General features: G+C 31.2%; 2 protein-coding genes and 1 long non-coding RNA gene across 7 annotated transcripts; 1 reads left to right on the top strand and 2 right to left on the bottom strand.

Moving 5' to 3' along the window:
• Nucleotides 1-5,155: 5,155 nt before the first annotated feature.
• LOC127735696 (synaptobrevin homolog YKT6-like) lies at nt 5,156-20,936 on the top strand. 2 transcript variants are annotated; one of them, XM_052245963.1, is made up of 8 exons: nt 5,156-5,430; nt 10,348-10,471; nt 11,132-11,214; nt 12,602-12,702; nt 13,663-13,721; nt 15,821-15,932; nt 18,893-18,994; nt 20,531-20,936. In XM_052245963.1, exons 2-8 carry the CDS (start codon nt 10,365-10,367, stop codon nt 20,564-20,566), a joined length of 600 nt encoding a protein of 199 aa, XP_052101923.1. In that variant the 5' UTR covers nt 5,156-5,430; nt 10,348-10,364; the 3' UTR covers nt 20,567-20,936. The 2 variants fall into 2 exon arrangements, with proteins under 2 accessions (XP_052101923.1, XP_052101922.1); XM_052245962.1 differs by having other exon boundaries at nt 5,156-5,424.
• A 7,859-nt stretch (nt 20,937-28,795) lies between these two features.
• On the bottom strand, nt 28,796-69,655 carry LOC127735685 (protein FAM53A-like). Of its 4 annotated transcripts, XM_052245945.1 has the most exons (7): nt 69,615-69,655; nt 62,849-62,895; nt 45,644-45,845; nt 43,888-43,948; nt 41,116-41,888; nt 35,810-35,863; nt 28,796-33,835 (listed from the first exon to the last, which is right to left on the bottom strand). In XM_052245945.1, exons 3-7 carry the CDS (start codon nt 45,731-45,733, stop codon nt 33,551-33,553), a joined length of 1,263 nt encoding a protein of 420 aa, XP_052101905.1. In that variant the 5' UTR covers nt 45,734-45,845; nt 62,849-62,895; nt 69,615-69,655; the 3' UTR covers nt 28,796-33,550. The 4 variants fall into 4 exon arrangements, with proteins under 4 accessions (XP_052101905.1, XP_052101908.1, XP_052101907.1 ...); XM_052245948.1 differs by lacking the exons at nt 62,849-62,895; nt 69,615-69,655 and adding an exon at nt 53,005-53,090; XM_052245947.1 differs by lacking the exons at nt 62,849-62,895; nt 69,615-69,655 and adding an exon at nt 52,858-52,969.
• Nucleotides 69,656-75,243: 5,588 nt separating this feature from the next.
• On the bottom strand, nt 75,244-77,559 carry LOC127735703 (uncharacterized). The gene is made up of 3 exons (XR_007998572.1): nt 76,933-77,559; nt 76,419-76,479; nt 75,244-75,571 (listed from the first exon to the last, which is right to left on the bottom strand). It is a non-coding gene; the product is annotated as an uncharacterized LOC127735703 (long non-coding RNA).
• Nucleotides 77,560-144,179: the final 66,620 nt, after the last annotated feature.

Consider the following 144,179-nt stretch of genomic DNA (forward strand, 5'->3'; position numbering starts at 1 on the left):
AACAGAGTTTCGCCAAATCATTACATTCCCATAGTATATTAATGTCTATAGACATGCAGAGAGTTCGATTTTTAGCTGATGTTTAATTTGATATTTACAGCTAAAACTGATCAAGAAGACCAAGATTAAATGCCAATTGCACTCTTGCAGGTTACAGTAAAATCGACATAACGAAACAGGTATAACCCGAAAATAATATAGGACAAAAATAAAGCAGTTTTTGAAAATGGTTTCAACTAAAATACTTGATATTTGAGGATGCCGAGTGTATGGAAAGCATGTATGTAATTTTTCTATCGTACATTGCATCTTTTTTATTCAATCCAAATTGGTTGGAATTATATATATATAACACGATTCCCAACTTACTTGAATCCATTAACAATGGTGGTAGTACTTTTATTATTATTTTTTTTAATTTTATTTTCTATTCCTACATTGTTTCTGTACCTCTTTATCATAAGGAATACAAAACCGAGAAAAAGAACGGAACAAACGATTTCAAATTGTATATTTTTTTTATTTAAACGAGCAGTGTCCTCCGAAAAAAAGTAGCTGCTATCAGTGGTAGTTAAAACGGACTGTCATCTTTTAAGGATCACGAGAATCCGTGGAAATGTCGAATTGCGCAGTCAAATTATATTTAAATAAGATTTTGAGATTTTTGGAACGTTTGAGTCTTATACAGTTTTTTTGGTTTTAAGACTTATCATAAAAATTGGCTGCTGGAAAAAATTGGCTGCTATCTTGATTGTGACATGTTGCATGGCAAATTTTCTCCTATGACATCATAATTTTCCAATGTCAGTCAACATTTAATTTAATAATTGGCTAGACACGTACTTTAGGAATTTGCCAAAAAGTTACATTTATTGTAATGTACCTGCTGGTAGTCAAACTTAATCTTTTAATGAACAATCCAAATTTTACAATACATTAAAACAGAATGGTTTACTGGGAAGGATAGTACTTCTGTACTAAGTTTTATGCTGGGGAAATATTTTAGAAATCGCACTTGTTTGCCGTTAGGCATTTCGTGGTCATACATTAATTATTGAAATACATGTTATCAATGTTTTACACGTAATTACTTTAGTTAATATGATGTAATTAGTTACATGCTTCATTGTTTGGTGGTCACGCTACAAATTAATTATATTACAGATACAATTTTTTTGACAGACGGCATGTATTTTGTTTTATCTCTACATCTTCCTTTGGCGGATGTAAACAGCAGAGCAATAACAACAAAAATGTTTCTGTAAAGTGTTTTCTTAGAAGGTTGATTGCATGTTATATTGTGTATGCCTAATTTTATGATTTTGTTTCAGTAAAACATGCATATTTTTTCAAGTTAACCATACGTATCCGATTTTTAATAGAAAATTACAAGTATGCACGTGTATTCGTTTTTGTTATAGTTTAAATTAAGGTTGAACTGATGATCAAAATATGAAATTCTGAAGAAGTGGATGTATTTAACCTAACTTAACAGTGTCAAGTTTTAACGGCATATTCATAAGGTCACAGGAATATCTGTTCCGTTGTATTTTTGTTCATACCTTTTTTTTAAATTTTTTTTTATGTTGGAGTTATTCTAGTTAAAAATGTTACAACCTTCAATGGAGGTATTTACTTTTTTTCCAATCTAACAAATTTCATCGACGAAAATTTCAATGAGCAAAAGGTAAATTAAATTGAATTTAAATTTGGTAGATCTATAACATTAAGAGGCAATAAACTTGATAAATGTACATGGTTCTGCATTAAATTCATCTACCAATTCCGTAAAATGAGATTTTTTTTTGTATCACAACATGATAATTTTGAATTAATGTTTCGTAAAATTATTGTTATTTAATGACACTTAATGTCTTGTCAAATCTAGTTATAACATGAAAAAATAATAACTAGATCCTGTTATGGTGACTATGAGTTTAGTTTTTTTAAATTAGATAAATGGTAATTTAGAATGAAGAGAGAAAATTTATTTTTTAGAAATGTATTATCATCTTCGATGAACTTAACATTTAAACTTTTTTATATCTCCAAAAGCGGTACAGAAGATCCTTGTCCTGAGGTTTTTACAAATCACGTCCAAAGAACGCACAACTGTGAACCGAACCGCATGGTTTACCCCAGGTTTTGTAAAAGTAAAGCACAAATAACAGTCGAGAGCCGCTTAAACAAAGACAATTTATAGAACGAAAAAAGCCGTCCAATTTCAACAGAGATTTGCATAGTTTTAGTACAATTCGACAACGTAACCGAGTTTTGCACTGAAAATTGTAATGTATCGCTTAAATCATGTCAATACAGGAGCTCTGACTACAGATTGGATAGTTCTCTCCAGGAATTACATACTACCAGAGTCGCAATGAATCGACCAAGAGGTGTTAAACTAACATGGATTTCACTGCGCACCAGGAAGTGTTTTTCTGGAGCTTGAGACTTAAGGCTTTCGCGGGCAGTTACTGTGCTTATTCAATAGTCTTTTCCCTTTCACGATACTGAATGTTTCGTTTATTATTAGTTTGAGCTAATTGATACTGTGAAAGGGCTTTCGAATAAGCACAATATAAAAAAACTGAGCCACTAAACCGGCACAATATACTGTATGTATAGTCTAGATTTAAATTCACATCAAAATATAATTACATAGTGAGTTTGATTTATTAACAAAAATCATAATTAGGTGTCAAAATTGGGGTTTAATTTGTCTTTAAATAGTAATATAACTGCGTGATATATGGTAAAATATATAAAAATGTCCCCTTAAAATATGTACCTTTAAACAATTTGCGAAACTTTGGCCTGTTAATAATAAGTTAATTTTATAAAAAAAAATCGTGAAATCGAACGGTAATAGAACCCGTTATTTGATATGACGAAGACTTTTTATATATTTATATATGTGTATACGTGACAAGAGGAGACGGTTCTACCTGCAGTGCAGAGACATACACCGTGATAGTTATGAAGCTAGGAAATTGTTTTTTTTATTTATTCAAGGATTTGTATAGTAAGTCTTACTATACAAATCCTTGATTTATTTAATATAAATACCATGATAGTAATGATACTGTATGAATTTGTTTGCTACTACGGAAACTGGTCTTTTTTAAGTTTCCTTCGCGCCATGGATTTGTATCGTATGTCCTACTATACAAATCCTTGTCGCATGTACAACATGGATAAAATGAGCCGGACTCTTGCCCATTCTGTAAAAAAAAAAAAATCATCAGAATGACTCGAGTTGCTGAATGCCATGTCAAACAAAAATATGACTAACAGTTGAAATTCTTCATCATTTAGATGCAAAGTGTTTTCTTTAGACTGAACACTGATGAAACATTGAACATTCTATTTCTAGACAAATTGTTTATAAACTTACTCCGCAGTATAACCCTTAATTTCAAGAGAGCACTAATGCTTAAAAATTCAAGCTTAAACTAAACATTTTCTAATGCATGCATAAACCTTTATCGTAGGTAAAGTTAACTGATGTTTTACATTGATTTTTAAATATTAATTTACACATATTATATTTTGACCGACAAACATAAAATGTGTTTATCATAGTTAGATGTCCATGTATATATTTGACATTATACATTGCTCCCATCACGTTTGTTTGTACTGAACATGCGTGTGCAGTTATAGTTTTGTTGTTTCGTATCACGGTCGATGTGACCCGCTGGTTGCCGATCTGCATCAAAGCAATACTACTCAGTAAGTACCGCACAATGAGGCTATTTGTTATTATAGCCTTTTTTCAAACGAATTCTTTTTTACTATACATGATCATACATAGCCTCAAATGGAAAATTAAGACCGCCCTTAGCAATAATATTGGTTTGCAAAATACCACCGGCAAAGTAAAAAAAAAATATAGCTACAAACGACACAAACTTACTGTAAAGTGAAAATGTGCATTTGATATATACCAGTGCTGCTGGAACTTTGCTACAAAACAAGAACAAACTCGTTTCTTTTTTGAGAATCGATCGACCTGTTCTGTCAGTTTAAGGCAAATGCCAACGCACGTACGATAAACAGACTTACGAGTTATTGTAGCTCACTTATAACGATAACTTGACTATGCAGACTACAAATCCGGTATGAGGCTTTCGGTTGGCTCTGTTTTTATTCTATAAAAAAATATTTAGTATAAGAATATACAATACATAAAAAGTAAAGAAAGCTCAATATGTTTTATTCTTTACAAAATGGGACTGCCCCAGATTATCTCTGCGATTTAATGCCCCCACTTGTTGGTCAAATAGCTGATTATGATTTGCTAAATAGTAACAATTATGCAGTACCACGTTATAGATGTAACTAGAAAATCCTTTTTTCATCTACTACTTTTATATGAAATAGCCTAGGTTGTGTAAACCCCGACATACGGACTTCCCGAAATATAAAAATATTCAAACGAAAGATGTAAACTAAATTAATACAGCCACCATCCTACTTTAGTTGTGGTGATAGAAGACTTAATATTATTCATACACGTTTGGTCATTGTTCTCTATTCTTTATATTTTTTGTCCATGATTCTCTATTCCTTATATTTTACCACCCTTTTATTAATATTCAAAAAATAGTGAATACAATCCTCAACAGGATGGCCATAGTTGTGTGCGGGATTGGGTTTAGTTTAAACACGGTGCAGATCTGCATTTAAAGAACTGCAAATATTTCTCAAAGAGATTCACTTGACCCCCATCCCGCAGACCCTCTTGAGTTGCTTCAAAATATTATAGTTATACAAAGTCGTAATTGTTTACTTGCAAGAAAATTTAAGTTTTCAAATTACAAGATTTCTGATCCATATGATCTGGGACTAATACATTTATATATTGGTTACATGGTTCCAGATATACTAAGGCAGTCACTCTTCTAGTTTTTTAAACCCCAAAAATTACATTTAATAGATAAGTTTAGGTTTTTTTGTTTACATTTCGTTTGAATACATAAATAGATAATGATTGAATGAAAAAGATACATAAATTACAATAAAATCGAGCATTTATTGTGCATTTTTACACATTTAAAATGTTTTAGTTTGTAATACGGATCCACGCATCCGGCAAGTTTTGTGTTTTACAATTCTATCAAGAAAAGGTAACTCTGTTAAACGTCATTTCCTGTGTTGTCAAACTTGCCAAATAGCAGTGTCCGTGATTCATGTGACATTTATAGTATTTTACCAAATCAGAATGACCCTGCTACTATTTTGAGTTGTTTGTTTATAACTTAACAGCATTTTTGAAAAGGAGATTTCGATTTCTGTTAAAAGAAATCATAGTTTTATGACAAAATATTGGAACTTATTTTGTGCAACATATTTTGTCTTTTGACTTGAAAAATCTGAGAAATTCAAATATTTATTTGAAATAATAGGTACAGTGTAGATACAGTAAGTGTAAGTTTATTACATTAGTTGGAAACAAAAGTACAGTAGTTCAAAACTAATGAACAACAGATGACAAAATTCTAAACAAAGTCTACATGTAAAAAATTTGTATGTACAGATAAATATATTCAGATTACTAAAGTCCAGCATGCGAGATAGAATATTGGTCTGTTGCGGCAAAAAGATGTTTTTTTTCTACATAAACCATCATTTTTTACAGTCTATCTGTCCAATGTCCTGTTCAGAAAAACTATATCTGCTAATGCTATATGTCGTGTATGTGTCAATACCGCTTTGGTAGTTTTGGGGTTGGACCATTGCCAGTTCAAACCAAAAAGAGACTTCAAAACAATGGTTGCTTCTTTACATCCAATCACAAGGCATTTAAGCTTGAGACCAAGCATTTCCTGTTAGGCCAATTAAAATTAATTGATAGATTTTCATGCCTGCCTGTCCCTCTAAAATCGTCCTTCCCCGATTTTGTTTATTTATAAAAATTTACAATTGTCCAGATTTTGTTCATTTCTGTTACTGGTAAGCGCCAATAATTTCCTTTCATTCATTACTTCCTGTTGCCAATTTTGGTTTTCATATTTCTTCGAGTAATTTTACCAAAATGATTAAGTCGACATATTCTGCTGCTCTATGATGACAACATTATCTTCAGTCTGTGCCAAATGCTGTTGGTGAGATGGTCCTGACCGATGAAATAGAGGCAGGTCCACCAAATTGTATGTCCAGTGTTTTCACCGTCTTGGTTCTATGACTTATTATTGTATTTTGATATGCGTACCCACAGATCGATAGAAATGAAAACTTTTGGGTAAAATGTTTACTCTGAAGTATGTTCAAAGGGCTATCCCCGGTAAGGCCTTGAAACGCAACATGACTGAAATGCAATTTTTACCATGAATATCATCCTAAAACAACACAGTATATTTAAAAACATAAACAACATAATAAGCTAAATTAATCGATTTTTTTTCGGACAGACAAAAAATCAGGTAGGTCAGACAAAACCTACAACACTGTCTGATTGAATGTCAGACAGAAAACAAAAGAGTTTGGCACAGACTGTATCTTCTGAGAATAAAGATTGATTACGAGGAGGGTAGGAAATATTCAGGTTACGAGTAATAGACGGTGTCCAAGAACGCAAATCTTGGTATGTCATAAATTTCAGACAGTGATTAGAAAACTATGGATTTTTTATTTACACACTGACTTTGTGTCAGGAAATTTAGACTGAATGTTATCCAAAGCACAAGAATCGTGGAACACTTTGGTACAAAGCACCAACTTGTGTGATTTATGACCGTATATTGGTTACAAAAAGTTGGCTACAAACAAAATGTATTATAACATGCCCTTAGATGTACCCCAAGGCTGTAGGTTTTTTTTTTAAAACAGCAAACACCCTCTGTCCCCAGCCCTCAATAGAGACATTAGACAACTTCTTCTTTTTGGTTAAGTTCATGCTTTACATTGTTATTATATATATACCTTGCATAAGATCTTAAAGTATCAACCCCAGTATTTTCAACTCAGTTTGAGTTTTCATTTCACTCTGTACTCATAATACATGTACTTGTGTTGCATGCCGATGCATATGCTTCATTGTATGGGCACTACAAACCATAGCTTAGAAAGCAAAATAAATTTGATGTACCGGTAGGTAGTCTAAAAGAGGCGTTTCTCCACGTTTGTGCTATTTACTAAAAAAAGGTTTCTAAAGCGGTAATTACATGTAGAACAGTGGTTGTCAATCAGAAATATTTTTTTAAGAATTCGAAAAAATATGTAGAATTCCTTATATATACATGATAAAAGCTTATTATTACCCTTGCATATGAAGAACACGTCACAAAAGGGTTTCAGAGGAAATAAAAAATTAAAAAAAATAAATCCTCCCACCCGCCCCATTTTATAAAAAATTTGGATGAAAATCTACTGATTAGGTTTAGTTGGCCTTATCAATTGACTTGCATTGCATCTCCTAAACATGGAGATAAATTGTTCAAGACTTTCATGATCATGATCTGCAGGTATGGTCTGTCAACTGAAGACTTGTTTCTATACATGTACATTTTAAATATAGTTTGTCTTTTATTTTCCATAATTTTCCTTGACCAGACCATGTGATACTCTAATACACCTAATATAATTCTTTGTTAAGAAACAATCCACGACCTTGGCAAGCTTCAATGTTACATGTACAATTATATGTAACATCAGAGTGAATTTGTTATTCACATTTGTTAGGTACATATACATGTTATTATACTATAAAAATGAAAGCAGCTGTCTAGCTGTAAAAATATATCTACATTTTTATACGACTGCAAAAAAAATTTGCAGTCGTATATTGGTATGACGTTGGCGGCGGCATCGTCGTCATCCGAAGACACATTAGTTTTCCCACTCTAACTTTAGTTAAAGTGAATGGATCTCTATGAAATTTTACCATAAGGTTCAATACCACAAAAAGAAGGTGGGGATTGATTTTGGGGGTTATGGTACCAACAGTTAAGGAATTAGGGGCCAAAAATAAGCATTTTTGTAACTTCCAGACATTACTTGTGTGTTAGTGTATGGATCTCTCTGACATTGTACCACAAGGTTCCATATCACTAAGGGAATGCTGGGATTGATTTTGGGGGTAATTGCCTCCAAATTTTAGGAATTAGGGGCCAAAAAGGGGCAAAAAACAAGCATTTTTCTAGTTTCATGACAATAACTTGTGTGTAAGTGTATGGATCTCTCTGACATTGTACCACAATGTTCCATATCACAAAGGGAATGCTGGGATTGATTTTGGGGGTAATTGCCTCCAAATTTTAGGAATTAGGGGCCAAAAAGGGGCAAAAAGCAAGCATTTTTCTAGTTTCATGACAATAACTTGTGTGTAAGTGTATGGATCTTTATGAAATTGTACTACAAGGTTCCATATCACAAAGGGAAAGCTGGAATTGAGTTTGGGGGTAATTGCCCAAAACGTTTAGGAATTAGGGGCCAAAAATAAGCATTTTTCTAGTTTCCAGACAATAACTTGAGTTCAAGTGTATGGATCTCTCTGAAATTGTACTGCAAGGTACCATACCACAAAGGGAAGGCTGGGATTGATTTTTGGGGTAAGTGCCACAAAATTTGAGGAATTAGGGGCCATAAAGGGTTAAAAAAACAAGCATTTTTCTAGTTTCAGGACAATAACTTGTGTGTAAGTGTATGGATCTTTATGAAATTGTACTGCAAGGTTCCATATCACAAAGAGAAAGCTGGGTTTGAGTTTGGGGGTAATTGCCCTAAACATTTAGGAATTTGGGGCCAAAAAACAAGCATTTTTCTAGTTTCCAGACAATAACTTGTGTTCAAGTGTATGGATCTCTCTAAAATTGTACTGCAAGGTACCATACCACAAAGGGAAGACTGGGATTGAGTTTGGGGGTGATGAATCATAAGGGGGTTCAAAAAATTTGGGGGGGGGGGGGATTTTTTTTTCATTTTTTTTCTTTAAAATTTTCCATTTTAAATTGGTTATTTCTGATTTATATATAAAAGCAAATAATAATGATATGGTTTGAAAAGGTAAATTAAAAAATTTTAAGTTCTTAGACCACATTCATTCTGTGTCAGAAACCTATGCTGTGTCAAATATTTAATTACAATCCAAATTCAGTGCTGTATCAAGCTTGAATGTTGTGTCCATACTTGCCCCAACTGTTCAGGGTTCGACCTCTGCGGTCGTATCAAGCTGCGCCCCAGCGGAGCATTTTATTGTATATTGGTATCAGGTTGTCGTCGTCAGAAGACAGATGTTTTCCGGATAAAAACTTTAGTATAAGTGAATAGAAATCAAAATTTTAACACAAGGTTTATAACCACTGAAGGAAGGTTGGGATTGATTTTGGGGGTTATGGTCCCAACTGTTTAGGAATGAGGGGCCAAAAAAAAGTGGGCCCAAATAAGCATTTTTGTAGTTTCCAGACAATAACTTGTGTTAAAGTGTATGAATCTCTCTGAAATTATACCACAAGTATACTTCAAAGGGATGATTAGGATTGACTTTGGGGGGTTATGGCTCAAACCATTTAGGAATTAGGGGCAAAAAAAGGGGAAAAACAAGGGTTTTTCTGGTTAAAGGACAATTGGGACTATTTAAAAGCAGTGTAAGGGAGGTAATCCAAATCAAAATCAATTTAAATAACAATGTTTGATTACCTCCCTTACACTGCTTGTAAATTATGTATTAAGAAATGATGATTGTCTGAAATACTGACCATAACTTGAGGGAAAGAATTATTTTTTTGAATGAGGGAAAAGGGAGAGGTGAAAAAAATTGGAGGGGGACAATTTTTCTCATTTCAGATTTCAGAAATTAAAAGAAAATTTCTTTGAATATTTTTTTATGGGGGGGTTATATTCAACAGCATAGTGTATTGCACAAACACAAAAAAACAGGTTAAATTTTTTTTTTTGGAGTGGGGGGTCAATTTGCATAGTGTATTGCACAAAAGCAAAAAATTGAATATAAATTCAAATCATTTAACCATTTTGACTACAGTTATTCTGTGTCAGAAACCTATTATGTGTCAAAAATTTAATTATAATCCAAATTCAGACCTGTATCAAGCGTGAATATTGTGTCCATTTTGGCCCCAACTTTTCAGGGTTGGACATCTGCGGTCGTATCCAGCTGCGCTCAGTGAAGCATTTTATTTAATACTATTGTAAGTACATGTGTATTTGCATGAAATCACATAATTAGTACAGGTCTGATTTAAAGGACCAATTACAAATATAAAATGTATATGAAGAGAACATATCCTTTTATCAATACTACACATGTACAGTAAATTTCCCTACAAAGTTGAGTACAAACCTATATTTTAACAAATATACTTGATAAATAAATTGACAATTTTTCAGAAAAAATATCTAGAACAATGAAGCTTTATTGTATAGAAGTGCTATTCAAAGATTCCAATGGCAAAGTTAGGCTTCTTGCTGCTACACATGACCTTCAATCTTTTGGATATTTTCAAAGGTCAAGGTAAGTGAATTAGATATCAGTCAGTTTATTTTAATTCTCACTACATCATGCCAATTTTTATTAAGTAGGATAACCTGTACATTCCTGTTCTCCAAAGTTTCATAAAATTTAGTTACTTGAAATTTGAAGGAAGAATTTCATATATAAATATTGTACTAAAATTTTATTTTACTAGTTAGCATTCATGGAACCATAAACATGATGAAAACCCCAGGAAAATTTCTCCCCCAAGTAATAGTAAAGAAGACAGGAAAACACAAGAATATCATAATAAAAACAAGATTGCTTTAGACTTGGTTATTTTCAAAAGTTCATAATTTTTTTTGAATTACTGCACAATCTGTATAAAGTTGTTTTATTTTTTATATGGTAGGAGAGAAGTTCAGAGGGATGAAATGAGTGTAATATATAAAAAGATGGTACATGCATTAAATGCAACCTTAATAAAAGTAATCAAGATACCTTTGTTTTCTATTGTTAATAACTGATGCTACTGTATCTTTTGAAATATACAGTAAACATATTGTTAATTCATTGAATCTGTCTTAGTCATGGTCATGTTTACATTGTGCAATTCTCACGGTCATTGCTAAGATTAATTAATGTGATAATGTTACATGTACATTGTTGTTACAATTATTTAGTGTGTGTCTTTTTTAGTGTCAAAGAGTTTATGGATTTCACCAGTAAAATCATTGTAGAAAGGACAGCAATTTGTTCAAGGTCATCTGTCAAAGAACAAGGTAAACTCTAGATTCTGGGCATTAAAACATTACAGTTCACCATAAACATATTAAAAATGTAAACATTAAAAACAGCATATACATGTAGAAATGTAACCATGAACTTCTGTATCAACTTGCTAATATTGGTCTAGTGAAAAGAAATCACCTTTTTGGTATTCAATTCAACACAGAGATAGCACCTGCCTCCAAAAATGCAATCAAAACCCTATGGTACTGACTTGATATAGAAATAAGAAAATGTGGTATGATTACCAATGAAAAAACTCTCCACAAGAGACCAAATGACACTGAAATTAACAACTATAGGTCACCATACCACCTTCAACAATGAGCAAAACCCATACCGCATAGTCAGCTCTAAAAGGCCCCAATATGACAAATGTAAAACAATTCAAACGACAAAACCAATGGCAGAATTTATGTACAAAACAATGAACAAAAAACAAATATGATACGCAGCAACAATCGACAACCACTGAATTACAGGCTCTTGACCTGGGACACGCATATACAGAATGTGGCAGGGTTAAACTAGCTTGAAGGTCCATAACCTGGGACAGTGGTGTAACAGTAGAAAATAAGAACAAACTATAAAAATCAGTTGAAAAAGGCTTAACCCATCAGATGAATACAAATAGAAATACATCTAGCAAAAATACAGAGTGGACTTGGCAGGGTACTTATACATCCCCACAACAAAAAGACACTAAGTACAGATCTGAGAGTTACAGTTACTGACAGCTAGTTCAAAGCCAATAACGACTACTAAAAAAAATCATGCATCTAAGACTAAAATATCAATCAGTACACATCCAACATCCAATGGATTTAGTGGAAAGACGTCATTAACAGTCAGAGTAAAACATGACCTTGTGCAATGCCAAGATACAGGTATTTCTATGTCTTCCAAGGTTGAAGACTACCTTTGATACTTCAAACATAATAGTGCAGTGAAGTGATCATTATTTAGATCCTATCCAGTCAATGTCGTGCAATTTATTGATGATATGTTATACTTTGATATTTAAGTTACAATATGATGTGTATTTGAATTACCATACTTGTCATGAAAACATTTTCACTTTAAAAATTACATAAGTAATGCATGGTGTATGCATCTGTTATTATAAAAATACGTTCAACAACAAATGCACAATCATGAACACAGGAAGATAACTCCCAACTCAAATTTTTAACTTGCCTGTCAAAATACAATTCAATGTTTTATTTAAAAATTAACAAAATTGCAAAATGAAAGCAATCTTAACTATTCAGTGCTCACAAGCATTTCGATTTTATTTGCATTTGAAGATATATTAAAAATTTAAAAAAAAACATGGACAGATTTTGGTGTTCATCAATGAATATTGTTTCTTCTTTTCAGAATACATATGTCATGTGTATGTTAGATCTGATTCACTGGCTGGTGTTGTAATAGGTGACCATGAATACCCAAACAGGGTGGCTCATACTTTATTAAATAAGGTAAATGTTTGTTTAAGCCTTTCAGTAGTGGAAGCAGTATACTTTGAATTAACTATTTTGTAACAAACTTTTTTTCTCTCATCAAGATTTGAATCCGTTAAACATAAAGGAATTTCTGATATGGGTTAAACTTCTGCCAGACCAGATATGTCGAAGCAAAAAAACATGGCAAATATAAGTCAAAATACAGAAATTACCAATTTGTTTTTAGTATAAATACTAAAAGCATTGAGCAAAAAAATTCATTGCAACAAAACTTTTGTATAGGGACAGTAAATATTATCTTAAATGAAATGTTGGTCGAGGTCAATGAAACATCAATGCAAAAAAGAAAAAAAAAACCCAAAAAAACGAAATTTTTAACAATGGACAATTGTTTGTGCCATATATTTCAAGTTCTAAATCACCTTAAGTATTGATTGAAATAAGAGACTTACTACCAATGATCTGACAGATGCATATGGCTATTTTTATTCAATTTTTTTTAAAGGTAAGTTAAAAATGATTCTAACAATTCAAACATACCAGTCTTATAATTTGGTACGGCTGACATGCATTTTGTCTACATAAGACTTATCAGTAGTGCTTTATTCAAAACAGATGGATGGCCAAATCAAATAGGAAGTTGAGCATTTAAGACCAAAAATTCCAAAAAATTGTGCCAAATACGGCTGATGCAATCTATTCCAGGGGGTAGAAAAACCTTAGAGTGTTGAATAATTCAGCGTTCAAAGTCTGATATCTTAATTCATTTGTATTTTAAAGTTTACTTTCATTGTACTATTTTGCCATTGTATAAGAACTAGACATGTTCAATATTTCAATTTAAATGAAAAATTTTTGTTTTTTTTTAAATTTTTATATAATACCCCGGTATTTGATTAAATCTGCTATTTTTATGTTGTATTGAAATTGTATGAATTCTTTCAATCATTGATAATGTCTTGGTATTTGTTTCAGGTTTTAGATGATTTTACAAATAAAGGGCCAAAGGCACAGTGGTCTATAAGTAATCCTGGGTATGTCATGATCTAACCAATACACCCCTTTTTTATACGACCGCAAAAAAAATTTGCGGTTGAATATTGGTATGACGTTGGCGTTGTCGTCGTCCAAAGACACATTGGTTTTCACACTCTAACTTTAGTTTAAGTGAACGGATCTCTATGAAATTTTACCATAAGGTTCAATACCACAAAAGGAAGGTTGGGATTGATTTTGAGGGTTATGGTACTAACAGTTAAGGAATAAGGGGCCAAAAAGGGGCAAAAAATAAGCATTTTTGTAACTTCCAGACATAACTTGTGTGTTAGTGTATGGATCTCTCTGACATTGTACCACAAGGTTCCATATCACAAAGGGAATGCTGGGATTGACTTTGGGGGTAATTGCCTCAAAATTTTAGGAATTAGGGGCCAAAAAAGGGGCAAAAAACAAGTATTTTTCTAGTTTCCAGACAATAACTTGTGTTCAAGTGTATGGATCTCTCTGAAATTGTACTGCAAGGTACCATACCTCAAAGGGAAGGCTGGGATTGAATTTGGGGGTGATGAATCATTAGGGGGTTCAAAAAATTTGGGGGAGGGTTTTTTTTTTTTTCTTTAAAATTTTCCATTTTAAATTGGTTATTTCTGATTTATATATAAAAGCAAATAATAATGATGTGGTTTGAATAGGTAAATTAAAAATTTTTAAGTTCTTAGACGACATTCATTCTGTGTCAGAAACCTATGCTGTGTCAAATATTTAATCACAATCCAAATTCAGTGCTGTATCAAGCTTGAATGTTGTGTCCATACTTGCCCCAACTGTTCAGGGTTCGACCTCTGCGGTCGTATCAAGATGCGCCCAGCGGAGCATTTTATTGATGAAATGTTAACATGCTCAGAATCAGAAACTGTTCAAAAATTTTTTAGTGCATTTTTTATTGCGAATTTTGAGCTATTGACAAAAAATGTGTTTGTTTAATCTACATTGGCTAGAGGTATAGGGGGAGGGTTGAGATCTCACTAAACATGTTTAACCCTGCCGCATTTTTGCGTCTGTCCCGAGTCAGGAGCCTCTGGCCTTTGTTAGTCTTGTATGGTTTTTAATTTTAGTTCATTTATATGTTTAGGAGTTTAGTATGACGTCCATTTTCACGGAACTAGTACCGGTACACATTTTTGTTTAGGGGCCAGCTGAAGTCCGCCTCCGGGTGCGGGATTTTCTCGCTGTGTTGAAGACCCATTGGTGGCCTTCGGCTGTGTTTTTTACTCTTTGGTCGGGTTGTTGTCTCTTTGACACATTCCTCATTTCCATTCTCTATTTTATTGATTAATTATTGTGATTTCAGGAAATGCTGCATTCAAGTAATGCTATCAAAATTAAGTCTACAAGTTTTGATTTATTGTGAAACATATCCTATCACAATTTTCATAATAATAAAAAACATTGGAAACATTTCTGAATTTACATAACCTTTTGAATACAGATTTGAATGGGTTATTTGTTTATTTTTATGGAAAAAATGTTGCAATTTACACCTCTTGACTTTTTCACATGCTTACATATCTTTGACATGCTTTATTCCTGTATTATACAGATGTAATTGAATACTATCTGAGGTGCTTAAATTGCAGTATGGTAAAGGTCATTAAGAATTCGAAACACCTCTAAATTAAAATTTGAACTATAAATTGATGATAAATTGAATATTAAAATATCAATTTTCAAGGGTATAGTAAAATACAAATAGAATAAACCTGACAACACTGATTATAGAAAAAGTTCATGTGTAGTTGCATAATGCTTTATAGAAATTACATCACATTTAAGAAGTTAAATGATATTTTATATGGTCTTACACAGTATCATACATGAATAGTAAAAAACAATAATGGGATTTAAATGATGTATTGTCATAGTAAAAAATGTTAATATATCTGAAGACTTTTTCTTTGCACAAACAAATTTTCTAATTACCGGTAAACAAAACTTTTAACCATAGAGGTAGAGAAATTTTTATTGTGGTAAATGAAGAGACTTAAGTTTCTCAAAAATTTTCCATTCTTTAAATAAAATTTATGAGTGTTTTATCAAGATTCATTTTTATTTGTAAATTTTTTAATTACAACAGAGATATACCATTTAAAGAGTTAGATGAATATTTATCAAAGTACCAGGATCCTAAATCGGCTGATGCCATGACTAAAATACAGTCAGAACTAGATGAGACAAAGATTATACTGGTATGTATTGGAAGTTTTTACTTCTTTGTTCTGTTTAGGTAGAGTGAAGGCAATATTCTTAAATTTATTTACTCAGATTAATAAATATGCAATTGACAATTTTGTTTTTACTAGCCTAGAATAACCATTAACATTATATTTTGTATTTGTCACTTGGTGATTAAAGAAAGACAAAACAATCCAAACATTTCTTCTAGGATATTTCATTTTAATGAGATTTCAGTTTGGGCAGTTAGAGAGAATAGCTAAACTTCTAATTTCCTTATGTAAAGGTATCGTGATCAAAATGGCCTACAGTGTTTGTTAAAGTTCGTACCCAACACAACAAAAAACCATACATACCAAGTTTAAGGGAAAATTATTGTGCCCTTTGTTGTACTGGCCTTTATCTTTCTCCTGCCCATTTTTGTCTCACCTGGTCAGTTTGATAGGATCTACTTGTGATAGATCAATGATATTTTGTATGAAGTTGCATTAGTATCAGTACATATCAGTTTGACGACTATTTCGAGGCCCTTCCCCATAAGACATGGTCCAGTGACTTTGAATTAATGAGTAATTTTCAATGTTAAGTTTTCTGCTTAAGTTAGTTTGATAGGATCTACTTGTGATAGATCAATGATATTTTGTATGAAGTCGCATTACTACCAGTACATATCAGTTTGAAGACTATTTTGAGGCCCTGCCCCCTAGGACATGGTCCAGTAACTTTTAATTAATTAGCAATTTTCAATGTTAAGTTTTCTGCTTAAGTTAGTTTGATAGTATCTATTTGTGATAGATCAATGATATTTTGTAAGAAGTTGCATTGCTATCAGTTTGATGACTATTTTGAGGCCTTACTCCCTAGGTCATGGTCCAGTCACTGAATTAATTAGCAATTTTCGATTTTAAATTTTTCTGCATAAGTCAGGTTGATAAGAACTACTTGTGATAGATCAACGATATTTTGTATAAAGTTGCATTTAACAGTGGGGGCTTCAGGGGGGGGAGGGGGGGGGGGGGAGGGGCTTGGAATCCCCTCTTTTTAGCTCAATGGGGCCCGAAGGACCCCATGTGAGCTTATGCCATCACTTGGCGTCCGTCGTCGTCCGTTGTCTGTCGTCGTCTGTTGTCGTAGTCTGTCATCGTAAACTATTTCAAAAATCTTCTCCACTGAAACTACTGGGCCAAATACCTTCAAACTTTAACTAAATGTTCCTTAGGGTATCTAGTTTATAAATTGTATCCGAAGTTTTGATCCATCGACAAACATGGCCGCCATGGCTAAAAATAGAACATAGGGGTCAAATGCAGTTTTTGGCTTATATCTCAAAAACTAAATCTTTTAGAGCAAATGTGACATGGCGTAAAATTGTTTAATTGGTCAAGATCTATCGGCCCTGAAATTATCAGATGAATCGAACAACCCATAGTTGGGTTACTGCCACCAAATTAGCAGTTTAAACAAAATTTTGCAGTTTTTTGTTATTATTTTGAATATTATTATAGATATATATAAACTGTAAGCAGCAATAATGTTCAGCAAAGTAAGATCTACAAAAAAGTTAATATGACCAAAATTGTCAATTGACCCCTTAAGGAGTTATTGCCTTTAAAGACAATTTTACACAAATTGTTCATCAAGTTTGCTATCTTGTTTTTGACGATCAATACTTTTGAATGGGGACATATGGTTGGAAACCCCTTATAAAAATGGCTGGATCTGCCCCTGCATTACTATCAGTACATATCAGTTTAACGACTATTTTGGGCATGGTCCAGTGACTGTGAATTACGGTAATTAGCAATTTTCAATGTTAAGTTTTTATGCTTAAGTTATATTGATAGGAACTACTTACAATAAACAACAATATTTTCTATAAAGTTACATTACTGTCTGTACATCTCAGTTTGTCTACCATTTTTAGGCCCTGTCCACTAGATCATGGTCCAATGACTGAATTAATAAACAATGTTAATGTCCATCAGATTGTCTTTTTCTGAATTTTATGCCAATGGGCGAGACATCTCAGATCTCTGTGTCAACAGTTTATTAAAGTTTTTATTGAAGAATTGTGAAATGACTATGATTCTAGAGCTGCATAAACTTTGAAAATAGAGGATATATGATCCCCCTCTTAACCCCTTAATTAGGTGACACACAAATCAATCCATGTTGTCTCGCCTGTGAGGATAGTTGCATAATGCCAGACAAAGGGATAACAATCCAGTGTTGGCAACGGAGTCAGCTATTTGTATAAAGCTTGATATTTCAGGGGGTATAAGACCTGGATGAATCATATCTTGCATACAGATGTGTAAGGTTACAAATTATTTCCATTGTCCTTGACCTCATTCTCATAGGATAACTTTATTTGGTAGATGGGATCCTTGCAAGGTCTACAGGTCTGTCAGACAGGGTTCACTTGACCTTGATCTCATTTCATGGATCAGTGATCAAAGTTAAGTTTTCATGGTCAAGTCTGTTTCTCAGATACTATAAGGAGTAGATCAAATATATTTGGTGTATGGAATGATTGTAAGGTCTATATGTCTGTCTGGCATGTTTCATTAGACCCTGACCTCATTTTCATGGTTCATTGGTCAATGGTAAGTTTTTGTGTTTTAGTCTGTTTCATAGATTCTATAAGCAATAGGTTAACTATATTTGGTGTATGGAATGATTGTAAGGCATACAGGACAGGCTGACGGGGTTTGTAAAATGTTTGATAATGTTAATTTTATGTAATACTCGTTGTATGACCTTTTTCTCTTTGACTTTTAATATAAATTCAATCATGATTACTTAAGAAGGCATGTAGCATTTCATTCTTGTTTGAAGAAGGAACTAACAGAGGCTAAAATTTGTATGTAAAATTTGATTGACAAAACCTGCTTTACAGCTAAGCTAAGACATTCTTTAAAAGGTTGAATAAATACATATATATGTCAGATACTTTTTAAATTTGTTTTTCCAGCATAACACAATAGAAGCTGTTTTAGATAGACATGAAAAATTGGATAATCTGATAGAAAAATCTGATGGATTAAGTATGCAGTCCAAAGCATTTTATAAAACGGTAAGTATTTTTTTTTTTAAGTGCAGAGAGTAAAATAAAGTGCACAACACATTATGTTCACTTTGATCTGATATTTTTTGCTATGGTGTAACAATCTTTTTTTTCTTACATTGATTTTCATAGTTTTTATACGCCCGTCAATTTTTGGTATTATGGTATACAAATGTCCGGTGTCCTTCCGTCTGTCTGTCCGGCGTAAACATGTCGCACCGTAACTTGAGAATGACTTATCCAAATTTCATGAAACTTAATATAGTTGTTTCTTATGATGGTCAAACGATCTGTATACTTTTTGGTGAAAATAAGATAAAAACTTTTTGAGTTACGGGACTTAGTAACTAAAACAGGTGTGTGTTTTTTTTCACATGTCGCGCCGTATCTCAAAAACAATTTATGATTATTGCTTAAAACTTTACACACTTCTTAGTTATATTAATCTTCAGATCTGTATACTTTTTGGTGATGATTCAAAATTTTATTTTAGAGATATTGAGTATTTTGTTAAAAAAGGGGGAGGGGTTTTTCACATGTCGCGCCGTATCTCAAAAACAGTTTATGATTATTGCTTAAAACTTTACACACTTCTTTGTTATATTAACCTTAAGATCTGTATACTTTTTGGTGAGGATTCAAAATTTTATTTTTGAGTTATTGAGTATTTTGTAAAAAAAAGGGGGAGGGGTTTTTCACATGTCTCGCCGTATTTCAAAAACGATATAAGATTATTGCTTAAAATTTTACACACTTCTTAGTTATATTAATCTAAAGATCTGTATACTTTTTGGTTTTGATTCAAAATTTTATTTTAGAGATATTGAGTTTTTTGTTAAAAAAAAAGGGGGTTTTCGCATGTCACGCCGTATGTCAGAAACTATTTATGCTTATTGCATAAAAATTCACACACAAGATGACGGGTGTATCATGCGCTCATGGCGCAGCTGTTTATTATGGATAAGTATAACCACAACGATTGACAAATTATTGCAGTTACTGATTTTTAGTTTAATGTATGAAACAAGGTGACTGTTAAGGCAGGTTTATTTTTGAGATATTGATTTTTTTTTTTTCAAAAGGGGGGTTTTCACATGTCGCGCCGTATCTCAAAAACGATTTATGATTATTGCTTAAAATTTTGCACACTTCTTAGTTATATTAATCTAAAGATCTGTATACTTTTTGGTTTTGATTCAAAATTTTATTTTAGAGATATTGAGTTTTTTGTAAAAAAAAAAGGGGGTTTTCGCATGTCACGCCTTATGTCAGAAACTATTTATGCTTATTGCATAAAAATTCACACACAAGACGACGGGTGTATCATGCGCTCATGGCGCAGCTGTTTATTATGGATAAGTATAACCACATCGATTGACAAATTATTGCAGTTACTGATTTTAGTTTAATGTATGAAACAAGGTGACTGTTAAGGCAGGTTTGACTGTACTGTCATTGGCTAGTACTGGGGGGAAAATTAATTTGATCTTTTTTCAAGGCATTACTTATTTGTTATTTGTTTATATGTTCATTTTGTAATTTTAGGCAAAGAAGACAAATTCTTGTTGTGTTATATTATGATGTGATTCTGTAATATATACCAGACGTCTCTTCATGGATTGTAAGTGTACCAAGAAACAGTTTTAAAGAATATACGATAACAGTTTAATGTCAAAAATATTTTTATCCATTAACACATACCATGTTGTAGAGACAGTAGAAATTTAACATTTCTTATAAGACCACCAACCTACCTACCTTCCTCAGTTGAAGTTTTGTTTCCATTTGGCAATAATACAAGATTTTTCAATGTATCAAAATATGGGAAAAATAATCATTTTGCATATAGAAAATGTTTGAAATATACTGGTCCATTTTATTATAATAACAAACATAGTTACACTTATTGTTGTCACATTACATCTTTGTCCCAAAAATATATGTAAAAAGAAAAATATGGTCCAGTGTTGAAATTGTATCAAATGATATGGACATCATGTGAACACCATTTGCTCTTTCCTTATATTTCACACAAAATATTGATTTTATAGGACTTTATTTTTTATATGACCAAAAAATTTGCGGTTGTATATTGGTATCACGTCGTCGTCTGCGTTATCCGAAGACATTTGGTTTCCGGACAATAACTTAAGTATATGTAAATAGAAATCTATGAAATTTAAACACATGGTTTATAACCACAAAAGGATTTTGGGGGTTATGGTCCTAACAGTTAAGGGATTAGGGGCCAAAAAGGGGCCCAAATAAACATTTTTCTAGTTTCCAGACAATGACTTGTGGAAAGGTGTATGGATCTCTCTGAAATTAGACCACAAGTTTCCATGAAATTTAAACACAAGGTTTATAACCATTAAAGGATTTTGGGGGTTATGGTCCTAACAGTTTAGGAATTAGGGGCCAAAAAAGGGCCCAAATAATTATTTTTCTAGATTCCAGACAATGACTTGTGGAAAGGTGTATGGATCTCTCTGAAATTAGACCACAAGTTTCCATACCGCAACGGGATGGTAAGAATTGGCTTTGGGGGGTTATGGCTCAAACCGTTTAGGAATAAGGGGCAAAAAAGGGGGAAAAACAAGGGTTTCCTGGTTAATGGACAATTACTTAAAAGTACAATGTTATGTTTGGATTACCTCCATTACACTGCTTTTAAATTATGTATAAAGAAATGTTGTATTGTCTTGAGGTGATTAGCTGTCAATTTGCAACAGCATAGTGTATTGCACAAAAGCAAAAAATTGAATATAAATTCAAATCATATAACCAATTCTAAGTTATTCTGTGTCAGAAACCTATAATGTGTCAAATATTTAATTACAATCCAAATTCAGACCTGTATCAAGCACGAATATTGTGTCCATATTTGCCCCAACTGTTCAGGGTTGGACCTCTGCAGTCGTATCCTGCTGCGCTTGGCGAAGCAATTTATTTATTTTTAATAGCACATTATCCTGAACTGAAATAGCTGGCTAGAAATAGAACCAAAATTTTACATTTATTTTACTGAAAGTATCCCCAAACAACCTTATTAAAATGAAATACTGGTGATAAAGTTTTAATTTATACTTATTGTGCTATCATATAAGTAACAGATTCCCAAAGTATTTTACATTATAAAAATTTTTTATGACATTGTATTTAATGTGCACTTGTGATTTTTCAATGGTGCATTATATGTTGTGAGATTATAATTGTACATATATAATAACAGGTGGGTAATTAGTCTGCTCTTTATGTTGTCAGTAAAAATGAAATGAGCAACTTGAGAGGTCACTTTCACATATATCTATTTTTCCATTCCTTTTGATTTATATTGCAAAAAACTTTTAATTTCATGCTGTTCAAGTATCTACCTGTGCTATATTGTGACAAAAATTTTCATGTGAAAATTTCTGTAAAAATTATATAATCTTGTTGAATATGAATGTCATATAATAGATTCATGTATATTTAGAATCATGTATTTTCTTCTGATATGAAGGAAAAATGTTAAAAAGACTACTTATTTTACCAGTCTGTTGAATATAAATATTTTATGGCATTCATTAAGTACATTTATTTTTATATTATTAAGAAATATCAGTAAGTTAATTTATATGCTGTTTAAAAAGTTTTAAGTTTTTTTTTATGCCCCACATACGATAGTAGAGGGGCATTATGTTTTTTCGGTCTGTGCGTCTGTTCATTCGTTCGTTCGTCCATCCGTTCTTTTGTCCATCTGTCCCGCTTCAGGTTAAAGTTTTTGGTCAAGGTAGTTTTTGATGAAGTTGAAGTCCAATCAACTTGAAACTTAGTACACTTGTTACCTTTGATGGATCTTTCTAATTTTAATGCCAAATTAGAGTTTTGACCCCAATTTCACGGTCCACTTAACATAGAAAATTATAGTGCGAGTGGGGCATCCATGTACTATGGACACATTCTTGTTTACATCTTTAGCACTTCATGATAACAATCAAAGTTCTCTTTCCTAAACAGAAATGCAACATTTTTGTCATTTTGGAAACCGTTTTAGGTTCTTTGGATGAAATGAGAATGATTTATCTTAATGGAACAGTTGTAAAGATGACTGTGCATGTGTTTATGGTTTAAACACTTCTGTTGACATGTCATGTTCTGACTGTGCATGGGTTTATGGTTTAAACACTTCTGTTGACATGTCATGTTCATGGCCTGTTACAAAAAGAACTGCTCTGTCAAAATTGTGAGAAATGAAACTTGAAACAAAAATGAGAAAGAGATTAACCTGATTATGCATGAAATATTTGCCGATTTAAACATTAAGGAAATAATAAACAATCCAGTCATGATTTTTTTTCATAGAATTCATCAAGATATGATAAAAGGATCAATTCTTAATGAACAGATTTTTTAATCAAAATCAAAAAAAATATCAACTTTCCCCACTAATTTATTTCCCAAATGACCTGATTATGGCTTTAAAAATTCAGAAAATGGCATTAAAAGAACCATTTTCAATCATCCTGATAAACCAATGTAAAGAGAAACAGAAAGGAACTATAAAATGTAAAGAGAAACAGATAGGAACTATGAAATACAAACAGATCATTTTTTTGAACAGAATGCAAATATTTTATTTAACATAGATTTGTTTAAATTAAAAGGTTGTGTGGATTGCATTCAAGTAAAAATCATTTTACAAGCTTTTGTCATCATATGATGATTTTCTTTTCTTCCAAAAAATGTCAAATGTAATTGTTTTAATTTATTTGTAATCACATTTTTTCCATGTGATGTGATGTCTTGGGTCCAAATAAAATATATATTGATGATATTTATGTATTTGTATGTATATTATTAGGAATTTTTTTTGACAAATCACTTTTAAATATGCTTTCCAATGCTTTATGTCCTGTTATGTATACTGCATTAAACATAGAAAGATTGTGATGTAAAAAATAGTTTTGATCTATGACTCCTTTTTGTTCAAAAATATACATAATGTTTTATAACATAGTTGCTTCACTTATCTTAATTTTTTCCTCCTTTTCAACAAACTGTTTTTCTTCAGGGTTGTACAACTTCATCCTAATGAAATATCATAAGTCCATATTACAAAACAGATAATTTTATATTGACTATTATTTCACAATTTTAACCAACAATTTCAACATATCAAATCAAAACTCATGCAGTAATACCAGTTGAACATAGATTATATTTACACACAAAAAATGCATTTATTATATGTATATTGACTTATGGTGTCCATTTTCAGTCACTTTGTAATTTCTATATTTCATTCTTTTTTTAGAACAAAATGATTAACACCTAATTGTTCTGATTGTTCTTGAAAGAAACAATTTTGATGAACTGAATAGGAACTAAAAATTATGAATAATGCAATGAATACTGGTATTAAACATTTTTATTTGTGTATAAATATTGATAGATGATTTATCACTTAAATAATATTCAAAACATTTCATTGTCTATATCATGTGATATTATAAAACATGAATATGCATGATTTTGTCAACTATTATAATGTGATCACCATGTGACGCTTCCTTATTGTCATGTATCAGAAATAAAGAGATTCCATTTTATTCCTGTTTCTTTATCTATCACGATGGGTGCCACCAGTGGAGCAGTATCTGCTTACCCTTTTAGAGGACCTGAGATTACCCCCGGTTTTTGGTGGGGTTGGTGTTGCTCAGTTTTTAGTTTTCTTTGTTTATGGACTGTTGTTTGTCTTTTTGTTGTTTTTGTTTTTTGCCATGGCATAGTCAGTTTATTTTGACTTATGAGTTTAAATATCCCATTGGTATCTTTCACCTCTCAAATATTCACAAGATTGATTTGGAAGTTTGGGGTTAGCTCCCTTACAGTAACAAGTAGTCAGTTCATTTGTTTCTGATAGGACATAATTTTTTATGTTTATGATTTTTGTCTCGCTTTGACAGAGTCAAAAAGCGAGACATAGGTATGCTGTTTCTGGCGGCGGCGTCAACAATGTATTAGTTTGTGATTAGGTCTAGTTCATTGTGAACCACTAGTGGTAGGTCAATGATATTTGGTATGCAGTTGAATAAGCATTGGCACATCTCATTACCATAGAGATTATTTGGCCCTGCCCCCTCAGTCAAGGTCTATTGACTTTGAAACTTTTCATAGTTTACATGTATTAGTTTGTGATTAGGTCAGTTTATGGGGAACCACTAGTGGTAGGTCAATGATATTTGGTATGCAGTTGAATAAGCATTGGCACATCTCATTACCATAGAGATTATTTGGCCCTGCCCCCTTAGTCATGGTCTATAGACTTTGAAAATTTTGCTAAGTTAACATGTATTAGTTTGTGATAAGGTCAGTTCAAGGGGAACCATAAGTGGTAGGCCAATGTTAATTGGTTTTTAGTTGTATAAGCATTAACACATCTCATTTCCATGGAGAATATTTGGCCCCACCCCTCGGTCATGGTCTATTTACTTTGAAAGTTTTGCTCAGTTTGCATGTATTAGTTTGTGATTAGATCAGTTTAAGATGAACTGCTAATGTTAAGTCAATGATATTTGGTATGCAAATTTATTGGCATTTGCAAGTATCGTTTCCATGGAGATTATATAGCCCCACCCCTGATCATGGTTCATTGACTTTGATGGTATTTGGTATGCAGTTGTAATATCATTGGCACATCTCATTCCATGGTGATTGTTTAGCAATGTACCTTCAGTCATGGTTCATTGACTTTGAATATTTGCATAACTTACATGTTAAAGTATTGTTAATTTAATTTCAACATTTGCATTATCAAAATTACATAAAGGCGAGACATATCTCTGTGATAACAGTTTATTTGTTTATTGTTAGAAATTATTAGCTCACATGGACAGTTTGAGTCATTAACATCACTTTGTGTTATTTATCAATTAGTTTAATGTGCCCCAAATTTTGAAAGAATAATGTTTTAAGATCCTCTATTAAACTACCTCTGGTGTGTGTGAATAGAATGTAAAACGTGTCCTCTAGAAGCAGTTATTGATTCTGATTGGATGATTTTAGACTTGTATGTGAAATCACATTTTCATCTTTTCTCCTTAGAAAAAGTCACGTCTCTATCAAACAAGCCAGATATTGGTATATTGTTGCACATGTAAAAGTATTGGTGTTGCCATCAGCATCCTATATGCAGACTTGTACAAGTTTAAGCCTATATTTGGTATGTTGTTGCCATTTGCAACTGAATATTTATGCCCCGCCGTACTCTTGTCGTTTTACCCTTGTCCGTCCGTACATATGTTCGTCCAAAAGTTGGTTTCTGTTCTCTAACTTTAGTTTGCCTTGACCAAATGTTATGAAACTTATACAAAATACTCATTACCACAAAACACAGATCTAGTTTGAATTTTGGTGGCATCACTTTAATCGTTCTAGAATAATGGCCCTTTACAAATGGAAAAATTGCTGAATGTTTCATTTCTGTTCTCTAACTTTAGTTTGCCTCAACCAAATGTTATGAAACTTATACACAATGCTTATTACCACAAAATACAGATCAAGTTTGAATTTTGGTGGTGTCACTTTAACCGTTGTAGAGTTATGCCCCTTTACAAATGGAAAAATTGCTGAATTTTTTGTTTCTGTTCTCTAACTTAAGTTAGCCTCAACCAAATATTATGAAACTTATACACAATGCTTATTAACAAAAAATACAAATCAAGTTTAAATTGTGGTGGTGTCACTTTTACTGTTCTAGAGATATGCCCCTTTACAAATGGAAAAAATGCTGAATTTTTCGTTTCTGTTCTCTAACTTAAGTTTGCCTCAACCAAATGTATGAAACTTATACATAATACTTATTACTACAAAACTCAGATCAAGTGCAAATTTGGGTAGCATCACTTTTACTGTTCTTCAGTTATGTCCCTTCATAAATTTATATGATATGCAACCGGGGCAACATCTGTGTCTCATGAAGACATTCCCCATTTATATTTATTTTCGAAATATACTGGACTCATCACTCATTTACTGGTTAAATCTTCATGATTATATTGTCATGTTTTTTTGTTGTTTTATAATCAAACTGACACAGTCCATAAAATTGCTATTTGTAGTTATGCCAAGAAGCAAATGAGGAATTTATTCAAAGTTCTGTTGAATAAACATGCCTCACTTATTTTTCCCCATAGTTTATTTGATTTGTCTCCCTTTAAATAACTGGTGTAGAATGAAGTGAGTTTAATATGAACCAAGGAATGAGATTTAACTGCAGACCAATCTGTCTGTACAAAGAAAATTTTAGTGTGTTCTTAGATGATTTTACACTATCAATTTGAGCAACTAAGGCTAACAATGTGGTCTCTTTCGTTATATCAAAATGACAGCAAACTAGGTTTTTCTTACATTTATTAGTGTTATTGTTAGAGAAATTAATACCTTTTACTCCTGAATGTCAAAAGTGTAAATCTTCAAAATCAATCTTGACCTCCATTTTATCTGATATTAAAACTTGAAAAGGATTGTATCAAGTAATCACACGGAATTGACAATGGACTAGGACCATAACTCAAAAGTGGAACTGGTGAAATTGTTAATATCAAACATTTTTTCATCAGTAGCAGTATATTATAATCTGCATTAGTTGAACTAGTTCTCAAGTAATTGCATGAAAACAACATAAAGTGTTATTTCCACATCGACCATGGACCATAACTCCAGAACAGTAAAAGTGAAAATCTTTTGTATCAAACTTGACATCCATTTAATACTACATCAGTAACAACAGACTGTGGATTCATTTTTATTCGTGTGATATCAATTTTTGTGGATTTCGTGGGTAAATGGTAACATAAAATTAAATGTTCAAAGAAGTAAATATTTTCTATAAGCTTGTGTGCAGACTTTGGCAAAACCATAAAATAAAATATCAACAAAAATATATTTTTTCCTCAATCCACAAAAAATAAATGAATCCACTGTATAAAATCTGATAAGCAATTAATAAATAGCTCTTAAGTTATTTCATGGAAAAAAGTGTCATTTTCAAGCAAATCATAAACCATAACTAAAAAAGGGAGGGGCCTGGATGGCTGAATGGTCTAAGTAGTTCAACTCCTGTACCACTAGAGGTTAGGAGTTCAAATCACTCACAAAACAGGTGTGCTGGACTCCAATCTTAATTGACAAGGATTGTTAGTTTTCCTGCCGAAGGTTGTGGTTTTCTACGGCCACACCGTCTTTCTCCACCAATAAAACACTGATCGCCACAAAATTGCCATTAGTGCTTAAAGTGGCATTAAACACAAATCAATCAATCAATAAAAAATGGTAAAATTGATAATCTTCAATAACACCTTAACTCCCATTTGTCATCAGTATCAACATATCAAAATTGAAAGACATTGTAGAACAGTTCTCAGGTTATTGCATGGAAGCAGGTTGAGCAGCCAACCTGTCTGCTATAATATCCCAAAATTAAAACCTCAATTTTTCTGTCCAAAAAGCTGATTAACAAACTATTTTTTCAAAGGTTAGACTTGTACCATCGGCATTTTTTGGAATACTGGTACACTGAAAACAAGGAGATATTGTACAATCTTTTTCTGTATCAAATGCTTGTTGTAGTTAAGGTGTGTTCGTCATGGAAGTAGTTTAAATAATCATTATGTAATTGTCAACAATATGCATGGAATATTTGCCACAAGATGTTAAGCAAACAACAATTGCTCAAACTATAGGTTAAACATGTACTTTGCAAATTTTTAATGGATTAAAAATCGTTGAATATCCAGGGTCGAGTGATCTTTTAAGAAGAGAAGAAAACAAATTTAAATTATTTATTAAACTCTAACATTGTGTCAACACAAAAAGTAATAAATATGGTCACCATAGTAACACAAAAATCTGCTGTATATTTACATCAACAATATCAACATGAAATGGTAAACAACAGATGGATTTATGTCGGAAATGAAATGGATTTTAACAATGTTCTGGATTTATACAAGAAACAATGGGGGAAAATTCCCCTTGGAATATAAATGCATTACAACTGCCATTTTGAAAATACATTTTGGACAAATAAAACTTATTAAGCTTCTTTTATTTGTTTCTCTTTCAATTCATTAACCTTGTCAGAAGTACAACTCTAGAATTCTTAAGAAATACAACAGATTGTAAAAATATAAAACTTTGTATGTAATTATAGACAAAAATAAAACAATCTTTCTTCTCAATTCATATTTTCAAAAAATATACCACATTCAAATAAAAAAAAAATTCTGCCTATAGATATTGTACTTGTCAGCAACTATAGACATTTTATATTTCAAGTTTATTGTTGCTATTTTACATGCGGCAAAGGTGGCATGTACCAAATTTCTTCGTGCATACTATTCAACTAAGATAATTTGCATAAATATTGAAATTCAATGTATAACTTTGGGGTCACAACTATAATTAACACTAATATTCTGTGCAAAAAATAAATTAAAAATAAACCTATCTTATATTCATAATTTATAATTAATAACAATCTCACTTTATCATGCAAGATAAAAGATAATTATATAATCTCTCTATTAAATAATTTAATAAAAAAAAAATCTTTTTCATAAATAAATAAAACTTTCATTGAAAGCACAAACACCATCATCACCTTGCATATTCAAAACATAGGGTGTGTGCAATCTGTAATTGAAAGAATATATTTATTGTAGGCTCTGTAAAAGCTTCTTTCTACGGAGCACTATATATAGCTACCATATAATGGTCCCCTGTTTTGTGTGCTGGTTATCACATTATACCTAAAGTTTTGTCAATGTATTGGTAATAGAGCAGACAACATTAGAAATTCATAACAGAATGAGACCGCTTTTCTTAATGCCCTTTTCAAATGCTCAGCAACTCTCTAAACAAGCCAATGGTGCTCTTGACAAAACTAATTTTAAACATCCATAGCACTTGAAGAGATTTTCAGCTTTTTCACCATGCAGTTTAATATAAGTCAATATTTGGCTGTTTTGACGATTGATTACTGTTAAATAGTGTAAGTAGTTAGCAAAACATACCATTAAAACCCAATAAGTGGACATTGTGTTGTAATGGTAAACTCACTCATGTATAAAATCTCATTATTTTCACCAATTTAAGGAAAATCATGGATCTTTGGATATATGTTGAACTTAATTACATAAAACAACAGATGGAAAAGTCTATAAGTGTACCAACATATTACATGGGATCAAATATATTCCATTTAAATTTTTGATCTTTCTTTCAATTTGGAAAGTTAAGCTTAATGTAAAATGTTTTGTTTGTAATAAGACGATATAAAAGCTAAAGCTTATGTTTTCTGTATACTTATTTTTGTCTACAAGTAAAGCTTTTGAACTTGAACTTGAAAATAAACATCTATAAACAAAGTTAAAATAGTATACACAGAAGGTACTATTACAAAAATATAACAATTTACATTGTCATTATTCAGTGCTTCCTATGTAAGTTGTAGAAGTAACTGTGATAAGTGTACGATTATTTGTAGTTTAAAAAAGAAATCTGAAAGTATTTAAAAAAATTGTAAACTGGACAAGAAATAGTATTACATGTACCTTGACCACAGGCTTTTCGAGCTTAATAATGCATACATAATCAGACAGATTTTAAAACTATTCAAACAAAACAGATTTTAAATTATAAATAAAAAACCACAAAGTGTTCATTTTCAATCTTAAAAAAGGTAAACAAATAACTTTAAGTACTAACAGATTAAACAATAATAAGCTGTTGTACTCTTTAATTAAAACATGATTTGTTCATAGTATTGTCAACACTCAACCTTGACCTTTTAACAGTATTAATCCATTCATAATCTGCTTAATCTCTACAAATTTTCTGTCACTAATCTGATTTTAAAGAGTAATAAAAATATATAGTCATCAAAATAAATGAGATTGAAAAATTAATTGTTTTTTAAAACATTTATTTTCATTTTTGATTCAGAAAAAGGTCAGGTTGACATAATGATGCATTTTGCAAAATTATTATTAGAAAATTAAATGATAGAAGTCATTAGCAGTTTCTCAAAAGTTGGAATGTTAAGTGAATTAACCTTTCACAACAGAAGTAAAAAATTCTTTTTTTCTTCACATTCATAGATCATCCTCAAAATTTATGATGACTTAAAAATCTACTGTTCAACCAAAATTTAAAAGATCCCCAGACTTCAATTTTATCATAACCTTTAGAAAAAACATCGATGATTTTTATGATGTATGTTATTTTAATATCTAATAAAAAATACCCTGAATTGAAACAACTGATGACAAATGTAATATAAGCTATTACAGCATGACTTAGTGATGACCAATTTTCTTGCAAATAGTTATTTTTCATTTAATAATAAAAGTTGTTTCAATTAAAACAGAGGCAATATCTTAAAAACGGGCCCATGACAGTTGTATTATGTCAAATAATGTAAAATATTTTTATCTCCTAACTAATGTGACACTAGCTACCATACATTGGAATATTTAACTATTTACTAACGTCAAATGACAAAAGTATGGAAAAATTTCTGTAACTTAATGATCACAGTGATTGTAAATAATGACCTGTAAATTTAACACATCTAAGGAGGGAGACTTAGGGTATGGGATATTGCCTTTAAAAATCCTTGGAACTCTTTTTACTATCCTTTTGAAATTACATATATTTTCAGCTTCTAAGGTGTAACACCACTAATTCAGGTCCAGGTATAAAGAACATAACAGAAAATAGTAAATATTTTAAACAAAATAGTTCATATGTATAGGTGTCACTTTCAAAATAATATGTAGAATATTTAAGTAATTTCAGTATCAAATGAAAGCTAAAGGACTTGTGATCATTGTTGAATACTTTTCAACTGAAGACTTATTTTATTGTGATCATTGTTGAATACTTTTCAACTGAAGACTTATTTTATTGTTATCACTTATTTAATAATTGCACAAACTTTAAAAAGGAGGGCATATATTGTGCCAGTTTCTCAGATCTGAGTTCTGGGAACCAGTATGCTCTTTTATGGTATTAAAAGCACGTTGATTTTATCATTGCAAAACAAGTTACGGTAGCGATTTGAGCTTATGACAAAATAGCTATGAATGCTTGAAATTGAAGAACATAGAAAGTAATACACCTTATCGCTATTTGTCCCCCTTACTGGGCATCACAAAAGAGGGACGAAAGATACCAGAGGGACAGTCAAACTCATAGATCGAAAAAAAAAAACTGACAACGCCATGGCCAAAAATAAAAAGACAAATAGGCAAATAATAGTACAGAGGTTCCAGTAAAATTTTGATATCACAAATAAAATGTCTGACACAACAAAGGAATAGTGATTGTTGTATGACGTCAATAAGTCTTCTTACAATAAAGTGTCGTAAATTCTCAGGTCAAGTGTCGCAAATTCCCATATAGCCATAAGGTTTATGGGCCAAGAATTAGTGGTGTGCCTCCTCTAAATGACAGATTTTTAAAATCTGTTTCAAAGAAAACCATAAAAAGCACCTATGAAATAGCTTATTGCAAACGCATTACCGGTTAATGGCTTATCTCCCTTCACCCAGGTATACTCCCTTAGTCAACCGTATGAGACCCTTATGGGTAGTGAAGGTCAAATAACACATCCATAGTAGTAATATACTCAATCAACTATTGGTGACCTGAATATTTTATGTGTTTATACTGGAACCTGGCCTATAACATTGTATTGATATAATGATTTGAATATAAGTAAATTTCTACAATACAGTACTTTGACATCATCATCTATTTAACTTTTTTGTTGCCTGAAGTTCTTAATACAGTAATTACATTCATCCTGATAAAGTTTCTTTGTTATAGTAACCTCCCTTGATCTTGCCGTAAATTATGACAAATAATTTTCATAAGTTTGATATTCATTATGCAGCTTCGAAAACACTTAACTGATTACAACCTCTTCAATAAAACCTTTATTTCTCCTTCTAAAGGATAACTATACATATAACAAGGATAGGCTGAATTTCACATAATCATTATAGTGTAATCTTAACCTTCATTTGTTTGACAAATAACCATTCATTTCTACAGAAATTATCATGTAGCTATAATATAATCACTCAAATTATATATTGTGACTCATAATGAATACAAAATACAAAATCTTCTGAAGAAAACACTAATTACTATGTAATTATTGGTCATTTTAACCTCTCAAGTGATTATGTATGTACAGGTGTGAATGAGTTTGCAATTACAACCCATAAGGTTTGTTTATTTTTTAATGAACAAGCTGACTAAGAATTCAAAGACACTGAATGAGATCTATTGTTTCTTACACAAGAAGAAGATTTGAATTTAAATGAACAGTACATTTTTGAAATTAATACCAATATCAATAACATTTCCAGTACATTGTATTATCTAACATCTTAAATTAATAAAAAGAAATACTGAAAGTTTTAAAACATTATTTAAAGCTAAACAATATTAGGCTTAATCACAGCAGAATATCAACAAAAACAACCAAATAAAAATCATTCATAAATTTTCTTAGTGATTTTCAATTTGTTCTAAATCAAGGTCTTCCTGAAGCTTGAAAATTTCTTCATCTTCATCATCTTCACCAACCAGTTTCACTGGACCTTTGACAACAGAATCATAATAATTTTCACAGTCAATAAACTCTGTACTATCACTGCGACAATGTTCCATCTCTGTTATGGGACTTGTTCGTGATTCCATAGCAGCTTTCAACGGAAAATCATTGTCTAATGGGGAACTAGCAATTGGCATTAAACTCATCACAGACTCTAATTCTTCATGAAATCTTGATTTCTGAAATATATGTTCAAAATTTCATTAAAAACTGCACAGAATTCATGTCACTGAAAAATAAAGAGCTGCGGCATGAGCACATGATATGCCCGTAAATGAATAAAGCCCCATAACTCGGAAACATAAAATCTAAAATTTATAAAAATCGAAAGGGAGCTCACGTCAATAGATATAAAAAATTCACCAAAGTTTCATGCAAATTGGTTTAATTTTTTTTTTTAATTATATGTAAGACATGTTGACGACAGACAGACGGACACAGACAGACAACGGTATACCGGTACCATAATATGTCCCGTAAATGTGCGTATAATAAAAATCAATTTCAGTTTTCTTGTTCCATACAAGTACACTGCTATCGATGAATATCTTAGTTTCTAAAAACATCCTTTTTTTTCAACAATGAAATCTACAATTGTTATACTGCAAAGTACAATGAATCAATATTATATTGTGATATTATAAAATGACACTCTAGGGAAAAATTAGCATTTCCATCTACAAGTGTATATGCAGATTATGATAGATAGATTTTACATCTACCTATTAAAGCTAATTACTGCTACACAGATACACAGAATTAACAGTGAGTTTGTCCTACAATATTAAAAAATTCTAGATTTTTTTGCCAATTTGTCTGTAATTTGTTACTGTACATCAATATTTCTCAATTTACAGATGTACTGTTATCAACATTAAGCAAAACATTTTGCTCACAACTGTGGGTCACATTGAACTAAAAGTGAGATGTCAGCTTTTGCTCAATGTTGAAGACTTCACCTTTACTTTAGAACAACATTAAAAGGGCTGTTCCTTTACTTTGTTTTTTCTCAAGTGTGTGATGAAATAAGACAACAACCAAACAGCACATGCCTAACACGGACATCTTGTTTAAAACCATACAATCTCTATAATAAGTCATCACTCTGACACGTGAAGAAAAAAGTTCAAATTTTATGACAATTGATTTTATAATCAATAATAAAATTCCAAAATAAACAATAACAGATTATGACAACAAGCACACAACATGGGGAAAGTATTTATATTCACAGAAGTAATTTTAGTTTTTAGTATGTAAGCTTAGACTGATCTATTTATATTTGAACTAATAGTTGATTAAGCTGTGTCGAGAACATAATTCGTAATTTACTGATAGTTGTATAATGACATTTTTTTCTATACAGCTGTCATGTTATAAATTTACAGTTAAGACTACAAAAACTGTTAAGTCATCATCAAAATTATTTTCTGTACCAGTACATTTAATCTATGAAACCTTTAAATACTTAATTTATGCAAAGATTTCAAAAGATAAAAAAAAATCTAAAATATACTAATTTCCATAATAACATCACAAAAACGTCTTCTATAAGTGGAAATAACCAAAGTGTAGGTGTGTTTGTTTAAGTTTTTATATGGTATCAGAGTTTGTATAATTACAAGTTCGTGTTGACATTCAACTCCAAAATTTGTAATTGAATAAATGAATCCTTGAAATAACACTGGAACCAAATTAACTAAATCACTATAAGTGCTCTTGGTATGCCTTAAGATTTAAGCATGATAGTAGCTTATAGTGTTATGTTTACAACTTTTAAATATTTCCCAAAGATCAATTAAGTAGACAGTTACAATAACTGACAGCTTTCTTTTATTTCACACTGATCAGCAGTAATTTAATCTAAAATACCAAATTCAATTAATGAGGAAAAGGAGATATCAAATAGCCTTTGCTGAACAATTTTCAATAGCAATATGAATTGTTTTTTTTAATGAATTTCTACTTCAATCTTTCTTAATGAATCAGTTATAAAATTGCTGACAATCAAACATATAGTACACATGGCAGATTCTTGAAGAAGTCAATATGCACCTACATACACTAAAGTAGAAATATCGACTGAGTCCACAGGCTAAGGACTATATGTTTCATATCCATCTCACTAAAACAGACTGTTATAAAATACAAACCTCCTTGCCCAAGGTAGATACTGGTGTTGATTTTGGAAACTTCTCATATGCTGTCTGAAAAACCGATATAATATTTTCAGAGATTTCATAGTTTTTTTTGTAACAACAATCAAAAAATTTATTTATATCAACCCATTTTTGGGGGTTGTAATCGATTCAAAATAATTTTGAATCTCAACAAAGGGATATTCACAGATTAGTGTAATATTATATTTTCTGCATTAATATCAACCTGTTTTCAGCTAGACAGGTGTGTTAAATATTTGTTTATACTTCTTCTTTTCAAATATGAGCTAACAAAGAAATAATACACTGCTCACTTAATTTTAAAAATGTAATAAGGAACAATATATTAAGACCTGAATAATATGAAACTTGAATTAATGGTATTTTTTTTTATTGAGGTATACAATAATAAAACCCCTTGACTATAACCTAATCTTAAATATTTAGCACAGAACAATCTTAACAGTCAAGCACTTGTAAAAGTAGTTAAATAACCACATCACTTATTTATAAGGCAGACCGATTAAAAGTATATCTTGACATATAAAGTTAACCTTCTGGACTCTTATTGTCAATATAATGTGTACAAACTAAGCCCTTTTAAGTTTAAATGGTGCCTTAAAATGATAAGATAATATTTATTCTTCAAATAAAATGACCAATGTTCATATGTTAAATACACCATTAAAAGTGGATAAACATGTCAAAGCGTTTTACTTGACCAGATTTATCATCATACCAAACATTGTGATATACTTGTTAATATTGGCTCTATCTTATCCACATTAACATGAGCTTCAGACATTTACGATTACAAAATGTATAAGCAAAGTCAGTCTGTCCTTGAATGGAAGTCTAGCTTACTTACTTACTCAGTCCTTACTATGCCTGATGGCACACAAGGCAAGGCCAAGTTTCAAGCTAGAAGTCTAGCTAAGTTAAGAGTATCGGCAGATCTAGAAAAAGGTGGTGTAAGACCTCCCTTGCTCTTTCTCTCACTTATTTTCAAATTTCTTTATAAATCAAAGATTATTTGGGATACTTTAAGAGTTTTAAACAAGAGCCTATAGTCCAGAGGTTGTGGACGCTTGATGTCTACCATAATTAGTTTTCATTCATTGTTTCAATATAAATCAGGATTTTCATATTTTGTTCTCTCTAGGCTTTTCATAGCTTATTATACAGTTAGGTTTTGCTCATTGATAAAGGCTACCACACTGCCCTAGAACCAACCAAATATTGTTAAACAATATTATAATTATTCTATAAACCTAGCTGCCACCTATCCAAATCCACATTCTATCATAATTTTATCTGGGCTGTTATGTAAGACGTATAAATTGTTAAAGGATTGACAACATGAATGCCAAAGGTTTCACTCTGAACTCAACATAACAGAGTCAAGTCTGAATTTTCAAATTCTGGTTGTATACTAATAAAGATTTGATTTTTTGATTTTTTGATTTTTGTGTTTTTAACGCCACTTTTAAGCATCGCTTTTGGGCTATTTCGTGGCGGCCAGTTTTTATTGGTGGAGGAAGCCGGAGTACCCAGAGAAAACCACCGACCTTCGATAGGAAAACTGACAATCCTAGTCAATTAAGATTGGAGTTGAGTGCACCCACACGAGCGGGGTTCGAACTCACAACCTCAGTGTTGACTGGCTAGTGATTACAGTAGTAACTACTTAGACCACTCGGCCACCGAGGCCCCTACTAATAAAGAAATATGACCCATTTCTGCAAGCAAAATCTCCTGAGCAGACTAAAGAGACACTATGAGTATTATTAATGGTATTTTTGTATAAAATACCTTCTGTACTTTAATCACATAACTATAACCTTGGACAAATTTGTCAACAATTTTGGCAAAAATTTCAACCATATTTCTGCACTAATAACAATGGTGATTTATTTGAAGTCTTAGATGTGCTCACAAGTTTCCTTTCAAATAACAAGATCTTCAGGTATTTTAAATTTGCATCTTTTTTTTACATTATTATATGGACATTTAGCTACAAAATTTGGCTGAAAGTCAAACAATTTTAAACATAAGATCTTGTATTAGATTTTAAATATTACCAGTAAGCTATTTGTTGGAAGCATGCAATAATTATATGTTACCTATTAGCATGCTGTTATTGCATGTTGACATTTTAACCAGTGACTAAAAAACCAATGAAAAGAATAGTAAAAATCCCCCAGATAGTACAAAACTCGTAAAAAGTAAATGATCCTTTTCAACTTTAAGAACAAAACATTATTAATTATTTACAAAAACATATTGGGTGTCACCTATGTTTTAAAGATCTTTTAAACAGATATAAAGACGATAATACGTAAAAACGTTCTTGGACAATTTTTTGTGAGATCAAATTATATATTTTTCTCAATGTAAAGGTTTATATACACAAATGTGAAATCAAGCAGAAAACAATCAATTTAGATATTCAATACTAGTGCTTTATATTTACAAAAGACACAGTCTTATAGCGAAAATCATCAATATTCTTTCAAGTAATACAAATAAAAGCCAAGTCAAAGGTTCGACAAAAAACATTATATATTTATATCATGTGATTTCAAGTTTGAAAATAGGACAAAGTTTATTGATCAGAAGCTATTTATGGGTTCTCTGTTTTTCAATGTATTACAAGTCAATTAACAATAAATTTAAATGTTTTGAATAGAAAATATTTATTGAACTATAAATTTTTTTTTATTCTGTTAAAATAGCTTTATTCAAGATGAAATTATAATCAACTTTATGGTGACTTATCATTATCATGTAATGAATTCAATTACCTGTTTTAAAACAGTTCACCGATATTTTAATTGTTAATTTGATTTGTAATGATAAAAAGATCCCTTTGTTTTTTATTATATTTTGAACAAGGAAATATTCCTGATTGTCAACTGCACAATAAGCTTTATACATGAATGTAATTTATGCTTTAGAATGCATTAGCTTTGTTTTAATCCATACCTTATATAATGCACACCTTTTTTAACTTTATTTTATCATTTAGATCTTGCATTGTTTGTGCATTTTTTTTTTCAACAATGAATCAACAAAATAATTTATCATTGCAAAATCTCTTTTGACATTTCAATTCCTAGCGCTTATCCTTTTCCAAAAATCTTGTAAAAATTTGATATTATGAATTTGTTTCAAAATAAATAAATATGTATATAGGAAAGTGTGTGGTTAAAATATTTTAATTTAAAACAATTCTAGAATCAATATGCAGCACAAACAACTACAACTTTCATTGTTATTATATATATTACCAACAGAATAGTTTTGCCACATCAAAATTTTGCAAATTGCCAAATTATGACACATTAGACATTGGCTGCTTACTTTGTTATGTGTAAGAATTCATCAATTATAAAAGACTCAAAACTTAACTTTAATCAAAAAGTGTGAAAATGGATCAAATTAATAAAGTCTTTGTTTGGTAAAGTGTGAAAATCTCTCCCACATAATATCTATATTATGACTCAATCTTGTGAACCGACAGAATAGAGTTATTTCACAAAGGTCAAAATAGAGGTCTTTACAAAGAGGTCTTTACAAAGAATGCTACACATCTAAAAGGTGAAAAGTTTAATAATATAATTCACCCTGGGACTAGAAAGAATAATACTCAATTATATCAGGTTAACATCAATGAGACAGCAAACTAACTACACTCAACAAAAAGGGACATCTATTGACTATAAACCTGTTTACTGTCAAAGACTAGAAGTCTTTTTTTAATGTGTTGCATTGCTGTCTCCTCATCTCCTTTTAATCAAATTTGGGAGTCACTTAAATTTGTGTGTGATGCTGCAGTCTCTATTTCGTCTGTGGCAAAGCTCAAAGATATATATCTTGTTTCTTGATCCATTGAAGTTACAATTATTTAAAGGACAGGTAAATTATATAAAGGGCAGGTAAATTATCTTAAGAGCAGGTAAATTATCTGAATGGCAGGTAAATCATTTAAAAGGCTGGTTTAAAGAGTGAGTAAATTTTATTCAGAGCATGGTACTAACAAGTAAGTTGACACTTCCGCTAAAAATACCAAGATCAGATGTCTGTTTCTATAAAACATTTAACATGTCCAAAGGGCAACTTTTCAAACCATACACTACTTTAAAACGAGCATGTCCCAAGTTAGTGGGAGTGTTTAGCGCCAACAAACTAGTTGAACCCTGCCACAATGTGACATTCTGCATGTGCCTGTCCCAAGTCAGGAGTCTGTAATTCAGTGTTTGTCGTTTGTTGCTGTGTAACATATTTGTTTTTGGTTCATTACTTTGTACATAAATTAGGCCGTTAGTTTTCTAGTTTGAATTGTTTTACATTTGTCATTTCGGGGCCTTTTAGAGCTGACTATGCGAATGGCCTTTGCTCATTGTTGAAAGCCGTACAGTGACCTATAGTTGTTAATTTCTGTATCATTTGGTCTCTTGTGGAGAGTTGCCTCATTGGCAATCATACCACATCTTCTTAATTTTATATTAGACTAGGGGCTACAATAATGCTAGACTGTAAAACATGAATTTTCTGTCCCAGATATAACAAACGATAACGATTTGTAAAATTTTGTGGTAAAGCCAAGTACAACTCTTGAAACCTGAACATTACCAATTACACAAGTACGTCTTTAAATAGTAAATTTTCTTTGAATAAATCCCTTTCAAAAAATCTGTTTTTTTTGTCAATCTCCCTTACCTGTACTATCTTAAAAGATCAAGTAAACCAAGATTATGTTTGCAATATACAAAGGCTTAACAAAAATCTGGCTGTTAGTTAATTTATCTATAAAAGGTTCCTGAACTTTCAATTCAGCAAATAAATATTGAACAAAACAACAAACTGTAAAAATCAGTTTGAGCTTAAACTGATTTGAAAAATGACACTGTCATACATGGAGGAAAAATACATCTATAACCTATGAATTATGTATGAAGTCATGTTAAAACATAGCAATTCTTGAGAATCTTACTCCTATTTAAATGATTAATGACTTTAACCCCCAAAATGTTTTGGGACTATTTTTAACAAATTACTGACAAGTGCAGCATTGACAGTACATGTAGGACATTATTTAATTGCAGTATTTCAACAGAATTATCTAACATTTATAAATATTAAATTTATAAACTATAAAGCAATAACTAATTGAAAGAACATATTCAACTTAGATAGATATTTGGTGTATTGATGGTTTTCTGTCTCATTGACAATTACCCAATATAGATATTCAATACTTAAGATAGACTAAAAAATAAGTAAATCTACACAATTACCTCAGTCATTTTGTGAAAGTTTAATTTTGGTCGATGTTCATAATCTCTGCGACGTTTAATACCACATTTTCTGTCATAGAGAACTGAAGGTTGTGATCGACACCGAGGTATTTTATTACGATGATGGTGATTGTAATGATGATGTGCTAACTGTACAGATGAAGTTGATCCTGAGGCGTTACTACACGAAATCTCATCCTCAAAAGAAAGACTACGGTTTTTAAAAGCATTGAATTTGTTAAAAGTTGTTTGTTCAAGCCATGATGCACCAATGGGACTATACATGTTGTCATAACAACCGGGATATGTAGATGCTGAAAGCGGACGAGGTACGGGAGATTCCGGTGGTGTAAAAATATCACAGTTTAAATGATCACTAAATGCTGGACTAAAATGATGTTCCTTATCAATTACAGGAATAGGCTTCCAAACTAACGTTTCTTTTGGCTGCCATTTTGATGTCACATCAGTACAATGTCTTTTGGTGGGTGGGTCTACGGAATTCCCGTTATCACAGGCTGTTGAGATCTGAGACAATTTATCCTCACAAATATCCTGACTTGTTTGTTTACGTGGAGACAGTTTACTCCTCTGTAAATCTTGGCTTGATCTTCTAGTCTCTTTTCTTGATAAAATGTCATCGTGATATGAACGACGGCCATCTGTCCTATGATGACTCTCATCAGATTTTTTACGAATGGAATGAGGTTCTGTTTTTGTAAGACCAGAAATTCTGTCACCAGAATTTAATTTAACTGTCCACACTTTTTTCCCTGTAAAATGAAATTTATCATTTAAACATAAATGGATTAAAATTCATTTTTAAGTGTAATTTTGGTTTTTTCAAAAAGGAAAAGGCTTTAAATAGTCAAAATACAAGGATTTGACTGATTTGCATCTTATTTGCTCATAATAACATTTTTTTACAAAAAAAATCAACATTTAAAACTCTCATCTTTATAATGCCCACATCAGGTCCATTAAAAAAAGTTCAATGTCAGCGAAAAGGTTTTATGGTACTTTACATTCAATAGATATGATTTTAACAGAACACATTAATCAAGGTTACTTTCATTTGAAAAAATAATAGATTTCAGGTTTAATTTGTAATGTTATGTGTGAACATGAAATTAACAGGAAATTGTCTTTATTGTCAATATCAATTAATTCAAATACAATATAGGTCAAGCCTATTTAGAAACATTCAAATAGGATTAATACAGAATTCTAGGATTGTAATAGCTAAACTAGTTTCCAGATGACTAGCTGGAAGAAAAATTGATATTCAAAGCCAGCACTTAATAAAAAAAAAAATTAAAGGATTTATTTTCATTGCTATAAAGGTGTTGGTTTTCACTCATTGATAAATACCAACCTTCAGGATGAAGAACAACAATAAAAGTATTTGTTTTTTTTCTTCAAAAAATCATTTTAATTGACTTTATATTAGTTCTTTTAAAATCTTTCATTTAGCTCGACATGTACACAATTATAAAAAAGCACTATCTACAAATTTTAATTTGATGGAATGCTTTTAAATTCATTAAATTACAGAGAAAACTTAGATAACCCCCAAAAAATAAATCTGGTAAACTTATATCTTAAAGTCTTTTGGTCTTATATAATAGATAAAAATGCATTTTGTTAACTGGAACTGACTAAATACCTATTTAATTTTTTATCTCTATGCATTCAAATTAAAATTTTATCGCTGTGCAATGACAAATGACTAAACACAAATTTGAAATAGACGTAAATGAATTGACAACTTCAGTGTGATCAAAAGGGGATATTAATTCTATTTTATATTCAACTTCTAATAATACCCCTTCAAGGCATTACTATAGAAGATCAAATTTGTTGTTACGTCAATTTTCGCTCTGATGAACTAGATAAAGAAACATAAAAGGTCTCATTGGCGATAAATCCCTGCAAGGAATAATTTGATAATATATATATTTTTAAATGAGCGACCTTACCTAGGCTTTTTATGATTTGGGGAGGACACTTTTTTGAATAGTGATTATAACAAGAATGACAGAACTTTTTAGAGTTTAACAGAGATAGGTGCATTAAGCTTTATAAAATAATTCAAAATAAGTACTTAATTTCTTGCCCACAATAAAAATCGTGGCAAGCAAATAAACATGGTTTTATATTCTGAATGAAATTCAATGTCTTTTAAATGGAAGTCTGACATCAAATGTTAAAAGGATTATTCAGTCTTGCTGACCCTTTTCAGAAAAATAATTATGCAAAATATAAATCCTGAGGAGAATTAAGTAGAGTGAAATATTCCCAATCTAACCGTGTAAATATAGATATGTGTCTATTGAATTTCATATCAAGATGATAAATACCTTCCAAAAATAATCATTCAATATCCTGACCCACAAATATGAATATTATCATTAAAAATGTATTCAAATGAGTATTACTTCTTTTCTAATAATATTACATGAAAGCGACAGTCAAAATGTGTTTTGAATTACCCCAAATCACCTAATTCTCATAAAAATCAATAAAAATCTTGGTCCATAACTAAAGTAGAGGGTCCTATTAAATACTAAACAATCTTTCACACTCTCCTTTGCCAATGTTTCTTGTAAAATAGCCAGATATGATATTTTTTGGTATGCTACTGCCATGATTTCTGAATACTTGTCCACAGCCAGTTTAATATAGTGCTCAACAGAAAAGATTATTGTGTTGGCCCAAAGGAAATATTTACAAACTGAGGTTTTCCATAAATAGATAATGGCATTACTTTACCTGAGCCTTTAATGGCTGCCTCAGCATTCTTGGACAATTTAAACCCTTCTCCTGGCTGTATCTACAATTACAAAACACTTATGTTAAGTCTTTACTACAACTTTACAATGTAAATGTCCAGTCATAGCTTCATTATGAAATTGGTATCCACCTTTAACAAACAACTAAAATCTCTTACTTAAGTTCTTTGGTAATAATATGGCTAAGTTATATGAAACAACATAAATTTTAGTACATGTTTTTAATAACCAATGCCCAAAGGTAAATGCAATTATGATTTTAAAAGCGTCTTATTGAAAAGGACAAAATATATTTACTTATAACAAAAGCAACAGGATGACCGTTAAATCTTCATAAAATATTAAAAAGCTAGAATAAATGTTTCTTTTCATACTAAACTAATTCAAACATCACACAGGAAAAATTAATTTTATAACAATAAGTACAAAAGTAGATCACTGTGACCTTCTTTTCTTTTATGATGACAAACAAATAATAACAGGGCAATTAAGTTAAAATTACTCTGATAAAAGTTGTTGACATTGTGAGAATCACTGTAGAAGTTATCTTTGAACACTCCATAAATACTTGTCTAGCTCATAAAATACTTGAGAATTTGTCCTATCATACCTAAATTTTATAATATAAAAAAATAACTGATATATTTTGCAGTGTGATAAATGGTTAGCATAGTTCAACAGTATTTGGAATTTACATTTTGCCAAGTCATTTGGTTGTCCTAGTCTGTCCTTTACCCAACCCCACCCTCTAGCCCTTGTCTTTCAACCCTCAAGATCCTTATTATTTCAGTGTATTTGTTTTTCACGTCCTCATGATATACAATAACTGACCAACATGACATATATTTTTATGGGGATTTTTATCTGATAGCTGACCGATATCTGACCGATATCTGTTAGACAGTTATGAATACATCTTATGTATGATAGGGATCTCATTTGATGACTGCAAATATTTTCAGCCACATAAAATAACCTATAAGTAATCTTATTTGACTTTATATATAGATACAGACACACATTATATATACATAGAACTTGCCTGTTTTTGTAAACTTTTAAATAAAACTAAATGTTAACAGACCAACCAAAATTTTCAACTTTTTGCTCAAAGGGAGAAAAAGATTAAAAAAAGGGGCCACAGAAAAGTCACTTTTAATTTTTACGTTGTTGTTTTTCATGAAGTATATTGTTTTGTCTTCCAGCTGAAAGAATCTACAACTCTTAAAAAAAAAAGTGAAAATAGTGAAGCAATAAAAATTGCTAAAGTTTGCCAAGAATAGATTTTAAAAATTCTCAGGCACATAAAAAACTGAATAAAATCTCTTCAGAAACATCAATTAATGACATCATCTGAGGATTAATTTAGTGATCCAAATATGGCCTTGGTTTAATTTCCTCTGGTAATCATAACATACCCTTTCTCCAGTTGATATATTATTTACTTGTTCAGTTATAATTGTAAATGAAATATTTGCCACTGGATGTTAACCAACTAAGCTTCATACTTCCTTCACATCATATGCATTAAATTCCTTCATCAGCAAGTACATACCTTTGAAGCTAGTACAAGCGGTAGTAAGCAAAGTATTTTGACATATATTTCAAAACTTCCTCATACACTTGATATTGAATGAACAACATTATGTAATATTAACTAATACATGTATAAAATTATAAAAAAACAACATTCTATTCATTTTTAAATACATATTAGTAACTTATAAGTGACTTACAAATGTAATCGGAGATTTCCCCTTAGTTTTGGCACATTCTTCAAGTTTCTGGTCCTTAAGCTTATCAGCCAGTATATCCACTGCAATCATCTTGTAATCCACAATGGATTCAATTCCACATAACAATATTTTCCATGGTGAATCACGCCATCCACACAATTCACATTATAAAGTCCTTATCAACATTTTTAATTCATTAAACCTACAAAAAGTTTAATATTTTTAATTCAATGTTCTGTGATTTAGTTTGCTTAATTCAAAAAAAAAAGTATTGAGATGTTTTCCATTCAATTTTCAGCTTTCAATTCAACAAAAAGTACAAATGGCATAGAAATAAACATCTAATACACAATCAACAGAACTCAAATCCAATGAACTTTAGTCCAAGCGTTTAGAAAAAATATAATTGTAACACAAGACCTTTTGACGACAAATATTAATACATCTATGACACCAAAATAAATAAGTTCTTTCAGATTACCAACTCACTGTGAACTACTTGTAATACAGATCCACTCATGCAGATAATCTTATAAACGCCAAATATAACGGGAGTATTTTACCCTGCCAATAGGTACTATCAGTCAAATATGTAAATATGATATTGTACTTGAAATAAATGAAGAGTGCAATCAAAAGCAAATACACAGGTGTGTACAAAGCTTAACTACTCACCCTATAATAAACAAATATTTACACCTTTTACAATTCTATTCCGGTTTATTTAGCAGCTGATAGAAAACGTTTTCTTCAAATCAATAGCTCTCATTACTATCAGTTTGTCACTGTTTAAATTGTTTCAAAGGTACATTTTCATGGAAATTGAGAAAAAGTGTTACTTTGACTAGCAAATCATAAATTTTCTTGTAATAAATATTTTGTTCCTATTTCCTAATAAAGTACTCAAACACACCTACATATATTGGAGTAGAAATTTGGATCAAAAATTGAATCCTTTATATGTCACTTTTGCCAGCTATCTCTTACTAGACTACCATTTACTGACTCAGAAGAAAGGAAAGTGTTACTTACACACACACAAAAATGTTAACTAATGAGAAATTAAGGCCTACCTATATTGTCAACATTAATCTCAAAAATAAATCTTAGTTTTGAATTATTTTAAACTGGAGCAGAATTTAATTAGTTGTATATTTGCTGTGTTATTAAATGACATCTAAATTGTGTGGTTTTCTTTCCCATTAATGAATCATAATATGTATCCTATTTTATCCGTTTACAAATCGTACATACAATGTATAGTGCAATATATTTTGGCATTGCATTTTACCTATTATTGTTAAGTGGTTAACAGCTAAGAATACCACCATTAATCAAATAAAAATATATTGCTGGAGCAGAATATTAAGGGAATGTGTTTTCTTTCAAATAAACATAAATGTAACTTTAATGTTACAGCAATTTCTCCATACATGGACATGCAATCAGCTGCATTGCAATAGTGATTCAAACTTCGAATTCTGATATAAGTAATGAAGAAAAATAAACTAACCCATGATAGATATATTTCATGTCCTATAATTTTTATCATCCATTAGAACAAATTTGAATTCAGTTAGAAATTAAGTGAAAGATGTAATTGGGTCAGTAGTAATAAGTTTCTTAGGTGCAACTCATCTACGCTTATCCTTGGCATGATTATGTAAAATATCTTATTAAAACAAGGTATGTAAATTTAGAACATAGATTTAGATGACTGTAAAAGAGTACACAGAAGTCATTGCTAAAAAGAATCTCAATCTTGTTGTAAGCTCTAAGACCCTTCAGTGAATGTTGAGATAAAGAACAGCAATAAAAGTGTGTTCTTATTGGTAATCTCCTAAGTTTATTCAGGGAATTTCCCCGATCTATCCTTTCTTTTCCAGTTGACATTGAGTTTATACATGTATGAAATGTACAAATATTCGATATTATAAACGACAGTGAACTAACGCCTGGTAAATCTCAAATAGATATAGAATTCATCTAAATGACTTTTAAAACCTTTTCCTAATTTCGGTATATATTTCAACACTTTATTAAAATTATATCAAAAGTTTTATGTTACAAACTGAAGGTGTGTAATATATATACTCTGTAATAGGCAAAATAATATATTTTCAAGTACTGTGTTTTTTAAATTTACACTGTTGGCATATTGATTCTATGAAATTCTGTCAATATTCCAATACGAGCTCATTCATCAGCAATAATCTAAATTAAAATGTAATATATTTCTCCTACAGTTACAGCTTTTTTACCTGTTCTATAATCTATTGATAGATTTTTTTATAGCCTAATTGGATTTTTGGGTCCATTACATACTTGGCAATGTGACAATTCGGCTTGTAGGTATTAATCCATTGTAATTTCATTACGGCAATTGATTTAATTACACGTTTGATTGCCTGTCTTGTAATACTACACCCTTCTTCAACATGCTTCTGTTATTTCCAACTTTGGTCGAAAAACAAAAATAGTTTGGCCTGATAATTAAGTTCAAACCAGGTCAAAAACATGAATAGGTATAGTCTGTCCAGTATTCCAGTGAACAAATTCAATTGTTATCCTGACATGTGATAGCAATAGTGATGGCAAGATCTATGAACATATTTGAATATGGAAAATCAAAAACAGATGCTTATGAAGCCAAAATTTTAAAACAAGAAAGCAAAGGCTGAAATAAAATCTTAATAAATCTATTTCACTATTGAGTCAATCTTCAAACAGCTGAAATCCTTCCTTACAAGAATCTTTTAATTTTCACATGAAAAGAAAACCTCAAAACTCAATATTCATAATTATAAACATGTACAACCAAATAAAAATTCCAAATTTCAAGCATCAAATTGATTTGATGTAGGCTTTCTCAAGTTATTATTCAGAAACCCAAAATTTGTCTGCTGTCCACTTTATAAAGTGGCACATATAACTATGGAGTGACATATAACTATAGTGAAATCAGTCAATTTCGAACTGGGTCTGTGTTATGTGATTTTGAACAAAATATTTAAATTTCAAATGTTAGTATCTGAAGACCAATTTGGGAAGGAATGGCAGAAGTATGTACATGTAAAACTATATGCCTGTCACCTATTTGTGAGGCAAAAATAGTAGAATAAAATTAATACTGATAAAAATGGCAGTGTTGTGAACATCTGATCTTGAATTCAAGGACCAAGGAAAAAAAAGACCGTATCCTACCTCCTTCTTTTCTATAAATTTGATTTCCAGACCACAACTCTTTTAAGTTCTGACCCCCAATTTCTTTGGAGGTGGTTAAATGATAATAATGTATAGATGTAAAGTTTACCAAAAACCTTAAAACCAATAAAAAAAAACCTGTACCTGTAAGTATTTGTATCTCCATTTACTAAAACTTTAAAAGTTAGTCTTGGGTAGCTGTCTCATTCACATATACCAAACATCTGATTTTATTCCAATATTAATTTCAAGTAACAAATGTATTCTAAAAATATTTCTTGTAAATTCAAAGTAAAGAGCCTGCAGGTCTAGCAATTCTAAAAACACCTCTTTTTTTCTCAAGATATTTACATTGTTCTATTATGTTTGCATTTTAACCCGTCAGGGTTTCACTTTTTGCAATAAAGTTATTATATACATACTGTAACAGCCATTCATGAAACCAAGGTTAGAGGGACATATAAATCTATCAATGCCAGAGAAAAGATGCCTTAAGAGTTTGCACTTTCTCACAAACTATGATGCTTAGTAACCTAAAGGGTTGAAAAGATTAAATTTTAATGATTACATAAAGAATTATTCATGCAGAAAATCGAGACGAGGTCCAAATACAGACTTATCAAAATTATTTATATATTAGATGAATATTTTTACTTTTCATCAAATAAATAGAATAAGAAATAGAGAAGTACTTAAGCTAACAATACAATCATGTGTGATTTTAATATTTTGTGGTGTTTAGAAATGTTGGCAAAACTCCAAGATCTAGACCTTTATTGTGTTAGCCTTTGACCTTTATAAATACTAAGTATATAGATAAACATAAAAGGCTAAGATTATTCTTTGGCACCAAATCAATACTACCAGCATTCTTATTTTTTTACAAATATTTTAATTGTAAATTTAAGATATGAAAATAACTAAGGAGGTCCTATTTATTTGGGTAACGATAGAATGTGTGATTACTTCAGATAAACCATACCCACAAACGTGCTGTTAAAATGTCCTTATTCTCCACAAGAACCCAAGACACGCAAACATTATAAACTTAATTGTTATGGTTTCAAAATGTAATTACTAACGGTACATATATAATTTTGTTCACTCCCACTGGGCCTATGAACGTCAAGTTTGATTGGAAGTCAAACTTTTTTCTTTTTTTAAGTGGAAATATACCAACGGTGCTTTCTATTATATAAATATAATTAAACAACTTTTTACAAAACATAACTTATGGTCAAATATCACAACTTATGCATAATTTTCCTAATTCATGGTCTCAAAAATTAAAGAATGTCATTTGGAGGGAAGAAGTAACCAAAGGGGCAATAAAAATCTCGTGAATAAGTGATAAATCTAAAATTATCACAATCGAAAGGGAATTTTTCATTGGCCCAAACAATGTGTAAAAATGAATATAATTCTTGCAACCTTGGCATTGATTGAAGGGGAGCTTGTCTAAAAATGTGTAAAAAATGTATTGACAAGTGAAAGACATGTAACAAAGTATCTCATTTAAAGCATAACAGTCCTAACAAGAATGTGTCCATAGTACACGGATGCCCCACTCGCACTATGTTCAGTAGACCATGAAATTGGGGTCAAAACTCTAATTTGGCATTAAAATTAGAAAGATCATATCATAGGGAACATGTGTACTAAGTTTCAAGTTGATTGGACTTCAACTTCATCAAAAACTACCTTGACCAAAAACTTTAACCTGAAGCGGGACAAACAGACGGATGAATGGATGGACGAACGGACGCACAGACCGAAAAACATAATGCCCCTAGGTGGGGCATAAAACTATGTAAAAACTAGTGTTATTGTAAAAAATAGAAAGGAATTGTTATCTACTGTTACTAAATGAGGTTTTTTGCCAATGTTGTTGGGTATCTCACTGACATATACCCCACATTTCCTTTTATAATTCATATTTTGGAAGATAATCATATTTTTTTATCAAACAAACAACAAATGCAAATAAATCCAAATCAGTTCTCAGAGGAAAGCAATGGACTTTCAGGATTTCAGGAAACAGCTGCCAATCATCAAATAAATTACTCAGAGAAAAGGAAATTTCCTAAACACAATTACAAAATGTTACCAAATTCACTGCTCAGAAGAAAACCACAGATTTTCTGCAATAATAAACTACAATTCTTCAAAGAAACCCATTTATTCAAATGTACTATCAAATATTACTAACACTAAACAGTAGCAGGTTGAAGAAAAATTATCAACTTGATGCAACAACTAATGACAAAGTACCAATAATAAAGGAACCCAGGGATTTCTAGGAAATATATTATTGACCCTAAATTACCTTGTTTTTTACTTGGTACCATTGTACTTCAACTGTTACCTTATAAATCAACACAGAAAAAAAACACAGATAAAAATATCCATATTAATTATAAAAATCATTTTTTTCATGGCAATTTTGCATATAATATGAAAATAAGGAGACACAGTATTCCAATTTGAATCGAAATGATATGGATGTAAACAACTATAGGATACCGCACAACCTTCAACAATGAACAAAACCCATAACATATAGTCAGCTATAACAGGCCTCCACATGACAAAAATGCTTATATTACTATTTCACCATCTAAACAATTACTTATCTAAAGAAAGTCAGCCATTAAGTACAGTATCCAGTTGAAAGCCAAAGATATTCTTAACAACATACTAATTAACACTAAAAGTGCTGGGAAAGTTCATGGAATACTTTCTTCATATAACTAAGTAGGAAACCTTAACCTCAATATGTTCTTTTTTCTTCTCTTCATTACAGCATGGATTGGAAATATTAAAAACCCATCTATCTTATACTTCATAGGTAATATTCTATTTCAAAAACATATAAGTATATATTGAAAGTCTTACCTTTGCTATATTTTACTTTCATTGATAAAAAAAATAATATTTATCATTCTGGTGTAATGGGGGTTGTCTGTAGAATTAAATCCTATACAAAAAATTTCTTGTCAAAGAAGATGTTCCTCAAAAAGTACTCTTTTCCATTTATCATGCTATGTTCATAACATGTTTACCAATACTTGTACTGAATCAATTTGTTTCTCTATTCAAAGCATTTTTGTTGATTTATTATTTAAAAAAGTTGATTGAAATATTAAAAACATTCTGATCAATGTCAAAGCCAGTTCAAAGAAGCATTTAAAACTCATCTAACATGTCAGAAAGCAGATTAAAAACTGTTGTTCAATAAAACATACAAGGATGGGTATAAAATAAGTAGTAGCAACAACTGTTATGTTTATGAATTAGAGTCAGCTGTTGGTTGCAGAATTTAATAAAAGTTACCGAACAACCTTGTCTGTGTATATTTTATAAACATTTGCATAATTTGAACCAAACTTTTTACTTAGTAAAATCATTTTTATTTCTGTATAAAAGTATAAACCCATGGTGGTTAAATTCTTAATTACTACAGTTCTGAGATCTGACTTAAGAAGAAAATGAAAATAAATGTTTTAAGGTTTAAAGTTGTATGCTTTTCTTTGTGAGTGTTTGAAATGAATAACATTAGTACCATGTTAACAAATATATAAGGCAGACATGAGGCACTAAAAATAGAGTAAATAAACTCATCATAGATACCAGGATTAAAATTTTGTATGCCAGACGCGCGTTTCTTCTACAAAAGACTCATCAGTCACGATCATATCAAAAAAGTTAAAAAGGCCAAATAAAGTATGACAATAAAACTCTTTTATCAAACCTAATGAGACGATCTTAGCATTTCTGAAATTTATGTGCACATGATCATTTTATATGATCTGCATATGAAAACTTGTCATTAACACTTAACTCTTATTTGTACAAAATAAATATAACAAATACTAATATCAGATAAAATTATATGGAATGTGATAAATGTATACCTAAATATGAATGGTTCTAAATATCTATATCTCAAAGCTAGAGGAAGACAATTTTACAATTTTTTTTTATGTTTAACTAAAAACAACTGTACTCACAATCACGAAGAAAACTTCCTTTCAAATTAAATGTTAATAAAAAGAACCTATAACCATTTTCACTTCAATTTCAAAAATAAAATATATTTAAAACACAAGAACACAAGTTGAAATGTTTTACAATATTGAAATTATTAAATGCCTTACCTAACTATTCAATCTCCAGTATATCCAAATCCTATTTGTCCCAATAAGGTTAATTATCCCATAGTGACCTACCGATTAGCATATAATGACCTTAAGTAATCCTACATGCACAAAACGAATGATTATTGCTTTGTAAATTATTAATAAACCTAATTAGCTGCAGGCATAAAGATATTAATTTAGTATGAAGAAAGAGATGAACTATGATAACTATAGATAATAATTTAACATTGTAATATTCTAAAGTGTCATGAATATCAAATTATAACTATAATCAAATGAATATTATAGGGTCAAAGTTTGCATTTTTATCCTTTCAGGTGTAATACCACCATTGATTTTCCCCTATTAAGTCTTTGTTACATTTGCACTTTTCAAAAAATTGTGCAGAATTTATCTTTGTTTCAAATAAAGAAATACTAGGCATGAGTAAAGTTTTATCCTGTCTAGTACTATGGACAAAATTCCACATAACATTTCATTGCATATAAGAAAATAACCATGACTGGAAGTTAACCAATCAAATTTTCACCTCTTTTTTACCTGTGTACAAGGTTTAGTAACCATGTAACCTCAAGTTTCCAAAATATTCTATAGAAACCCCAAATAAAAAAATAATGGTGCTTTGAAATACCCAAGATATATGTTTATGACCAAGAAATATTTTACTGCAATGAAATGTAGGATTAATTACCTAAAACTATCAAATTCAGGGGAATATTTTTTTTCGACCTTTTTTCGTATGCAACCGAATGTGACGTACTATAATGATTTGGTGGTATTACACCTTCAAATTCAGCAAAAATTATGTTAAGAATAGGTATACTAGCTGCTTTTCTTTTTCTTTTTTTTATTCCAGAAGAAGAAACATTTATGAAACCCATATTTGCCAAATCAGCAAGCTGATCAAATGATATGTTTCCCTAATTACAGGGTAATACCAACAACTTTGAGTAAATTTCAATCTTCAATGCTAAAGTTTTACATATGAAAGGAGATGAGATGTCTGTTACACAAACAATGAATGATTGATTGATTATTGGTGTTTAACACTACTATCACCATTATTGACTATATAGTGGCAGTCAGTTTTTATTGGTGGAAGAAGCAGGAGAGAACCACAGACCATAAACAATGATATGTAAGTTACACAAATATAAGATGTAATTTACACAAAAATAAGATGTAATTTACACATATATATATATAACATGATGAAAGTTACAAAAGAAATAGGATGAAAGTTACACATATACAATGATACAAATAACTCCTAAATAGTAAACCACCTGGGTGGTCTCATGTTAGTGTGTTCGCCTTAAAAACTGGAGGTCGTGGGTTGGAACCCTGGGCAGGTCAAACCAAAGACTTTAAAATTGGTATTTGCTGCTTCTCCGCTAAGCACGTGGCATTAAGGAGTAAGACCAAAGACTGATCTGATCGACTCGGAGTCAGAATAATGTGTTCCGGTAAGGTGACATGTCTTCCTGCGCACTGTTACCTTGAGAACTAGCACTTTGAAAATCCGGCTCAGCCTGTCAGTCTAGTACAAAGCAGGGTTAATATTCATATTACATTAACATGCTCTCGTCCTGAATATGCATATTAATTTGCCACTGGACATTAAGCAGCCATCCATCATCATCATCCTAAATGGTAGAAATGAAAATCAGCAAAATCATACTTGACCCACATCTTGTAATGACATACAAAATATTCATATTTGAAAAGGATTGGTTGAATGTTTCTTATATAATTTACGGAAACTGTTTAAGCCTTCTGCCTTCTATACTACAATGAGGGTTTACCTCACATTTATAACTGGATTTTCCATCAGAAAACCCAAGTAATAAAAAATCTTTTAATATGAAAAAGTGCAATAAAATGAAAAACATGTTGCATATATTAACGATTTATAACTCTTTAAAAAATTAAAACTAAACTAATTATCGATGGCCTCACTATAGATATACATCTAATGACTTTCAAGCCATTAATTTCCTACAAATTTTGGAACATAAAAAAAATGCTGATAATTACAGTAATAATTTATATTTTTAAGAGATATATACAGTATCAAAATGAATCCTAATTTGAAAGGACTACACTTGAACTTTAAATACAAAAAATGCAATTTTCATTTTTCATATTTAGCCCCCATACTTTCTTGTATTAAAATTAATAATTATAAACCAGGTTAAGAATATATTTCCAAAGAGTTTTACCAAATCTATATTAAAAAGGATTTATACAGTTACATATAATATATTACTTTTTGTAAGGGATGTCTTCAATCAATTAAAAAATGATAATAACTCCATACAAGTTTGCTAAATTGGACAGCAACAGGCATCTGAGAAGTCCACTTCCTGTCTAAAACAATAGACAATTATACAGTATACCACACTCTTAAAACTCTCAAGTCTAGAAAGGCTGTGACTAAATTGAATCAGAAACTACTTAAGATCTGCCATTAAAACATGTAATTCCATATAGGACCAAAAACTTTACGATATAACGGATGTATTCATGTCAGGTTTAGGAATTTTTGTCAGATGTTAGGACTCCTTTGGTTTTTTCTTACAATACAGGGTAAATATTTTGCCCAATATCACCCACTTTTAGACTTCAATAGATCATAAAAGGTCATTTATGAAAATTTAAGCAGATTCTAGATTTCTTTTCTTACAATTTGAGACCCTAATAATGTCAATGCTAAATATAGGGTAAAAGTCTCAGTCAGCCTTTTCCAGCCATTTAAAAAAAATTATATATCTCATAAAGGAGTTCCATCACCTATCAATATTTTTAGCTTATTTTGTTCCTTAACTAATGCTCTTCTGATTTATAGTATCAATTTTAAATTCCAGATTTTTTTAATTTCACCTGACTACATCCTTACGACAATCACTGACAAGGTTAAAGATTTGTATTTTTCATAAAACACATGATAGAGCAGCTATGGAATTATTCCTGAACTGAATTATGAAACTATCATTTAATTATTATATACAATACAACAATAATGATTTATTAACGTCTCACCATCAATAATACAGTATACACATTTCATATTGTAAAAGTAAAAATTATTAATGCCATTCTAAAAAGAATTATGAGAGACGGATTAAAAAGGAACTAGTATATTTACACATTCTCAAAAAGCTATTATAAAAAAGGTTAAACCATAAAACATAATTACATCTATTATCGGTATAAAAAACATCTTCTACGGTCTAAAATAAGTTTGCAGGTCTTGGCACATTTTTGTATCACATTAATGGTGTCATTGGCTAAAATAAAAGAAAGTTTCAAGGAATTCGGCCTTAGACTGAAATTTTTGTTTTCAAAATTTAAAATCTTATACAGTTCGTCTCAAAGATCGCCGTACAAGGGACATTCAGTCTGTACATGCTCCTCCGTTACAATTTTATCTTCACAAACAAAACAAGTTATTTGATCTATTGGGAGACTCTATTAGCCTCCTGTCTCCACCCCTATTGGGGCAACACCTCAGCAAAACTGAGAATAAGCTCTTCGGTGTGACGGTATAATAAGTTTGTTTAGGTAAAGCTCTGTATATACATACTGTTTAAATGTTCTATATGTACGTAGTTTGTTACCCCCAGGTCCATTTCGCCTAGTAGTGTCACTATGCAACTTTTCATGCCATTTCTGTTTGAAGTCGGACATAAGTTTTACATGTATCACATTGGTAACTCCCAGCTTATCAATGTCAATGTCGTTAAACCAGTTTGGTATCCCACATAATTTAAATTGTCAATAGATTCTAAAGTTAAGAGTTGTCGTCTGAAATTCTGCTCTGCCCAATAGTTGATTTTCTTGTTAAGTCTATTCTCATCCATATATCGTGACCGATTCCAGTAATTTATGATAACCCGCCACTGTTTTACAAACAGTGGTGTCCATCCTAAATCTCCATTAACTGCAACATTAGGCGTATAACCACCAACGCCCATGAAAAAACGGACTGCTTTGTTTTGAACTGCATTTATACACGTTATATATACACAGTAGTACAACAATCATTACAAACAAATGGAAATACAAAAATTGATTTGAAGCAATCACATTTGAACATACCAAAAATACAACAAAAATCTTTCCAATAAATACAGAACATTAATTATTGCGAATCCTTGACCACTAGCAAAAATGCAAAATCTAATTAAAATGTTATGAAGGAAAATCACTAATGAAATTGTGAATGCAAGATTTTATTCTTGCAAACCTGATGCTGTCCCATTTTGGCATTAATAAAAAGATTGCACTCATTTCAGAATTTACAATACCGGTATTCTAAAGCATATCTGTATGCTTAAATCATAAGCAAAAGAATCTCAATTTTTCAACATAAAGATTAACAGAATGCATAATATTTCAACAGGTTACCATTATTTTATCATACATGTACCAGAATAAAAATTGACAACTCACCACAAATCAAGACTAACATTATCATCAGAAAAGTTGCAAACAGACAAATTTTCTGACACCAACAAAACAACTACATGTATTACATGTAAGACCTTAAGAAGTATAATTATGTCCAATTTTACTGATTACATGACAAAGTGGAGATGACCAAAGGCTATTTTTGATACATCAATGTCATTATTCAGTTTTATAAATCATGGTCATCACCAATTTATAAAATGATTCAAGTTTAAAATGGTCACTGAACATAAATAAACGAGTTCAGCCAAATTAGCAATTATAACACTTCTTTAGCTGATTAGTGCTTTTAAAGATTACATATTGAAGAAATTGATGTTTTTGAGAACGAGAATACAATTAAATTCATGTATTTTTACAATTATCTGAAGGATTAATATAATTTGATACAGATTTAAGTAAACATGACACTGGTTTCTAACAAAAAGTCTTAAAAAAAAGAATAATATCTTCTTGACACAAAATATTAAAAAAAAAAATAATGTCTTCTTTTTTGTAAATGTCTTCTTTTTTTTATACAAGCTTACTGGTTTTTCCAATAGATTATTATTGAATCGTTGCATCCAAACTGGTATTTGTATTAAGTCCAATTGTTATTCAAGTTAGAAAAACAAATGCTATCTACCTGCATAATATTGAAATTGGGTTAAAATTTCAACACAACGCCTTCACACACATTTATCTGCTTTTCCATATATCATGTATATACAATGTACTTGTAGGTGCTATGGAGTCAAACATTGTATATATATATTGAAGATCTATATTATTCACCTGGAAGACCAAATATTGAACAATGCATTTGTTCCAAGCAAAAACTGCACAACCGCATATTAATCAGAAAACTTACAGACTGTTATTGTCTGCAAATGGCATTTTTCTAATTCAATACCAGTTGGAAATATAAAATGCTGACACTAACAAATCTCTGAATACTTGTAATGACTTGATGAGTTTAACACATTGTTTAGAGACATAGTTGATAAAATCAAAAGAGACAATCAATACAAACTATCACAACATCAATAAAATTGAGAATGGAAATGGGGAATGTGTCAAAGAGACAACAACCTGACCAAAGAGCAGAAAACAGTCAAAGGCCACCAATCAAACCTATTTCTGTTCAAAATATTAACATGGTTGGTTATATAATTAGCTAATAAGGTGAGTTTTGGTGGAATTACAATTGATACAGATGTCAACAATGACCATTAAAAGTCATGAAGCTGTATGTAAAAATATTCAATATTTAGTCTCGAACAAAAAGGCCTACAAAAATTTTTATGTTTCCTCTACCCTACATACAATAAAGATTTTTTGGTAGTTTTGAACTAGCACTATTACAGTAAGATTGTTTGCCCTGTTGAAACCAGTCAAAAAACTTTAAAAAATAAACTGTAGACACAGAGATATGTCTTGCCTGTCGTAGAAAATTTAGAAAAAGACAATCTGATGGACAGCAACATTTCTAATTAATTCCAGTCTCTGGACCATGAACTAGTGGCAGGACATCAAAATGGTCAACAAACTGATATGAACTTATTTAAATAAATTAAATATAAACAGTAATAACTGTCCTTTCCTAGATTAAGATATTTCAGTTTTACACAGAAAACTCTACACAAAAATTTATGACAAACAGGACGATTTTTCGTTCCCTATTGTTTATTTTCCTTTTCTGGACGGTGATGTTCCTTTGGCCCCATCTTATGGTGTTTAAATATCACAACTTGTTCGCTATGCCCGTGTCTGTTGTGACGTTCTGGAAGGGTAAGCAGATCCTGCTTCACATGTGGTACCCGTCGTTTTGCTCATGTTAGAAAAAACCCTGATGATAAGTCTAATTCAGTAAGTCACTTTCTGGGAAAAGGGGAAGGGATTGTAGTTACGTATAATTGGAACTTATCCATTGTCATCTGTGAAACAGATATTCCATAAAGGTCAACCAATTCGTGATGGTGTCCGTAAAATTTATGAAGGGACGATTTCAATTTCACCACTTGGAACTCTTGGTTTAATAGCTTCATTGTGAGCAGCAACCCTCTATCAAGGAAATCATGATAGGAAATACAAGCCCTGGAATACTGTATCAACTGAGAGATATATACTCCGAATGCAGGCACTGCTGGAATATTGCTACATAGAAATGGAAATGCTGAAATTATCTCTTTTGTCGTAAAATTTAGTTTTTAACCGACCATCATTGTCAATTTCTAGATGTAAGTCAAGATATGAGGCAGAGGATGTATAAATACCCTGCCACATCCAGTCTGTGTTTTTGTTAGATGTTTTTCTGCTTTATATCGATCTGATGAGTTAAGCCCTTTCAACTGATTTTTATAGTGTGTTCTTATTTTGTAATTTTAAACCATTGTCCCAGGTTAGGGTGAGGGTTTGGCGCCAACAAACTAGTTAAACCTTGCCATATTCTGTATGTGCCTGTCTCAAGTCAGAAGCCTGTAATTCAGTGGTTGTCCTTTGTTCCTGAACATCACATTTGTTTTAGTTCATTGTTTTGTATATAAATAAGGCCATTAATTTTCTCGTTTGAATTGTTTTGCATGTTCATTTCATGGCCTTTTTACAGCTGACTATGCGGTATGGGTTTTGCTCATTGTTGAAGGCCATATGGGGACCTATAGTTGTAAATTTCTATGTAATTTGGTCTCTGGTGGAGAGTTGTCTCATTGGCAATCATACCACATCTTCTTATTCTTATATAATATGTACTGATAGTAATGCAACTTGATAGAAAATATCATTTTCTATCATAGGTAGTCCCTATCAAACTAACTTAGGCAGAAAACTTGACATTGAAAATTGGTACATGTAATCAATTGAAAGTCACTGGACCATGACCTACGACGTCAGGGCTTTAAAATAGTCATCAAACTGATATGTACTGATAGCAATACAATTCTATAGGAAATATCATTGATCTATCACATGTAGTTCCTATCAAACTGATTTAAAAAGAAAACTTAACTTTGAAAATTGCACATCACTATATATATATACTGTCGGTTTCTTTTAAACAACTTAAAAGTTGAAAGTCGCTGGATCATGACCTAGGGGTCAGGGCCCGAAATAGTTGACTGATATGTACTGACAGTAATGCAACTTTATAGAAAATATCATTGATCAATCACAAGTTGTTCCTTTCAAACTGACTTGAGCAGAAAACTTTTAACAATTGTTGATGCCACAGCAATGGTATTATACGGTTATGGTTATGAGAAAGATTAGTGGATTCTAAGAGTTTTAGTAGGAGTGGGGATACAGAATTGGTATCCCTAAACTAATTTGGATCAATAAAGAAAATAGGTGCACAGTACCATTCTATGTGAAGATTCTGAAAAAAGTTTCTTAAGCTGATACAAAAGTGTGAAAAGGACCACCACCAAAAGCACTATATATATATACAATCGGATTCAGAAAGCTGGATATATTACTAACTTGACTATAGATTCTTTTCCAGCATAAACAACACAAAACTACATATCCATAGACACTGACTTATCTTGTTGATAGCTTGGTAATGGCAATACTTTGGTAAACAATTATTGGAATACAGGGCCATTGCCCTGGCCAAACAATATAGACAACTATAAGGTTATAAGTTCCTTGCCAGTTGCCTTAGACTGACCTAAGTCTCCATATAGGCAGTCATTAGTACATATCATCATATATTTGGGATCCAGGATGAATAGTAGTTGGATGACAAGTAAGCAACCAGTGTCCTATGATTTTAAGAATGAAAACTCAATGTGATAAGATAACTGTACATGGTCACACTGAGCTCCATTTTTCCTTAGACAATGTGATTTTAAAGAGCTTGACATATAATATAGATACTTTCCATTGTTGCAGACTGTATATCAACCTCTAGATTTCTTGTGAAAAACTTAAAAATCTTAAGTCACTTTATCCATGGCTGATAGGGATTTGAAATGCTTGAACATTATTGCAAATGAAAATTATTTGTCCTCATTAATACACCTAGTATAAGTTAATAAATTATTCATGTAGGTGACAAAAACAGTTACTTTTATAAAACAATACTGTGAAAGTACTTAATTCGTGGGTGTCAATTTTCGTGGTTTGAGCAAAATTTACATGTTCGTGGGTTTTAAAATTAGTGGATTTTAGTTTTCTAAAAAAAAAAAAAATGAAGCATTGAAGCCATTAGATTTAGAAACAAAGGCGTTGGACACTTAAATTCGTGTATAAAGTCACCCACGAAAATTCATTTCCCACGAATAAAAGTACTTTCACAGTAATTGATAACAATACACAATACTTGATGTCATAGAAGAAAAATGTGTATGAAAGTGCAAAAGTTCAATGATAGATGAAAAGTACTAATAAAAGTTCACTTTTGTCCTTTGGTCCTTTAGAAAATGAAAAGCTTAAAATGTATGTCTGAAACTTGATATATATATATATCTAATGAAAGAACCTTAGTGAGCGCGCTCACATACCCCACGTCCCCACATTGTCATTGGAGAAATAAAATAAGTGTAAGAAAAAAAAATTGTATCAGAAAAAAAATTGAATCATAATTTCCTGTCAATATGCACATCTACATAGTATGTCCTTATTATCTGAAAAGGTTTCATGAAATTCTGTTGTGTGGTTTGAGAGGAGTTGCGATGACAAAAGGTTGCAGTAGTATATTGGGCAAATAAGTTCAAAGGGGCGTAACTCCTGGAAAAAAAATTGAATCGTAATTTCCTGTCGATATGCACATCTACGTAGTATGTCCTTATTATCTGAAAAGGTTTCATGAAATTCTGTTGTGTGGTTTGAGAGGAGTTGCGATGACAAACTGTTGCAGTAGTACATTAAAGTAAATAAGTTCAAAGGGGCGCAACTCCTAGAAAAAGAATTGAATCGTAATTTCCTGTCAATATGCACAACTACATAGTATGTTCTTATTATCTAAAAAGGTTTCGTGAAATTCTGTTGTGTGGTTTGAGAGGAGTTGTGATGACAAGAAACAGGACTGACAGACTGACGGACGGACAGACGGACAGGTCAAAAACATTATACCCTCTGCAACTCGTTGCGTGGGGTATAAAAAGATAACACCTCAGAGGTAAACATAGGGTGGGGAGGGCAGGGAGCCCACCCCCCTCCCTTCCTTGTGGAGCTTCGTATATGGTTAATGCATAGACTTACCTTAGGTACCTTACCTGAATCTAAATAATGGTAGGTTGCTGAATCTGAACCTTAGAACTTAGGTGTATTATGTTTATATGTGAACAAATAGCCAAATCAAATATTTTGCAGCTATTGGAAAACCCATTTTTTTCTGTATTTAATCAGAGCTTTTATGTATAGTCAATACACAATTATACAATATTACCTTCAAGGTCTTTAACTACTAATGTCCAATACTGCTCCATCAGAAATCTGTAACAAAATATTATCACTATGTAAATATAACATGGATGTAATCAATATTAAATTTTATAACAGAAGATAAGGCTTATTAAAGCCCCTCATCAAATCAATAACAGCTGATTTTGTTGTGACTATAGTCAATTTCTGTGTCAACAGGAAGTTACTTATGGTCCATTTCTAAGTACCCAGGAAGCAGCACTTTTTCATAAAAAAAAATCCCAGAGAGCAGCTTTTCTATTTTGAATTTTCACTACCTTAGCAAAATTTGTCAAATTCATATTATGATGGACTGATTTTCTATTAGTTTAAATACTTCAAAACATAATGGAAAAGTTTTATAACCAGTCCAATTATGTTCAAACGAATGCAGGAAAAATCCAAAAAACATATAACAGCAATGTCAGATAAAATTATCTTGTAGAAAGTTTTTACTATGGGCACAAGACAAAAACGAATTTACTTTTCTGTCTATCTGATAAGATAAAATTCTGTTTTTTCCATTGTTTGGGGATGAGACTTATTTCACTAATCTTTAATACTTGTGGTAAGCAGTACAGATGTGCTATAAAAAATGACTATGTACCTGTTAACTTTATGATAGAAAAAGACATTTACAGTATTACAATTATCATACAGGTGCAAATAATAACAATGTACATGTGCAGGAACATACCTGCTTTCCACATAAAACATTTTGTTACCAATTTAAAGTAGATAATATGATACTGGGTTAGAACAAATGCCCTTAAAACAACAATGAAACAGAAAATAAGTGGTAAAATTAGTCAGTTATATGCAATGATCCGATTTCCCTTTAGTCATTGATTTCACACTTCTCATTTACACATACCTGGTGGTACCATTTGTTTGAATACTTGTGAGTGACATGATAGTGGACTGTCATTAAAATTATATATTATTATCAGTTCTTCATGATCAAGTAGCAGTTTTATAAAAATGTTCAATTTCAAATTGAAATTATAATCTTTTCCATCACAAGTTAATCTCCTAAATGAACCCTTAAATATAATTCTGTTTTTCTGAAAAATTCAAAATAAGATATAAGAAAAGTGCAACATATCACCAACAACATATAATTACTGCTGAAAATTCTGCTCACAAAATGTTGATACGTGAAGAAATGAAAAAGAAGTTCAATATACAATAAATTGAACTTGACTTACATTGCCCAATACACAACGTCACAAGTGTCACGTCAAAAAGTCTTTGAATTTCTGTTAAAATATCTGAAATACTTGACCTTCTCACATTGTGTTAGGACTGTATTTAAAACGATTACCTTGTGGCTTGTCGAATAACTCACATCATAATGCCTATAGCAGAATAAATATATCCTCAATAACAATAAAATAATACAGGTGAGAAGCATAAGAGGAACACTAGCCAAGGTGTGACTACAACCTTTTGCTAATGCAAAGATCTTGTATGTTTTCAGGGGTGGATCCAGCCATTTTTAAAAGGGGGTTCCAACTATGTGTCCCCATTCAAATGCATTGATTATCAAAAAAAGGGGGGGGGGGGGGGGGGGGTTTCCAACCCCCAAACCCCCTGGATACGCCACTGGTTTTACATTTCAAACTTATGGCTTTGAGCTTTCCTTATCAATCTAATCTAGCAAAGCACACTCATAGGCGGATCCAGGGGGGGTCCTGGGGGGCCCGGGCCCCCCCTTTCGTGGGAAAAATTTGGTTGATTATATAGGGAATCACTGAAGCATGACTGGAGCGGGCCCCCCCTTATGAAAAGTTCTGATCCGCCACTGACACTTCAGAAACCAAAATTTTGTATGTTTTACATAGATTTACATTTACAAATTTTATGAACAATAAAACATATGACTATAATGAGGTATATTCTAGGAACTGAAACTCTTCAAAACATACCTGTCTACCAAATTACATGATTGTGGGTCCAATAGTCTATGGTATGTAAATGAGGACACAAATATGCATGTGTGTGAAGTGGTATTCAAAAAGTAGTAAATGGTATTTTTGGATCTTAAACTAATTATTTTATAAAATATGGGATACCCATAAATGCTGATTTAACCTTTGTGCCAGCAAAGTATTTGAAATTTTTTAGGAGAGCTTGTAGATTAAAAGAATTTTTTCATTCTATTAAATAAATTAATTCTGTATAATATCAAAGAGTCATGATGGTGTCATATGGGATAGCAACTCAAAAAACAACATCAAATAGAAAATAAAATGCTCCGCTGGGCGCAGCTTGATACGACCGCAGAGGTCGAACCCTGAACAGTTGGGGCAAGTATGGACACAACATTCAAGCTTGATACAGCACTGAATTTGGATTGTGATTAAATATTTGACACAGCATAGGTTTCTGACACAGAATGAATGTGGTCTAAGAACTTAAAAATTTTTAATTTACCTATTCAAACCATATCATTATTATTTGCTTTTATATATAAATCAGAAATAACCAATTTAAAATGGAAAATTTTCTTTTAAAGAAAAAAAAAACTAGAGGCTCTCAAGAGCCTGTGTTGCTCACCTGATTCTACTTTGGTTTTGGAAATCATGTTAAAATAGATTAAAATCATAACAGATACCCTAATAATGAGTGAGGCCAAATTTGGTTTAATATTGGCCCTGTAAGTTAATAAAAAATCCTGGTGGCCATCTTGAACAGTATATCAGCAACAAAGTAGCAACACTTCATCAGTACCTCATAAGAAACTATTATGCCATGTTTGGTTTCATTCCATTCAGTGCACCTCTAGAAGAAGCATTTGTATGTATTTCCAATATGGTCTTATGTTAAAGGAAGTCCCCCCGCTGGCAGCCATAATGGATGAAGGATCAGCTTCAAAGTAACAACACTTAGTCAGCACCTCATAAGGAACATTCATGCCATGATTGGTTTCAATCCATTCAGTGGTTCTGTAAAAGAAGACATTTGTATGTATTGTCCGTAGGGTCCTTTGTTAAACACTGTCCCCAGCTGGTGGCCATCTTGGATGATGGATCGGCTTCAAAGTAACAACACTTGGTCAGCCCTTCATAAGGAACATTCATGCCATGTTTGGTTTCATTCCATTCAGTGGTTCTCTAAAAGAAAACATTCGTAAATATTTTGCATAGGGACCTATGTTAAACTAAGTCCCCCGCAGGCGGCCATCTTGGATTATGGATCCGCTTCAAAGTAACAACACTTGGTCAGCAACTCATAAGGAACATTCATGCCATGTTTGGTTTCATTCCATACAGTGGTTCTCTAAAAGAAGACATTTGTATGTATTTCCCTTAGGGTCCTATGTTAAACTAAGTCCCCCGCAGGCGGCCATCTTGGATTATGGATCCGCTTCAAAGTAACAACACTTGGTCAGCACCTCATAAGGAACATGCATGCCATGTTTGGTTTCATTCCATTCAGTGGTTCTCAAAAAGAAGACATTTGTATGTATTTCCCATAGGGTCCTGTTATACTAAGTCCCCAGCTGGCGGCCATCTTGGATTATGGATCGGCTTCAAAGTAACAACACTTGGTCAGCACCTCATAAGAAACATTCATGCCATGTTTGGTTTCATTCCATTCAGTGCACCTCTAGGAGAAGCATTTGTATGTATTTCCAATATGGTCTTATGTTAAAGGAAGTCCTCCCGCTGGCAGCCATCATGGATGAAGGATCAGCTTCAAAGTAACAAGACTTAGTCAGCACCTCATAAGGAACATTCATGCCATGTTTGGTTTCATTCCATTCAATGGTTTTCTAAAAGAAGACATTTGTATGTATTTCCCATAGGGTCCTATGTTAAAATAAGTCCCCCGATGGCGGCCATCTTAGATGATGGATCGGTTTCAAAGTAACAACGCTTGGTCAGCACCTCATAAGGAACATTCATGCCATGTTTGGTTTCATTCTATTCAGTGGTTTTCTAAAAGAAGACATTTGTATGTATTTCCCATAGGGTCCTATGTTAAACTAAGTCCCCCGCAGGCGGCCATCTTGGATTATGGATCCGCTTCAAAGTAACAACACTTGGTCAGCACCTCATAAGGAACATTCATGCCATGTTTGGTTTTATTCCATTCAGTGGTTCTCTAAAAGAAGACATTTGTATGTATTTCCCATAGGGTCCTATGTTATACTAAGTCCCCAGCTGGCGGCCATCTTGGATTATGGATCGGCTTCAAAGTAACAACACTCGGTCAGCACCTCATAAGAAACATACATGCCATGTTTGGTTTCATTCCATTCAGTGGTTCTCTTAAAGAAGACATTTGTATGTATTTCCCATAGGGTCCTATGTTCAACTACGTCCCCCACTGGCGGCCATCTTTGATGATGGATCCGCTACGAAGAAACAACACTTGGTCAGCACCTCATAAGGAACATTCATGCCATGTTTGGTTTCATTCCATTCAGTGGTTCTCTAGAAGAAGTTCAAAATGTAAAAAGTGAACGCCGACGATGGACGACGGACGCCAATTGATGAGAAAAGCTCACTTGGTCCTTTGGGCCAGGTGAGCTAAAAAAAAAACCTCAAATTTTTTTAACCCCCTTATGATTCATCACCCCAAACTCAATCCCAGCCTTCCCTTTGTGTTACAATGTATGGTGCCTTGCAGTACAATTTCAGAGAGATCCGTACACTTGAACACAAGTTATTGTCTGGAAACTAGAAAAATGCTTGTTTTTTTGCCCCTTTTTGGCCCCAAATTCCTAAACTTTTATGGCAATTACCCCCAAACTCAAACCCAGCTTTCCCCTTGTGATATGGAACCTTGTTGTACAATTTCATAAAGATCCATACACTTACACACAAGTTATTGTCCTGAAACTGAAAAATGCTTGTTTTTTTGCCCCTTTCTGGCCCTTTTTCCTAAAATTTTGAGGCAATTACCTCCAAAATCAATCCCAGCCTATCCTTTGTGGTATGGTACCTTGCAGTATAATTTCAGAGAGATCCATACACTAGAACACAAGTTATTGTCTGGAAACTAGAAAAATGCTTATTTTTGGCCCCTTATTCCTAAACGTTTTGGACAATTACCCCCAAACTCAATTCCAGCTTTCCCTTTGTGATATGGAACCTTGTAGTACAATTTCAGAAAGATCCATACACTTACACACAAGTTATTGATATGAAACTAGAAAATGCTTGTTTTTTGCCCCTAATTCCTAATATTTTGAGGCAATTACCTCCAAAATCAATCCCAGCCTATCTTTTGTGGTATGGTACCTTGCAGTATAATTTCAGAGAAATCCATTCACTAGAACACAAGTTATTGTCTGGAAACTAGAAAAATGCTTATTTTTGGCCCCCTTTTGGCCCTTATTCCTAAACGTTTTGGACAATTACCCCCAAACTCAATTCCAGCTTTCCCTTTGTGATATGGAACCTTGTAGTACAATTTCAGAAAGATCCATACACTTACACACAAGTTATTGATATGAAACTAGAAAATGCTTGTTTTTTGCCCCTAATTCCTAATATTTTGAGGCAATTACCTCCAAAATCAATCCCAGCCTATCTTTTGTGGTATGGTACCTTGCAGTATAATTTCAGAGAAATCCATTCACTAGAACACAAGTTATTGTCTGGAAACTAGAAAAATGCTTATTTTTGGCCCCCTTTTGGCCCTTATTCCTAAACGTTTTGGACAATTACCCCCAAAATTACTAGGACCATAAGAGCTATAATTCTGCAGCTTCCATAGCAGTTATCTTTTTACGGACGCCATCACAAGTTGGTATACTGTTATGGAATATATGTTTCACAGATCACAATGCATATGTTTCGATTGTCGTAACCACAATCCAGTCCTCTTTTCCTCATTAGACTTTTCACTGGATTTGTACTTGCATGGGCAACAGGAAAGGTGCCACTAGTGGAGCAGGATAAGCAAACCCTTCCAGAGCACCTGAGTCATCACCCCTAATTTTTGTGGGGTTTGTGTCGCTCAGTCTTTAGTTTTCTGTGTTGTGTATTGTATATCATGTTTGTCTTTTAGTCTTTTTGTTTTATGCCATGGACATGTTGTCCAGTTTATTTTCAACAGACCTGAATGTCCCTTTGGTATCTTTCGCCTCTGCTCTGTAGACAACTTTCAAATTCTTGCTTTTTCCCATACATATCTTATGTTACTAAGTCGCAGTAAGAACTGATTATTCAATGATGTCATTTACGTCGATTGACCTCGAGGTCCACCAGCGCAACTCTGAGTTATAAAAAACAACTGGAGATTGCAAACCTATGTTTGCTCGACTAGAAAACTACATATTTTAAGCAAAGAATAAAAAGAAATGCTTAGAGATCAGTAATGGATATATTGGTACCTGCATGATTCTGTTGATGACCCACTGTCTCAGTGCACAGAGTTCAAAGAATTGGGTTTATATTTATTGTTGTCTTGTAGTTTTAATTAAAATATGTTTTAGTACTTGAAATTATTTAAGAAAATGTTCTAGAGACTTGGCATATTATGTCCATGCGTTATATTGAACATAATCAAGCTTTAAACAGATCAACACTTCTGAAGCCCCTGTTGCGGACCCCTGTAAAGCTAAAGGCAGCGAGTGTGTGGATCTTGTATCAGAAAAGTGGCGACTGGTGCTTCAGAGTCGTTGTCAGCATCACAGAGACTCTACTAAGTGTGATTGATTTCCGAATCTCTCTTTGGATGATGCCATATCGTTACAAATCTGTATTTTGTCTTAAACATGATAGTCTTGTGCTTACCATACAATATCCATACAAGCCCATCTCATCTTTCGGGTTTCTTTCAACAAGTTTGGTTTAGTCATGAGGCATTCCGAAAGTAAAAAAGTTTTATGGCGGGAAAATTATAAATTCATCTGTAGTCTTTGGTACCAGAGTAACTCAGTAAGTTTCATGGAATGAGCGTTACAGGGGCGCAGTAGCCAATACTACTGAACATTCCCATATATTGTCAATACAAAATTTTCACATTTTGTCAGTTGGTCCCCAGTGGATTGGGTTGCTCAAATCGTTGGATAGTCAGTGGCGTAGCTAGGCCATTTTTAAGTGTACGCCCGAACCTCCTCGAGGGGTTTGAGGTCCAGAACAGACGACCTCCTGATTGGGGGGCGAAACCCCCCGGATGTTCACGCGTTATTGAGAAAGAGACATGCGCGTAGCTACGTTTACGTCAAAACGCCCGGGAGTACACATAAATTTTGAAGAAAAAAATATTTGAACCCAAATAAATTATAAGAACTGATTAAAAGCACATGAGCCTTGTATTTTTTTTCTTAAATGACTTGTAATTGAAGATAAAAGACAAACTGACGAAATATACTTTTTAATCAAATGGTATCATATGATTTATTAGGTACTTTTATGTCATATACAATTGTAGCTCTGTAACTGTTTCGGTTCTTACACATCTTTGGCTTTAAAATATTCGGCTTTGAGCGTTCCTGATGAAGGTAAATCAAGAAAAGCGCTCCAAACTCATGAAATTAATAATGTGTTGTTTTCATATTTTATATTATATATTTTTTTCATTTTCTGTCATCCATAATAGTTCATATGATAAAGGTTTACAATAATCATGATAATACATATAATTCCAGAAATGGATGTTTCTATGACAAATACAATTCTCAAAGTGACTTAAAACTATCAGACTTAACTCTATATCTAAATTAACTGACCCTAAATTAGCCTATTACTTATATTCTAAATTTATCTTATGCATCAAACCTCTGACCTTTAAATTACCAAATAGAAATGCTGAATTAGACAAAACATATTTATCTAAGAATCTTTAATGTCTCAAGTAGTGGTCAATAATATGTGAAATAAACAATTAATTACAATTAATTACTTTTCTGAACTACTACTACTAAAGACACTAAAATCAACATCTGTTGTTTTCTTATAAAACCAAGCATGCAAATTCTTTTATCTTCAATATGAAATAATCGAAATACTGAAAATTGTTTAAAATGATACTTTTAAAATGTAATGTAAATTTACTCTACTATAGATACGAGCATGCAAGTAAATATAGATATAAATTTTAGATCGCTTTTAAACATATTTTTAAGCAACTGTTTTGAGCATTTTTTCTCTTAAATACATTACCATTATATTCCAAATCAATACAATGAATAAATTTAACTGTAAAAAAACAAATTAGACTAAAAGAGACGCGAAAGGGATATTCAAACTCATCAGTTGAAAACAAACTGACAATACCATGGCAAAAAACAAAAAACTATGAAAAGGCAAACAACAGTATACAAAACACAACATAGAAACATAAGACTTAACAACACGGACCCCACCAAAACCTGGGGGTGATCTTCTCAGGTGCTTCGGAAGGGTAAGCAAATTCTACTCCACGTGTGCAAACCCAGTGATAAGTCTAATTCGGTAGATCACATTAGAGGAAAAGAGGACAGGATAGTGGTAATATCATCAATTGGAACATATCCGTCGTCATTAACCTACTCGTTATGTCGAACGTAAAAGTTCCGAAGGCCGGGATGATTTCAACATTACCACTTGGAACTCTTGGTTCAGTAGCTTCCTTGTAAGCATCCACTATCTATCAAGGAAATGATGATAGGAAATGCAAGCTCTGGAATATCTTATCAACTGGCATGTATATACTCCATATGCAGGTGCTGCTGGAATGTTGCTACATAGAAAAGTTCACAATTGGAGGCTGAAATCATCTCCTTTGTCGTAAAGTTTTGTTCTTAACCGACCAAGTATGTTGCTATTGATGAGTTTTTAATGACAGATATTGGTATCTCTTTCTCAATAACACGTGAACATCCGGGGGGGTTCGCCCCCAATCAGGAGGTCTTCTGTTCTGGACCTCAAACCCCTCGAGGAAGTTCGGGCGTACACTTAAAAAAGGTCTAGCTACGCTACTGCCCTTATTTAAAGAGGGTAGGGATGCCCTTTACTGTCAGGCGTCAAACGGTCATATTCGGCTACCGTTAGCATCAAATTGGTTAAAATTTTATCGTGATTTATCAGTGATCTCAAATAATTTTATTGTTACCATTTTTTTTGGAAAGAATTTAACATGATTCGTCAAAATCAGTAGATTGCTTTATCGTCATAAAGAAAGTGTACATTTTATCATCATGCACCTAAAACTATCGTTAACGTCATTTGGCCAGATTTTTTATCGTTATTTGTCATGAAGGTCCATTACGACCCTCTTTAAACAGATTCACTAAAATATTTTTAAAAGTTATTGTCATGGTTATTTTACTTTTATTTAAATAAAAGGGATCCCATGTATATTTCCCGTAATATACTTGTATTGTTTGAGCTTTTGATTTTTGCCATTTGATATATATTAAGGGAGTTTCCATTTTGAATTTTCCTTGGAGGGCAGTATATTTGTTATTTTACTTTTCAAATTTTGTGGATCACAGTACATCTATGCATAAAAGAACAAATGTTTCTTGTTGAATACATAGTGGCAGTATTTCTTGCATACTCAGGACGAAAACAAAATACGTCAATTCTCCAAGGCTTGTTACCACAAATATAAACTGCCTCTTTTGAAAGAGGATGTGTGAGATAGGGCAGAAATTTTACCTTACAACAGGCCACCAATAATTTCAGACATCTTAAGGAGATATTACATTAGGATTCTTTAACGTGCAGTGTGTGGCTTCGCCTGCATGAGGCATTGGATTTTACGTTTCCATTCCGATAGGACTAGTCTCGTATCTATACATCCAGCACAACATATAAATTCAAAGTGAGGTTTAAATGAAATTTGAGGAAGGTGAAGAGTAGGCCACGTTAAAATGTGACTTTGACGAACTATAGCTTTGGTAACTTTTGACCTAAAATAATCTTCAAATATAGAACTGTTCAAAGGTTAGTGCGTACACAATAGGACGCTCTATGAAATTGTACCACATGGTTCTATTCCTCAAAAGGAAGGTTGGGATTGATTTTGAGGGTAATGGCCCAAACCGTTGAAAAAGAGAGGCGAAAGATACCAGAGGGACATTCAAACTCATAAACTGACAACGCCATGGCTAAAAAAGAAAAAGACCAACAGACAAACAATAGTACACAAAACACAACATAGGAATAAAGGAATTAAGGGGTAAAAAACAAGGATTTTCTGGTATCCAGACAATAACTTAAGTATAAGTCTATGGACCTCTATGAAATTGTACCACTAGGTTCCATTCCAAAACTGAAAAGTTGGGATTAATTTTGGGGATTATGGCCCTGACCGTTTATGAATAAAGGACCAAAAATAATACTTTTCTAGTACTTTGTATAAATTGCTTACTGTCAATTCAGAAATAATTGCGAACTTTTTATTAATGCAAATAATCCAACTGATTGAGTATCACAATAATAACTTGTATTCTTATATCTGATACAAAGATATGTATGCCGATTTTCATGAAATAACAATAATAAATCTCGCATTCTTGTCCATTTTAAAAAAAATTGCAATAATTTCTGAATTTACAGTATTTCTTGACCAATTTGAATGGGTACCCCAGGTTTAATTCCAAGTCTTGAATTCTTGGGGTCTTTATAATGCTGAATCTAACCACGTCTTTAGATTTTGGATTTTGGGCTCAATATCAAATTGGTTCACATTGAGGTCCAAGGGGTCCAAAATTAAACTTTGTTTGATTTCATCAATAATTGAATTCTTTGATATGCTGAATCTGGATATTGGACCATAATAAATAAATGTCCAATTTCAAATTTTTAAGTTCTTAGACCACATTCATTCTATGTCAGAAACCTATGTATGCTGTGTCAAATATTTCATCACAATCAAAATTCTGAGCTGTATCATACTAGTGTCCCAAGTGTTCAGGTCGTATCAAGCTGAGCCCTGTGGAACATATTATTTTAAAACAAGCCTATCCATATCAAACATCATCATCTTCAACAGACACACTGTGTTTCACTGTGCCAACATGCAAAACTTTTATTGCGAACCAAAGGATACTTTTCCACAGATTCACTCGAAAGTTACCTGTCGATTTAAACTTTTGTAAGTTCTTTTGTCCCATCTAATAAAAACAATAGCTATTGTTCTCTGTGTAGTTTATTCACTGGGACCTTTAAATTTCTTCTAAGAGAAATCTATCACTCATTGATTAATTTACCCGAGTTAAAAAGTGATCTTCTAAATGATGAAAATACATGTATTATGGTATACAAATGTCCGGCGTCCACATGTCGCCCCCTCAACTTGAGAACAACTCATCCAAATTTCATGAAACTTAATATAGTTGTTTCTTATGATGGTCAAACCATCTGTATACTTTTTGTTGAAAATAAGATTAAAATTTTTTGAGTTACAGGACTTTGTAACTAAAACTATTGCTTAAAACTTAACACACTTCTTATTTATATTAATCTAAAAATCTGTATACTTTTTGGTGATGATTCAAAGTTTTATTTTAGAGTTAATGAGTTTTTTGTAAAAAAAGGGGGGGGGGGGGGTGTTCACATGTCACGCCGTATCTCAAAAACGATTTATGATTATTGCTTAAAACTTTACACACTTCTTAATTATATAAATCTAAAGATCTGTATACACTTTTTGGTGATGATTCAAAATTTTATTTTAGAGTTATTGATTTTTTTATTAAAAAAAAGGGGAGTTTTCACATGTCGCACCTTATCTCAGAAACGATTTATGATTATTGCATAAAACCTCACACACAAGACGACGGGCGTATCATGCGCTCTTGGCGCAGCTGTTTATTTAGTTATAGAATACATTTAAGAAGGCCTTGATCTAAACATCGTCATTTTCTAGTTTTTATTTGTCAAAAACACACAAAAAGACCCAATTTTAATAGGAACAATGTTGAAAATTTTGTCAGAAATCAACTTTTAAATTTTGAATCAGTGTTAATTATATTGAAAAAATTGAAAATGTATTATTGATATTGAATAAATACAACATCACATGCATTTTTGTGAGTCCTTATTTAGTATTGGTACATGTATTTTCATCATTGAAAGTTTGATTTTTTGTTCAGGTAAATTAATCAATGAGTGATAGATTTCTCTTAGAAGAAATTTAAAGGTCCAAGTGAAATAACTCCACAGAGAACAAAGCTATTATATTTATTAGATGGGACAAAAGAACTTACAAAAGTTTAAATCGACAGGTAACTTTCAAGTGAATCTGTGGAAAGTATCATTTGGTTCACAATAATGACGTCTGTAAACTGATGAAAGTCTAATGGATGCTTTGTAAAACAGTACACTGGTACTTCTCAAATAACAAGTATTATACAATTTTGTTTATTATAAGGCAAAATACATTGTACAATCATATCATGCATATATAAATAATGAAAACATATTTATACTGTAAATTCAAAAAAAATTTGCAAGCATTTATTTAAATTAATTATTGTCATTAAGGACATGTTGCAAATAAATAATGCTATCAAAATTTGAAATATAATTTTATTTTTGCAAAATCTATCTCGGTGTAGCAATTTTCAGTAAAAAAAATATATCAAAAATTTGTGAGTTTACAGTAAATGGAAAATAAATAACAGCATTAAAAAATTAATCATTTGGCTTTCAGAATTATCATTTAAGGATTTTAGTAAACAAAAATGCAACATATATGTGGTTTGCATGATTATTATTGTCCACAGGATTGACCACACAAGGCAGCAGCAGGAACACACCTGTAAAAGGAATAAAATAATATTTCATTTGTTGACAATTCATAGTAATTAAGTAGTGTTAAAATATATGAATTAGGTAATGTTTAAATATTTGAGTGGCATTTTTTATTTTAAATATGTATGTAAAAATACTTGTTTTCTATTCAAATTTATTGATTTACCAAAAAATATTGCATAGAAATCGTGCAGCTAAATTTGTTATAAAATGGAAAGCCATCTTAATATACCAATTTTGATTTTCAAGGTGTTAAAATCACTATTACCGGTATTGCATTAATCATTCATTGAGTTTCAGACAATTGCAGAAGTTATTAAGCTGAAAATTTGAAAAATGTACATACATGGTAAAATTATTCAGGCTATTTTGATAAACTTTCATTGTTTAGTTCCAGTTTTATGACATTTAATTTGTTTTCTCCATATATTGACTGAAGAAATAAATTCTTTGGAAATTTGTATTGAGAGAAACACAAAACTGAATAAGAAGCAAAGTTTAATATAATTAAGACATCTTATCTTTGTGACAGCACTTGCAAATGAATGTGAGGGTATCTCCCCTTTACAAGTAAACACAATTCTCTATTATCATAAAACAATGATTCTCTTTCTTTATGATTCAGTACATGGTCATTTGGCAAAAGTTTAAAGATGGAATAAGTGAAATTAGTAAAAAAGGACTATAAACCTTCTCAACTATAAAAATATCTGTTTACATCTATTAAGGTTACAGTAGAAAATATCAAGACAATATAAATTGCAAACAATAAAGAATTATAGAAATTTAAACTGTCCATAAGATTTCATCAATTGATTAAATTTGTATGTGGATGAATAAATATATTCTCACCTTGAAACAGATCCAAATGCTACCCCAGCCAGTATCCCTATTGACAAGCTGTGATGCTAACCTGTAATACAAAGTTGAATCAGTTATTTAAACTCCTCAAAATAATCTATTGTGGATTCAGATATTTTCATGGGCATTGAGGGAAAATCGAATTTCTGTGGATTCATTTAATATTCAACAGTCATGGGGATTGAGGAAAAATTGGATTCTGTGGATAATTGATTGAAAGTCGATTGATAGATAATTGGTACTTCGTTGTTAAACATTTAAATTTGTGGTTCACTATTACTCACGAAATCTAGTGGGTATTCAGTTTAAAACTTGACAAATAGAAAAAAAAGTCAAAAACAATTTTTCTTTCTAACCTTGGCAGTATTTTTACCATTTTGGACAATCATATACCCTCCTTCCTCTGGAGCTGAATATCTCCATGTAATTCAATCTTTTCTGATACCTGAACCATTATTAAATTGACATCAAACACTTTTAGATTAAAACAAGTTTGTATACCTACCAACATGTTAGCAGTATCAGATCTCCAATTCTTACTCCCAACACCATGAAATCATTGTCATTACATCAGCCTATAAACAAATAATAAAATAAATGGAGAATGTGTCTATGGGCCACAGATGCCCCCTCTTGTAAATATGCACGAGTCCACTTCCACATATAGATGTAGGATTCACATCGTTAAGACCGTTTTGTGATCATAAGCATTGTGTATAAGTTTCATAACATTTGGTTGAGGCAAACTAAAATTAGAGAACGGAAACAACAGATTTAGCAATTTTTCCATTTATAAAGGGCATAACTCAAGAACTGAAGCCACCCAATTTCGAACTTGATCTGTGTTTTGTGGTAATAAGCATTGTGTATAAGTTTTATAATATTTGGTTGAGTCATACTAAAGTTAGAGAATGGAAACGAAAAATTCAGCAATTTTTATGTTTATAAAGGGGCATAACTCATGAACGGTAAAAGTGACACCAACCAATTTCAAACATGATCTGTGTTTTGTGGTTATGAGCATTGTGTATAAGTTTCAAAACATTTGGTTGAGGCAAACTAAAGTTAGAGAACGGTAACAAATTTTTGGGATGGACGGGACAGACAGACGGACAAGGGTAACACTTAATGCCCCCTCCGATACAGCAGAGGCATAAAAATATACTTGTTTGATTTATTCCTTTTACATATCAATCCAAGCATGATAGATTTCTTTAACAAAACAGTATATTAATAACACATACTTGTTTAAGAAAACTATCGGTGCTTCAATTGATCTGTTATATTTTCACAGCAATATGGCATTATAGCTGTGAGAATATAAAATTGTAAACCAATGATCTTATGTTGTGCTGAACACCACTGTCCCAGGTTAGGGCAGGGTTGAGCACTCACAAACATGTTTAACATCGCCACATTCTTTATGCGCCTGCCCCCAGTCAGGAGCCTGTAGTTCAGTGGTTGTATTTGGTTCATGTATGTCATATTTGTTTTTCATAAATTGTTGTTATAAATTAGGCCATTCGTTTCTTCTATTGAATTGTTTCACATTTTTTCATGTCGGGGCCTTTTACAGCGGACTATACGGTATGGGTTTTTCTCATTGTTGAAGCTGTTTGGTAGTGTCTATAATTTATGTCATCCACTTCATTCAGGGCTGCCAAGTCTCACACAATTAGCGTGAGACTCGCGCATTTTCATGCATATTTGGCGGCATTTTCCTTTGATCTATTGTTTTTTCTCTTTGATCTTTACAATTTTGGCCAAATCTCACGCAGTTGCTTCATGAAAACTTGGCAGTACTGCTTCATTTAAACTTTGGTGGATAGTTGTCTCATTGGCAATCATACGACATCTCCTATTTATAAAGGTTTATTGTAACCTATAACGATATATACTGATTACATATTTTTTCAATCCTCAGGTCACATTATTTTTCCTATATTTTTTTAAAAGTATAATTAACATATCATTTAATTCAAAAACAGAATTATAAACCTACTTATATCTAAGCCGTAGTAGGCCACCAAGCCTTACTCCCAATACCATGAAACATGTCCAAGAAATAACCTAAAAGGAACTAGATATCATTGATATGGGAGCCATCTCTGTGGGCCCACTGTGAATAATGTGTGGTAAAAAATTTGTATCTTTATCATTGGACATGGGGTTGTCAACTGAAACCAAAGTTTTTGACCTTGACCTTTGACCTAGGAAGTTGTACATAAATTATGACACACCCTCTGGTGTCGGTTTATATACATGTCAAGTATAAATTTTGAAATCATAACGGTTCTCAAGATATAGAGCGGACACGATCTTTACCATAGGACATGGGGCTGTCAACTAAAACCAAAGTCTTTGACCTTGACCTTTGACCTAGGAAGTTGTACATACATTATGACACACCCTCTGGTGTTGGTTAATATACATGTCAAGTATAAACTTTGAAATCATAACAGTTCTCTAGATATAGAGCTAACACAATTTGTTACCGACATACGGACAGACTGATCACTATTGGGCATCCGCCATTCGGCGGGGCCCTAATTAAAATTGACACAAATCATATATATTTTTCCAATTTAACTAAACTATCATCCTTAAACTTTATAAAAGTTTTTCCATTTCTTACTACCCAATAATATAGCATCAGTCCTGTCTGTGTAGGAATTTAAGAGCTGGAAAAAGGTTTGATTTTCCAACTGCACAAAAATTATCAGAGTAATCTCCCATTGAATGAAACATTATTGTTGTTTGTTGTACTTGTCTCCCCGTAAAGATAAAATGGCCCATGAACACAGTTATTTCGTAGTGCATTTCTTTTGGACAATAAATGAATACTAAAAAAATCCCACCTGTTATTGCTTTCTCAATAATATTTTTATAGTGTGGTGTACTACTTTTGGGACAAATTATATCAAAATTATAGAAAATTTCATCAGCTCTAACTCAATATATGGACAATTTTATGTTAAGGGGCCTTGAATTCTTTTGACAGCTTCCGAAATACTAATTTTTAACCTTTTTTAGCTGGACCAAATCACTATTTTATTTTAAAATTCATGACCCAAATTTTTTTAGTGTAATTTCATCCCCCTACTTGCTATTTGAGGCATAAAACATGAAGAAATAAATTTGGAAAGGGAATTAAAAAAAAATGCAAGTAACACACTGTCCACACTAGACTGTATTTGTAGACAGCGCAAATCAAAGGACGATAACTGTGTTCCTGGACAAAATAATTTGATATATAATTGTTTTCATATACCTCGTAAACTAAAATATATGAAAATGGTAAATGAACTTGCTATTGGTGTTATGAATGAGAAAGATAAAAATAATCATATTGTTTGTTGTCTTGTGTACTTTTATGTACTGATGTTCATTTCTATAGAATCTATAAAAATTGTATGGCTTAAATAAACTTGCCTGATTTCATTCATGGTACAGCCTCCAAATTGGTTCAAGATCTATTTAACCATCTTCCTTGGAACTGCTATTGATTCCTTACTGCTGTTAAGTGTTTTTCAACATTGGTTTTTATGATATAAAAATCCACTGTCCACTTGAATGACTGAAATGTATGCTTCATTCACAATATATAAAAATATACAGTTTGTCACAAAATTTTCTATTTTTTTTCTCACAATAATTTTTTTTTCCCAATCATGATGATTTACTGGATTATTATAACATAATGTATTAAGTACCAGAAGTGTGTTTAAATATATCCAATATTTTGAAAATTTCCAAAAAGTTGGTTGTAACCCACAATTTCTTCCACCCTTTAAAACTATTATCTAGAACTCTCCTTACAGTAATGTTTATTTACAAAGCTCTATATAATAGCAATAGACTAGTTAGCAGACATCTGATATATAAATACTTATACACATATAATAGACATAATTAAAAAAATTGCCTACACTAAAGGAACTTCCAGTACGAGGAGTAAAACAGGGGTATTACCTCCCCTTGCCCTTAATTTCAGCCTGTTTGGACTCCACTTCCATCACAACTGAAAAACACAGTATCTGTAGTGAAAGGCTTTTGTATGATACATTTAGTCAGTAACATGTCGGTGATAGTATGAAATAAAAAATTAAAAATCAATTAACTTTGTCGACAGTCTTTCTATATGTTTCTTTAATTTTCAAGACTAGACAAAAAAATGCACAGCAAAATCGAATTGTTTAAAATAAATCATCGACCATTTCTTAAATTTGGAAGCATAGTTAAATACAGTACCTCTTCCTTTCAGTCGTACTATAAACATTGATTGATAAATATTGCACTTTGATATGAATTTGTGCTGAATACTCATGGTATAGTCCTGAATAAATTGTCTCTTCTACAAATATAGGGATAAAATGTTAATAAAATTGAAATTGCAATAATATGAAAAAGACTTTTAAAAATTGGTTTGGATTCAAAGTTGGAAATTATTAAGGCTCTGAGAAAAATATGCTTTCTTAAAAAGATCAAAGTACCAAACGTATTCAAAACTTACAAATTTCTTATTCTAAATTTCAACAAACTTAAGATGGTTCATATGGTAATTAAACACATTTCCTGATTGTTGTGGTCAACTTAGTTGCATGAAGAGCAAGTTATCTTCCTTACTACATAGTAATGATTAACAACAGTCTAAGCTACTTAAAAAAATAAACAAATAAATGGAGAATGTGTCCATGGGACAAAGATGATGCCCCAGCTTGCATATAACGTTATAAAGGGACATAACCAGAGAACTGTAAAGTGACGCCACTCAAAATCTAACTTGATGTGTTTTTTTGTGGTAATAAGCATGTGTATAAGTTTCATAACATTTGGTTGAGAGAGAATGGAAACCAATTTTGGGACAGACGGACAAGGGTAAACCTTAATGCCTCCTCAGTTACGGCGGGGGCATAAAAATTAATGTATTAAATTTTCCAGATTTAAAATAAACTGATTGCAAGTATGTTTGAAGCAAAAACAATACTTTGGATTCACTTTTGTTTTAGTGTACTCGAGTTTTACAGATTTTGTGGATATAGGTGAACTATGAATTTAACAAAATAAAAATTGCCTTTTTGTTTTTGTTTTTTTGTATGCAGAAATTGTCAAAATTATGATTTGATTTCGATTTTTGGTGTTTCAATGCCACTTTTAAGCACCACTTTTGGGCTATTTCGTGGCGGCCAGTTTTTATTGGTGGAGGAAGCCAGAGTGCCTGGAAAAAAACACCGACCATCGATAGGAGAGGGGGGCGAGAGGGGGTCTCATCCCGATTTCCCAGTTTTAATATCAGAAAATCCCGAAATCCCGGACATATTTTGTTAATAATCCCGATCCCGATAAATTTGTTCCCCAATTTTAAAGTTTAAAGTTTCAATGCTTACAATTTAAACGTCTCGGGTATGATTGATGTCATGTTCAAAGTCTTTCAGCGTAACCAATCCGAATATGTATTATCAATAATATGAGGCAGGCATTACCTGTGAAAAGGGACCAAGTCTATATAAATTTTTTTTTTTTAATTCTCAAACATATTTTAAGTTCTAAATCTGTTAAAAAAGAAACGGAAATACTGTAACGTTTCCGATTTTGGTTCTGTTGTTAGGGATTTTAGTTGTGACGTTATTTTAGTTATGACGTCATATTCAATGTAAACAAAGAAACGCTATCATCAATTAACGTTTTTTCATATCAAAGAATAATTAGAAATGAAATTGTTATTGTGTTCCTTCCTATATTTTACTGGACTGATAAATATATATTTCACTCAAAGTCTCATGACAAACGAGACCGGAAGAAGGAAGTAGATTTCTGCGCAAATGCGGGAATTAAAAAAAGTGACCAAAAAAAAGTTAACGATTTCGAGTTCATTTGTACAATGAAAATTTCGGGAAATTTTCCCGATTTTTTTTTAAAATTTTTTTTATTGATTTTTCTACTGTAATAGGGGACTTCGTCCCCTTATTACTGTAACGTCAAGCTGCATATATGCATTTTTGTTCTCATAAATCTTCAGTAGCCAGTCAGAAAATTGGCCAAAATTCCAGTTCAAGTCAATACAAGAACCTATATGACAAGCACTGGAATCGTTTTGTAATGGAGAGAAATTTGAATCTATTGAGTCACCATTCGAAAAACCACTGAACCAAGGATCAACCAAGTTACAGACATAAACAGAACTACAAATGTCACTTGAGAGATTTATAAAGTAGTCGAAACGCTGCTTTACATTATAAAATTAAAAAAAAATTCCAGATTTTAAGACACTTGTTAGGATAAATGATTATGCTTAGGGCTGTATGCAACTACACAACTGATCACCAACAAGAAGCTGATGACCGACCTTGGGAAAATCAATAATGATGAATAATGGGTCAATTTTCTAGTAGTGATTGACAGGTATGAATTAATGTTGAGGCTCTTGTGGGGACACAATTCAGAAAAGTAGAAAGTTAAGCTTATTTTATGTAGAAAACATGTTTTAAAAATAAAAATAATCAAGATAGTCCTTGACTTTAACAATTTTGTGAAATTTCTTTATTTTTTGGTCCATTAGAGATTTCAAAATGTACAGTGTTAGTGCTATCAATAATCAGCCAGTCTTGATGATATTCGTAAAGTCCTCCCAGATCGGGAAACGGTCTGACTGGTGATAGTCTAAAGATCTCGGGATGTGTAATTACTACGAGAAGACGTATTCTGTGTTTGCAAGTCTACACCACTTTGTTCATCATCGTTATCACTCTCATCGTCGCTTTCTGAGGAGTATTGGTCCGAAATATTTGCATCATCGTCTTTGAAAGTGATTGTTGTGCCTGAAGATGTTTTACTGCGAGAAAACGTATTCTGTGTTTGCAAGTCTTCACCACTTTGTTCATCATCTTTATCACTCTCATCATCGCTTTCTGAGGAATATTGATCTGAAATATTCGTATAATCGTCTTTGAAAGAGATTGGAGTGCCCGGAGTTGTTTAATTAGATTCATACATATTTAAGGGAAGCGTGCCACACTTGTATGCCGTGGTTTTAAGTCGAACAGTTCTTTGTCTAACACATTTTCCATGTGTGTAAGAGACTTAGCTCATTTTTTGAAGCAAAACGGTATAATTGAGGACCTGATCTGAGCTCAAAGCTTATCTCTAAACTTACTGTTACATGTACTCTGATCTGGATCTACTCTGTTTCTAGATGCGATTCTGATTGAAGTATAATGAAAATGGCACTTTTATCTGTCCAAGGTACAGTTTTTGTCAATCCCCTTATATTTCAACATAAGAATCCCGATTTCCCGTGGCTAAAAACGTGGCTTTCCCGTATCCCGATGTTTTTCTATCCCAAATTACCGATCTTTAAACAAGGCAATCCCGTTGCTAAAATCGGCCGATCCCGGCGTCCCGAAAATGGTCTGGCCCCCCCCCTCCCTAAGGAAAACTGACAATCCTAGTCAATTAAGATTGGAGTCGAGTGCACCTGCATGAGCGGGGTTCGAACTCACAACCTCAGTGTTGACTGGCTAGTTATTACATTAGTAACTAATTACACCACTCGGCCACCGAAGCCCCTCAAAATTATGGAATATGAAATCAAGTATCTAGAAAAATTCTGACTGCTTTTGATTGACTTATTTTCTATGATCACAATTGACTCCCTTGCAAACTTATTCAAAATCCGGAAATCAACATTTTCATACTCATACTTAAATGTTATTGGATGTTAAGTATAATGCAGAGTATAATGTATACAAGCTGAAGCCCCGTCTATCTATTGATTGCAGATGTCAATCTTAACTACAATGCTTGAGCAAACATTTATACAAGTAAAGCAAGCAAGCCAACTAAATCTTTAAACTACAAGCATTAGGAAAATAGCTCTTAAGGGTTTCTTTGTTGTATACAAAGTATATTTGACATTTTCGCTCTCTTATCTATTTTTCTTCTTCTTTAATGGGGAAGTCAGAAAGAAACAATCAATTACTGTAAATTCAGAAATTATTGCGTGCATTTATTATTGCGATTTTGTCATTTTAGACTAAAATGCGATTTTAATTTTTGCGATATTGGGAAAAATCCTGTTTAATTCATATAACATATTTCAAAATGCGAGTTTAAATTATTGCGATTATAACCCTGTCGCATTTTTCGCAATAATAAAAACATCGCAATAATTTCTGAATTTACAGTAAACAATCTACTTGCCTAAATTTCTTCAAGTCTTTCACTTTCTGCTGGTTTTTCTGCTCTCCTTGGTATAATTGGAAATAAAAGAAAGTTATTATTATTCAGAATCTACAGAAATCACAACATTTTCATACATAATTTACCAAAAAATCAACCAAATAGACAATAGTTGAAAGTTTTCATTAGATATACACAATTTAAAGCATTTTGTATAAATGTTTGCTCAAGCATTGTAATTAAGATTGACATCTGCAATCAATAGATAGGTGGGGTTTCAGCTTGTATACATTATACTCATACTTAAATGTTATTGGATGTTAAGTATAATGCAGAGTATAATGTATACAAGCTGAAGCCCCGCCTATCTATTGATTGCAGATGTCAATCTTAACTACAATGCTTGAGCAAACATTTATACAAGCAAAGCAAGCAAGCCAACTAAATCTTTAAACTACAAGCATTAGGAAAATAGCTCTTAAGGGTTTCTTTGTTGTATACAAAGTATATTTGACATTTTCGCTCTCTTATCTATTTTTCTTCTTCTTTAATGGGGAAGTCAGAAAGAAACAATCAATTAAACAATCTACTTGCCTAAATTTCTTCAAGTCTTTCACTTTCTGCTGGTTTTTCTGCTCTCCTTGGTATAATTGGAAATAAAAGAAAGTTATTATTATTCAGAATCTACAGAAATCACAACATTTTTATACATAATTTACCAAAAAATCAACCATATAGACAATAGTTGAAAGTTTTTATTAGATATACACAATTTAAAGCATTTTGTATAAATGTTTGCTCAAGCATTGTAATTAGGATTGACATCTGCAATCAATAGATAGGTGGGGCTTCAGCTTGTATACATTATACTCATACTTAAATGTTATTGGATGTTAAGTATAATGCAGAGTATAATGTATACAAGCTGAAGCCCCGCCTATCTATTGATTGCAGATGTCAATCTTAACTACAATGCTTGAGCAAACATTTATACAAGCAAAGCAAGCAAGCCAACTAAATCTTTAAACTACAAGCATTAGGAAAATAGCTCTTAAGGGTTTCTTTGTTGTATACAAAGTATATTTGACATTTTCGCTCTCTTTTCTATTTTTCCTCTTCTTTAATGGGGAAGTCAGAAAGAAACAATCAATTAAACAATCTACTTGCCTAAATTTCTTCAAGTCTTTCACTTTCTGCTGGTTTTTCTGCTCTCCTTGGTATAATTGGAAATAAAAGAAAGTTATTATTATTCAGAATCTACAGAAATCACAACATTTTTATACATAATTTACCAAAAAATCAACCATATAGACAATAGTTGAAAGTTTTCATTAGATATACACAATTTAAAGCATTTTGTATAAATGTTTGCTCAAGCATTGTAATTAAGATTGACATCTGCAATCAATAGATAGGTGGGGCTTCAGCTTGTATACATTATACTCATACTTAAATGTTATTGGATGTTAAGTATAATGCAGAGTATAATGTATACAAGCTGAAGCCCCGCCTATCTATTGATTGCAGATGTCAATCTTAACTACAATGCTTGAGCAAACATTTATACAAGCAAAGCAAGCAAGCCAACTAAATCTTTAAACTACAAGCATTAGGAAAATAGCTCTTAAGGGTTTCTTTGTTGTATACAAAGTATATTTGACATTTTCGCTCTCTTATCTATTTTTCCTCTTCTTTAATGGGGAAGTCAGAAAGAAACAATCAATTAAACAATCTACTTGCCTAAATTTCTTCAAGTCTTTCACTTTCTGCTGGTTTTTCTGCTCTCCTTGGTATAATTGGAAATAAAAGAAAGTTATTATTATTCAGAATCTACAGAAATCACAACATTTTTATACATAATTTACCAAAAAATCAACCATATAGACAATAGCTGAAAGTTTTCATTAGATATACACAATTTAAAGCATTTTGTATAAATGTTTGCTCAAGCATTGTAATTAAGATTGACATCTGCAATCAATAGATAGGTGGGGCTTCAGCTTGTATACATTATACTCATACTTAAATGTTATTGGATGTTAAGTATAATGCAGAGTATAATGTATACAAGCTGAAGCCCCGCCTATCTATTGATTGCAGATGTCAATCTTCACTACAATGCTTGAGCAAACATTTATACAAGCAAAGCAAGCAAGCCAACTAAATCTTTAAACTACAAGCATTAGGAAAATAGCTCTTAAGGGTTTCTTTGTTGTATACAAAGTATATTTGACATTTTCGCTCTCATCTATTTTTCTTCTTCTTTAATGGGGAAGTCAGAAAGAAACAATCAATTAAACAATCTACTTGCCTAAATTTCTTCAAGTCTTTCACTTTCTGCTGGTTTTTCTGCTCTCCTTGGTATAATTGGAAATAAAAGAAAGTTATTATTATTCAGAATCTACAGAAATCACAACATTTTTATACATAATTTACCAAAAAATCAACCATATAGACAATAGTTGAAAGTTTTCATTAGATATACACAATATAAAGCATTTTGTATAAATGTTTGCTCAAGCATTGTAATTAGGATTGACATCTGCAATCAATAGATAGGTGGGGCTTCAGCTTGTATACATTATACTCATACTTAAATGTTATTGGATGTTAAGTATAATGCAGAGTATAATGTATACAAGCTGAAGCCCCGCCTATCTATTGATTGCAGATGTCAATCTTTACTACAATGCTTGAGGAAACATTTATACAAGCAAAGCAAGCAAGCCAACTAAATCTTTAAACTACAAGCATTAGGAAAATAGCTCTTAAGGGTTTCTTTGTTGTATACAAAGTATATTTGACATTTTCGCTCTCTAATCTATTTTTCCTCTTCTTTAATGGGGAAGTCAGAAAGAAACAATCAATTAAACAATCTACTTGCCTAAATTTCTTCAAGTCTTTCACTTTCTGCTGGTTTTTCTGCTCTCCTTGGTATAATTGGAAATAAAAGAAAGTTATTATTATTCAGAATCTACAGAAATCACAACATTTTTATACATAATTTACCAAAAAATCAACCATATAGACAATAGTTGAAAGTTTTCATTAGATATACACAATTTAAAGCATTTTGTATAAATGTTTGCTCAAGCATTGTAATTAAGATTGACATCTGCAATCAATAGATAGGTGGGGCTTCAGCTTGTATACATTATACTCATACTTAAATGTTATTGGATGTTAAGTATAATGCAGAGTATAATGTATACAAGCTGAAGCCCCGCCTATCTATTGATTGCAGATGTCAATCTTAACTACAATGCTTGAGCAAACATTTATACAAGCAAAGCAAGCAAGCCAACTAAATCTTTAAACTACAAGCATTAGGAAAATAGCTCTTAAGGGTTTCTTTGTTGTATACAAAGTATATTTGACATTTTCGCTCTCTTATCTATTTTTCTTCTTCTTTAATGGGGAAGTCAGAAAGAAACAATCAATTAAACAATCTACTTGCCTAAATTTCTTCAAGTCTTTCACTTTCTGCTGGTTTTTCTGCTCTCCTTGGTATAATTGGAAATAAAAGAAAGTTATTATTATTCAGAATCTACAGAAATCACAACATTTTTATACATAATTTACCAAAAAATCAACCATATAGACAATAGTTGAAAGTTTTCATTAGATATACACAATTTAAAGCATTTTGTATAAATGTTTGCTCAAGCATTGTAATTAGGATTGACATCTGCAATCAATAGATTATAAGGTGGGGCTTCAGCTTGTATACATTATACTCATACTTAAATGTTATTGGATGTTAAGTATAATGCAGAGTATAATGTATACAAGCTGAAGCCCCGCCTATCTATTGATTGCAGATGTCAATCTTAACTACAATGCTTGAGCAAACATTTATACAAGCAAAGCAAGCAAAGCAAGCAAGCCAACTAAATCTTTAAACTACAAGCATTAGGAAAATAGCTCTTAAGGGTTTCTTTGTTGTATACAAAGTATATTTGACATTTTCGCTCTCTTTATCTATTTTTCTTCTTCTTTAATGGGGAAGTCAGAAAGAAACAATCAATTAAACAATCTACTTGCCTAAATTTCTTCAAGTCTTTCACTTTCTGCTGGTTTTTCTGCTCTCCTTGGTATAATTGGAAATAAAAGAAAGTTATTATTATTCAGAATCTACAGAAATCACAACATTTTTATACATAATTTACCAAAAAATCAACCATATAGACAATAGTTGAAAGTTTTCATTAGATATACACAATTTAAAGCATTTTGTATAAATGTTTGCTCAAGCATTGTAATTAGGATTGACATCTGCAATCAATAGATAGGTGGGGCTTCAGCTTGTATACATTATACTCGTACTTAAATGTTATTGGATGTTAAGTATAATGCAGAGTATAATGTATACAAGCTGAAGCCCCGCCTATCTATTGATTGCAGATGTCAATCTTAACTACAATGCTTGAGCAAACATTTATACAAGCAAAGCAAGCAAGCCAACTAAATCTTTAAACTACAAGCATTAGGAAAATAGCTCTTAAGGGTTTCTTTGTTGTATACAAAGTATATTTGACATTTTCGCTCTCTTATCTATTTTTCTTCTTCTTTAATGGGGAAGTCAGAAAGAAACAATCAATTAAACAATCTACTTGCCTAAATTTCTTCAAGTCTTTAACTTTCTGCTGGTTTTTCTGCTCTCCTTGGTATAATTGGAAATAAAAGAAAGTTATTATTATTATTCAGAATCTACAGAAATCACAACATTTTTATACATAATTTACCAAAAAATCAACCATATAGACAATAGTTGAAAGTTTTCATTAGATATACACAATTTAAAGCATTTTGTATAAATGTTTGCTCAAGCATTGTAATAAGGATTGACATCTGCAATCAATAGATAGGTGGGGCTTCAGCTTGTATACATTATACTCATACTTAAATGTTATTGGATGTTAAGTATAATGCAGAGTATAATGTATACAAGCTGAAGCCCCGCCTATCTATTGATTGCAGATGTCAATCTTAACTACAATGCTTGAGCAAACATTTATACAAGCAAAGCAAGCAAGCCAACTAAATCTTTAAACTACAAGCATTAGGAAAATAGCTCTTAAGGGTTTCTTTGTTGTATACAAAGTATATTTGACATTTTCGCTCTCTTATCTATTTTTCCTCTTCTTTAATGGGGAAGTCAGAAAGAAACAATCAATTAAACAATCTACTTGCCTAAATTTCTTCAAGTCTTTCACTTTCTGCTGGTTTTTCTGCTCTCCTTGGTATAATTGGAAATAAAAGAAAGTTATTATTATTCAGAATCTACAGAAATCACAACATTTTTATACATAATTTACCAAAAAATCAACCATATAGACAATAGCTGAAAGTTTTCATTAGATATACACAATTTAAAGCATTTTGTATAAATGTTTGCTCAAGCATTGTAATTAAGATTGACATCTGCAATCAATAGATAGGTGGGGCTTCAGCTTGTATACATTATACTCATACTTAAATGTTATTGGATGTTAAGTATAATGCAGAGTATAATGTATACAAGCTGAAGCCCCGCCTATCTATTGATTGCAGATGTCAATCTTAACTACAATGCTTGAGCAAACATTTATACAAGCAAAGCAAGCAAGCCAACTAAATCTTTAAACTACAAGCATTAGGAAAATAGCTCTTAAGGGTTTCTTTGTTGTATACAAAGTATATTTGACATTTTCGCTCTCTTATCTATTTTTCTTCTTCTTTAATGGGGAAGTCAGAAAGAAACAATCAATTAAACAATCTACTTGCCTAAATTTCTTCAAGTCTTTCACTTTCTGCTGGTTTTTCTGCTCTCCTTGGTATAATTGGAAATAAAAGAAAGTTATTATTATTCAGAATCTACAGAAATCACAACATTTTTATACATAATTTACCAAAAAATCAACCATATAGACAATAGTTGAAAGTTTTCATTAGATATACACAATTTAAAGCATTTTGTATAAATGTTTGCTCAAGCATTGTAATTAGGATTGACATCTGCAATCAATAGATAGGTGGGGCTTCAGCTTGTATACATTATACTCATACTTAAATGTTATTGGATGTTAAGTATAATGCAGAGTATAATGTATACAAGCTGAAGCCCCGCCTATCTATTGATTGCAGATGTCAATCTTAACTACAATGCTTGAGCAAACATTTATACAAGCAAAGCAAGCAAGCCAACTAAATCTTTAAACTACAAGCATTAGGAAAATAGCTCTTAAGGGTTTCTTTGTTGTATACAAAGTATATTTGACATTTTCGCTCTCTTATCTATTTTTCCTCTTCTTTAATGGGGAAGTCAGAAAGAAACAATCAATTAAACAATCTACTTGCCTAAATTTCTTCAAGTCTTTCACTTTCTGCTGGTTTTTCTGCTCTCCTTGGTATAATTGGAAATAAAAGAAAGTTATTATTATTCAGAATCTACAGAAATCACAACATTTTTATACATAATTTACCAAAAAATCAACCATATAGACAATAGTTGAAAGTTTTCATTAGATATACACAATTTAAAGCATTTTGTATAAATGTTTGCTCAAGCATTGTAATTAAGATTGACATCTGCAATCAATAGATAGGTGGGGCTTCAGCTTGTATACATTATACTCATACTTAAATGTTATTGGATGTTAAGTATAATGCAGAGTATAATGAATACAAGCTGAAGCCCCGCCTATCTATTGATTGCAGATGTCAATCTTAACTACAATGCTTGAGCAAACATTTATACAAGTAAAGCAAGCAAGCCAACTAAATCTTTTAACTACAAGCATTAGGAAAATAGCTCTTAAGGGTTTCTTTGTTGTATACAAAGTATATTTGACATTTTCGCTCTCTTATCTATTTTTCTTCTTCTTTAATGGGGGAGTCAGAAAGAAACAATCAATTAAACAATCTACTTGCCTAAATTTCTTCAAGTCTTTCACTTTCTGCTGGTTTTTCAGTTCTCCTTGGTATAATTGGAAATAAAAGAAAGTTATTATTATTCAGAATCTACAGAAATCACAACATTTTTATACATAATTTACCAAAAAATCAACCATATAGACAATAGTTGAAAGTTTTCATTAGATATACACAATTTAAAGCATTTTGTATAAATGTTTGCTCAAGCATTGTAATTAAGATTGACATCTGCAATCACTAGATAGGTGGGGCTTCAGCTTGTATACATTATACTCATACTTAAATGTTATTGGATGTTAAGTATAATGCAGAGTATAATGTATACAAGCTGAAGCCCCGCCTATCTATTGATTGCAGATGTCAATCTTAACTACAATGCTTGAGCAAACATTTATACAAGCAAAGCAAGCAAAGCAAGCAAGCCAACTAAATCTTTAAACTACAAGCATTAGGAAAATAGCTCTTAAGGGTTTCTTTGTTGTATACAAAGTATATTTGACATTTTCGCTCTCTTTATCTATTTTTCTTCTTCTTTAATGGGGAAGTCAGAAAGAAACAATCAATTAAACAATCTACTTGCCTAAATTTCTTCAAGTCTTTCACTTTCTGCTGGTTTTTCTGCTCTCCTTGGTATAATTGGAAATAAAAGAAAGTTATTATTATTCAGAATCTACAGAAATCACAACATTTTTATACATAATTTACCAAAAAATCAACCATATAGACAATAGTTGAAAGTTTTCATTAGATATACACAATTTAAAGCATTTTGTATAAATGTTTGCTCAAGCATTGTAATTAGGATTGACATCTGCAATCAATAGATAGGTGGGGCTTCAGCTTGTATACATTATACTCGTACTTAAATGTTATTGGATGTTAAGTATAATGCAGAGTATAATGTATACAAGCTGAAGCCCCGCCTATCTATTGATTGCAGATGTCAATCTTAACTACAATGCTTGAGCAAACATTTATACAAGCAAAGCAAGCAAGCCAACTAAATCTTTAAACTACAAGCATTAGGAAAATAGCTCTTAAGGGTTTCTTTGTTGTATACAAAGTATATTTGACATTTTCGCTCTCTTATCTATTTTTCTTCTTCTTTAATGGGGAAGTCAGAAAGAAACAATCAATTAAACAATCTACTTGCCTAAATTTCTTCAAGTCTTTAACTTTCTGCTGGTTTTTCTGCTCTCCTTGGTATAATTGGAAATAAAAGAAAGTTATTATTATTATTCAGAATCTACAGAAATCACAACATTTTTATACATAATTTACCAAAAAATCAACCATATAGACAATAGTTGAAAGTTTTCATTAGATATACACAATTTAAAGCATTTTGTATAAATGTTTGCTCAAGCATTGTAATAAGGATTGACATCTGCAATCAATAGATAGGTGGGGCTTCAGCTTGTATACATTATACTCATACTTAAATGTTATTGGATGTTAAGTATAATGCAGAGTATAATGTATACAAGCTGAAGCCCCGCCTATCTATTGATTGCAGATGTCAATCTTAACTACAATGCTTGAGCAAACATTTATACAAGCAAAGCAAGCAAGCCAACTAAATCTTTAAACTACAAGCATTAGGAAAATAGCTCTTAAGGGTTTCTTTGTTGTATACAAAGTATATTTGACATTTTCGCTCTCTTATCTATTTTTCCTCTTCTTTAATGGGGAAGTCAGAAAGAAACAATCAATTAAACAATCTACTTGCCTAAATTTCTTCAAGTCTTTCACTTTCTGCTGGTTTTTCTGCTCTCCTTGGTATAATTGGAAATAAAAGAAAGTTATTATTATTCAGAATCTACAGAAATCACAACATTTTTATACATAATTTACCAAAAAATCAACCATATAGACAATAGCTGAAAGTTTTCATTAGATATACACAATTTAAAGCATTTTGTATAAATGTTTGCTCAAGCATTGTAATTAAGATTGACATCTGCAATCAATAGATAGGTGGGGCTTCAGCTTGTATACATTATACTCATACTTAAATGTTATTGGATGTTAAGTATAATGCAGAGTATAATGTATACAAGCTGAAGCCCCGCCTATCTATTGATTGCAGATGTCAATCTTAACTACAATGCTTGAGCAAACATTTATACAAGCAAAGCAAGCAAGCCAACTAAATCTTTAAACTACAAGCATTAGGAAAATAGCTCTTAAGGGTTTCTTTGTTGTATACAAAGTATATTTGACATTTTCGCTCTCTTATCTATTTTTCTTCTTCTTTAATGGGGAAGTCAGAAAGAAACAATCAATTAAACAATCTACTTGCCTAAATTTCTTCAAGTCTTTCACTTTCTGCTGGTTTTTCTGCTCTCCTTGGTATAATTGGAAATAAAAGAAAGTTATTATTATTCAGAATCTACAGAAATCACAACATTTTTATACATAATTTACCAAAAAATCAACCATATAGACAATAGTTGAAAGTTTTCATTAGATATACACAATTTAAAGCATTTTGTATAAATGTTTGCTCAAGCATTGTAATTAGGATTGACATCTGCAATCAATAGATAGGTGGGGCTTCAGCTTGTATACATTATACTCATACTTAAATGTTATTGGATGTTAAGTATAATGCAGAGTATAATGTATACAAGCTGAAGCCCCGCCTATCTATTGATTGCAGATGTCAATCTTAACTACAATGCTTGAGCAAACATTTATACAAGCAAAGCAAGCAAGCCAACTAAATCTTTAAACTACAAGCATTAGGAAAATAGCTCTTAAGGGTTTCTTTGTTGTATACAAAGTATATTTGACATTTTCGCTCTCTTATCTATTTTTCCTCTTCTTTAATGGGGAAGTCAGAAAGAAACAATCAATTAAACAATCTACTTGCCTAAATTTCTTCAAGTCTTTCACTTTCTGCTGGTTTTTCTGCTCTCCTTGGTATAATTGGAAATAAAAGAAAGTTATTATTATTCAGAATCTACAGAAATCACAACATTTTTATACATAATTTACCAAAAAATCAACCATATAGACAATAGTTGAAAGTTTTCATTAGATATACACAATTTAAAGCATTTTGTATAAATGTTTGCTCAAGCATTGTAATTAAGATTGACATCTGCAATCAATAGATAGGTGGGGCTTCAGCTTGTATACATTATACTCATACTTAAATGTTATTGGATGTTAAGTATAATGCAGAGTATAATGAATACAAGCTGAAGCCCCGCCTATCTATTGATTGCAGATGTCAATCTTAACTACAATGCTTGAGCAAACATTTATACAAGTAAAGCAAGCAAGCCAACTAAATCTTTTAACTACAAGCATTAGGAAAATAGCTCTTAAGGGTTTCTTTGTTGTATACAAAGTATATTTGACATTTTCGCTCTCTTATCTATTTTTCTTCTTCTTTAATGGGGGAGTCAGAAAGAAACAATCAATTAAACAATCTACTTGCCTAAATTTCTTCAAGTCTTTCACTTTCTGCTGGTTTTTCAGTTCTCCTTGGTATAATTGGAAATAAAAGAAAGTTATTATTATTCAGAATCTACAGAAATCACAACATTTTTATACATAATTTACCAAAAAATCAACCATATAGACAATAGTTGAAAGTTTTCATTAGATATACACAATTTAAAGCATTTTGTATAAATGTTTGCTCAAGCATTGTAATTAAGATTGACATCTGCAATCACTAGATAGGTGGGGCTTCAGCTTGTATACATTATACTCATACTTAAATGTTATTGGATGTTAAGTATAATGCAGAGTATAATGTATACAAGCTGAAGCCCCGCCTATCTATTGATTGCAGATGTCAATCTTAACTACAATGCTTGAGCAAACATTTATACAAGTAAAGCAAGCAAGCCAACTAAATCTTTTAACTACAAGCATTAGGAAAATAGCTCTTAAGGGTTTCTTTGTTGTATACAAAGTATATTTGACATTTTCGCTCTCTTATCTATTTTTCTTCTTCTTTAATGGGGAAGTCAGAAAGAAACAATCAATTAAACAATCTACTTGCCTAAATTTCTTCAAGTCTTTCACTTTCTGCTGGTTTTTCAGCTCTCCTTGGTATAATTGGAAATAAAAGAAAGTTATTATTATTCAGAATCTACAGAAATCACAACATTTTTATACATAATTTACCAAAAAATCAACCATATAGACAATAGTTGAAAGTTTTCATTAGATATACACAATTTAAAGCATTTTGTATAAATGTTTGCTCAAGCATTGTAATTAGGATTGACATCTGCAATCAATAGATAGGCGGGGCTTCAGCTTGTATACATTATACTCATACTTAAATGTTATTGGATGTTAAGTATAATGCAGAGTATAATGTATACAAGCTGAAGCCCCGCCTATCTATTGATTGCAGATGTCAATCTTAACTACAATGCTTGAGCAAACATTTATACAAGCAAAGCAAGCAAGCCAACTAAATCTTTAAACTACAAGCATTAGGAAAATAGCTCTTAAGGGTTTCTTTGTTGTATACAAAGTATATTTGACATTTTCGCTCTCTTATCTATTTTTCTTCTTCTTTAATGAGGAAGTCAGAAAGAAACAATCAATTAAACAATCTACTTGCCTAAATTTCTTCAAAGTCTTTCACTTTCTGCTGGTTTTTCTGCTCTCCTTGGTATAATTGGAAATAAAAGAAAGTTATTATTATTCAGAATCTACAGAAATCACAACATTTTTATACATAATTTACCAAAAAATCAACCATATAGACAATAGTTGAAAGTTTTCATTAGATATACACAATTTAAAGCATTTTGTATAAATGTTTGCTCAAGCATTGTAATTAAGATTGACATCTGCAATCAATAGATAGGTAGGGTTTCAGCTTGTATACATTATACTCATACTTAAATGTTATTGGATGTTAAGTATAATGCAGAGTATAATGAATACAAGCTGAAGCCCCGCCTATCTATTGATTGCAGATGTCAATCTTAACTACAATGCTTGAGCAAACATTTATACAAGTAAAGCAAGCAAGCCAACTAAATCTTTAAACTACAAGCATTAGGAAAATAGCTCTTAAGGGTTTCTTTGTTGTATACAAAGTATATTTGACATTTTCGCTCTCTTATCTATTTTTCTTCTTCTTTAATGGGGAAGTCAGAAAGAAACAATCAATTAAACAATCTACTTGCCTAAATTTCTTCAAGTCTTTCACTTTCTGCTGGTTTTTCTGCTCTCCTTGGTATAATTGGAAATAAAAGAAAGTTATTATTATTCAGAATCTACAGAAATCACAACATTTTTATACATAATTTACCAAAAAATCAACCATATAGACAATAGCTGAAAGTTTTCATTAGATATACACAATTTAAAGCATTTTGTATAAATGTTTGCTCAAGCATTGTAATTAAGATTGACATCTGCAATCAATAGATAGGTGGGGCTTCAGCTTGTATACATTATACTCATACTTAAATGTTATTGGATGTTAAGTATAATGCAGAGTATAATGTATACAAGCTGAAGCCCCGCCTATCTATTGATTGCAGATGTCAATCTTAACTACAATGCTTGAGCAAACATTTATACAAGCAAAGCAAGCAAAGCAAGCAAGCCAACTAAATCTTTAAACTATAAGCATTAGGAAAATAGCTCTTAAGGGTTTCTTTGTTGTATACAAAGTATATTTGACATTTTCGCTCTCTTATCTATTTTTCTTCTTCTTTAATGGGGAAGTCAGAAAGAAACAATCAATTAAACAATCTACTTGCCTAAATTTCTTCAAGTCTTTCACTTTCTGCTGGTTTTTCTGCTCTCCTTGGTATAATTGGAAATAAAAGAAAGTTATTATTATTCAGAATCTACAGAAATCACAACATTTTTATACATAATTTACCAAAAAATCAACCATATAGACAATAGTTGAAAGTTTTCATTAGATATACACAATTTAAAGCATTTTGTATAAATGTTTGCTCAAGCATTGTAATTAAGATTGACATCTGCAATCAATAGATAGGTGGGGCTTCAGCTTGTATACATTATACTCATACTTAAATGTTATTGGATGTTAAGTATAATGCAGAGTATAATGAATACAAGCTGAAGCCCCGCCTATCTATTGATTGCAGATGTCAATCTTAACTACAATGCTTGAGCAAACATTTATACAAGTAAAGCAAGCAAGCCAACTAAATCTTTTAACTACAAGCATTAGGAAAATAGCTCTTAAGGGTTTCTTTGTTGTATACAAAGTATATTTGACATTTTCGCTCTCTTATCTATTTTTCTTCTTCTTTAATGGGGAAGTCAGAAAGAAACAATCAATTAAACAATCTACTTGCCTAAATTTCTTCAAGTCTTTCACTTTCTGCTGGTTTTTCAGTTCTCCTTGGTATAATTGGAAATAAAAGAAAGTTATTATTATTCAGAATCTACAGAAATCACAACATTTTTATACATAATTTACCAAAAACTCAACCATATAGACAATAGTTGAAAGTTTTCATTAGATATACACAATTTAAAGCATTTTGTATAAATGTTTGCTCAAGCATTGTAATTAAGATTGACATCTGCAATCACTAGATAGGTGGGGCTTCAGCTTGTATACATTATACTCATACTTAAATGTTATTGGATGTTAAGTATAATGCAGAGTATAATGTATACAAGCTGAAGCCCCGCCTATCTATTGATTGCAGATGTCAATCTTAACTACAATGCTTGAGCAAACATTTATACAAGCAAAGCAAGCAAGCCAACTAAATCTTTAAACTACAAGCATTAGGAAAATAGCTCTTAAGGGTTTCTTTGTTGTATACAAAGTATATTTGACATTTTCGCTCTCTTATCTATTTTTCTTCTTCTTTAATGAGGAAGTCAGAAAGAAACAATCAATTAAACAATCTACTTGCCTAAATTTCTTCAAAGTCTTTCACTTTCTGCTGGTTTTTCTGCTCTCCTTGGTATAATTGGAAATAAAAGAAAGTTATTATTATTCAGAATCTACAGAAATCACAACATTTTTATACATAATTTACCAAAAAATCAACCATATAGACAATAGTTGAAAGTTTTCATTAGATATACACAATTTAAAGCATTTTGTATAAATGTTTGCTCAAGCATTGTAATTAAGATTGACATCTGCAATCAATAGATAGGTAGGGTTTCAGCTTGTATACATTATACTCATACTTAAATGTTATTGGATGTTAAGTATAATGCAGAGTATAATGAATACAAGCTGAAGCCCCGCCTATCTATTGATTGCAGATGTCAATCTTAACTACAATGCTTGAGCAAACATTTATACAAGTAAAGCAAGCAAGCCAACTAAATCTTTTAACTACAAGCATTAGGAAAATAGCTCTTAAGGGTTTCTTTGTTGTATACAAAGTATATTTGACATTTTCGCTCTCTTATATATTTTTCTTCTTCTTTAATGGGGAAGTCAGAAAGAAACAATCAATTAAACAATCTACTTGCCTAAATTTCTTCAAGTCTTTCACTTTCTGCTGGTTTTTCAGCTCTCCTTGGTATAATTGGAAATAAAAGAAAATTATTATTATTCAGAATCTACAGAAATCACAACATTTTTATACATAATTTACCAAAAAATCAACCATATAGACAATAGTTGAAAGTTTTCATTAGATATACACAATTTAAAGCATTTTGTATAAATGTTTGCTCAAGCATTGTAATTAAGATTGACATCTGCAATCAATAGATAGGTGGGGCTTCAGCTTGTATACATTATACTCATACTTAAATGTTATTGGATGTTAAGTATAATGCAGAGTATAATGTATACAAGCTGAAGCCCCGCCTATCTATTGATTGCAGATGTCAATCTTAACTACAATGCTTGAGCAAACATTTATACAAGCAAAGCAAGCAAAGCAAGCAAGCCAACTAAATCTTTAAACTATAAGCATTAGGAAAATAGCTCTTAAGGGTTTCTTTGTTGTATACAAAGTATATTTGACATTTTCGCTCTCTTATCTATTTTTCTTCTTCTTTAATGGGGAAGTCAGAAAGAAACAATCAATTAAACAATCTACTTGCCTAAATTTCTTCAAGTCTTTCACTTTCTGCTGGTTTTTCTGCTCTCCTTGGTATAATTGGAAATAAAAGAAAGTTATTATTATTCAGAATCTACAGAAATCACAACATTTTTATACATAATTTACCAAAAAATCAACCATATAGACAATAGTTGAAAGTTTTCATTAGATATACACAATTTAAAGCATTTTGTATAAATGTTTGCTCAAGCATTGTAATTAAGATTGACATCTGCAATCAATAGATAGGTGGGGCTTCAGCTTGTATACATTATACTCATACTTAAATGTTATTGGATGTTAAGTATAATGCAGAGTATAATGAATACAAGCTGAAGCCCCGCCTATCTATTGATTGCAGATGTCAATCTTAACTACAATGCTTGAGCAAACATTTATACAAGTAAAGCAAGCAAGCCAACTAAATCTTTTAACTACAAGCATTAGGAAAATAGCTCTTAAGGGTTTCTTTGTTGTATACAAAGTATATTTGACATTTTCGCTCTCTTATCTATTTTTCTTCTTCTTTAATGGGGAAGTCAGAAAGAAACAATCAATTAAACAATCTACTTGCCTAAATTTCTTCAAGTCTTTCACTTTCTGCTGGTTTTTCAGTTCTCCTTGGTATAATTGGAAATAAAAGAAAGTTATTATTATTCAGAATCTACAGAAATCACAACATTTTTATACATAATTTACCAAAAACTCAACCATATAGACAATAGTTGAAAGTTTTCATTAGATATACACAATTTAAAGCATTTTGTATAAATGTTTGCTCAAGCATTGTAATTAAGATTGACATCTGCAATCACTAGATAGGTGGGGCTTCAGCTTGTATACATTATACTCATACTTAAATGTTATTGGATGTTAAGTATAATGCAGAGTATAATGTATACAAGCTGAAGCCCCGCCTATCTATTGATTGCAGATGTCAATCTTAACTACAATGCTTGAGCAAACATTTATACAAGCAAAGCAAGCAAGCCAACTAAATCTTTAAACTACAAGCATTAGGAAAATAGCTCTTAAGGGTTTCTTTGTTGTATACAAAGTATATTTGACATTTTCGCTCTCTTATCTATTTTTCTTCTTCTTTAATGAGGAAGTCAGAAAGAAACAATCAATTAAACAATCTACTTGCCTAAATTTCTTCAAAGTCTTTCACTTTCTGCTGGTTTTTCTGCTCTCCTTGGTATAATTGGAAATAAAAGAAAGTTATTATTATTCAGAATCTACAGAAATCACAACATTTTTATACATAATTTACCAAAAAATCAACCATATAGACAATAGTTGAAAGTTTTCATTAGATATACACAATTTAAAGCATTTTGTATAAATGTTTGCTCAAGCATTGTAATTAAGATTGACATCTGCAATCAATAGATAGGTAGGGTTTCAGCTTGTATACATTATACTCATACTTAAATGTTATTGGATGTTAAGTATAATGCAGAGTATAATGAATACAAGCTGAAGCCCCGCCTATCTATTGATTGCAGATGTCAATCTTAACTACAATGCTTGAGCAAACATTTATACAAGTAAAGCAAGCAAGCCAACTAAATCTTTTAACTACAAGCATTAGGAAAATAGCTCTTAAGGGTTTCTTTGTTGTATACAAAGTATATTTGACATTTTCGCTCTCTTATATATTTTTCTTCTTCTTTAATGGGGAAGTCAGAAAGAAACAATCAATTAAACAATCTACTTGCCTAAATTTCTTCAAGTCTTTCACTTTCTGCTGGTTTTTCAGCTCTCCTTGGTATAATTGGAAATAAAAGAAAATTATTATTATTCAGAATCTACAGAAATCACAACATTTTTATACATAATTTACCAAAAAATCAACCATATAGACAATAGTTGAAAGTTTTCATTAGATATACACAATTTAAAGCATTTTGTATAAATGTTTGCTCAAGCATTGTAATTAGGATTGACATCTGCAATCAATAGATAGGTGGGGCTTCAGCTTGTATACATTATACTCATACTTAAATGTTATTGGATGTTAAGTATAATGCAGAGTATAATGTATACAAGCTGAAGCCCCGCCTATCTATTGATTGCAGATGTCAATCTTAACTACAATGCTTGAGCAAACATTTATACAAGCAAAGCAAGCAAGCCAACTAAATCTTTAAACTACAAGCATTAGGAAAATAGCTCTTAAGGGTTTCTTTGTTGTATACAAAGTATATTTGACATTTTCGCTCTCTTATCTATTTTTCTTCTTCTTTAATGAGGAAGTCAGAAAGAAACAATCAATTAAACAATCTACTTGCCTAAATTTCTTCAAAGTCTTTCACTTTCTGCTGGTTTTTCTGCTCTCCTTGGTATAATTGGAAATAAAAGAAAGTTATTATTATTCAGAATCTACAGAAATCACAACATTTTTATACATAATTTACCAAAAAATCAACCATATAGACAATAGTTGAAAGTTTTCATTAGATATACACAATTTAAAGCATTTTGTATAAATGTTTGCTCAAGCATTGTAATTAAGATTGACATCTGCAATCAATAGATAGGTAGGGTTTCAGCTTGTATACATTATACTCATACTTAAATGTTATTGGATGTTAAGTATAATGCAGAGTATAATGAATACAAGCTGAAGCCCCGCCTATCTATTGATTGCAGATGTCAATCTTAACTACAATGCTTGAGCAAACATTTATACAAGTAAAGCAAGCAAGCCAACTAAATCTTTTAACTACAAGCATTAGGAAAATAGCTCTTAAGGGTTTCTTTGTTGTATACAAAGTATATTTGACATTTTCGCTCTCTTATCTATTTTTCTTCTTCTTTAATGGGGAAGTCAGAAAGAAACAATCAATTAAACAATCTACTTGCCTAAATTTCTTCAAGTCTTTCACTTTCTGCTGGTTTTTCAGCTCTCCTTGGTATAATTGGAAATAAAAGAAAGTTATTATTATTCAGAATCTACAGAAATCACAACATTTTTATACATAATTTACCAAAAAATCAACCATATAGACAATAGTTGAAAGTTTTCATTAGATATACACAATTTAAAGCATTTTGTATAAATGTTTGCTCAAGCATTGTAATTAAGATTGACATCTGCAATCACTAGATAGGTGGGGCTTCAGCTTGTATACATTATACTCATACTTAAATGTTATTGGATGTTAAGTATAATGCAGAGTATAATGTATACAAGCTGAAGCACCGCCTATCTATTGATTGCAGATGTCAATCTTAACTACAATGCTTGAGCAAACATTTATACAAGTAAAGCAAGCAAGCCAACTAAATCTTTTAACTACAAGCATTAGGAAAATAGCTCTTAAGGGTTTCTTTGTTGTATACAAAGTATATTTGACATTTTCGCTCTCTTATATATTTTTCTTCTTCTTTAATGGGGAAGTCAGAAAGAAACAATCAATTAAACAATCTACTTGCCTAAATTTCTTCAAGTCTTTCACTTTCTGCTGGTTTTTCAGCTCTCCTTGGTATAATTGGAAATAAAAGAAAATTATTATTATTCAGAATCTACAGAAATCACAACATTTTTATACATAATTTACCAAAAAATCAACCATATAGACAATAGTTGAAAGTTTTCATTAGATATACACAATTTAAAGCATTTTGTATAAATGTTTGCTCAAGCATTGTAATTAGGATTGACATCTGCAATCAATAGATAGGTGGGGCTTCAGCTTGTATACATTATACTCATACTTAAATGTTATTGGATGTTAAGTATAATGCAGAGTATAATGTATACAAGCTGAAGCCCCGCCTATCTATTGATTGCAGATGTCAATCTTAACTACAATGCTTGAGCAAACATTTATACAAGCAAAGCAAGCAAGCCAACTAAATCTTTAAACTACAAGCATTAGGAAAATAGCTCTTAAGGGTTTCTTTGTTGTATACAAAGTATATTTGACATTTTCGCTCTCTTATCTATTTTTCTTCTTCTTTAATGAGGAAGTCAGAAAGAAACAATCAATTAAACAATCTACTTGCCTAAATTTCTTCAAAGTCTTTCACTTTCTGCTGGTTTTTCTGCTCTCCTTGGTATAATTGGAAATAAAAGAAAGTTATTATTATTCAGAATCTACAGAAATCACAACATTTTTATACATAATTTACCAAAAAATCAACCATATAGACAATAGTTGAAAGTTTTCATTAGATATACACAATTTAAAGCATTTTGTATAAATGTTTGCTCAAGCATTGTAATTAAGATTGACATCTGCAATCAATAGATAGGTAGGGTTTCAGCTTGTATACATTATACTCATACTTAAATGTTATTGGATGTTAAGTATAATGCAGAGTATAATGAATACAAGCTGAAGCCCCGCCTATCTATTGATTGCAGATGTCAATCTTAACTACAATGCTTGAGCAAACATTTATACAAGTAAAGCAAGCAAGCCAACTAAATCTTTTAACTACAAGCATTAGGAAAATAGCTCTTAAGGGTTTCTTTGTTGTATACAAAGTATATTTGACATTTTCGCTCTCTTATCTATTTTTCTTCTTCTTTAATGGGGAAGTCAGAAAGAAACAATCAATTAAACAATCTACTTGCCTAAATTTCTTCAAGTCTTTCACTTTCTGCTGGTTTTTCAGCTCTCCTTGGTATAATTGGAAATAAAAGAAAGTTATTATTATTCAGAATCTACAGAAATCACAACATTTTTATACATAATTTACCAAAAAATCAACCATATAGACAATAGTTGAAAGTTTTCATTAGATATACACAATTTAAAGCATTTTGTATAAATGTTTGCTCAAGCATTGTAATTAAGATTGACATCTGCAATCACTAGATAGGTGGGGCTTCAGCTTGTATACATTATACTCATACTTAAATGTTATTGGATGTTAAGTATAATGCAGAGTATAATGTATACAACCTGAAGCACCGCCTATCTATTGATTGCAGATGTCAATCTTAACTACAATGCTTGAGCAAACATTTATACAAGTAAAGCAAGCAAGCCAACTAAATCTTTTAACTACAAGCATTAGGAAAATAGCTCTTAAGGGTTTCTTTGTTGTATACAAAGTATATTTGACATTTTCGCTCTCTTATATATTTTTCTTCTTCTTTAATGGGGAAGTCAGAAAGAAACAATCAATTAAACAATCTACTTGCCTAAATTTCTTCAAGTCTTTCACTTTCTGCTGGTTTTTCAGCTCTCCTTGGTATAATTGGAAATAAAAGAAAGTTATTATTATTCAGAATCTACAGAAATCACAACATTTTTATACATAATTTACCAAAAAATCAACCATATAGACAATAGTTGAAAGTTTTCATTAGATATACACAATTTAAAGCATTTTGTATAAATGTTTGCTCAAGCATTGTAATTAGGATTGACATCTGCAATCAATAGATAGGTGGGGCTTCAGCTTGTATACATTATACTCATACTTAAATGTTATTGGATGTTAAGTATAATGCAGAGTATAATGTATACAAGCTGAAGCCCCGCCTATCTATTGATTGCAGATGTCAATCTTAACTACAATGCTTGAGCAAACATTTATACAAGCAAAGCAAGCAAGCCAACTAAATCTTTAAACTACAAGCATTAGGAAAATAGCTCTTAAGGGTTTCTTTGTTGTATACAAAGTATATTTGATATTTTCGCTCTCTTATCTATTTTTCTTCTTCTTTAATGAGGAAGTCAGAAAGAAACAATCAATTAAACAATCTACTTGCCTAAATTTCTTCAAAGTCTTTCACTTTCTGCTGGTTTTTCTGCTATCCTTGGTATAATTGGAAATAAAAGAAAGTTATTATTATTCAGAATCTACAGAAATCACAACATTTTTATACATAATTTACCAAAAAATCAACCATATAGACAATAGTTGAAAGTTTTCATTAGATATACACAATTTAAAGCATTTTGTATAAATGTTTGCTCAAGCATTGTAATTAAGATTGACATCTGCAATCAATAGATAGGTAGGGTTTCAGCTTGTATACATTATACTCATACTTAAATGTTATTGGATGTTAAGTATAATGCAGAGTATAATGAATACAAGCTGAAGCCCCGCCTATCTATTGATTGCAGATGTCAATCTTAACTACAATGCTTGAGCAAACATTTATACAAGTAAAGCAAGCAAGCCAACTAAATCTTTTAACTACAAGCATTAGGAAAATAGCTCTTAAGGGTTTCTTTGTTGTATACAAAGTATATTTGACAATTTTCGCTCTCTTATCTATTTTTCTTCTTCTTTAATGGGCAAGTCAGAAAGAAACAATCTACTTGCCTAAATTTCTTCAAGTCTTTCACTTTCTGCTGGTTTTTCAGCTCTCCTTGGTATAATTGGAAATAAAAGAAAGTTATTATTATTCAGAATCTACAGAAATCACAACATTTTTATACATAATTTACCAAAAAATCAACCATATAGACAATAGTTGAAAGTTTTCATTAGATATACACAATTTAAAGCATTTTGTATAAATGTTTGCTCAAGCATTGTAATTAAGATTGACATCTGCAATCAATAGATAGGTAGGGTTTCAGCTTGTATACATTATACTCATACTTAAATGTTATTGGATGTTAAGTATAATGCAGAGTATAATGAATACAAGCTGAAGCCCCGCCTATCTATTGATTGCAGATGTCAATCTTAACTACAATGCTTGAGCAAACATTTATACAAGTAAAGCAAGCAAGCCAACTAAATCTTTTAACTACAAGCATTAGGAAAATAGCTCTTAAGGGTTTCTTTGTTGTATACAAAGTATATTTGACAATTTTCGCTCTCTTATCTATTTTTCTTCTTCTTTAATGGGCAAGTCAGAAAGAAACAATCTACTTGCCTAAATTTCTTCAAGTCTTTCACTTTCTGCTGGTTTTTCAGCTCTCCTTGGTATAATTGGAAATAAAAGAAAGTTATTATTATTCAGAATCTACAGAAATCACAACATTTTTATACATAATTTACCAAAAAATCAACCATATAGACAATAGTTGAAAGTTTTCATTAGATATACACAATTTAAAGCATTTTGTATAAATGTTTGCTCAAGCATTGTAATTAAGATTGACATCTGCAATCACTAGATAGGTGGGGCTTCAGCTTGTATACATTATACTCATACTTAAATGTTATTGGATGTTAAGTATAATGCAGAGTATAATGTATACAAGCTGAAGCACCGCCTATCTATTGATTGCAGATGTCAATCTTAACTACAATGCTTGAGCAAACATTTATACAAGTAAAGCAAGCAAGCCAACTAAATCTTTTAACTACAAGCATTAGGAAAATAGCTCTTAAGGGTTTCTTTGTTGTATACAAAGTATATTTGACATTTTCGCTCTCTTATATATTTTTCTTCTTCTTTAATGGGGAAGTCAGAAAGAAACAATCAATTAAACAATCTACTTGCCTAAATTTCTTCAAGTCTTTCACTTTCTGCTGGTTTTTCAGCTCTCCTTGGTATAATTGGAAATAAAAGAAAGTTATTATTATTCAGAATCTACAGAAATCACAACATTTTTATACATAATTTACCAAAAAATCAACCATATAGACAATAGTTGAAAGTTTTCATTAGATATACACAATTTAAAGCATTTTGTATAAATGTTTGCTCAAGCATTGTAATTAGGATTGACATCTGCAATCAATAGATAGGTGGGGCTTCAGCTTGTATACATTATACTCATACTTAAATGTTATTGGATGTTAAGTATAATGCAGAGTATAATGTATACAAGCTGAAGCCCCGCCTATCTATTGATTGCAGATGTCAATCTTAACTACAATGCTTGAGCAAACATTTATACAAGCAAAGCAAGCAAGCCAACTAAATCTTTAAACTACAAGCATTAGGAAAATAGCTCTTAAGGGTTTCTTTGTTGTATACAAAGTATATTTGACATTTTCGCTCTCTTATCTATTTTTCTTCTTCTTTAATGAGGAAGTCAGAAAGAAACAATCAATTAAACAATCTACTTGCCTAAATTTCTTCAAAGTCTTTCACTTTCTGCTGGTTTTTCTGCTCTCCTTGGTATAATTGGAAATAAAAGAAAGTTATTATTATTCAGAATCTACAGAAATCACAACATTTTTATACATAATTTACCAAAAAATCAACCATATAGACAATAGTTGAAAGTTTTCATTAGATATACACAATTTAAAGCATTTTGTATAAATGTTTGCTCAAGCATTGTAATTAGGATTGACATCTGCAATCAATAGATAGGTGGGGCTTCAGCTTGTATACATTATACTCATACTTAAATGTTATTGGATGTTAAGTATAATGCAGAGTATAATGTATACAAGCTGAAGCCCCGCCTATCTATTGATTGCAGATGTCAATCTTAACTACAATGCTTGAGCAAACATTTATACAAGCAAAGCAAGCAAGCCAACTAAATCTTTAAACTACAAGCATTAGGAAAATAGCTCTTAAGGGTTTCTTTGTTGTATACAAAGTATATTTGACATTTTCGCTCTCTTATCTATTTTTCTTCTTCTTTAATGAGGAAGTCAGAAAGAAACAATCAATTAAACAATCTACTTGCCTAAATTTCTTCAAAGTCTTTCACTTTCTGCTGGTTTTTCTGCTCTCCTTGGTATAATTGGAAATAAAAGAAAGTTATTATTATTCAGAATCTACAGAAATCACAACATTTTTATACATAATTTACCAAAAAATCAACCATATAGACAATAGTTGAAAGTTTTCATTAGATATACACAATTTAAAGCATTTTGTATAAATGTTTGCTCAAGCATTGTAATTAAGATTGACATCTGCAATCAATAGATAGGTAGGGTTTCAGCTTGTATACATTATACTCATACTTAAATGTTATTGGATGTTAAGTATAATGCAGAGTATAATGTATACAAGCTGAAGCCCCGCCTGTCTATTGATTGCAGATGTCAATCTTAACTACAATGCTTGAGCAAACATTTATACAAGTAAAGCAAGCAAGCCAACTAAATCTTTAAACTACAAGCATTAGGAAAATAGCTCTTAAGGGTTTCTTTGTTGTATACAAAGTATATTTGACATTTTCGCTCTCTTATCTATTTTTCCTCTTCTTTAATGGGGAAGTCAGAAAGAAACAATCAATTAAACAATATACTTGCCTAAATTTCTTCAAGTCTTTCACTTTCTGCTGGTTTTTCTGCTCTCTTTGGTATAATTGGAAATAAAAGAAAGTTATTATTATTCAGAATCTACAGAAATCACAACATTTTCATACATAATTTACCAAAAAATCAACCAAATAGACAATAGTTGAAAGTTTTCATTAGATATACACAATTTAAAGCATTTTGTATAAATGTTTGCTCAAGCATTTAATTAAGATTGACATCTGCAATCAATAGATAGGTGGGGTTTCAGCTTGTATACATTATACTCATACTTAAATGTTATTGGATGTTAAGTATAATGCAGAGTATAATGTATACAAGCTGAAGCCCCGCCTATCTATTGATTGCAGATGTCAATCTTAACTACAATGCTAGAGCAAACATTTATACAAGCAAAGCAAGCAAGCCAACTAAATCTTTAAACTACAAGCATTAGGAAAATAGCTCTTAAGGGTTTCTTTGTTGTATACAAAGTATATTTGACATTTTCGCTCTCTTATCTATTTTTCCTCTTCTTTAATGGGGAAGTCAGAAAGAAACAATCAATTAAACAATCTACTTGCCTAAATTTCTTCAAGTCTTTCACTTTCTGCTGGTTTTTCTGCTCTCCTTGGTATAATTGGAAATAAAAGAAAGTTATTATTATTCAGAATCTACAGAAATCACAACATTTTTATACATAATTTACCAAAAAATCAACAATATAGACAATAGTTGAAAGTTTTCATTAGATATACACAATTTAAAGCATTTTGTATAAATGTTTGCTCAAGCATTGTAATTAAGATTGACACCTGCAATCAATAGATAGGTGGGGCTTCAGCTTGTATACATTATACTCATACTTAAATGTTATTGGATGTTAAGTATAATGCAGAGTATAATGTATACAAGCTGAAGCCCCGCCTATCTATTGATTGCAGATGTCAATCTTAACTACAATGCTTGAGCAAACATTTATACAAGCAAAGCAAGCAAGCCAACTAAATCTTTAAACTACAAGCATTAGGAAAATAGCTCTTAAGGGTTTCTTTGTTGTATACAAAGTATATTTGACATTTTCGCTCTCTTTTCTATTTTTCCTCTTCTTTAATGGGGAAGTCAGAAAGAAACAATCAATTAAACAATCTACTTGCCTAAATTTCTTCAAGTCTTTCACTTTCTGCTGGTTTTTCTGCTCTCCTTGGTATAATTGGAAATAAAAGAAAGTTATTATTATTCAGAATCTACAGAAATCACAACATTTTTATACATAATTTACCAAAAAATCAACCATATAGACAATAGTTGAAAGTTTTCATTAGATATACACAATTTAAAGCATTTTGTATAAATGTTTGCTCAAGCATTGTAATTAAGATTGACATCTGCAATCAATAGATAGGTGGGGCTTCAGCTTGTATACATTATACTCATACTTAAATGTTATTGGATGTTAAGTATAATGCAGAGTATAATGTATACAAGCTGAAGCCCCGCCTATCTATTGATTGCAGATGTCAATCTTAACTACAATGCTTGAGCAAACATTTATACAAGCAAAGCAAGCAAGCCAACTAAATCTTTAAACTACAAGCATTAGGAAAATAGCTCTTAAGGGTTTCTTTGTTGTATACAAAGTATATTTGACATTTTCGCTCTCTTATCTATTTTTCCTCTTCTTTAATGGGGAAGTCAGAAAGAAACAATCAATTAAACAATCTACTTGCCTAAATTTCTTCAAGTCTTTCACTTTCTGCTGGTTTTTCTGCTCTCCTTGGTATAATTGGAAATAAAAGAAAGTTATTATTATTCAGAATCTACAGAAATCACAACATTTTTATACATAATTTACCAAAAAATCAACCATATAGACAATAGTTGAAAGTTTTCATTAGATATACACAATTTAAAGCATTTTGTATAAATGTTTGCTCAAGCATTGTAATTAAGATTGACATCTGCAATCAATAGATAGGTGGGGCTTCAGCTTGTATACATTATACTCATACTTAAATGTTATTGGATGTTAAGTATAATGCAGAGTATAATGTATACAAGCTGAAGCCCCGCCTATCTATTGATTGCAGATGTCAATCTTAACTACAATGCTTGAGCAAACATTTATACAAGCAAAGCAAGCAAGCCAACTAAATCTTTAAACTACAAGCATTAGGAAAATAGCTCTTAAGGGTTTCTTTGTTGTATACAAAGTATATTTGACATTTTCGCTCTCTTTTCTATTTTTCCTCTTCTTTAATGAGGAAGTCAGAAAGAAACAATCAATTAAACAATCTACTTGCCTAAATTTCTTCAAGTCTTTCACTTTCTGCTGGTTTTTCTGCTCTCCTTGGTATAATTGGAAATAAAAGAAAGTTATTATTATTCAGAATCTACAGAAATCACAACATTTTTATACATAATTTACCAAAAAATCAACCATATAGACAATAGTTGAAAGTTTTCATTAGATATACACAATTTAAAGCATTTTGTATAAATGTTTGCTCAAGCATTGTAATTAGGATTGACATCTGCAATCAATAGATAGGTGGGGCTTCAGCTTGTATACATTATACTCATACTTAAATGTTATTGGATGTTAAGTATAATGCAGAGTATAATGTATACAAGCTGAAGCCCCGCCTATCTATTGATTGCAGATGTCAATCTTAACTACAATGCTTGAGCAAACATTTATACAAGCAAAGCAAGCAAGCCAACTAAATCTTTAAACTACAAGCATTAGGAAAATAGCTCTTAAGGGTTTCTTTGTTGTATACAAAGTATATTTGACATTTTCGCTCTCTTATCTATTTTTCCTCTTCTTTAATGGGGAAGTCAGAAAGAAACAATCAATTAAACAATCTACTTGCCTAAATTTCTTCAAGTCTTTCACTTTCTGCTGGTTTTTCTGCTCTCCTTGGTATAATTGGAAATAAAAGAAAGTTATTATTATTCAGAATCTACAGAAATCACAACATTTTTATACATAATTTACCAAAAAATCAACCATATAGACAATAGTTGAAAGTTTTCATTAGATATACACAATTTAAAGCATTTTGTATAAATGTTTGCTCAAGCATTGTAATTAAGATTGACATCTGCAATCAATAGATAGGTGGGGCTTCAGCTTGTATACATTATACTCATACTTAAATGTTATTGGATGTTAAGTATAATGCAGAGTATAATGTATACAAGCTGAAGCCCCGCCTATCTATTGATTGCAGATGTCAATCTTAACTACAATGCTTGAGCAAACATTTATACAAGCAAAGCAAGCAAGCCAACTAAATCTTTAAACTACAAGCATTAGGAAAATAGCTCTTAAGGGTTTCTTTGTTGTATACAAAGTATATTTGACATTTTCGCTCTCTAATCTATTTTTCCTCTTCTTTAATGGGGAAGTCAGAAAGAAACAATCAATTAAACAATCTACTTGCCTAAATTTCTTCAAGTCTTTCACTTTCTGCTGGTTTTTCTGCTCTCCTTGGTATAATTGGAAATAAAAGAAAGTTATTATTATTCAGAATCTACAGAAATCACAACATTTTTATACATAATTTACCAAAATATCAACCATATAGACAATAGTTGAAAGTTTTCATTAGATATACACAATATAAAGCATTTTGTATAAATGTTTGCTCAAGCATTGTAATTAGGATTGACATCTGCAATCAATAGATAGGTGGGGCTTCAGCTTGTATACATTATACTCATACTTAAATGTTATTGGATGTTAAGTATAATGCAGAGTATAATGTATACAAGCTGAAGCCCCGCCTATCTATTGATTGCAGATGTCAATCTTAACTACAATGCTTGAGCAAACATTTATACAAGCAAAGCAAGCAAGCCAACTAAATCTTTAAACTACAAGCATTAGGAAAATAGCTCTTAAGGGTTTCTTTGTTGTATACAAAGTATATTTGACATTTTCGCTCTCTAATCTATTTTTCCTCTTCTTTAATGGGGAAGTCAGAAAGAAACAATCAATTAAACAATCTACTTGCCTAAATTTCTTCAAGTCTTTCACTTTCTGCTGGTTTTTCTGCTCTCCTTGGTATAATTGGAAATAAAAGAAAGTTATTATTATTCAGAATCTACAGAAATCACAACATTTTTATACATAATTTACCAAAAAATCAACCATATAGACAATAGTTGGAAGTTTTCATTAGATATACACAATATAAAGCATTTTGTATAAATGTTTGCTCAAGCATTGTAATTAGGATTGACATCTGCAATCAATAGATAGGTGGGGCTTCAGCTTGTATACATTATACTCATACTTAAATGTTATTGGATGTTAAGTATAATGCAGAGTATAATGTATACAAGCTGAAGCCCCGCCTATCTATTGATTGCAGATGTCAATCTTAACTACAATGCTTGAGCAAACATTTATACAAGCAAAGCAAGCAAGCCAACTAAATCTTTAAACTACAAGCATTAGGAAAATAGCTCTTAAGGGTTTCTTTGTTGTATACAAAGTATATTTGACATTTTCGCTCTCTTATCTATTTTTCTTCTTCTTTAATGAGGAAGTCAGAAAGAAACAATCAATTAAACAATCTACTTGCCTAAATTTCTTCAAAGTCTTTCACTTTCTGCTGGTTTTTCTGCTCTCCTTGGTATAATTGGAAATAAAAGAAAGTTATTATTATTCAGAATCTACAGAAATCACAACATTTTTATACATAATTTACCAAAAAATCAACCATATAGACAATAGTTGAAAGTTTTCATTAGATATACACAATTTAAAGCATTTTGTATAAATGTTTGCTCAAGCATTGTAATTAAGATTGACATCTGCAATCAATAGATAGGTAGGGTTTCAGCTTGTATACATTATACTCATACTTAAATGTTATTGGATGTTAAGTATAATGCAGAGTATAATGTATACAAGCTGAAGCCCCGCCTATCTATTGATTGCAGATGTCAATCTTAACTACAATGCTTGAGCAAACATTTATACAAGCAAAGCAAGCAAGCCAACTAAATCTTTAAACTACAAGCATTAGGAAAATAGCTCTTAAGGGTTTCTTTGTTGTATACAAAGTATATTTGACATTTTCGCTCTCTTATCTATTTTTCCTCTTCTTTAATGGGGAAGTCAGAAAGAAACAATCAATTAAACAATATACTTGCCTAAATTTCTTCAAGTCTTTCACTTTCTGCTGGTTTTTCTGCTCTCCTTGGTATAATTGGAAATAAAAGAAAGTTATTATTATTCAGAATCTACAGAAATCACAACATTTTCATACATAATTTACCAAAAAATCAACCAAATAGACAATAGTTGAAAGTTTTCATTAGATATACACAATTTAAAGCATTTTGTATAAATGTTTGCTCAAGCATTTAATTAAGATTGACATCTGCAATCAATAGATAGGTGGGGTTTCAGCTTGTATACATTATACTCATACTTAAATGTTATTGGATGTTAAGTATAATGCAGAGTATAATGTATACAAGCTGAAGCCCCGCCTATCTATTGATTGCAGATGTCAATCTTAACTACAATGCTTGAGCAAACATTTATACAAGCAAAGCAAGCAAGCCAACTAAATCTTTAAACTACAAGCATTAGGAAAATAGCTCTGAAGGGTTTCTTTGTTGTATACAAAGTATATTTGACATTTTCGCTCTCTTATCTATTTTTCTTCTTCTTTAATGGGGAAGTCAGAAAGAAACAATCAATTAAACAATCTACTTGCCTAAATTTCTTCAAGTCTTTCACTTTCTGCTGGTTTTTCTGCTCTCCTTGGTATAATTGGAAATAAAAGAAAGTTATTATTATTCAGAATCTACAGAAATCACAACATTTTTATACATAATTTACCAAAAAATCAACCATATAGACAATAGTTGAAAGTTTTCATTAGATATACACAATTTAAAGCACTTTCACTTTCTGCTGGTTTTTCTGCTCTCCTTGGTATAATTGGAAATAAAAGAAAGTTATTATTATTCAGAATCTACAGAAATCACAACATTTTTATACATAATTTACCAAAAAATCAACCATATAGACAATAGTTGAAAGTTTTCATTAGATATACACAATTTAAAGCATTTTGTATAAATGTTTGCTCAAGCATTGTAATTAGGATTGACATCTGCAATCAATAGATAGGTGGGGCTTCAGCTTGTATACATTATACTCATACTTAAATGTTATTGGATGTTAAGTATAATGCAGAGTATAATGTATACAAGCTGAAGCCCCGCCTATCTATTGATTGCAGATGTCAATCTTAACTACAATGCTTGAGCAAACATTTATACAAGCAAAGCAAGCAAGCCAACTAAATCTTTAAACTACAAGCATTAGGAAAATAGCTCTTAAGGGTTTCTTTGTTGTATACAAAGTATATTTGACATTTTCGCTCTCTTATCTATTTTTCCTCTTCTTTAATGGGGAAGTCAGAAAGAAACAATCAATTAAACAATCTACTTGCCTAAATTTCTTCAAGTCTTTCACTTTCTGCTGGTTTTTCTGCTCTCCTTGGTATAATTGGAAATAAAAGAAAGTTATTATTATTCAGAATCTACAGAAATCACAACATTTTTATACATAATTTACCAAAAAATCAACCATATAGACAATAGTTGAAAGTTTTCATTAGATATACACAATTTAAAGCATTTTGTATAAATGTTTGCTCAAGCATTGTAATTAAGATTGACATCTGCAATTAATAGATAGGTGGGGCTTCAGCTTGTATACATTATACTCATACTTAAATGTTATTGGATGTTAAGTATAATGCAGAGTATAATGTATACAAGCTGAAGCCCCGCCTATCTATTGATTGCAGATGTCAATCTTAACTACAATGCTTGAGCAAACATTTATACAAGCAAAGCAAGCAAGCCAACTAAATCTTTAAACTACAAGCATTAGGAAAATAGCTCTTAAGGGTTTCTTTGTTGTATACAAAGTATATTTGACATTTTCGCTCTCTTTTCTATTTTTCCTCTTCTTTAATGGGGAAGTCAGAAAGAAACAATCAATTAAACAATCTACTTGCCTAAATTTCTTCAAGTCTTTCACTTTCTGCTGGTTTTTCTGCTCTCCTTGGTATAATTGGAAATAAAAGAAAGTTATTATTATTCAGAATCTACAGAAATCACAACATTTTTATACATAATTTACCAAAAAATCAACCATATAGACAATAGTTGAAAGTTTTCATTAGATATACACAATTTAAAGCATTTTGTATAAATGTTTGCTCAAGCATTGTAATTAGGATTGACATCTGCAATCAATAGATAGGTGGGGCTTCAGCTTGTATACATTATACTCATACTTAAATGTTATTGGATGTTAAGTATAATGCAGAGTATAATGTATACAAGCTGAAGCCCCGCCTATCTATTGATTGCAGATGTCAATCTTAACTACAATGCTTGAGCAAACATTTATACAAGCAAAGCAAGCAAGCCAACTAAATCTTTAAACTACAAGCATTAGGAAAATAGCTCTTAAGGGTTTCTTTGTTGTATACAAAGTATATTTGACATTTTCGCTCTCTTATCTATTTTTCCTCTTCTTTAATGGGGAAGTCAGAAAGAAACAATCAATTAAACAATCTACTTGCCTAAATTTCTTCAAGTCTTTCACTTTCTGCTGGTTTTTCTGCTCTCCTTGGTATAATTGGAAATAAAAGAAAGTTATTATTATTCAGAATCTACAGAAATCACAACATTTTTATACATAATTTACCAAAAAATCAACCATATAGACAATAGTTGAAAGTTTTCATTAGATATACACAATTTAAAGCATTTTGTATAAATGTTTGCTCAAGCATTGTAATTAAGATTGACATCTGCAATCAATAGATAGGTGGGGCTTCAGCTTGTATACATTATACTCATACTTAAATGTTATTGGATGTTAAGTATAATGCAGAGTATAATGTATACAAGCTGAAGCCCCGCCTATCTATTGATTGCAGATGTCAATCTTAACTACAATGCTTGAGCAAACATTTATACAAGCAAAGCAAGCAAGCCAACTAAATCTTTAAACTACAAGCATTAGGAAAATAGCTCTTAAGGGTTTCTTTGTTGTATACAAAGTATATTTGACATTTTCGCTCTCTAATCTATTTTTCCTCTTCTTTAATGGGGAAGTCAGAAAGAAACAATCAATTAAACAATCTACTTGCCTAAATTTCTTCAAGTCTTTCACTTTCTGCTGGTTTTTCTGCTCTCCTTGGTATAATTGGAAATAAAAGAAAGTTATTATTATTCAGAATCTACAGAAATCACAACATTTTTATACATAATTTACCAAAAAATCAACCATATAGACAATAGTTGAAAGTTTTCATTAGATATACACAATATAAAGCATTTTGTATAAATGTTTGCTCAAGCATTGTAATTAGGATTGACATCTGCAATCAATAGATAGGTGGGGCTTCAGCTTGTATACATTATACTCATACTTAAATGTTATTGGATGTTAAGTATAATGCAGAGTATAATGTATACAAGCTGAAGCCCCGCCTATCTATTGATTGCAGATGTCAATCTTAACTACAATGCTTGAGCAAACATTTATACAAGCAAAGCAAGCAAGCCAACTAAATCTTTAAACTACAAGCATTAGGAAAATAGCTCTTAAGGGTTTCTTTGTTGTATACAAAGTATATTTGACATTTTCGCTCTCTTATCTATTTTTCTTCTTCTTTAATGAGGAAGTCAGAAAGAAACAATCAATTAAACAATCTACTTGCCTAAATTTCTTCAAAGTCTTTCACTTTCTGCTGGTTTTTCTGCTCTCCTTGGTATAATTGGAAATAAAAGAAAGTTATTATTATTCAGAATCTACAGAAATCACAACATTTTTATACATAATTTACCAAAAAATCAACCATATAGACAATAGTTGAAAGTTTTCATTAGATATACACAATTTAAAGCATTTTGTATAAATGTTTGCTCAAGCATTGTAATTAAGATTGACATCTGCAATCAATAGATAGGTAGGGTTTCAGCTTGTATACATTATACTCATACTTAAATGTTATTGGATGTTAAGTATAATGCAGAGTATAATGTATACAAGCTGAAGCCCCGCCTGTCTATTGATTGCAGATGTCAATCTTAACTACAATGCTTGAGCAAACATTTATACAAGTAAAGCAAGCAAGCCAACTAAATCTTTAAACTACAAGCATTAGGAAAATAGCTCTTAAGGGTTTCTTTGTTGTATACAAAGTATATTTGACATTTTCGCTCTCTTATCTATTTTTCCTCTTCTTTAATGGGGAAGTCAGAAAGAAACAATCAATTAAACAATATACTTGCCTAAATTTCTTCAAGTCTTTCACTTTCTGCTGGTTTTTCTGCTCTCCTTGGTATAATTGGAAATAAAAGAAAGTTATTATTATTCAGAATCTACAGAAATCACAACATTTTCATACATAATTTACCAAAAAATCAACCGAATAGACAATAGTTGAAAGTTTTCATTAGATATACACAATTTAAAGCATTTTGTATAAATGTTTGCTCAAGCATTTAATTAAGATTGACATCTGCAATCAATAGATAGGTGGGGTTTCAGCTTGTATACATTATACTCATACTTAAATGTTATTGGATGTTAAGTATAATGCAGAGTATAATGTATACAAGCTGAAGCCCCGCCTATCTATTGATTGCAGATGTCAATCTTAACTACAATGCTTGAGCAAACATTTATACAAGCAAAGCAAGCAAGCCAACTAAATCTTTAAACTACAAGCATTAGGAAAATAGCTCTTAAGGGTTTCTTTGTTGTATACAAAGTATATTTGACATTTTCGCTCTCTTATCTATTTTTCTTCTTCTTTAATGGGGAAGTCAGAAAGAAACAATCAATTAAACAATCTACTTGCCTAAATTTCTTCAAGTCTTTCACTTTCTGCTGGTTTTTCTGCTCTCCTTGGTATAATTGGAAATAAAAGAAAGTTATTATTATTCAGAATCTACAGAAATCACAACATTTTTATACATAATTTACCAAAAAATCAACCATATAGACAATAGTTGAAAGTTTTCATTAGATATACACAATTTAAAGCACTTTCACTTTCTGCTGGTTTTTCTGCTCTCCTTGGTATAATTGGAAATAAAAGAAAGTTATTATTATTCAGAATCTACAGAAATCACAACATTTTTATACATAATTTACCAAAAAATCAACCATATAGACAATAGTTGAAAGTTTTCATTAGATATACACAATTTAAAGCATTTTGTATAAATGTTTGCTCAAGCATTGTAATTAAGATTGACATCTGCAATCAATAGATAGGTAGGGTTTCAGCTTGTATACATTATACTCATACTTAAATGTTATTGGATGTTAAGTATAATGCAGAGTATAATGTATACAAGCTGAAGCCCCGCCTGTCTATTGATTGCAGATGTCAATCTTAACTACAATGCTTGAGCAAACATTTATACAAGTAAAGCAAGCAAGCCAACTAAATCTTTAAACTACAAGCATTAGGAAAATAGCTCTTAAGGGTTTCTTTGTTGTATACAAAGTATATTTGACATTTTCGCTCTCTTATCTATTTTTCCTCTTCTTTAATGGGGAAGTCAGAAAGAAACAATCAATTAAACAATATACTTGCCTAAATTTCTTCAAGTCTTTCACTTTCTGCTGGTTTTTCTGCTCTCCTTGGTATAATTGGAAATAAAAGAAAGTTATTATTATTCAGAATCTACAGAAATCACAACATTTTCATACATAATTTACCAAAAAATCAACCGAATAGACAATAGTTGAAAGTTTTCATTAGATATACACAATTTAAAGCATTTTGTATAAATGTTTGCTCAAGCATTTAATTAAGATTGACATCTGCAATCAATAGATAGGTGGGGTTTCAGCTTGTATACATTATACTCATACTTAAATGTTATTGGATGTTAAGTATAATGCAGAGTATAATGTATACAAGCTGAAGCCCCGCCTATCTATTGATTGCAGATGTCAATCTTAACTACAATGCTTGAGCAAACATTTATACAAGCAAAGCAAGCAAGCCAACTAAATCTTTAAACTACAAGCATTAGGAAAATAGCTCTTAAGGGTTTCTTTGTTGTATACAAAGTATATTTGACATTTTCGCTCTCTTATCTATTTTTCTTCTTCTTTAATGGGGAAGTCAGAAAGAAACAATCAATTAAACAATCTACTTGCCTAAATTTCTTCAAGTCTTTCACTTTCTGCTGGTTTTTCTGCTCTCCTTGGTATAATTGGAAATAAAAGAAAGTTATTATTATTCAGAATCTACAGAAATCACAACATTTTTATACATAATTTACCAAAAAATCAACCATATAGACAATAGTTGAAAGTTTTCATTAGATATACACAATTTAAAGCACTTTCACTTTCTGCTGGTTTTTCTGCTCTCCTTGGTATAATTGGAAATAAAAGAAAGTTATTATTATTCAGAATCTACAGAAATCACAACATTTTTATACATAATTTACCAAAAAATCAACCATATAGACAATAGTTGAAAGTTTTCATTAGATATACACAATTTAAAGCATTTTGTATAAATGTTTGCTCAAGCATTGTAATTAAGATTGACATCTGCAATCAATAGATAGGTGGGGCTTCAGCTTGTATACATTATACTCATACTTAAATGTTATTGGATGTTAAGTATAATGCAGAGTATAATGTATACAAGCTGAAGCCCCGCCTATCTATTGATTGCAGATGTCAATCTTAACTACAATGCTTGAGCAAACATTTATACAAGCAAAGCAAGCAAGCCAACTAAATCTTTAAACTACAAGCATTAGGAAAATAGCTCTTAAGGGTTTCTTTGTTGTATACAAAGTATATTTGACATTTTCGCTCTCTTTTCTATTTTTCCTCTTCTTTAATGGGGAAGTCAGAAAGAAACAATCAATTAAACAATCTACTTGCCTAAATTTCTTCAAGTCTTTCACTTTCTGCTGGTTTTTCTGCTCTCCTTGGTATAATTGGAAATAAAAGAAAGTTATTATTATTCAGAATCTACAGAAATCACAACATTTTTATACATAATTTACCAAAAAATCAACCATATAGACAATAGTTGAAAGTTTTCATTAGATATACACAATTTAAAGCATTTTGTATAAATGTTTGCTCAAGCATTGTAATTAAGATTGACATCTGCAATCAATAGATAGGTGGGGCTTCAGCTTGTATACATTATACTCATACTTAAATGTTATTGGATGTTAAGTATAATGCAGAGTATAATGTATACAAGCTGAAGCCCCGCCTATCTATTGATTGCAGATGTCAATCTTAACTACAATGCTTGAGCAAACATTTATACAAGCAAAGCAAGCAAGCCAACTAAATCTTTAAACTACAAGCATTAGGAAAATAGCTCTTAAGGGTTTCTTTGTTGTATACAAAGTATATTTGACATTTTCGCTCTCTTATCTATTTTTCCTCTTCTTTAATGGGGAAGTCAGAAAGAAACAATCAATTAAACAATCTACTTGCCTAAATTTCTTCAAGTCTTTCACTTTCTGCTGGTTTTTCTGCTCTCCTTGGTATAATTGGAAATAAAAGAAAGTTATTATTATTCAGAATCTACAGAAATCACAACATTTTTATACATAATTTACCAAAAAATCAACCATATAGACAATAGTTGAAAGTTTTCATTAGATATACACAATTTAAAGCATTTTGTATAAATGTTTGCTCAAGCATTGTAATTAAGATTGACATCTGCAATCAATAGATAGGTGGGGCTTCAGCTTGTATACATTATACTCATACTTAAATGTTATTGGATGTTAAGTATAATGCAGAGTATAATGTATACAAGCTGAAGCCCCGCCTATCTATTGATTGCAGATGTCAATCTTAACTACAATGCTTGAGCAAACATTTATACAAGCAAAGCAAGCAAGCCAACTAAATCTTTAAACTACAAGCATTAGGAAAATAGCTCTTAAGGGTTTCTTTGTTGTATACAAAGTATATTTGACATTTTCGCTCTCTTTTCTATTTTTCCTCTTCTTTAATGGGGAAGTCAGAAAGAAACAATCAATTAAACAATCTACTTGCCTAAATTTCTTCAAGTCTTTCACTTTCTGCTGGTTTTTCTGCTCTCCTTGGTATAATTGGAAATAAAAGAAAGTTATTATTATTCAGAATCTACAGAAATCACAACATTTTTATACATAATTTACCAAAAAATCAACCATATAGACAATAGTTGAAAGTTTTCATTAGATATACACAATTTAAAGCATTTTGTATAAATGTTTGCTCAAGCATTGTAATTAAGATTGACATCTGCAATCAATAGATAGGTGGGGCTTCAGCTTGTATACATTATACTCATACTTAAATGTTATTGGATGTTAAGTATAATGCAGAGTATAATGTATACAAGCTGAAGCCCCGCCTATCTATTGATTGCAGATGTCAATCTTAACTACAATGCTTGAGCAAACATTTATACAAGCAAAGCAAGCAAACCAACTAAATCTTTAAACTACAAGCATTAGGAAAATAGCTCTTAAGGGTTTCTTTGTTGTATACAAAGTATATTTGACATTTTCGCTCTCTTATCTATTTTTCCTCTTCTTTAATGGGGAAGTCAGAAAGAAACAATCAATTAAACAATCTACTTGCCTAAATTTCTTCAAGTCTTTCACTTTCTGCTGGTTTTTCTGCTCTCCTTGGTATAATTGGAAATAAAAGAAAGTTATTATTATTCAGAATCTACACAAATCACAACATTTTCATACATAATTTACCAAAAAATCAACCAAATAGACAATAGTTGAAAGTTTTCATTAGATATACACAATTTAAAGCATTTTGTATAAATGTTTGCTCAAGCATTTAATTAAGATTGACATCTGCAATCAATAGATAGGTGGGGTTTCAGCTTGTATACATTATACTCATACTTAAATGTTATTGGATGTTAAGTATAATGCAGAGTATAATGTATACAAGCTGAAGCCCCGCCTATCTATTGATTGCAGATGTCAATCTTAACTACAATGCTTGAGCAAACATTTATACAAGCAAAGCAAGCAAGCCAACTAAATCTTTAAACTACAAGCATTAGGAAAATAGCTCTTAAGGGTTTCTTTGTTGTATACAAAGTATATTTGACATTTTCGCCCTCTTATCTATTTTTCTTCTTCTTTAATGGGGAAGTCAGAAAGAAACAATCAATTAAACAATCTACTTGCCTAAATTTCTTCAAGTCTTTCACTTTCTGCTGGTTTTTCTGCTCTCCTTGGTATAATTGGAAATAAAAGAAAGTTATTATTATTCAGAATCTACAGAAATCACAACATTTTTATACATAATTTACCAAAAAATCAACCATATAGACAATAGTTGAAAGTTTTCATTAGATATACACAATTTAAAGCACTTTCACTTTCTGCTGGTTTTTCTGCTCTCCTTGGTATAATTGGAAATAAAAGAAAGTTATTATTATTCAGAATCTACAGAAATCACAACATTTTTATACATAATTTACCAAAAAATCAACCATATAGACAATAGCTGAAAGTTTTCATTAGATATACACAATTTAAAGCATTTTGTATAAATGTTTGCTCAAGCATTGTAATTAAGATTGACATCTGCAATCAATAGATAGGTGGGGCTTCAGCTTGTATACATTATACTCATACTTAAATGTTATTGGATGTTAAGTATAATGCAGAGTATAATGTATACAAGCTGAAGCCCCGCCTATCTATTGATTGCAGATGTCAATCTTAACTACAATGCTTGAGCAAACATTTATACAAGCAAAGCAAGCAAACCAACTGAATCTTTAAACTACAAGCATTAGGAAAATAGCTCTTAAGGGTTTCTTTGTTGTATACAAAGTATATTTGACATTTTCGCTCTCTTATCTATTTTTCCTCTTCTTTAATGGGGAAGTCAGAAAGAAACAATCAATTAAACAATCTACTTGCCTAAATTTCTTCAAGTCTTTCACTTTCTGCTGGTTTTTCTGCTCTCCTTGGTATAATTGGAAATAAAAGAAAGTTATTATTATTCAGAATCTACACAAATCACAACATTTTCATACATAATTTACCAAAAAATCAACCAAATAGACAATAGTTGAAAGTTTTCATTAGATATACACAATTTAAAGCATTTTGTATAAATGTTTGCTCAAGCATTTAATTAAGATTGACATCTGCAATCAATAGATAGGTGGGGTTTCAGCTTGTATACATTATACTCATACTTAAATGTTATTGGATGTTAAGTATAATGCAGAGTATAATGTATACAAGCTGAAGCCCCGCCTATCTATTGATTGCAGATGTCAATCTTAACTACAATGCTTGAGCAAACATTTATACAAGCAAAGCAAGCAAGCCAACTAAATCTTTAAACTACAAGCATTAGGAAAATAGCTCTTAAGGGTTTCTTTGTTGTATACAAAGTATATTTGACATTTTCGCTCTCTTATCTATTTTTCTTCTTCTTTAATGGGGAAGTCAGAAAGAAACAATCAATTAAACAATCTACTTGCCTAAATTTCTTCAAGTCTTTCACTTTCTGCTGGTTTTTTTGCTCTCCTTGGTATAATTGGAAATAAAAGAAAGTTATTATTATTCAGAATCTACAGAAATCACAACATTTTTATACATAATTTACCAAAAAATCAACCATATAGACAATAGTTGAAAGTTTTCATTAGATATACACAATTTAAAGCACTTTCACTTTCTGCTGGTTTTTCTGCTCTCCTTGGTATAATTGGAAATAAAAGAAAGTTATTATTATTCAGAATCTACAGAAATCACAACATTTTTATACATAATTTACCAAAAAATCAACCATATAGACAATAGCTGAAAGTTTTCATTAGATATACACAATTTAAAGCATTTTGTATAAATGTTTGCTCAAGCATTGTAATTAAGATTGACATCTGCAATCAATAGATAGGTGGGGCTTCAGCTTGTATACATTATACTCATACTTAAATGTTATTGGATGTTAAGTATAATGCAGAGTATAATGTATACAAGCTGAAGCCCCGCCTATCTATTGATTGCAGATGTCAATCTTAACTACAATGCTTGAGCAAACATTTATACAAGCAAAGCAAGCAAACCAACTAAATCTTTAAACTACAAGCATTAGGAAAATAGCTCTTAAGGGTTTCTTTGTTGTATACAAAGTATATTTGACATTTTCGCTCTCTTATCTATTTTTCCTCTTCTTTAATGGGGAAGTCAGAAAGAAACAATCAATTAAACAATCTACTTGCCTAAATTTCTTCAAGTCTTTCACTTTCTGCTGGTTTTTCTGCTCTCCTTGGTATAATTGGAAATAAAAGAAAGTTATTATTATTCAGAATCTACAGAAATCACAACATTTTTATACATAATTTACCAAAAAATCAACCATATAGACAATAGCTGAAAGTTTTCATTAGATATACACAATTTAAAGCATTTTGTATAAATGTTTGCTCAAGCATTGTAATTAGGATTGACATCTGCAATCAATAGATAGGTGGGGCTTCAGCTTGTATACATTATACTCATACTTAAATGTTATTGGATGTTAAGTATAATGCAGAGTATAATGTATACAAGCTGAAGCCCCGCCTATCTATTGATTGCAGATGTCAATCTTAACTACAATGCTTGAGCAAACATTTATACAAGCAAAGCAAGCAAGCCAACTAAATCTTTAAACTACAAGCATTAGGAAAATAGCTCTTAAGGGTTTCTTTGTTGTATACAAAGTATATTTGACATTTTCGCTCTCTTATCTATTTTTCTTCTTCTTTAATGGGGAAGTCAGAAAGAAACAATCAATTAAACAATCTACTTGCCTAAATTTCTTCAAGTCTTTCACTTTCTGCTGGTTTTTCTGCTCTCCTTGGTATAATTGGAAATAAAAGAAAGTTATTATTATTCAGAATCTACAGAAATCACAACATTTTTATACATAATTTACCAAAAAATCAACCATATAGACAATAGTTGAAAGTTTTCATTAGATATACACAATTTAAAGCATTTTGTATAAATGTTTGCTCAAGCATTGTAATTAGGATTGACATCTGCAATCAATAGATAGGTGGGGCTTCAGCTTGTATACATTATACTCATACTTAAATGTTATTGGATGTTAAGTATAATGCAGAGTATAATGTATACAAGCTGAAGCCCCGCCTATCTATTGATTGCAGATGTCAATCTGAACTACAATGCTTGAGCAAACATTTATACAAGCAAAGCAAGCAAGCCAACTAAATCTTTAAACTACAAGCATTAGGAAAATAGCTCTTAAGGGTTTCTTTGTTGTATACAAAGTATATTTGACATTTTCGCTCTCTTATCTATTTTTCCTCTTCTTTAATGGGGAAGTCAGAAAGAAACAATCAATTAAACAATCTACTTGCCTAAATTTCTTCAAGTCTTTCACTTTCTGCTGGTTTTTCTGCTCTCCTTGGTATAATTGGAAATAAAAGAAAGTTATTATTATTCAGAATTTACACAAATCACAACATTTTCATACATAATTTACCAAAAATTCAACCAAATAGACAATAGTTGAAAGTTTTCATTAGATATACACAATTTAAAGCATTTTGTATAAATGTTTGCTCAAGCATTTAATTAAGATTGACATCTGCAATCAATAGATAGGTGGGGTTTCAGCTTGTATACATTATACTCATACTTAAATGTTATTGGATGTTAAGTATAATGCAGAGTATAATGTATACAAGCTGAAGCCCCGCCTATCTATTGATTGCAGATGTCAATCTTAACTACAATGCTTGAGCAAACATTTATACAAGCAAAGCAAGCAAGCCAACTAAATCTTTAAACTACAAGCATTAGGAAAATAGCTCTTAAGGGTTTCTTTGTTGTATACAAAGTATATTTGACATTTTCGCCCTCTTATCTATTTTTCTTCTTCTTTAATGGGGAAGTCAGAAAGAAACAATCAATTAAACAATCTACTTGCCTAAATTTCTTCAAGTCTTTCACTTTCTGCTGGTTTTTCTGCTCTCCTTGGTATAATTGGAAATAAAAGAAAGTTATTATTATTCAGAATCTACAGAAATCACAACATTTTTATACATAATTTACCAAAAAATCAACCATATAGACAATAGTTGAAAGTTTTCATTAGATATACACAATTTAAAGCACTTTCACTTTCTGCTGGTTTTTCTGCTCTCCTTGGTATAATTGGAAATAAAAGAAAGTTATTATTATTCAGAATCTACAGAAATCACAACATTTTTATACATAATTTACCAAAAAATCAACCATATAGACAATAGCTGAAAGTTTTCATTAGATATACACAATTTAAAGCATTTTGTATAAATGTTTGCTCAAGCATTGTAATTAAGATTGACATCTGCAATCAATAGATAGGTGGGGCTTCAGCTTGTATACATTATACTCATACTTAAATGTTATTGGATGTTAAGTATAATGCAGAGTATAATGTATACAAGCTGAAGCCCCGCCTATCTATTGATTGCAGATGTCAATCTTAACTACAATGCTTGAGCAAACATTTATACAAGCAAAGCAAGCAAACCAACTGAATCTTTAAACTACAAGCATTAGGAAAATAGCTCTTAAGGGTTTCTTTGTTGTATACAAAGTATATTTGACATTTTCGCTCTCTTATCTATTTTTCCTCTTCTTTAATGGGGAAGTCAGAAAGAAACAATCAATTAAACAATCTACTTGCCTAAATTTCTTCAAGTCTTTCACTTTCTGCTGGTTTTTCTGCTCTCCTTGGTATAATTGGAAATAAAAGAAAGTTATTATTATTCAGAATCTACACAAATCACAACATTTTCATACATAATTTACCAAAAAATCAACCAAATAGACAATAGTTGAAAGTTTTCATTAGATATACACAATTTATAGCATTTTGTATAAATGTTTGCTCAAGCATTTAATTAAGATTGACAACTGCAATCAATAGATAGGTGGGGTTTCAGCTTGTATACATTATACTCATACTTAAATGTTATTGGATGTTAAGTATAATGCAGAGTATAATGTATACAAGCTGAAGCCCCGCCTATCTATTGATTGCAGATGTCAATCTTAACTACAATGCTTGAGCAAACATTTATACAAGCAAAGCAAGCAAGCCAACTAAATCTTTAAACTACAAGCATTAGGAAAATAGCTGTTAAGGGTTTCTTTGTTGTATACAAAGTATATTTGACATTTTCGCTCTCTTATCTATTTTTCTTCTTCTTTAATGGGGAAGTCAGAAAGAAACAATCAATTAAACAATCTACTTGCCTAAATTTCTTCAAGTCTTTCACTTTCTGCTGGTTTTTTTGCTCTCCTTGGTATAATTGGAAATAAAAGAAAGTTATTATTATTCAGAATCTACAGAAATCACAACATTTTTATACATAATTTACCAAAAAATCAACCATATAGACAATAGTTGAAAGTTTTCATTAGATATACACAATTTAAAGCACTTTCACTTTCTGCTGGTTTTTCTGCTCTCCTTGGTATAATTGGAAATAAAAGAAAGTTATTATTATTCAGAATCTACAGAAATCACAACATTTTTATACATAATTTACCAAAAAATCAACCATATAGACAATAGCTGAAAGTTTTCATTAGATATACACAATTTAAAGCATTTTGTATAAATGTTTGCTCAAGCATTGTAATTAAGATTGACATCTGCAATCAATAGATAGGTGGGGCTTCAGCTTGTATACATTATACTCATACTTAAATGTTATTGGATGTTAAGTATAATGCAGAGTATAATGTATACAAGCTGAAGCCCCGCCTATCTATTGATTGCAGATGTCAATCTTAACTACAATGCTTGAGCAAACATTTATACAAGCAAAGCAAGCAAACCAACTAAATCTTTAAACTACAAGCATTAGGAAAATAGCTCTTAAGGGTTTCTTTGTTGTATACAAAGTATATTTGACATTTTCACTCTCTTATCTATTTTTCCTCTTCTTTAATGGGGAAGTCAGAAAGAAACAATCAATTAAACAATCTACTTGCCTAAATTTCTTCAAGTCTTTCACTTTCTGCTGGTTTTTCTGCTCTCCTTGGTATAATTGGAAATAAAAGAAAGTTATTATTATTCAGAATCTACAGAAATCACAACATTTTTATACATAATTTACCAAAAAATCAACCATATAGACAATAGCTGAAAGTTTTCATTAGATATACACAATTTAAAGCATTTTGTATAAATGTTTGCTCAAGCATTGTAATTAGGATTGACATCTGCAATCAATAGATAGGTGGGGCTTCAGCTTGTATACATTATACTCATACTTAAATGTTATTGGATGTTAAGTATAATGCAGAGTATAATGTATACAAGCTGAAGCCCCGCCTATCTATTGATTGCAGATGTCAATCTTAACTACAATGCTTGAGCAAACATTTATACAAGCAAAGCAAGCAAGCCAACTAAATCTTTAAACTACAAGCATTAGGAAAATAGCTCTTAAGGGTTTCTTTGTTGTATACAAAGTATATTTGACATTTTCGCTCTCTTATCTATTTTTCTTCTTCTTTAATGGGGAAGTCAGAAAGAAACAATCAATTAAACAATCTACTTGCCTAAATTTCTTCAAGTCTTTCACTTTCTGCTGGTTTTTCTGCTCTCCTTGGTATAATTGGAAATAAAAGAAAGTTATTATTATTCAGAATCTACAGAAATCACAACATTTTTATACATAATTTACCAAAAAATCAACCATATAGACAATAGTTGAAAGTTTTCATTAGATATACACAATTTAAAGCATTTTGTATAAATGTTTGCTCAAGCATTGTAATTAGGATTGACATCTGCAATCAATAGATAGGTGGGGCTTCAGCTTGTATACATTATACTCATACTTAAATGTTATTGGATGTTAAGTATAATGCAGAGTATAATGTATACAAGCTGAAGCCCCGCCTATCTATTGATTGCAGATGTCAATCTGAACTACAATGCTTGAGCAAACATTTATACAAGCAAAGCAAGCAAGCCAACTAAATCTTTAAACTACAAGCATTAGGAAAATAGCTCTTAAGGGTTTCTTTGTTGTATACAAAGTATATTTGACATTTTCGCTCTCTTATCTATTTTTCCTCTTCTTTAATGGGGAAGTCAGAAAGAAACAATCAATTAAACAATCTACTTGCCTAAATTTCTTCAAGTCTTTCACTTTCTGCTGGTTTTTCTGCTCTCCTTGGTATAATTGGAAATAAAAGAAAGTTATTATTATTCAGAATCTACAGAAATCACAACATTTTTATACATAATTTACCAAAAAATCAACCATATAGACAATAGTTGAAAGTTTTCATTAGATATACACAATTTAAAGCATTTTGTATAAATGTTTGCTCAAGCATTGTAATTAGGATTGACATCTGCAATCAATAGATAGGTGGGGCTTCAGCTTGTATACATTATACTCATACTTAAATGTTATTGGATGTTAAGTATAATGCAGAGTATAATGTATACAAGCTGAAGCCCCGCCTATCTATTGATTGCAGATGTCAATCTTAACTACAATGCTTGAGCAAACATTTATACAAGCAAAGCAAGCAAGCCAACTAAATCTTTAAACTACAAGCATTAGGAAAATAGCTCTTAAGGGTTTCTTTGTTGTATACAAAGTATATTTGACATTTTCGCTCTCTTATCTATTTTTCCTCTTCTTTAATGGGGAAGTCAGAAAGAAACAATCAATTAAACAATCTACTTGCCTAAATTTCTTCAAGTCTTTCACTTTCTGCTGGTTTTTCTGCTCTCCTTGGTATAATTGGAAATAAAAGAAAGTTATTATTATTCAGAATCTACAGAAATCACAACATTTTTATACATAATTTACCAAAAAATCAACCATATAGACAATAGTTGAAAGTTTTCATTAGATATACACAATTTAAAGCATTTTGTATAAATGTTTGCTCAAGCATTGTAATTAAGATTGACATCTGCAATCAATAGATAGGTGGGGCTTCAGCTTGTATACATTATACTCATACTTAAATGTTATTGGATGTTAAGTATAATGCAGAGTATAATGTATACAAGCTGAAGCCCCGCCTATCTATTGATTGCAGATGTCAATCTTAACTACAATGCTTGAGCAAACATTTATACAAGCAAAGCAAGCAAGCCAACTAAATCTTTAAACTACAAGCATTAGGAAAATAGCTCTTAAGGGTTTCTTTGTTGTATACAAAGTATATTTGACATTTTCGCTCTCTTATCTATTTTTCTTCTTCTTTAATGGGGAAGTCAGAAAGAAACAATCAATTTAACAATCTACTTGCCTAAATTTCTTCAAGTCTTTCACTTTCTGCTGGTTTTTCTGCTCTCCTTGGTATAATTGGAAATAAAAGAAAGTTATTATTATTCAGAATCTACAGAAATCACAACATTTTTATACATAATTTACCAAAAAATCAACCATATAGACAATAGTTGAAAGTTTTCATTAGATATACACAATTTAAAGCATTTTGTATAAATGTTTGCTCAAGCATTGTAATTAGGATTGACATCTGCAATCAATAGATAGGTGGGGCTTCAGCTTGTATACATTATACTCATACTTAAATGTTATTGGATGTTAAGTATAATGCAGAGTATAATGTATACAAGCTGAAGCCCCGCCTATCTATTGATTGCAGATGTCAATCTTAACTACAATGCTTGAGCAAACATTTATACAAGCAAAGCAAGCAAGCCAACTAAATCTTTAAACTACAAGCATTAGGAAAATAGCTCTTAAGGGTTTCTTTGTTGTATACAAAGTATATTTGACATTTTCGCTCTCTTATCTATTTTTCTTCTTCTTTAATGGGGAAGTCAGAAAGAAACAATCAATTAAACAATCTACTTGCCTAAATTTCTTCAAGTCTTTCACTTTCTGCTGGTTTTTCTGCTCTCCTTGGTATAATTGGAAATAAAAGAAAGTTATTATTATTCAGAATCTACAGAAATCACAACATTTTTATACATAATTTACCAAAAAATCAACCATATAGACAATAGTTGAAAGTTTTCATTAGATATACACAATTTAAAGCATTTTGTATAAATGTTTGCTCAAGCATTGTAATTAGGATTGACATCTGCAATCAATAGATAGGTGGGGCTTCAGCTTGTATACATTATACTCATACTTAAATGTTATTGGATGTTAAGTATAATGCAGAGTATAATGTATACAAGCTGAAGCCCCGCCTATCTATTGATTGCAGATGTCAATCTGAACTACAATGCTTGAGCAAACATTTATACAAGCAAAGCAAGCAAGCCAACTAAATCTTTAAACTACAAGCATTAGGAAAATAGCTCTTAAGGGTTTCTTTGTTGTATACAAAGTATATTTGACATTTTCGCTCTCTTATCTATTTTTCCTCTTCTTTAATGGGGAAGTCAGAAAGAAACAATCAATTAAACAATCTACTTGCCTAAATTTCTTCAAGTCTTTCACTTTCTGCTGGTTTTTCTGCTCTCCTTGGTATAATTGGAAATAAAAGAAAGTTATTATTATTCAGAATCTACAGAAATCACAACATTTTTATACATAATTTACCAAAAAATCAACCATATAGACAATAGTTGAAAGTTTTCATTAGATATACACAATTTAAAGCATTTTGTATAAATGTTTGCTCAAGCATTGTAATTAGGATTGACATCTGCAATCAATAGATAGGTGGGGCTTCAGCTTGTATACATTATACTCATACTTAAATGTTATTGGATGTTAAGTATAATGCAGAGTATAATGTATACAAGCTGAAGCCCCGCCTATCTATTGATTGCAGATGTCAATCTGAACTACAATGCTTGAGCAAACATTTATACAAGCAAAGCAAGCAAGCCAACTAAATCTTTAAACTACAAGCATTAGGAAAATAGCTCTTAAGGGTTTCTTTGTTGTATACAAAGTATATTTGACATTTTCGCTCTCTTATCTATTTTTCCTCTTCTTTAATGGGGAAGTCAGAAAGAAACAATCAATTAAACAATCTACTTGCCTAAATTTCTTCAAGTCTTTCACTTTCTGCTGGTTTTTCTGCTCTCCTTGGTATAATTGGAAATAAAAGAAAGTTATTATTATTCAGAATCTACAGAAATCACAACATTTTTATACATAATTTACCAAAAAATCAACCATATAGACAATAGTTGAAAGTTTTCATTAGATATACACAATTTAAAGCATTTTGTATAAATGTTTGCTCAAGCATTGTAATTAGGATTGACATCTGCAATCAATAGATAGGTGGGGCTTCAGCTTGTATACATTATACTCATACTTAAATGTTATTGGATGTTAAGTATAATGCAGAGTATAATGTATACAAGCTGAAGCCCCGCCTATCTATTGATTGCAGATGTCAATCTTAACTACAATGCTTGAGCAAACATTTATACAAGCAAAGCAAGCAAGCCAACTAAATCTTTAAACTACAAGCATTAGGAAAATAGCTCTTAAGGGTTTCTTTGTTGTATACAAAGTATATTTGACATTTTCGCTCTCTTATCTATTTTTCCTCTTCTTTAATGGGGAAGTCAGAAAGAAACAATCAATTAAACAATCTACTTGCCTAAATTTCTTCAAGTCTTTCACTTTCTGCTGGTTTTTCTGCTCTCCTTGGTATAATTGGAAATAAAAGAAAGTTATTATTATTCAGAATCTACAGAAATCACAACATTTTTATACATAATTTACCAAAAAATCAACCATATAGACAATAGTTGAAAGTTTTCATTAGATATACACAATTTAAAGCATTTTGTATAAATGTTTGCTCAAGCATTGTAATTAAGATTGACATCTGCAATCAATAGATAGGTGGGGCTTCAGCTTGTATACATTATACTCATACTTAAATGTTATTGGATGTTAAGTATAATGCAGAGTATAATGTATACAAGCTGAAGCCCCGCCTATCTATTGATTGCAGATGTCAATCTTAACTACAATGCTTGAGCAAACATTTATACAAGCAAAGCAAGCAAGCCAACTAAATCTTTAAACTACAAGCATTAGGAAAATAGCTCTTAAGGGTTTCTTTGTTGTATACAAAGTATATTTGACATTTTCGCTCTCTTATCTATTTTTCTTCTTCTTTAATGGGGAAGTCAGAAAGAAACAATCAATTAAACAATCTACTTGCCTAAATTTCTTCAAGTCTTTCACTTTCTGCTGGTTTTTCTGCTCTCCTTGGTATAATTGGAAATAAAAGAAAGTTATTATTATTCAGAATCTACAGAAATCACAACATTTTTATACATAATTTACCAAAAAATCAACCATATAGACAATAGTTGAAAGTTTTCATTAGATATACACAATTTAAAGCATTTTGTATAAATGTTTGCTCAAGCATTGTAATTAGGATTGACATCTGCAATCAATAGATAGGTGGGGCTTCAGCTTGTATACATTATACTCATACTTAAATGTTATTGGATGTTAAGTATAATGCAGAGTATAATGTATACAAGCTGAAGCCCCGCCTATCTATTGATTGCAGATGTCAATCTGAACTACAATGCTTGAGCAAACATTTATACAAGCAAAGCAAGCAAGCCAACTAAATCTTTAAACTACAAGCATTAGGAAAATAGCTCTTAAGGGTTTCTTTGTTGTATACAAAGTATATTTGACATTTTCGCTCTCTTATCTATTTTTCCTCTTCTTTAATGGGGAAGTCAGAAAGAAACAATCAATTAAACAATCTACTTGCCTAAATTTCTTCAAGTCTTTCACTTTCTGCTGGTTTTTCTGCTCTCCTTGGTATAATTGGAAATAAAAGAAAGTTATTATTATTCAGAATCTACAGAAATCACAACATTTTTATACATAATTTACCAAAAAATCAACCATATAGACAATAGTTGAAAGTTTTCATTAGATATACACAATTTAAAGCATTTTGTATAAATGTTTGCTCAAGCATTGTAATTAGGATTGACATCTGCAATCAATAGATAGGTGGGGCTTCAGCTTGTATACATTATACTCATACTTAAATGTTATTGGATGTTAAGTATAATGCAGAGTATAATGTATACAAGCTGAAGCCCCTCCTATCTATTGATTGCAGATGTCAATCTTAACTACAATGCTTGAGCAAACATTTATACAAGCAAAGCAAGCAAGCCAACTAAATCTTTAAACTACAAGCATTAGGAAAATAGCTCTTAAGAGTTTCTTTGTTGTATACAAAGTATATTTGACATTTTCGCTCTCTTATCTATTTTTCTTCTTCTTTAATGGGGAAGTCAGAAAGAAACAATCAATTAAACAATCTACTTGCCTAAATTTCTTCAAGTCTTTCACTTTCTGCTGGTTTTTCTGCTCTCCTTGGTATAATTGGAAATAAAAGAAAGTTATTATTATTCAGAATCTACAGAAATCACAACATTTTTATACATAATTTACCAAAAAATCAACCATATAGACAATAGTTGAAAGTTTTCATTAGATATACACAATTTAAAGCATTTTGTATAAATGTTTGCTCAAGCATTGTAATTAGGATTGACATCTGCAATCAATAGATAGGTGGGGCTTCAGCTTGTATACATTATACTCATACTTAAATGTTATTGGATGTTAAGTATAATGCAGAGTATAATGTATACAAGCTGAAGCCCCTCCTATCTATTGATTGCAGATGTCAATCTTAACTACAATGCTTGAGCAAACATTTATACAAGCAAAGCAAGCAAGCCAACTAAATCTTTAAACTACAAGCATTAGGAAAATAGCTCTTAAGGGTTTCTTTGTTGTATACAAAGTATATTTGACATTTTCGCTCTCTTATCTATTTTTCCTCTTCTTTAATGGGGAAGTCAGAAAGAAACAATCAATTAAACAATCTACTTGCCTAAATTTCTTCAAGTCTTTCACTTTCTGCTGGTTTTTCTGCTCTCCTTGGTATAATTGGAAATAAAAGAAAGTTATTATTATTCAGAATCTACAGAAATCACAACATTTTTATACATAATTTACCAAAAAATCAACCATATAGACAATAGTTGAAAGTTTTCATTAGATATACACAATTTAAAGCATTTTGTATAAATGTTTGCTCAAGCATTGTAATTAAGATTGACATCTGCAATCAATAGATAGGTGGGGCTTCAGCTTGTATACATTATACTCATACTTAAATGTTATTGGATGTTAAGTATAATGCAGAGTATAATGTATACAAGCTGAAGCCCCGCCTATCTATTGATTGCAGATGTCAATCTTAACTACAATGCTTGAGCAAACATTTATACAAGCAAAGCAAGCAAGCCAACTAAATCTTTAAACTACAAGCATTAGGAAAATAGCTCTTAAGGGTTTCTTTGTTGTATACAAAGTATATTTGACATTTTCGCTCTCTTATCTATTTTTCTTCTTCTTTAATGGGGAAGTCAGAAAGAAACAATCAATTAAACAATCTTCTTGCCTAAATTTCTTCAAGTCTTTCACTTTCTGCTGGTTTTTCTGCTCTCCTTGGTATAATTGGAAATAAAAGAAAGTTATTATTATTCAGAATCTACAGAAATCACAACATTTTTATACATAATTTACCAAAAAATCAACCATATAGACAATAGTTGAAAGTTTTCATTAGATATACACAATTTAAAGCATTTTGTATAAATGTTTGCTCAAGCATTGTAATTAAGATTGACATCTGCAATCAATAGATAGGTGGGGCTTCAGCTTGTATACATTATACTCATACTTAAATGTTATTGGATGTTAAGTATAATGCAGAGTATAATGTATACAAGCTGAAGCCCCGCCTATCTATTGATTGCAGATGTCAATCTTAACTACAATGCTTGAGCAAACATTTATACAAGCAAAGCAAGCAAGCCAACTAAATCTTTAAACTACAAGCATTAGGAAAATAGCTCTTAAGGGTTTCTTTGTTGTATACAAAGTATATTTGACATTTTCGCTCTCTTATCTATTTTTCTTCTTCTTTAATGGGGAAGTCAGAAAGAAACAATCAATTAAACAATCTACTTGCCTAAATTTCTTCAAGTCTTTCACTTTCTGCTGGTTTTTCTGCTCTCCTTGGTATAATTGGAAATAAAAGAAAGTTATTATTATTCAGAATCTACAGAAATCACAACATTTTTATACATAATTTACCAAAAAATCAACCATATAGACAATAGTTGAAAGTTTTCATTAGATATACACAATTTAAAGCATTTTGTATAAATGTTTGCTCAAGCATTGTAATTAGGATTGACATCTGCAATCAATAGATAGGTGGGGCTTCAGCTTGTATACATTATACTCATACTTAAATGTTATTGGATGTTAAGTATAATGCAGAGTATAATGTATACAAGCTGAAGCCCCGCCTATCTATTGATTGCAGATGTCAATCTGAACTACAATGCTTGAGCAAACATTTATACAAGCAAAGCAAGCAAGCCAACTAAATCTTTAAACTACAAGCATTAGGAAAATAGCTCTTAAGGGTTTCTTTGTTGTATACAAAGTATATTTGACATTTTCGCTCTCTTATCTATTTTTCCTCTTCTTTAATGGGGAAGTCAGAAAGAAACAATCAATTAAACAATCTACTTGCCTAAATTTCTTCAAGTCTTTCACTTTCTGCTGGTTTTTCTGCTCTCCTTGGTATAATTGGAAATAAAAGAAAGTTATTATTATTCAGAATCTACAGAAATCACAACATTTTTATACATAATTTACCAAAAAATCAACCATATAGACAATAGTTGAAAGTTTTCATTAGATATACACAATTTAAAGCATTTTGTATAAATGTTTGCTCAAGCATTGTAATTAGGATTGACATCTGCAATCAATAGATAGGTGGGGCTTCAGCTTGTATACATTATACTCATACTTAAATGTTATTGGATGTTAAGTATAATGCAGAGTATAATGTATACAAGCTGAAGCCCCTCCTATCTATTGATTGCAGATGTCAATCTTAACTACAATGCTTGAGCAAACATTTATACAAGCAAAGCAAGCAAGCCAACTAAATCTTTAAACTACAAGCATTAGGAAAATAGCTCTTAAGAGTTTCTTTGTTGTATACAAAGTATATTTGACATTTTCGCTCTCTTATCTATTTTTCTTCTTCTTTAATGGGGAAGTCAGAAAGAAACAATCAATTAAACAATCTACTTGCCTAAATTTCTTCAAGTCTTTCACTTTCTGCTGGTTTTTCTGCTCTCCTTGGTATAATTGGAAATAAAAGAAAGTTATTATTATTCAGAATCTACAGAAATCACAACATTTTTATACATAATTTACCAAAAAATCAACCATATAGACAATAGTTGAAAGTTTTCATTAGATATACACAATTTAAAGCATTTTGTATAAATGTTTGCTCAAGCATTGTAATTAGGATTGACATCTGCAATCAATAGATAGGTGGGGCTTCAGCTTGTATACATTATACTCATACTTAAATGTTATTGGATGTTAAGTATAATGCAGAGTATAATGTATACAAGCTGAAGCCCCTCCTATCTATTGATTGCAGATGTCAATCTTAACTACAATGCTTGAGCAAACATTTATACAAGCAAAGCAAGCAAGCCAACTAAATCTTTAAACTACAAGCATTAGGAAAATAGCTCTTAAGGGTTTCTTTGTTGTATACAAAGTATATTTGACATTTTCGCTCTCTTATCTATTTTTCCTCTTCTTTAATGGGGAAGTCAGAAAGAAACAATCAATTAAACAATCTACTTGCCTAAATTTCTTCAAGTCTTTCACTTTCTGCTGGTTTTTCTGCTCTCCTTGGTATAATTGGAAATAAAAGAAAGTTATTATTATTCAGAATCTACAGAAATCACAACATTTTTATACATAATTTACCAAAAAATCAACCATATAGACAATAGTTGAAAGTTTTCATTAGATATACACAATTTAAAGCATTTTGTATAAATGTTTGCTCAAGCATTGTAATTAAGATTGACATCTGCAATCAATAGATAGGTGGGGCTTCAGCTTGTATACATTATACTCATACTTAAATGTTATTGGATGTTAAGTATAATGCAGAGTATAATGTATACAAGCTGAAGCCCCGCCTATCTATTGATTGCAGATGTCAATCTTAACTACAATGCTTGAGCAAACATTTATACAAGCAAAGCAAGCAAGCCAACTAAATCTTTAAACTACAAGCATTAGGAAAATAGCTCTTAAGGGTTTCTTTGTTGTATACAAAGTATATTTGACATTTTCGCTCTCTTATCTATTTTTCTTCTTCTTTAATGGGGAAGTCAGAAAGAAACAATCAATTAAACAATCTTCTTGCCTAAATTTCTTCAAGTCTTTCACTTTCTGCTGGTTTTTCTGCTCTCCTTGGTATAATTGGAAATAAAAGAAAGTTATTATTATTCAGAATCTACAGAAATCACAACATTTTTATACATAATTTACCAAAAAATCAACCATATAGACAATAGTTGAAAGTTTTCATTAGATATACACAATTTAAAGCATTTTGTATAAATGTTTGCTCAAAGATTGTATTTAGGATTGACATCTGCAATCAATAGATAGGTGGGGCTTCAGCTTGTATACATTATACTCATACTTAAATGTTATTGGATGTTAAGTATAATGCAGAGTATAATGTATACAAGCTGAAGCCCCGCCTATCTATTGATTGCAGATGTCAATCTTAACTACAATGCTTGAGCAAACATTTATACAAGCAAAGCAAGCAAGCCAACTAAATCTTTAAACTACAAGCATTAGGAAAATAGCTCTTAAGGGTTTCTTTGTTGTATACAAAGTATATTTGACATTTTCGCTCTCTTATCTATTTTTCCTCTTCTTTAATGGGGAAGTCAGAAAGAAACAATCTACTTGCCTAAATTTCTTCAAGTCTTTCACTTTCTGCTGGTTTTTCTGCTCTCCTTGGTATAATTGGAAATAAAAGAAAGTTATTATTATTCAAAATCTACAGAAATCACAACATTTTTATACATAATTTACCAAAAAATCAACCATATAGACAATAGTTGAAAGTTTTCATTAGATATACACAATTTAAAGCATTTTTTATAAATGTTTGCTCAAGCATTGTAATTAAGATTGACATCTGCAATCAATAGATAGGTGGGGCTTCAGCTTGTATACATTATACTCATACTTAAATGTTATTGGATGTTAAGTATAATGCAGAGTATAATGTATACAAGCTGAAGCCCCGCCTATCTATTGATTGCAGATGTCAATCTTAACTACAATGCTTGAGCAAACATTTATACAAGCAAAGCAAGCAAGCCAACTAAATCTTTAAACTACAAGCATTAGGAAAATAGCTCTTAAGGGTTTCTTTGTTGTATACAAAGTATATTTGACATTTTCGCTCTCTTATCTATTTTTCCTCTTCTTTAATGGGGAAGTCAGAAAGAAACAATCTACTTGCCTAAATTTCTTCAAGTCTTTCACTTTCTGCTGGTTTTTCTGCTCTCCTTGGTATAATTGGAAATAAAAGAAAGTTATTATTATTCAAAATCTACAGAAATCACAACATTTTTATACATAATGTACCAAAAAATCAACCATATAGACAATAGTTGAAAGTTTTCATTAGATATACACAATTTAAAGCATTTTTTATAAATGTTTGCTCAAGCATTGTAATTAAGATTGACATCTGCAATCAATAGATAGGTGGGGCTTCAGCTTGTATACATTATACTCATACTTAAATGTTATTGGATGTTAAGTATAATGCAGAGTATAATGTATACAAGCTGAAGCCCCGCCTATCTATTGATTGCAGATGTCAATCTTAACTACAATGCTTGAGCAAACATTTATACAAGCAAAGCAAGCAAGCCAACTAAATCTTTAAACTACAAGCATTAGGAAAATAGCTCTTAAGGGTTTCTTTGTTGTATACAAAGTATATTTGACATTTTCGCTCTCTTATCTATTTTTCTTCTTCTTTAATGGGGAAGTCAGAAAGAAACAATCAATTAAACAATCTACTTGCCTAAATTTCTTCAAGTCTTTCACTTTCTGCTGGTTTTTCTGCTCTCCTTGGTATAATTGGAAATAAAAGAAAGTTATTATTATTCAGAATCTACAGAAATCACAACATTTTTATACATAATTTACCAAAAAATCAACCATATAGACAATAGTTGAAAGTTTTCATTAGATATACACAATTTAAAGCATTTTGTATAAATGTTTGCTCAAGCATTGTAATTAAGATTGACATCTGCAATCAATAGATAGGTGGGGCTTCAGCTTGTATACATTATACTCATACTTAAATGTTATTGGATGTTAAGTATAATGCAGAGTATAATGTATACAAGCTGAAGCCCCGCCTATCTATTGATTGCAGATGTCAATCTTAACTACAATGCTTGAGCAAACATTTATACAAGCAAAGCAAGCAAACCAACTAAATCTTTAAACTACAAGCATATGGAAAATAGCTCTTAAGGGTTTCTTTGTTGTATACAAAGAATATTTGACATTTTCGCTCTCTTATCTATTTTTCCTCTTCTTTAATGGGGAAGTCAGAAAGAAACAATCAATTAAACAATCTACTTGCCTAAATTTCTTCAAGTCTTTCACTTTCTGCTGGTTTTTCTGCTCTCCTTGGTATAATTGGAAATAAAAGAAAGTTATTATTATTCAGAATCTACAGAAATCACAACATTTTTATACATAATTTACCAAAAAATCAACCATATAGACAATAGTTGAAAGTTTTCATTAGATATACACAATTTAAAGCATTTTGTATAAATGTTTGCTCAAGCATTGTAATTAAGATTGACATCTGCAATCAATAGATAGGTGGGGCTTCAGCTTGTATACATTATACTCATACTTAAATGTTATTGGATGTTAAGTATAATGCAGAGTATAATGTATACAAGCTGAAGCCCCGCCTATCTATTGATTGCAGATGTCAATCTTAACTACAATGCTTGAGCAAACATTTATACAAGCAAAGCAAGCAAGCCATCTAAATCTTTAAACTACAAGCATTAGAAAAATAGCTCTTAAGGGTTTCTTTGTTGTATACAAAGTATATTTGACATTTTCGCTCTCTTATCTATTTTTCTTCTTCTTTAATGGGGAAGTCAGAAAGAAACAATCAATTAAACAATCTACTTGCCTAAATTTCTTCAAGTCTTTCACTTTCTGCTGGTTTTTCTGCTCTCCTTGGTATAATTGGAAATAAAAGAAAGTTATTATTATTCAGAATCTACAGAAATCACAACATTTTTATACATAATTTACCAAAAAATCAACCATATAGACAATAGTTGAAAGTTTTCATTAGATATACACAATTTAAAGCATTTTGTATAAATGTTTGCTCAAGCATTGTAATTAAGATTGACATCTGCAATCAATAGATAGGCGGGGCTTCAGCTTGTATACATTATACTCATACTTAAATATTATTGGATGTTAAGTATAATGCAGAGTATAATGTATACAAGCTGAAGCCCCGCCTATCTATTGATTGCAGATGTCAATCTTAACTACAATGCTTGAGCAAACATTTATACAAGCAAAGCAAGCAAGCCAACTAAATCTTTAAACTACAAGCATTAGGAAAATAGCTCTTAAGGGTTTCTTTGTTGTATACAAAGTATATTTGACATTTTCGCTCTCTTTTCTATTTTTCTTCTTCTTTAATGGGGAAGTCAGAAAGAAACAATCAATTAAACAATCTACTTGCCTAAATTTCTTCAAGTCTTTCACTTTCTGCTGGTTTTTCTGCTCTCCTTGGTATAATTGGAAATAAAAGAAAGTTATTATTATTCAGAATCTACAGAAATCACAACATTTTTATACATAATTTACCAAAAAATCAACCATATAGACAATAGTTGAAAGTTTTCATTAGATATACACAATTTAAAGCATTTTGTATAAATGTTTGCTCAAGCATTGTAATTAAGATTGACATCTGCAATCAATAGATAGGTGGGGCTTCAGCTTGTATACATTATACTCATACTTAAATGTTATTGGATGTTAAGTATAATGCAGAGTATAATGTATACAAGCTGAAGCCCCGCCTATCTATTGATTGCAGATGTCAATCTTAACTACAATGCTTGAGCAAACATTTATACAAGCAAAGCAAGCAAGCCAACTAAATCTTTAAACTACAAGCATTAGGAAAATAGCTCTTAAGGGTTTCTTTGTTGTATACAAAGTATATTTGACATTTTCGCTCTCTTATCTATTTTTCTTCTTCTTTAATGGGGAAGTCAGAAAGAAACAATCAATTAAACAATCTACTTGCCTAAATTTCTTCAAGTCTTTCACTTTCTGCTGGTTTTTCTGCTCTCCTTGGTATAATTGGAAATAAAAGAAAGTTATTATTATTCAGAATCTACAGAAATCACAACATTTTCATACATAATTTACCAAAAAATCAACCATATAGACAATAGTTGAAAGTTTTCATTAGATATACACAATTTAAAGCATTTTGTATAAATGTTTGCTCAAGCATTGTAATTAGGATTGACATCTGCAATCAATAGATAGGTGGGGCTTCAGCTTGTATACATTATACTCATACTTAAATGTTATTGGATGTTAAGTATAATGCAGAGTATAATGTATACAAGCTGAAGCCCCGCCTATCTATTGATTGCAGATGTCAATCTTAACTACAATGCTTGAGCAAACATTTATACAAGCAAAGCAAGCAAGCCAACTAAATCCTTAAACTACAAGCATTAGGAAAATAGCTCTTAAGGGTTTCTTTGTTGTATACAAAGTATATTTGACATTTTCACTCTCTTATCTATTTTTCCTCTTCTTTAATGGGGAAGTCAGAAAGAAACAATCAATTAAACAATCTACTTGCCTAAATTTCTTCAAGTCTTTCACTTTCTGCTGGTTTTTCTGCTCTCCTTGGTATAATTGGAAATAAAAGAAAGTTATTATTATTCAGAATCTACAGAAATCACAACATTTTTATACATAATTTACCAAAAAATCAACCATATAGACAATAGTTGAAAGTTTTCATTAGATATACACAATTTAAAGCATTTTGTATAAATGTTTGCTCAAGCATTGTAATTAGGATTGACATCTGCAATCAATAGATAGGTGGGGCTTCAGCTTGTATACATTATACTCATACTTAAATGTTATTGGATGTTAAGTATAATGCAGAGTATAATGTATACAAGCTGAAGCCCCGCCTATCTATTGATTGCAGATGTCAATCTTAACTACAATGCTTGAGCAAACATTTATACAAGCAAAGCAAGCAAGCCAACTAAATCTTTAAACTACAAGCATTAGGAAAATAGCTCTTAAGGGTTTCTTTGTTGTATACA

The sequence above is a fragment of the Mytilus californianus genome, unplaced genomic scaffold (assembly GCF_021869535.1).
Source record: "Mytilus californianus isolate M0D057914Y unplaced genomic scaffold, xbMytCali1.0.p SCAF_3, whole genome shotgun sequence".
Classification (NCBI taxonomy): Eukaryota; Metazoa; Mollusca; class Bivalvia; order Mytilida; family Mytilidae; genus Mytilus; species Mytilus californianus.

Excerpts from the sequence above, each read along its gene's own strand:
- LOC127735696 (XM_052245963.1), top strand. The coding sequence starts at position 10,365 with ATGAAGCTTTATTGTATAGAAGTGCTATTCAAAGATTCCAATGGCAAA. Across the intron at positions 13,722-15,820 it reads TGGTCTATAAGTAATCCTGG|AGATATACCATTTAAAGAGT; the intron begins GTATGTCATGAT and ends TAATTACAACAG. Across the intron at positions 15,933-18,892 it reads ATGAGACAAAGATTATACTG|CATAACACAATAGAAGCTGT; the intron begins GTATGTATTGGA and ends TTGTTTTTCCAG.
- LOC127735685 (XM_052245945.1), bottom strand. The coding sequence starts at position 45,733 with ATGATTGCAGTGGATATACTGGCTGATAAGCTTAAGGACCAGAAACTT. Across the intron at positions 35,864-41,115 it reads ACTTTCACAAAATGACTGAG|ACAGCATATGAGAAGTTTCC; the intron begins GTAATTGTGTAG and ends TCGGTTTTTCAG. Across the intron at positions 33,836-35,809 it reads TATCTACCTTGGGCAAGGAG|AAATCAAGATTTCATGAAGA; the intron begins GTTTGTATTTTA and ends CATATATTTCAG.